Source organism: Mesocricetus auratus, unplaced genomic scaffold (assembly GCF_017639785.1).
Source record: "Mesocricetus auratus isolate SY011 unplaced genomic scaffold, BCM_Maur_2.0 Super-Scaffold_100023, whole genome shotgun sequence".
Lineage (NCBI taxonomy): Eukaryota > Metazoa > Chordata > Mammalia > Rodentia > Cricetidae > Mesocricetus > Mesocricetus auratus.
This window is the reverse complement of record NW_024429204.1, coordinates 25,615,367-25,727,069: the sequence shown is the minus strand read 5'-3', so window position 1 is coordinate 25,727,069 and position 111,703 is coordinate 25,615,367. Positions and strand designations below refer to the sequence as shown.

At 44.4% G+C, this 111,703-nt stretch overlaps 2 protein-coding genes, 1 long non-coding RNA gene and 1 other non-coding gene across 5 annotated transcripts; 3 read left to right on the top strand and 1 right to left on the bottom strand.

The window, feature by feature from the left end:
• Window positions 1-20,535: 20,535 nt before the first annotated feature.
• On the top strand, window positions 20,536-50,112 carry LOC101830534 (gasdermin-C). 2 transcript variants are annotated; one of them, XM_040730599.1, is made up of 13 exons: window positions 20,536-20,805; window positions 34,229-34,443; window positions 35,098-35,281; window positions 36,315-36,477; window positions 43,406-43,517; window positions 45,707-45,748; window positions 45,996-46,019; window positions 46,232-46,261; window positions 46,427-46,453; window positions 47,304-47,443; window positions 47,956-48,076; window positions 48,520-48,593; window positions 49,239-50,112. In XM_040730599.1, exons 2-13 carry the CDS (start codon window positions 34,233-34,235, stop codon window positions 49,644-49,646), a joined length of 1,536 nt encoding a protein of 511 aa, XP_040586533.1. In that variant the 5' UTR covers window positions 20,536-20,805; window positions 34,229-34,232; the 3' UTR covers window positions 49,647-50,112. The 2 variants fall into 2 exon arrangements, with proteins under 2 accessions (XP_040586533.1, XP_040586532.1); XM_040730598.1 differs by having other exon boundaries at window positions 46,232-46,453.
• On the top strand, window positions 37,027-37,133 carry LOC121133749. The gene has a single exon (XR_005870726.1). It is a non-coding gene; the product is annotated as a U6 spliceosomal RNA (small nuclear RNA).
• Window positions 44,246-55,218, bottom strand: LOC121133702. Its single transcript, XR_005870672.1, has 3 exons — window positions 54,276-55,218; window positions 49,347-49,519; window positions 44,246-48,816 (listed from the first exon to the last, which is right to left on the bottom strand). It is a non-coding gene; the product is annotated as an uncharacterized LOC121133702 (long non-coding RNA).
• Window positions 55,219-63,143: 7,925 nt separating this feature from the next.
• LOC101830260 (gasdermin-C) lies at window positions 63,144-74,132 on the top strand. The gene is made up of 12 exons (XM_040730467.1): window positions 63,144-63,354; window positions 63,986-64,169; window positions 65,200-65,356; window positions 68,178-68,289; window positions 70,241-70,351; window positions 70,515-70,538; window positions 70,748-70,777; window positions 70,965-70,991; window positions 71,762-71,901; window positions 72,415-72,535; window positions 72,977-73,050; window positions 73,702-74,132. Exons 1-12 carry the CDS (start codon window positions 63,144-63,146, stop codon window positions 73,939-73,941), a joined length of 1,431 nt encoding a protein of 476 aa, XP_040586401.1. The 3' UTR covers window positions 73,942-74,132.
• The last annotated feature ends 37,571 nt before the right edge of the window (window positions 74,133-111,703 follow it).

Below are 111,703 nucleotides of genomic sequence, written 5' to 3'. Positions count from 1 at the left end.
GGTTTGCCTATCTTGTTGATTTTCTCAAAGAACCAACTCTTTGTTACATTGATTTTTTGTATTGTTTTCCTAGTGTGTGCTTTATTGATTTCAGCCCTCAATTTGATTATTTCCTGGTATCTACTCCTCCTGGGTGAATTTGCTTCTTTGTGTTCTAGAGCTTTCAGCTGTGCTGTTAATTCTCTAGTGTAACTATCCTTCAGTTTCTTCATGTGGGTACTTAGTGCTATGAACTTCTCTCGTAGCACTGATTTCAAAATGTCCCATAAGTTTGGGTAAGTTGTGTCTTCATTCTCATTGAATTCTAGGAAGTCTTTAATTTCTTTTTTTTATTTCTTCATTGACCCAGGAATGGTGCAATAGCGCATTATTCAACTTCCATGATTTTGTAGGGTTTCTGCAATTTGTGTTGTTGTTGAATTCTAATTTTAATGTATGGTGGTCTGATAAGGTGCATGGAGTTATTCCAATTTTTTTTGTACCTGTTGAGATTTGATATGTTGCCAAGGATGTGGTTGATTTTTGAGAAGGTTCCATGTGGCGCTGAGAAGAAGGTATATTCCTTTTTATTTGGGTGGAATGTTCTATAGATGTCTGTTAATCCCAATTGTGTCATAACTTCTTTTAGTTCCTTTGCTTCTTTGTTAAGTTTCTGTCTGGTAGTCCTTTCTAGAGGTGAGAGTGGGGTGTTAAAGTCTCCCACTATAAGTGTGTGGGGCTTTATATGTGATTTGAGTTTTAGTAATGTTTCTGTTATGAATGTGGGTGCCTTTGTATTTGGGGCATAGATGTTCAAATTTGAGACCTCATTTTGGTGTATTTCTCCTGTTATGAGTATGAAATGCCCTCCATCATCTCTTTTGTTTGATTTTATTTTGAAATCTAATTTGTTAAATATTAGGATTGCTACCCCTGCTTGTTCTTGGGTCCATTTGATTGGAAAATCTTTTCTCAACCCTTAACTCTGAGGTAATGTCTCTCTTTGAGGCTGAGGTGTGTTTCTTGTATGCAGCAGAGGGATGGGTTCAGTCTTCGAATCCAGGCTGTTAGTCTGTGTCTCTTTATGGGCAAGTTAAGATCATTAATATTGAGGGATATTAATAATCATTCATTGCTCATTCTTGCTTGTTTTGGAATATATGATGGTGGTGGAATTATATGTGGACTTCCACATCTTTTCTTTTGGCTGTTGGTAAAGTGGGATTATCTATTGCTTATGTTTTTCTGGTTGTAGTTAACTCCCTTGGATTGGGATTTTCCTTCCAGAACTTTCTCTAGGGCTGGGTTAGTGGATATGTATTGTTTAAATCTGGTTTTTTCATGGAATATCTTGTTTTCTCTGTCTATAGTGATTGAATGATTTGCTGGGTATAGCAGTCTGGGATGGCATCCATTTTCTCTTTAGTGTTGGTAGAGTTCTGGCTTTCAGAGTTTCCATGGAGAAATCAGGTCTGGTTCTGATAGGTTTGCCTTTGTATTTTACTTGGCCTTTTTCTTTTGCTGCTCTTAATATTCTTTCTTTATTCTGTATGTTCGGGGTTTTTACTATTATGTGGTGAGAGGATTTCCTTTTGTGGTCTACTCTATTTGGTGTTCTGTAGGCTTCTTGTACTTTCATTGGCATGTCTTTCTTTAAGTTTGGAAAGTTTTATTCTATGATTTTGTTAAATATGTTTTCTGCTCCTTTGAGGTGGATTTCTTCACCTTCTTCTATACCTATTTTTCTTAGGTTTGGTCTTTTCATGGTGTCCCATATTTCCTGGATATTTTGTGTTAGAGATTTGTTGGACTTAAGTTTTTCTTTGGTTGATGAATTTATTTCCCCTAGTGTGTCTTCAACACCTGAGATTCCATCTTCCATCTCTTGTATTCTGTTGGGTATGCTTGTTTCTGTAGTTTCTGACCATTTGCCCAGCTTTTCTATTTCCAGCATTCCTTCAGACTGTGTTTTTTTATTGTCTCTATTTCAGCTTTCATCCCTTGTACTTTTTGAATTGTTTCTTGTAATTTTTGCTGTGTCTTTTCCTCTCTTTCTTGCATTTGTTGAAGTTTTTGTTTTGTTTTTTCTTCCATTTCTTGCATTTTTTCATTTTCTCGATTGTTTTTTCCTCAATTTCTTGCAGTTCTTGTATTTTTTTGGTTTGTTTTTTCTTGCATGTCTTTAAGGGATATTTTCATATCTTCTTTGAGGGCCTCTATAATTGTCATTAAGTTGCTTTTAAGGTCTTTCTCATCTGCTTCTCCCACAATGGTCTTGCGGGTGTAGATTCTCTAGTTTCTGGGGGTGGTGTCATATTGGTTTTTCTGTTGGTGTGTGTGTTTTTGTATTGTCTCCTTCCCATCATTTCTTCCTGTGGGTGCAGAAGGAGTCTCTTCCTCCCTTGGTGTGTATGTGACCCCTTTCCAGTGGGTGGGAGCAGGTCCAATACCCTGGTGGCTTTCCTCTTGCGTGGATGAAGGCCATCCTAGTATCAGAACCTTAGCAAACTCTGGGTAGGCTGGACCCTCACCTCGCCTGTCCTGTGAGTGGAGACTGGAACTTCAAAGCTGGCAGTCTCTGGGAGGGCTGAATCTCGTCGGGCTGGGATCCAGGTCCACTGTGCACAGTCCTCAGGTCTCCAGTGGTTCTGAGTCTCAGACTTCCAATCCCCTTCCAGTCCCCAGAATCCACTTAAAACCCAGTGGGCAAGGTGCTCACCTGTAATCGCAGCAGGCAGGAGATATAGCTAGGGGATCTCTGCATGCTGGCTAAGCAGACTAGCTGAAATGGGGAGCTCTGGTGTCAGTAAAAGACTGTCTCAATATAGAAGATGGAGAGTGATTGACAGACACTCAGTGACAGCCACAGGCCTTCATATGCACATGTGTGTACATACCTCTATGTAAATGTGCGCCTCTACACATTAAAGGAAGCATCCATACATACAGGCACACATACCACAAGACACATGTAGATGTGTAAAACAGGAAAAATATAGGGCCTGGAGAAATGGCTCAGCAGTTGGAAGCCTTTGGTTCTGTTCCAAAGGACCCCAGTTCAGTTCCCACACCCACAATGGGTGGCTCACAGTCACCTGGCCTCCTGGGCACCCATTTGTGATGCATACACAGACACACACTAAATAAAAATTAAAACTAAATATTTTTAAAACAAAATTCAGAATCCTTGCATCTGAATAGAACATGTTCAGACTCTGTTTTATGTGTGCAGGATTCTGCCAATGCCTATGCATACTTTTTGTTTAATTCCATGTTTTGTATATGAAATGTCCTCTTCCCCCCAAGTTATGTTTGGGCTCCTGCTACTGTCACTATTTTGGGAGTCCTGGGGAACTTGAATATGAGTGTGATGGCTAGAGGAAATATGACAGTGCGGGCATGAAAGTACTACATGTCTCTTTCTTCCATGTTTCTCTGCTTTTTGCTTGCCAAGATGTTAACCATTATCTCCTCCATGTTTTCCTGTCACTATGATGTTCAGTCTAAAAGCAGGTGATAAATTAACTGTGGACTGAGCCTACTGAAACCCTATGTCAAAATAATTTTCTCCTGCATTAAATTGTTTATGTCAGATATTTTTCACAGTCAGCTTAAAACTGGTATTGATACAATATCTAAAATGATATTGTATTCTATATACTGTGTTCTATAAACTGTAATGGCATCTGGCCTTTCCAGTGAACCTGAAGAAGTAGCCACACCCTTTGGGCATGGGTTCAGGTGATCTCTTTTAGGCAGAGCAGCTGTGGGTGCACTCTCTTGGGTCGCAGAGGGCATTGGAAGGTCAGAGACTGCATCTTCTGGAACAGGAAAGCCGTGGCAGTTATTTATCTTATCTGTGTAAATTGTTCCCAAATAAAACACATATTTATCTTTATTTTATCTGATGAACTAACTCTTTATTCCCCTGCCTTCAATAAACAGTTTAAATTATCTGAGAAGACTGTGTGGTCATATGCAAAGTCACTTGAACATCTGCAGATTTTGATTATTACCCTAGAAGTAGCCAGCTGTATTGAGTTTTACTGTATGCATGGATAATAACTCCTATAATATTTAATATATCATGGTAAAATTCCTAACATGATCTCTGCCTTCAATAGGTATTAAAATATACAAAAATGTATTGTTCCAAACCTTATTAGCAGATCTGCAGTTTCTTCATCTTGTGCAAATGAAACATTAACCTGATTGACTTAACAATGTTCCCTTCCTCTCTCCTCCAGTAGCAAGCCTCCTTGCACTCTCTGGGTCTTGGAGAGTTTTAGATAATTCATATAAAGAGATCCATGTGTGTTTAGCCTTGAGTGACATATACTTCAATATCCTCAAGATTCATCATATGATTGCATTTTGTCAACTTTCTTTTATTTAAAGATAATAATAGATGTCACATTTTTTCCTTATCCTATTGATGGACAGTTCTATTATTTCTACATTTTGGTCTTTGTGAATAGTGCACATGAATGTGCTGTTTTGTTGTTTTCAATTCAATTTTTAAAAAAAAATCAGGACAGGGTTTTTCTGTGTAGCCCTGACTACCCTGGAACTTGCTCTGTAGACCAGGCTGGCCTAGAACTCACAGAGATCTGCCTGTGTCTGCCTCCTGAGAGTTGGGGTTATACCTGGTTTTCAATTCTATTATATTTTTGAGAAATCTTGGCTATTTCTTTAGAGGAGATAACAGTTTATATTCCCACAGTGTACAAGGTTCCTTTTTAAAAAGATTATTACTGACAATTTTGACTCCATACTTTTTGGAAATAGCATCCTGATAGATATATCATCTCATTGTGATTTTGGTGGCATTGTGTTTTCTTTGTCTTATTGGTTATTTATATTTCTTTTTGGTTGTACTGTGGCTTGAACCTAGGTCCTTATTTGTCCTAAGGAAGGATTATATTTAACTAGGTAAGGGACTGATTGCATTTCTCATTTAGAGAAATGCCTATTAAAGTCATTAGCACACTTATTTCTTTTGCTATTTATAGTTATTTTAAATTAGCATGCAATATCGTGTTTCACTGAGGCATCCTCATATAGTTTTCTAGCTCTCCTGACCATCTCCATAGGCCCTAACTCCCTGAAAATTGTTCCTTTCTGATATCATACCTTGTACATACATTTCATGTGTATATATGCATATATATTTATGGATGCTTATATACATAACATGCAGCATGTGTGCATGACAGAGGTACGCAAATATCCATATTTCTGTGCTTAGTCTATTTTATTTGGCATGATGGTCTTGAGTTCCATTCAGTACATGGAGTAATTTCATTTTCTGGATGAATGAAATTTAACCATGCATATATGCCACATTTTCTGTCCTCATTCATCTTTTAAAATTATTTATTTTTATGTGCATGGATGTTTTGTCGGCATATCTGAACACTGCATGTGTGTCTGGTGCCTGAGGAGGTGAGAAGAGGGTGTGGGATGTCCTGGAACTGGAGTTACAGATGGTTGTGAGCTCCATGTAAGTGCTGGGAATTGAAATCTGGTCCTCTAGTAGAACAGCGTTGTTAACCTATGAGTCATCCCTCCAGCCTCTGCCTCCATTCTTCTTCTTATGGGTCTCTAGGCTGGGTCTGTATTTGACTATTTGGGATAGTTCAAGGATAACTTGGATGTGCACATCTCTGCTGTGTGCTGATGTGAAGGCTTTCTCACACTTTGGTGGTTTATGAAAAACATCAGGAGTCAGTGAGCATCACCTACACTCTTCCTCTTTTCGACTAAACTGTGTGCTTCCTTCTGTCTGACACTAGCAACATGCCCTTCTCATTCGACTGAGCTTACAAGGATGTGGTCAAAAAGCTTCAAGGAAAAGATCTGTGTCCTGTCAAACGTCTGTCAGATGCGACGAAGTTCCGTCAGTTTGAGATACTGCAGAAGACTGCTCAGTCACTGTTTTAGAAAACTGAAGATATTCCAGTTGGATATTCGCTCCTGCAGATCTTAGAGCCAAATTTTCCAGTCCCAGGTATTGCCAGAGAACTGGAAAATCAGCAACATTTTCAATGGAGCAGCTTCCTAGACACATGAGCTGCTCAGACAGGTAGCTCATGAGTCATCCTGCTTAAAGACAAAGGAAAAGGAAAGTTCTTCAGGAATCCTCTCATTTTCTGGAACCTTCCTTGCATTTGGCCGTATAGTACTCCAAGAGCCTCTTTAGGTGGAGATATGATACCTATGTTACAGAAAAGTAATTGAGGTTCCTAAAACAACTTGTTCAAAGTTACACAGTTCAAAGTGGTAGAGTTAGGATCCAGACTGAGGTCACTCTGTCTGCAAGTCCCAGGTCTTTTTCCTTTTTAGGGATCTACCCCAGGGCTGGATTCTGTACTTGGAAAGATGATATTGCACTAATGACGCTTGCTTTGGTTCTGGGATTTCCCCTCTGTAGTAATTGATATTTCACATATTAATTGATTATATTTATTATATATAATTAATTATTAGCTCGCTTCTTAACTAAGGTTTAAAATAGGAGGGGAACTGGTCTGTATTTCCTATTCTCCAAAGCAGGTGTCCCAAAGTGAGTTCTTGGATAAACTTCTGTCCCCTTTCCTCTTCAGACCCTGAAGTGTCAGCTCCCATGCCCTTCAAATGCATTGTATCCCAGAAACTGACGGGTAATGTGGGTGTCAACGCCATTGCAGAGGGAAGTGTGTCAGCAGGGCATGGTCATTCCTCTGGATACGACATCGAGGTTCAGTGTACCAGCATCCCAGCTTCACAACTGGACATTCTTCAAAACAGGTGAAAGAATGGGTTAGCCAAGTTCTGGGATGTATTCTTGTAGGCAAAGAAGCATAGGGAGGGTCTATGACAACTCAAATTATTCCCTTTATTTTCTGCAAGTCATTGAAATTATGGCTTACAGTGCTGCAATAAAACTCATTAACACTTAATGACCCATTACGATTATATTATTGTGATTGGGACAGAATAACAACACAGACAGACGAAGGCTCTGATCTGATGGAAGTTTTTCATTGTCTCAAGGATGGGCATGTAGGGAGGAAATAATCGTAGAAGTAAATGTTTGGATATTGATGAAAATGTGAGGAAGACTGTAGTCATTACTTGAACACCCCAGGGCTTTGGGACTTAGTTGACTTCTACCACATCTCTTCTGAAGTATAATGTGGAGTTAGAAATGTATGTTTTATGGGCCACATTTTGGTGTGAATATGCCTGTAAGTCAGTCCATCTTATATATGCACATGTGTGTCAGTAACTACCACTCCATCTGGTAACCATTATTTCATATTTTCTCTTTATTACATTTATTTACATTCTCTCTCTGGTCTATCTGTGTCTCTCTCTGTCTCTGTCTTTCTCTGTCTCTCTGTGTCTCTGTCTCTCTCTGTATCTGTCTCTGTCTCTCTGTGTCTGTCTCTGTCTTTCTCTGTCTCTCTGTGTCTCTGTCTCTCTCTGTATCTGTCTCTGTCTCTCTGTGTCTCTGTCTCTGTCTCTCTGTGTCTCTGTCTCTGTCTTTCTCTGTCTCTCTGTCTCTGTCTCTGTCTCTCTCTCTCTCTCTCTCTGTGTGCGCGTTCACCCTCATTCCATGGTGGGTGTTGAAGTCTCCCCCTATCTGTGTGTGGGGTTTGATTTGTTATTTAAACTTTAGTAATGCCCCTTGTGTTTGGGGCATAGATGTTCAGAACTGCGATTTCTTCCTGATAGATTTTTCCTGTGTTTAATATGAAATGCCCTTCTATATATTTTTTGATTGATTTTAGTTTGAAGTCTATTTTATTATATATTAGGATAGCTCCACCACCTGTTCCTTAGGTCCGTTTGATTAGAAATTTTTTCCCAACCCTTTACCCTGTGGTAACGTCTGTCTGTGAGATTGAGGTGTGTTTCTTGTAAGCAGCAGAAGGATGGATTCTGTTTTTGTGTCCATTCTGTTAGCCTGTGTCTTTTTATAGGTGAATTGAGACCACTTATACTAATGGATGCTAAAGACCAGTGATTACTAGTTCTTGTTATTTGGCATTGTGTGTCAGTTCCCTTATTTGGGGTTTGCTGCTGTGAGCTCATCTATTTCCTGTGTTCTTGTGGACGCAGCTGACTTCCTTGGATTGGTGTTTTCCTTCTAGTGTTTTCTGTAGGGCTGGATTTGTGGATATGTATTGTTTAAATCTGGTTTTACAATGGAATATCTTGTTTTTCCCATCTATTGTTACTGAAACCTTTCTGGGTAAAGGAATCCGAACTGACATCTGTGGCTTCTTAGCGTCTACATAACATGTGTCCAGGACCGTCTGGATTTCATTGATTCTACAGAAAAGTTGAGTGGTGTAATTCTAATAGGTGTGGCCTTTCTCCTTTGCAGCTCTTAATATTTTTCTTTATTTTATATGCTTTTTGTTTTCATTATGTGGCGAGGGGCCTTTTTTTTGGGTCAGTCTATTTGGTGTTCTATCAGATTCTTGTACTTTCATAGGCATATCCTTCTTTTAGGTTGGAGCTTTCTTTTTTTTAAACATAATTTTTATTGATTCTTGGAGATTTTTACACCATGCATCCCAACCTCACTCATTTCCCAGTCCCTCCGTATCCACCCTTCATCTTTGTAACATCCCCCACAAAGGAAAACTTAAAAACAAATAATAAAATTAAAACACAAATAAGAACATATGTGTGTGTGTGTGTGTGTGTGTGTGTGTGTGTGTGTGTGTGTGTTTTGCTTTTTGAGACAGGGTTCCTCTGTATTGTTTTGGAGGCTGTCCTGGAACTCTCCCTGTAGACCAGACTGGCCTCGAACTCAACAGAGATCCACCTGCCTCTGCCTCCCGAGTGCTGGGATTAAAGGTGTTCACTTCCAACGCCTGGCTACAAATAAGAATATTAAACAAACAACAAACAAAAATGCAAACAAAGCGACAACAAGAATACACTTTGCTCTTCCATCTTTTCAGCCTCTCCATCCCTTCATCATCTTCGTAGTGCTGGGAGCTGCTGTGTATCACGCAGCAATACCTTTTGTCCAAACAACTTCACTTACTATGTTCCTCGTGTAGTGTGTTACAGATCAGGTTTAAGGCTTCCGGCTTCCTGTTAACACCGTCTTCTCTAGACCCGCATCAACATTCCTGCTGTTGGCATCCTCATTGTCGTTCCTATCAGAAATCCTGCTGTTGCCCAGAGTCATGGAGATCCTGTGGCTATGGTTCTGCAGGAGCATCCCTTCATGGACTCTAGCAGGTGACTGATGGAGTGGATGTTGGGGAGTGACAACTGGAAGCCCTAGATGTATGCCTGGGTGGTAGCTGAGTTGGTCAGTCCAAGCTGTTGGGACTCCCCCCCACCACAGGTGAGGGGTGAGGCCAGCTCTCCTACAATTCTGACAAGGTGTGGGGCCAGCTTTTCAAAATTTGGGTGGGGACAGTTCTCTTATCAGGGACCAGGACAGCAGGGCAAAGATCAGCTCCTCATATGAGGCTGGGCTGGGTCTCCCTGAGTCAAGAAGGGTGGGGTAAGCCACTTAACTAAGTTGATTAGATTTCACTCTAAGACCCTCATTTATATCGATTTAATACATAGGGTTAGTAAATATTGATAAATACCACAGTAGATGCAATGGTTTGGTACCATGTTTTGTTTTCAGTGTAGAGTAGATGCTGCAGACATAGAAGTGTGAGGATCTTGTTATTTGCACACTGAGTTTCATGGCTGGAAAAATACTGGAATATCTTCATCAAACTGCAGCTGTTAATCTACATTCTGTGCTCACCTGATAACAAATACTGTTTGAGACAAGGTGTCACATAGCCCAGGCTGTGGACCACAGTAGAAACATGGGAGCCTGAAACAGATTTCTGAGTACCTGCAGTGAGTCCCTGCTAACTCTATGGAAGGTTTGTTCCTGTGTTCAGAAACTCCATCCAGCTTAGGATTCTATCTCCTTCAAAATGTGAACCAAATGCATGCTAAAGATATCTTTAGTATCAAAATTTTCAGGCATGTAGCTCTCAGCTTCCCAGAAGATAACAAGCAACAGGATAGAAAAGACAAAGACATCACACTGCCCGATAGAGTCAAGACTGGGATGAGGAGATGCAATCTCACCCACAGTTGACACAGCAAGCTCCTGCACAGAAACCCAGGTGTAAATACAGGTAGAGCTGTCAGCACTGAGTGTGGAGTAGGAGAATGAGACACTCAACACAGAAGGAGTCTGTAAATAGCTTGGAAAAATCAAGACATTGCAGTAGGGCTGGTTGTATTGCTCAGTGGTAGATACTAGCCTGGCCTTTCCCAGCACAACACCCAAATCTCAGTGTAGGTAAATATTGTCCTAAAGGTGGAGAAGCAATAACTGAACATGAGGACCAAGAGGAAGGGGAAGTGAGAGACTGCTAGTGTTTCTTCATGAACTTTCTAGATTCATTTGACTTCCAGTTACAGGCATATGTTATGTTGATCAAATGTAAACATAATTTTTACGAGACTAAGGGGTATGAATCCCTAGGAATGTTGTGTCTCCCCAGGATTAAACCCAGGCACAGTGGCAAAGGGAGACAAAGGATTCAGTGCCTATCCCAAAGGGTGCAGTGGTGGCCTACAGGAAGAAGAAACTGGTCATTGACAATGACACTTGTGGTGAGCAGACGTGGGGCCAATTGGGTTTCGGGTGTCCAATGACCTGAACCTCCTCTTCTCTCCTGACTGTAGATCTGGAGGAGCAACTCTCACTGTCCCAGGCACATGTCTCACCATCCTTAGACTCCTCTAAGCATGACCTACCTCAAATACTGCTATCTGTAGATGAAGAGATAGCTTCCTATGTGGGAAGACATCAAACTTGGGGTGCTAAAACAGAAGTGCTTTTAGTCAGATGAAGCCCAGGCTCAACCCCAGCCATCTCTAGTCATCCATCTCTAGTCAGTAAAAGTCCTTCCACTCTCAGAAGCTCATTAGGGAGACACCAGGCCCACCAGGTGATCTTTAAACCCCCACTAAATCTCCATAAAATAATGGAATCAGAACCCAAATGAAACTGTAGGCAGAATGCATGGAAAACACAGCATAGGGTTTTCTCCATTGCTGTTAGCTTGAAATGTACCATCCCATAGCACACACACACACACACACACACACACACACACACACACACACACACACACCTGAAATATTTACCTTGTAAATTCTGGTCAAGGGAAAGTCCCAGAGTCAATCCCCTAGTTGGAAGCAATAGGTAAGTAAACATTTACAGTATAATTACTGGATGATGATTTCTAGGGAAAGTGTCCACTCTGTATTGGCACCCTTGTCAGGGTCATAGGGTGTGGAGTAGGTACAGTACAGTACAGTTAGTGATTGATGACTTCTAGAGAAAGATTATCCACACTCTATTGGACCTTTGACAGAGGCATAGGGTGTGGAGTGTGTACAGTATAGTACAGTTAGTGATTGATGACTTCTAGAGAAAGATTATCCACACTCTATTGGCACCTTTGTCAGAGTCATAGGTAGCGAGTGGGTACAAGGTTGGAGATGCCTTTGAAATGCCTGAGGGAGATGTCCTTACTGTTGCCCATAATATAAGTGAAAATGAGGCCTTTACTCAAAATATTAACAGCAAACAAACAGATCATCGGATCTGAGTAGATCAGATGTTGTACCAAGGGAAGCAAGGCCATGTTTGCGGAGGCTGAATCCATGGGATTTCCCTGAAGGATAAACTGTAAATGCAGAGGTGTCATGGAAGGGAAATGTGATGTCCCATGGGGAGAGCACTGAGGGGATCTGAATGGGAGTGGCATGTGTGAGAGCAGGTGATGATGGGAGAGGAATCTTGGGTGAGGCATCTGAAGGTGCAGAGAGTGTCGTCTGGTCAATCAAAGAGCTTGGTGAACCTGAGCACTGAAGACAGTTTGGGTCAGGATGCTTTGCCATTACTTCCTGTCTTCATGCCAGCTTTGGGGACAGGGCAGATACCTCATTTCCCCTTACACGTGAGGAGGGTCAGTTTTCTCCTAAGCAGCTGGCCAGGGATGTGACAATCACTAAGTCCTTTCTGCTCTGTGATGAGGACTAAATCGTGCTTACCAGTAGGCACCCTGTCCCAGTTGGGTCCCTCCCTGCTGTGCCTGGAGGCACAGATGCCCTGTTCGCCCCCTAGTTTTCAGAATGTGACTTGCAGACACACTCTGAAGTTGGCTTCTTTTCTTTATTTCCATTTTTAAAATTTAAATTAGAAACAAGCTTGCTTTACATGTCAATCCCAGCTCCCTCTTCCTCTCCTCCTCCCCTGCCCCCTCCAACACCCCCCAACCAAACACCCAATCCCCACTCCACTGTCAAGGAATGGTAAGGTCCTTCATGGGGATCTCCAAAGTCTGTCATATCATTCGGGACAGAGCCCTAAGCCCTCCCCCATGTGTTCAGGCAGAGAGAGCATCCCTCTAAGGTGGGTGGAATGGACTCCCAAAGCCCTTTCGGATGTCAGGGATAAATGCTGATCTAGTACCCAAAGATTGCTGAGAACTCCTCACTGACACTCACGTTCCGGTAGTCTGGATCAGTCCCATGCTGGCCTCTCAGTCATCAGTCTGAGGTTGAAGAGCTCCCACTTGTTCAGGTCATCTGTTTCTGAGGATTTCATGGGCCTTGTCATGACCCCTTTGCTCATCACTACTCCGTATCTGTGGCTGGTTTCCAGGAATTCAGATCAGTGTTTACCTGTGGGTGTCTGCCTCTGCTTCCATCAGCCACTGGATGAAGTCTCTAGGATTGCATATAATGTAGTCGTCAATCTCCTTATCACAGAAGGGCATTTAAGGTAGCCTCTCCACTATTGCTTAGATTGCCAATTGGTGTCATCCTTGTAGATCTCTGGAAATCTCTTTAGTGCCATATCTCTCCTCAAACCTATATCGACTTCCTCTATTATGGTATCTCTCACAATGCTCTCCTCTATTCTTCCCCTGACTCAACCTTCCTGTTCCCCCATGTCCTCATCTCCTCTCCTCTTCTCACCCTCATGATTCCCCAGCTCACCCTCCCCTCAACCAATGCTCCCAGTCTACTCTGGAGATCCTGTCCCATTCCCCTTCTCTGGGGTACCACAATATCTCTCTTAGGGTCATCCCTGCTTGCCAAATTCTTGGGTGTTGAGACTGTGGCTGGCACTCCCCTACTTCATGTCTAAAATCCATATATGAATGAGTACATACTATGTTTGTCTTTCTGTGACTCTGTTACCTCACTCAGGATGGTTTCTTCTAGTGCCAAATGGGCTGAGAAAGAAATCACAGAAACATCACCCTTTACAATAGCCATAGAAAATATAAAATATCTTGGAATAACACTAACCAAACAAGTGAAAGACCTGTATTGCAAGAATTTTGAGAAGATACCAGAAAATGGAGAGATCTCCCTTGCTCTTGGATAGGTAAGATCAACATAGTAAAAATGGCAATCTTGCCAAAAGCAATCTATAGATTCAATGTAATCCCCATCAAAATACTGGCACAATTCTTCACAGATCTTGAAAGAACAATAATCAATTTTATATGGAAAGCAAAAGACCCAGGACAGCCAAAACAACCCTGTACAATAAAGGAACTTCTGGAGGCATCACCATTCCTGACTTTAAGCTCTATTATAGAGCTATATTCCTGTAACAGCTTGGTATTGGTACAAAAATAGACAGGTAGGCCAATGGAATCAAATTGAAAACCCTGATATTAATCCGTTTACCTATGAACACCTGATTTTTGACAAAGAAGCTAAAAAGAAAGTATCTTCAACAAATGGTGCTGTCATAACTGGATATTGGCATGTTGGAAGACTGCAGATAGATCCATATCTATCTCCATGCACAAAACATAAATCCAAGTGGATCAAAGACCTCAACATAAATCTAGCCACACTGAATCTCCTAGAAGAGAAAGTGGGAGGTACTCTTGAATGAATTGGTACAAGAGACCGTTTCCTGAACATAACATCAGTAGCAGAGACACTGAGATTGACAATTAATAAATGGGACCTCCTGAAATTGAGAAGCTTCTATAAGGCAAAGCACACAGTCAACAAGACAAAAAGGCAGCCCACAGATTGCGAAAAGATCTTCACTGACCCCACATCTGACAGAGGGCTGATCTCTAAAATATACAAAGAACTCAAGAAACAAGTCCCCAAAACACCAAAAGACCTAATTAAAAAGTGAGATACAGAACTAAATAGAGAATTCTCAATAGAGGAGTCTAAAATGGCTGAGAGGCACTTGAGAAAGTGCTCAACATCCTTAGCCATCTGGGAAATGCAAATCAAAACAACTCTGAGATACCGTCTCACTCCTGTCAGAATGGCTAAAATCAAAAACACCAGTGACAGTTTATGCTGGAGAGGGTACAGCCACTCTGGAAATCAGTATGGAGATTCCTCAGGAAAATGAGAATCAGTCTACCATAAGATTCAGCAATTCAACTCTTAGTCATATACCCAAAAGATGCACATTCATACAACAAGGGCATCTGTTCCACTATGTTCATAACAGCATTATTTGTAATAGCCAGAACCTGGAAGCAACCTAGATGCCCCTCAACTGAAGAGTGGATAGAGAAAATGTGGTACATTTACACAATGGAATACCACTCTGCAGAAAAGAAACAATGAAATATTGAAGTTCGCTTTTTGTTTAACTTTTTTAGTTCACACCTTAAATGTTGTTATTTTCCTCCCTGTCCTCATTCCCTGTGTCAAATGCTTGAACTTCGTTGTTAGGCAAATCTCAGACCTCAGTACTTCACTCTGGATACACTGCAAAACAATGCAGGATTGCCAGATGAGTGGATAAGGAGGGGACAGCTGGTAACTGAAGGCTGACAAGGAGCCGATAGGACAGGGTAGGAGGAAGCTGGTCAGCCTTACCTCGTGGAGTGTTTATTTGTTTATCTGTTTTATAACTAGTTGTGTTTTGCCTGAATTAAGTGTAGTGTGTCTATGCAATGCCCCAAGAGGGCCAGAAGATGGCACTGCCATGTGGGTGTTGTCCTTTGCAAGAGCAGCAGTGTCTCTTAACCGTTGATCTGGCTCCCCTGCCCTCATGGGGTATGCTTGGATGTCAGAGGACTTGATGGTCACCTGGATGCCTATTGGGAATGCAGGTTTCAGGCTGGTGGGAGGGATTGGCCGGTAAAGGTGCTGTCCCCAGGCCTGATGCCTTGAGCTCCACCTCCAGGTCCCACATGATGGAAGGAGATAACTGACTCCCCGTGTGGTCCTCTGACCTCTGCATGTGCTGTTGGCACACACACACACACACACACACACACACACACACACACACACACACACACCACAGACATACATAATTCAATAACATAAAATGCAAGCTTCTGGGCACCTGTGAAAGGACCTGGTTCACAGATCACAGAGGCTAGTGTCTAGGTTGACATCATCTCTGGGGTTTTACCTGAGAGTCCTGAAATGGGGTATGGAGACTACTCTAGCAAGTGTAATTGCATCTCTTCTAACCCAGTTTCTTTTCCACTCAGCTCTTCTCCTTTTTGATAACACTAAGAAGAAAACCTCTCTAGGTATGTTCCCTGGGTCCCTAAGTCTTTCTTTTGCCCCAGCTGTGAGTGTTAGATCCGGAAGGATGGACAGACATTTGCTTTGTTGGAGAGGACCTACCTGGGGATGGATTTATCATAGGGAATTTGTCATGAAAGTAGAATTGCAAGGTGAAAATGGAGGGTGGATGGAGGAGTTGGGAAGGTCAGAGATGGGGGAGGGATGGAGAGAGTGAGTCTTGGTGAGTGAACCCTTCTCTTTCTCTCTGCAGCGTCACAGACTAGAGGACAGAAAGGCGAGTGAACGATTCTGGGGACAGCAAAGTCAAACCTGCTCCTTCATTCTGACAACCACGTAACAAAAACCCACCTGACCGTCCTTGCCAGAGGTCTTGAGATGTGGTCTTCTGCACTAGGGTGGGGGTGGAGAACTGAGAAATGTCGGGGATACAGGGGAGGTAAGGTCAAATACTAATTCTTTTTCGGGGCCATATATTTTCTCTTTCTAGCCAGGAAGAAAATTTATATCTCTCCAATGTTGATGCCTCTTGTCTTCTGTTCTATTTCCCTCTCTTTTGGTCTCTTCCCATTTGTAGTGGTTCATCAACATGACCGTGAGTTCTACAAAAGTGTGAAGCAAGGCCCTCTCCCTTCTTATGAGAGTGAGGTGGAATTCAGATACAGCTAAACAGAGTCCTGTTAAACCAACAATATTGCAACTATTACTGGACGGCTGTTTTCTTTCTTAGATTTATTTTAGAAAGTAGATTATAAAAGGGATAGTTTTTATGCAAACTTAACTTTATAGTGTTCATAGTTTAGATCCCCCAATTCTTTAGTGTGTTTTGGTTTGTGTGTATTTGATTCAGGGTGTCACTATGTAACCCTGGCTGGTCTGGGACTTACCATGTAGACCACAGTGGCCTTAAACTCATAGAATTACTTCCTACTGCCCTCAAGTGCTGGGAGTAAAGGTGTGTGCCACTACACCTACTAAGTTCTTTATTATTTTTAATCACATCCTAATGAGTATTTAGACCTAAACATTTGTTGATTTGGGATTATCTTCTTAAGGCATGATTGTAAGTGTTTGGTCAGATCTGATAGGATGGACAGGGATGGATTATGGCACTCAGACACCACAGAATACTGAGTGTTACAGCTTGGATGGAAAGGTATTCGGGCACTCGGGAGCCAAGGAATACCACAGGTCACAGTAAGCACAGCTGCTTAGCGCCCTAATTCAGGGGAAATCTTCTCAGTGTATTAGCTCTGCTCAGGCATAGAGGTTTTCCCCAGTGAAGTTAACATACTTTGGCTCTGCTCCCCCAGAGAGCAGGGTGTAACAACTGTGCTTAGCCAGTTCCCCAGGTGAAAAATGTTACAGCCCTATCTGGTCACCTCTGCTCCGCCCAGGGGCCCAAGATCGTCTCTGCTTCATTGAAAGGAGGTCTCACCCAAACCTCATTCAAGAGATTTATTGGGAGGGAAGAATCCAGGAGAGTGGCTGCCCTCTGCCAGGGTGGCGGAGGACAGTAGGCAGCATGAACAGACACAGGGTTTATATAGGGATTCTTAGGGGGCGTAGTCCCCCCCCCCCCGGGAGATTTTGAGGGTGGGGATTGGTCAGATTTCAATCCCTGAGCTTAGAATGGGTGGATCTCTTCTCAGGGATTGGTTGGTTTTCTGCACAGGGTTAGGGTCAGATTTGGTTTCAGGGCCAAAGTGTGTTTCTTTCTCTGGTCCTTTTTAGCCTTTTGGCTCTAGTTTTAGGACCATGGTGCATTTCTTTCACTGGCTCTGATTCCAGTGACAAAGTGTGTTCTTTTGGCACTGGTTTCAGGGTCAGGGTACATTTCTTTGGTTCTGGTTGTAGGGCCAAAGTGTGTTTCTTTGGATGGCCCTTTCCCCTTAACAATGTTTGTATATGAGGAATTAAAAGCTCAAGGATATCAACTTCTTAGGTGAATTCGGGACATATTGTTGATATCCTGGTTTCTCCCTCTCCCTGGGTCCTGGGCAACCTCGCCCTGTTGTTGTGCCTAACTCCTCTCCTTCTCCTGCCCCATGGCTTCTCCTCAGCACCCCCTGTCACTTCACGACAGCCCTCTCCTGGGCCTGGACCTTCTCTTCAGAGAACCGTTCTCGTTCGTTCATGGGGCCTCTCTAATCTTCGGGCTCTCTCCTCACCCCGGGATCCATCTTTGGCAGCCAGAAACCAAGAAACTTTAAGACTTGTGTGCTCTGACCCTGAGGACAGCTTCAGTTGCTTTAGGCAGCCCGGTCCCTTAACTGCCACAGAATACTGGGAGTGCTCTTGACTGCCACCAATGGCCTATCCAGTCAGATCTCTTCCTCTTCTCTCCGTATCTGCTCCCCTCCCTTTGCTCCCGTTCCCAATAAACCCCAAGTGGGTCTGTTGAGTTTGGTGGTTGTGTTTCATCGCCTGCTGCTGCAGCAAAAGAACAACAAATACTACTACTTGAAAGACCAAAAATTAAAATGAATGCAAGTCTAAACACCTGGGCCGCTGAACCTATACAGAGTATGAGGGAACTTCTGATGATAAAGAGAATTTCACCCCCTGACCAGGAGTAAGTGACTAAGGACCTGAATCCAGCTCTCAGAAAAGGGAGTTCACCACCAGCTGTGTCAACATGCCTTTGTTCTAAAGAAAACCGTATAATCACTAACTGCCAGTTGTAAAAATCCCCAGTGGGATAATTGCCGAATGCCTGACCCCATGCCACTATGATCCCCATACCCTTGTGACCTCATGCCCCTGCCATATCTTGCTTAAATATATCTGTTTTTTAATTTTAGAAGAATATCAGTCCCCCTCCCATCCTCCCATGCTCCCCATAACACCCCCACACTTAAATGTATCTTGATTAAATACATGGTTATTGCTTTACTTTATGTTTTGTGTAATGACCTTGAGTAACCATGGAAACTTTGTAATTTGTGGCTTTCAGACTTGTGGTCTTTCCCTTAAAAAATTCCCCTTAGTTGTTAGCTGACTTCCCTCTCTCCAGAGCAAGTAAGGTCCCTGCTGGCTTGAACAATATAGAAACCTTTGCTTTTGCACGGCAGAGTTGGCTCCTTGTGGTGGTCTATTTGGGGTCTCATGAACCTGGCATAACATCATTCACTTAGAAATACTATGGTAGTTTATGTTTCTATCAATATCTGTTGGAAAGTCATTATCATTTCATCCCTGGTGGTACTAAAAACTATTCATATTACAAAAACATTCCTTAATCAAAGTGAAATTAGAATCTCAAGATTATTTCCTTTCATTTTTTTTGAGCTTCAAGGGTTTTAAAATGTAAGCTTGATTTTGTTCTTCTCTAAGGAAGTAATATTTTAGTCCTTAACTCATTTGTGAAGTTAAATTCTGTATGTGATCTTAGCCAAAATAACCTTTTCCTCCCTGGAGCGGTTTTTGTCAGGTATTTGGTTATAGAATGTGTGAAGTAACTGACACAGGGAACATGTATATGGTCACTTCCTACCTTGTAGGCACATGTCACACCCAGCACAGGCATCAGAAGATGAGTGAATACCCAGCAATTCCACTCTTAAGCATATACCCAAAAGACATTCGTTCATACAACAAGGACGTCTGTTCCACTATATTCATAGCAGCATGATTTGTAATAGTCAGAACCTGGAAGCAACCTAGATGCCTCTCAACTGAAGAGTGGATAGAGAAAATATTGTACGTTTATATAATTGAGCACTACTCAGCAGAAAAAAATATCAATGGAATCTTGAAATTTGCAGGCAAATGGACAGCACTAGAAGAAACCATCCTGAGTCAGGTAACCCAGTCACAAAAAGACAAACATGGTATGTACTCACTCATATATGGATTTTAGACATGGAACAGGGCAGTGCTAGCCTACAATCCCACTGCCAGAGAGTCTGGGAAGCAGGAAGGACCCTAAGAGAGATATGCATGGTACCCCAGAGAAGGGGAATGAGGCAAGATCTCCTGAGCAGATTGGGAGCATGGGGGGAGGTGAGAGAGAGCTGGGAAAAAGAGAGGGGGAGAAGAAGAGGGGAGAGGGGGATATGGGAGAGCAAGAAGGTTGAGTTGGGGAAAGAACAGAGGAGAGCAGGATGAGAGATACCATAATAGAGGGAGTCATTATAGGTTTGAGATATCTGGTACTAGCGAGATTTCCAGAGATCTACAAGGAAGACACTAACTGACAAACTAAGCAATAGTGGAGAGACTGCCTTAAATGCTACTCCCTGATAATGAGTTCTACTACTTCCTTGTATGCCTTCTTAGAACCTTCAACTAATGACTGATGGAAGCAGAGGCAGACACCCACAGTTAAACAATGAACTGAATTCCTGGAACTCAGTGATGGAGAGGGAGGACTGATGAGCATAGGGATCATGATTGGGCTCGTTTAACCCACAGGAACAGCTGACCTGAACAAGAGGGATCTCATGGACCCCAGACTGATGACTGGGAGGCCAGCATGGGGCTGATCCAGAGCCCCTGAATGTGGGTGTCAGTGAGGAGGCCTAGGCAATCTATGGGGCCTTGGTTAGTAGATCAGTATTTATCCCTGGCATTCAAGTGGATGTTGGGAGCCCATTCCACATGGAGGGATGCTCTCTCAGCCTGGACTCTTGGGATAAAGCCTAGGCCCTGGATGAAATGACAGACTGTGGATATTGTCCATGGAGGGCCTCACCCTCCCTGGGGAACGGAGTGGGGATTGGGTGAGGGCCTGGAGGGGGTAGAGGGAGGGCAGGAGAGGAGGGCAGGAGAGGGAGCTGGGACTGACATGTGAAACAACCTTGTTTCTAATTTAAATAAAAGAAGGATACTTAAAAAAAAGATGAGTGAACAGTTTTCACCTCACTTCCCGACACTCTTGAAGCAGACTTGTTCAGCTGGTTTTCTTTGTAAAAAGAGACTGTTTCCTAAGAACTCACCACCACTTCTCTGAACCAGGAGAGCCTTGCAGGCACACATTCAGATGTTCTCTGGTGCTGACCCATAGTTTTGCATGGCGGATTTGAACACTAGTTCTAGAGAAGAGGTTATGCGTGTGCTTACACGTCCAGAAGGCTGCTTTGAACATTGGCTCACACCTGTCAAAACTAAGCAAACACAGTGAAGAGACCACGTTGGTTTGGTCCTGGAGTTTGCACAAACTGTAAATCAGAAGACACAAGGACTGAGAGGAGCTGCATTCAGTTGCACTTTCTCTAGAGGAGGAAAACTGGCGTCAGCCTGGTAAGTGCTGATGGGATGAGGGGGTGAGGAAGGAGAGGAGGCTGCATGGTTAGAGATGGCCGTTCAGGCTGGCTGTAAAATGAGTTGACTGGTTAGTTCCCGTGCCATGTGACCTGCAGGGAAGGAAGCTTTCCTTCCTTAAGTTCTCCCTAAGAGAATTAGTGGGCAATATTTTGTTTGTGATCTAACAAACAAAGCTTGCCAGAAGATCAGAGAGCAGAGCTAAGCTCCCAGTTAGTCACACACACACCTAAGCCACTAGTTAGCCATAGAGCACAGGCAGTGGCAGCCGAACCTTTAATCCCAGCACTTGAAAGACAGAGGCAGATGATCTCTGTGAGTTTAAGGCCACCCTGGGCTACAGGAGAGTGAAGCACTGTAAAAGAGAAACAGAGTGTAACCCTTGATCCTACACCAGGGAGGTGGAGACAGGGGTGATTTGGTTGGGTGGAGACAGGCATATAAGTCACTCTGAGGTTTGGTGGAGGGTACTGCAGTCTGAATTCGTGAAGACAGGATCGCCCTATCACTCTGAGGTACAGGTAAGAGCTAGCAGCTGGCTGCTTTGTGGATCTTCAGCTTTAACCCCAATATCTATCTCTTGGTTTTTATTGCTAATACCAACTAGAATAAGTGCTACATGTGGGGCGCTCACAAGCAGGTGTAAGGGCAGGGGCTGGGTCTCTAATTCATCTTTGTTCAGGCTGGGTGTTGGAGACAAAGTTGAAAATGGTCACATGAGGACTTTTGAATGTTCTGTGACAATTCTGTCTTATTATAGTCATGTCATTCAAAACACAGTCCTTGTCACTGGGAATCTGATTCTTTGTTGTAAAGAAAGTGATGTAACAGATTACTCTTATTTAATGTTTTTTACAAAGTGCTGCAACTCCTGTTGACACAGGCAAGTTCACGAGTTTTGATTTCTACCCACACATTTATTTCTCAAACATTTTATCTCCATTGTAGTTTCTACTGTCTTTGCTGGATTATATGATTGTGTGTTTTAATCTTTCCCTGGCTCTCAAAATCAAGGTGCTGAGGTATGAATATTTACTTTCTCCACTTGGAAATGGCACCCAGGGAAATGGCACCACCTCCATCATGTGGCCCAATCTAGAAATTCCAAACTCTGATGCCATCCTCTGTCCTTCTCATCACTCACATAAATCCCATCATTAATTTTTTGATTCAGTAGCAATCTTGAGTTATCATCCTAGTATCAGCTTTGACTATCTCTTATTTGAACATTGCCATGAATACGTTCAGAAGTAAGTCACATTCTTCTTTTATACTGAGGAATTTTCCATGTCACAAATCTACTTAAGTTATTCTTTGCCTTGACTATGTTCTTTTTTTGTCCATTGGTAGTACAGTTGGCTTTATGGATTCGTGGATCCTGCAGCTTTGGGATTAAGCCACCATTGACTGATCATATTCAGAACAGGGCTTAGGAAGATGGCTCTGCAGGTACAGCACTTACTGTGCAAGTGTGAGCTTCAGATTTCTAATCCCCCGAACCCACTTAAAACCCAGTGGGCAAGGTGCTCACCTGTAATCTCAGCAGGCAGGAGATATAGCTAGGGGGTCTCTGCATGCTGGCTAAGCAGACTAGCTGAAATGGGGAGCTCTGGTGTCAGTAAAAGAGTTTGGCTCAATATAGAAGATGGAGAGTGATTGACAGACACTCAGTGACAGCCACAGGTCTGCATATGCACATGTGTACATATATCTAAGTCAATGTGTGCCTATATACATTAAAGCAAGCATTCATACATATGTGCACACATACCACAAGACACATGCAGATGTGTAAAACAGGAAAAATATAGGGCCTGGAGAAATGGCTCAGCAGGTGAAAGCCTTTGGTTCTCTCTCAAAGGACCCCAGTTCAGTACCCACACCCACAATGTGTGGCTCACAGTCACCTGCAACTCAAGGTCGAGGATCTGCTACCCTCCTCTGGCCTCACAGGCACCCATATGTGGCATACACAGAGAAACACACCAACTAAAAATGAAGACTACCTATTTTAAAAGGAAAATTCAGAAGCCTTGCATCTGAATAGAACATTTTCAGACTCTGTTTATGTGTGCAGGATTCTGTAACAACTATGTGTGTGTTTTTTTGTTTGTTTGTTTGTTTAATACCATGCTTTGGATGTGAGATGTCCCTTGTCCCCAAGTTATGTTTGAACTTCTGCTACTGTCACTATTTTGGGAGTCCTGGGGAGCGTTAAGATGGGCGTGGTGGCTAGTGGAAATATTACCGTGGGGACATAAGCTTGGAACTATATGTCCCTTCCTTGTATATTTCTCTGTTTCTTGCTTTCCAAGAAGTCAACCATTATTTACTCCACATTCTTCTGTTACTGTGATGTTCAGTCAAAAAGCAGGGGCTAAATTAGCTGTGGACTGGGCCTACTGAAACCCTGTGTCAAAATAAATCTCCCTTACATTAAGTCGTTTACGTTAGATATTCTTCACAGACAATTTAAAACCGGTATTTTTTCTTAATTTTTTATTTAAGTTAGAAACAAGCTTGTTTCACATGTGAATCCCCCTCCCTCTCCTCCTCCTCCACCCTCCCTACCAGGTCCCCCTCCCCCTTGTCCCCCACTTCCCCCACCCAATCGCTACTCTGATCCCAAGGGAGGGTGAGGCCACCCATGGTGGATCTCCAGAGTCTGTCATTTCATCCAGGGCAGGGCCTAGGCCCTCCCCCAAGAGTCCAGGCTGAGAAAGCCTCCCATATTGTGGCATGGGCACTCAAAGTCTATTTGTACGCCAGGGATAAATACTACCCAAGGCCCCATGGATTACCTAGGCCTCCTCACCGACACCCACATTCAGGGGATCTGGGTCATTCCCATGCTTTCCACACAGCCATCAATCTGGAGTCCAAGAGCTCCCCCTTGTTCAGGTTAGCTGTTTCTGTGGGTTAAACCAGCCCACTCTTAACTCCTTTGCCCATCAGTTCTCTCTGTCTGACCCTGGATTCCAGGAGTTTAGTTCAGTGTTTGTCTGTAGGTATCTGCCTCTGCTTTCATCAGTCCCTGGATGAAGGTTCTGTTTCCAAGACTCTCTGGCAGTGGGGTTGTAGGCTGACATTTCCTAATCCATGCCTAAAATCCATATATGAGTGAATACATACCATGCTTCTCTTTTTGTGACTGGGTTACCTCACTCAGGATGGTTTCTTCTAGTTCCAGCCATCCATTTGCCTGCAAATTCCAATATTCAATGTTTTTCCACTGAATAGTTCTCCATTGTGTAAATGCACCACATTTTCTCTATTCACTCTTCAGTTGAGGGGCATCTAGGTTGCTTCCAGGTTCTGGCTAAATAATGCTGCTATGAAAATAGTGCAGCAGACATCCTTGTTGTATGAATGTGCATCTTTTGGGTATATGCCTAAGAGTGGAATTGATGGGTCTTGTGGTAGACTGATTCCCATTTTCCTGAGGAATCTCCATACTGATTTCCAAAGTGGCTGTACAAGTTGTCACTCCCACCAGCAGTGGAGGAGTGTTCCCCTTTCTCCACATCCTCTCCAGCATAAGCTGTCATTGGAGTTTTTGATTTTAGCCATTCTGACAGGAGTGTGATGTAATCTCAGAGTTGTTTGAATTTGTATTTCCTGGATGGCTAGGGATGTTGAGCACTTTCTCAAGTGCCTCTCAACCGTTTTAGACTCCTCTACTACTATTTAGTTTTGTACCCGACTTTTTGATTGGATTCTTTGGTGTTTTGGAGACTTGCTTCTTGAATTCTTTGTAAATTTTGGAGATTAGCCCTCTGTCAGATGTGGGGTTAGTGAATATCTTTTCCCAATCTGTGGGTTGCCTTTTTGTCTTGTTGACTATGTCCTTTGCCTTACAAAATCTTCTCAGTTTCAGGAGGTCCCATTTATTAATTGTCGATTTCAGTGTTTGTGCTACTGGTGTTATGTTCAGGAAGCGGTCTCCTGTACCAATTCGTTCAAGGATGCCTCCACTTTCTCTTCTAAGAGGTTCAGTGTGGCTGGATTTATGTTGAGGTCTTTGATCCATTTGGATTTTAGTTTTGTGCATGGTGATAGGCATGGATCTATCTGCAGTCTTCTACATGCCAGCATTCAGTTATACCAGCACCATTTGTTGAAGATGCTTTCTTTTTTCCATTGTATAATTTTTAGCTTCTTTGTCAAAGACCAGGTGTTCATCCATGTGTGGGTTAATGTCAGGGTGTTCAATTCGATTCTATTGGTCTATCTGTTTTCAGGACTATAGCTCTGTAATAGAGCTTGAAATCATGGATGTTGATGCCTCCAGATGTTGCCTTGTTGAACAGGGTTGTTTTGGCTATCCTGGGTCTTTTGTTTTTCCATATAAAGTTGAAAATTGTTCTTTCAAATTCTGTGAAGAATTGTGCTGGAATTTTGATGGGGATTATGTTAAATCTGTATATTGCTTTTGGTAAGATTGACATTTTTACTATGTTGATCCTACCTTTACAAGAGCAGGGGAGATCTTTCCATCTTCTGGTATCTTTTTTTTTTATTAATATTTTTTTATTTTCCATTTTAAATTTAGATAAGAAACAAGGTTGCTTCACAAGTCAGTACGAGGTCCCTCTCCCTTTCCCTCCCCTCCTCCCGTGCCCTCCCCCCATCCCCCCCCCGTTATCCCCTCATTCCCCCAGGGAGGGTGAGGCCCTCCATGGGGGTGTCCATAGTCTGTCATTTCATATAGGGCAGGGCCTAGACCCTTCCCCAAGAGTTCAGGGTGAGAGTGCACCTCACATTGTTCAATGGGAGTCCAAAGTCCGTGTGTATACTTGGGATGGGTACTGATCTGCTGTCCAAGGCTCAATAGATTACCTAGGCCTCCTCACTGACACCCAGATTCGGGGGGTCTTGATCAGTCCCATGCTGGATTCCCAGGCTGATGCCTGGGATTCAAGAGTTAACCTTTGTCAGGTCAGCTGTTTCTGGGGGTTCAACCAGCCCAGTCTTAATCCCTTTGATCATCAGTCCTCCCTCTCTGATACTGGCTTTCTTGAGTTCAGCTCAGTACTTAACCAGCCAGTAAATGAAGTTTCTGTTTCCCAGACTCTCTGGCAATAGGATTGTAGGCTGGCACTCCCCAGATCTATGTCTAAAATCCATATATGAGAGAGTACATGCCATGTTTCTCTTTTTGTGACTGGGTTACCTCACTCAGGATGGTTTCTTCTAGTGTCATCCATTTGCCTGCGAATCTCATGATTCCATTATTTTTTTCTGCTGAATAGTACTCCATTGTGTAGATGTACCACATTTTCTCTATCCATTCTTCGGGTGAGGGACATCTAGGTTGCTTCCAAGTTCTGGCTATTACAAATAAAGCTGCTATGAACATAGTGGAACAGACATCTTTGTTATATGAATGGGCATCTTTTGGATATATGCCTAAGAGTGCAGTTGCTGGGTCTTGTGGTAGGTTTATTCCCATTTTTCTGAGGAATCTCCATACTGCTTTCCAAAGTGGCTGAACCAGTTGGCACTCCCACCAGCAATGGAGGAGTGTCCCCCTTTCACCACATCCTCTCCAGCATAAATTGTCATTGGTGTTTTTGATTTTAGCCATTCTGACAGGAGTGAGATGGTATCTCAGAGTTGCTTTGATTTGCATTTCCCGGATGGCTAAGGATGTTGAGCACTTTCTCAAGTGCCTCTCAGCCATTTTAGACTCCTCTATTGAAAACTCTCTATTTAGTTCTGCAGCCCACTTCTTAATTGGGTCCTTTGCTGTTTTGGAGACTTGCTTCTTGAGTTCTTTGTAAATTTTGGAGATCAACCCTCTGTCAGATGTGGGATTAGTGAATATTTTTTCCCATTCTGTGGGCTGCCTTTTTGTCTTGCTGACTGTGTCCTTTGCCTTACAGAAGCTTCTCAGTTTCAGTAGGTCCCATTTATTAATTGTTGATCTCACTGTCTGTGCTACTGGTGTTATGTTCAGGAAGCTGTCTCCTGTACCAATTCTTTCAAGGGTACCACCCACTTTCTCTTCTAAGAGGTTCAGTGTGGCTGGATTTATGTTGAGGTCTTTGATCCATTTGGACTTAAGTTTTGTGCATGGCGATAAACATGGATCGATCCGCATTTTTCTACATGCCAGTCTCCAATTATGCCAGCACCATTTGTTGAAGATGCTTTCTTTATTCCATTGTATATTTTTAGCTTCTTTGTCAAAGATCAGATGTTCGTACGTGTGTGGGTTAATACCCGGATTTTCAATTCGATTCCATTGGTCTGCCTGTCTATTTTTGTGCCAATACCAAACTGTTTTCAGGACTATAGCTCTATAATAGAGCTTGAGGTCAGGGATAGTGATGCCTCCGGACGTTGCCTTGTTGAACAGGGTTGTTTTGGCTATCCTGGGTCTTTTGTTTTTCCATACAAAATTGATTATTGTTCTTTCAAGGTCTGTGAAGAATTGTGCTGGGATTTTAATGGGGATAGCATTGAATCTGTAGATTGCTTTTGGCAGGATTGCCATTTTTACTATATTGATCCTACCTATCCAAGAGCATGGGAGATCTTTCCATTTTCTGAGGGCTTCTTTAATTTCTTTCTTTAAAGATTCAAAGTTCTTACGATACAGGTCTTTCACTTGTTTGGTTAGCGTTACCCCAAGGTATTTTATATTGTTTGTGGCAATTGTAAAGGGTGATGTTTCTCTGATTTCTCTTTCAGCCCTTTTATCATCTGTATATAGTAGGGCTACTGACTTTCTTGAGTTGATCTTGTAACCTGCCACTTTGCTGAAGGTGTTAATCAGCTGTAAGAGTTCCCTGGTAGAGTTCTTTGGGTCATTGATGTAAACTATCATATCGTCTGCAAACAGTGAAAGTTTGACTTCTTCCTTCCCAATTTGTATCCCCTTGATCCCCCTTTGTTGTCGTATGGCTATAGCTAGAACTTCAAGTACCATGTTGAAAAGGTATGGAGAGAGTGGACAGCCTTGTTTTGTTCCTGATTTTAGAGGAATTGCGTTGAGTTTCTGTCCATTTAGTTTGATGTTGGCTGTTGGTTTACTGTATATGGCTTTTATTATGTTTAAGTATGTCCCTGTTATCCCAGATCTCTCCAAGACCTTTATCATGAAGGGGTGTTGGATTTTGTCAAAGGCTTTTTCAGCATCTAGTGAGATGATCATGTGATTTTTGTTTTTCAGCTTGTTTATATGGTGGATTACGTTGATGGATTTTCGTATGTTGAACCATCCCTGCATCCCTGGGATGAAACCTACTTGATCGTGGTGAATGATTGTTTTGATGTGTTCTTGGATCCGATTTGCCAGTATTTTATTGAGTATTTTTGCATCAATGTTCATGAGGGATATTGGTCTGAAGTTCTCTTTCTTGGTTGTATCTTTGTGTGGCTTGGGGATCAAGGTTATTGAAGCCTCATAGAAAGAGTTTGGCAAAGACCCTTCTGCTTCTATTGTGTGGAACACTTTGAGAAGAATTGGTATAAGCTGTTCTTTGAATTTGTGGTAGAATTCCGCACTGAGGCCATCTGGACCTGGACTTTTTTTGGTTGGGAGACTTTTGATGACAGCTTCTATTTCCATAGGGGTTATAGGTCTATTTAAATTGCTTATCTGTTCTTGATTTAGTTTTGGCAAATGATAGCTGTCCAGGAAGTCATCCATTTCCTTTAAATTTTCGAATTTTGTGGAGTACAGGTTTTCAAAGTATGACCTAATGATTCTCTGGATTTCCTCAGAGTCTGTTGTTATGTCCCCCTTTTCATTTCTGATTTTGTTAATTTGCGTGTTCACTCTCTGCTGTTTGGTAAGTTTGGACAAAGGTTTGTCTATCTTGTTGATTTTCTCAAAGAACCAACTCTTCGTTGCATTGATTCTTTGTATTGTTTTCCTGGTTTCTACTTTGTTGATTTCAGCCCTCAATTTGATTATTTCCTGGCGTCTACTCCTCCTGGGGGAGTTTGCTTCTTTGTGTTCTAGAGCTTTTAGCTGTGATGTTAATTCTCTGGTATAACTGTTTTCCTGTTTCTTCATGTGAGCACTTAGTGCTATGAACTTCCCCGTAGCACTGCTTTCAAAGTGTCCCATAGGTTTGGGTATGTTGTGTCTTCATTCTCATTGAATTCGAGGAAGTCTTTAATTTCTTTTTTTATTTCCTCTTTGACCCAGGGATGGTGCAGTTGAGCATTATTCAATTTCCATGAGTTTGTAGGTTTTCTGCAATTTGTGTTGTTGTTGAATTCTAATTTTAAGGCATGGTGGTCTGATAAGATGCATGGAGTTATTCCAATTTTTTTGTAGCTGCTGAGGTTTGATATGTTGCCAAGTATGTGGTCGATTTTTGAGAAGGTTCCATGTGGTGGTGAGAAGAAGGTATATTCTTTTTTATGTGGATGAAATGTTCTATAGATATCTGTTAATCCCAGTTGGGTCATTACTTCTATTAGACCCTTTGCTTCTTTGTTGAGTTCCTGTCTGGTATTCTTGTCTAGTGGTGAGAGTGGTGTGTTGAAATCTCCCACTATAACTGTGTGGGGCTTTAGATGAGATTTAAGTTCTAATAATGTTTCTTTAACGAATGTAGATGCCTTTGTATTGGGGGCATAGATGTTCAGGATAGACACTTCGTCTTGGTGGGTTTCACCTGTGATGAGTATGTAATGACCTCCTTCATCTCTTTTGATTGATTTTATTTTAAAGTCTAGTTTGTTAGATATTAGGATTGCTACCCCTGCTTGTTTCTTGGGTCCATTTGATTGAAAAATTTTTTCCCAACCTTTAACTCTCAAGTAATGTCTGTCTTTGAGGGTGAGGTGTGTTTCTTGTATGCAGCAGAAGGAAGGGTTCTGTCTTCGAATCCATTCTGCTAGTCTGTGTCTTTTTATGGGTGAGTTAAGGCCGTTAATATTGAGGGATATTAATGACCATTGACTACTCATCCTTCTTCGCTTTGTGATGGTTGTTGTTGGTGGAATTATGGGTGGAATTTCGCCCCTTTGTTCTTTTGGCTGTTGGTAGAGAGGGATTCTCTAATGCTTATGTTTTTCTGGTTGTAGTTAGCTTCCTTGGGTTGGAGTTTTCCTTCCAAAATTTTCTGTAGGGCTGGGTTAGTGGACACATATTGGTTGAATCTAGTTTTGTCATGGAATATCTTGTTTTCTCCGTCTATAGTGATTGAGAGCTTTGCCGGGTATAGTAGTCTGGGCTGGCATCCATGGTCTCTTAGTGTAGGTAGAATATCTATCCAGGACCTTCTGGCTTTCAGAGTTTCCATGGAGAAATCAGGTGTAATTCTGATAGGTCTGCCTTTATATGTTACTTGACCTTTTTCCTTAGCTGCTCTTAATATTCTTTCTTTATTCTGTATGTTTGGGGTCTTGATTATTATGTGGCGAGGGGATTTTTTTTGTGGTCCACTCTATTTGGTGTTCTGTAGGCTTCTTGTACCTTCATTGGCATGTCTTTCTTAAGGTTGGGAAAGTTTTCTTCTATGATTTTGTTGAATATGCCTTCTGCCCCTTTGAGGTGGATTTCTTCTCCTTCTTCTATACCTATTATTCTTAGGTTTGGTCTTTTCATGGTGTCCCATAATTCCTGGATGTTTTGTGTTAAGGATTTGTTGGATTTAAGGTTTTCTTTGGTTGATAAATCCATTTCTCCTAATGTATCTTCAACACTTGAGATTCTCTCTTCCATCTCTTCTATTCTGTTGGTAATGCTTGTATTGGTAGTGCCTGACTGTTTGTCCAGCTTTTCTATTTTCTGCCTTTCTTCAGATTGTGTTTTTTTTAGTGTCTCTATTTCAGTTTTCAACCCTTGCAGCGTTTGCATTGCTTCTTGCAATTTTCTGTTTATCTGTTCGTCCGTTTGTTGCCTTTTATGAATTTTTTGGTTTGTTCTTTCTTCCATTTCTTGCATTTTTTGGTTTGCTTTTTGTTCCATTTCTTGGATTTTGTGCTTTGTTTCTTCTTCCATTTCCTGCCTTATTTGGTATGTTTCTTCTTCTAATTCTTGCATTTTTTGCTTTGCTTTTTCTTCCATTTCTTGCATTTTTTGCTTCATTTCTTCTTCCATTTCGTGCCGTTTTTGGTTTGTTTTTTCTTCCAATTCTTGCATTTTTTGGTTTGTTTTTTCTTCCATTTCTTGCATTTTTTGGTTTGTTTTTTCTTCCATTTCTTTGAGGGATTTTCCAATATCCTCTTTTAGGGCCTCTATCATTTTCATGAAAGTGCTTTTAAGATCGTTCTCTTCTGCTTCCTTCGCGTTGGAATATTGGGGTCTTGCTGGTGTGGAGTCTCTAGAATCTGGCGGTGTCATATTTGTTTTTCTGTTGCTGACTGTGTTTTTGTATTGTCTCTTTCCCATCTCTTCCTTTAGTGGGTGCAGAAAGAGCCCCTTCCTGGTCTGGGGACCAGAGTTCCCTTTGGTGGGTGCTAGTAAGTCCAGTAATCTGGTGGTTCTTCTATGCCTTGTCCAAATGCTGGTCCGTGGGTAGAGAAGAAGAACAGGAATCTGGGGTGCTTAGCCTCCTACCTGGTCCCCTGGACCCTATGCCGGGTCCTGTTGTACCTGATCCGGAACAGCTACTCCCCTGGTCTCCCTGGTTCCTGTAGTTTCCTGGTCTCTTTGGTGGGAGAGAAGATCTGGAGTCTGGGGTGCTTGGCTCCCGCCGGGATTGGGAGCTCTGTGCAGTTCCCAGGCGATCTGCAGGCTCTGGAACACAGGCCGGGAAGCTGGCCTGTTTACCTGATGCTCCCGCCGGGATTGGGAGCTCTGTGCAGTTCCCAGGCGATCTGCAGGCTCTGGAACACAGGCCGGGAAGCTGGCCTGTTTACCTGATGATGCCAGAGGGACAGCTCTGGTATCTTTAATTTCTTTCTTGAATGACTCAAAGTTCTTGCGAAACAGGTCTTTCACTTGTTTGGTTAGCGTTACCCCAAAGTATTTTATGTTGTTTGTGGCTATTGTAATGGGCGATGTTTCTCTGATTTCTTTTTCAGTCCTTTTATTGTCTGTATATAGTAGGGCTACTGATTTTCTTGAGTTGATCTTGTATCCTGCCACTTTGCTGAAAGTATTTATCAGCTGCACAAGTTCCCTGGTAGAGTTTTTTGGGTCACTTATGTAAGCTATCATATCATCAGCAAATAGTGAACGTTGTATCCCCTTGATCTCCTTTTGTTGTCATATTGCTCTAGCTAGAACTTCAAGTACAATATTCAAGAGGTATGGAGAGAGTGGAGAGCCTTGTCTTGTTCCTGATCTTAGAGGAATTGTGATGAATCTCTGTCATTAATACAATATCATTTTAAGCATTCTATAAACACATTAAATTTTCTGGGAAGACTGTGTGGTCATATGCAAAGATACTTGAACATCTGAGGATTTTGATTGTCACCCTAGAAATAGCCAGCTGAATAGAATTAGGATTGTATGCGTGGATAATAACTTCTATAATATTTAATATATTATGGTAAAATATATAACCTGAGCTCCACCTTCAACAGGTTTTAAAATATACAAAAATGTATTGTTCCAAACCCTGTTAACAGATCTGCAATTTCTTCATCTTGTGCAAATGTAACATTAAGCTAATTGACTCACAATGTTCCCCTCCTCTCTTCTCCAGGAGAGAGCAACCTAGCCCTCTCTCGGTCTTGGAAAGTTTGAGATAATTCATATACATAGATCCATGGTGTTTACCCATGAATGACATATATTTCAATATTATCAAAGTTTGTGAAATGATTGCATTTTGTCGACTTTCTTTCATTTAAGTTTGATAATAGATGTCACATGTTTTCTTATCCTGTTGATGGACACTTAGATTGCTTCTACATTTTGGTCTTTGTGAATAGTTCTGTAATGGACATGGGTGTACTTATCTGTTGTTTCCAATTTTATTATTTTCACAAGAGAGGATTTTTCTGTATATTCCTGACTATCCTGGAATTGTTCTGTAGACTAGGCTGGTCTAGAACTGATAGAGATCTGCCTGTCTTTGTCTTCTGAGAGTTGGGATTATACCCGGTTTTCAATTCTTTCATGTTCTTGAGAAATCTTGGTTATTTCTTTAGAGGAGATAACAGTTTACATTCCCAGTGTTACAAGTTTCCTTTTTTTTATTTGGTTTTTACGAGACAGGGTTTCTCTGTATTGTTTCCTGAGGCTAACGGTCCAGCCCGGCCTCGAACTCACAGAGATCCGCCTGCCTCTGCCTCCCAAGTGCTGGGATTAAAGGCATGCGCCACCACCGCCCGGCCAAGTTTCCTTTTTTTAAACATTATTACTGGCAATTATTGCCTTCATACTTTTTTTGTAATAGCATACTGACAGATATATCATCTCATTGTGATTTTGGCTAACATTCTAATGACACGTGATAACATTGTGTTTTCTTTGTCTTGTTGTTTATTTATATTTCTTTTTGGTAGTACTATGTCTTGAACCCAGGTTCTTATTTGTGCCAGGGAAGGATTTTACTTCACTAGACAAGTTTCTGATTTCATTTCTTATTTATAGAAATGCCTACACAAGTCATTAGCACACTTATTTTGTTTGCTATTTATTGTTATCTTAAATTAGCATGAAATAATATTTTTCATTGTAGCATCTTCTCACAGTATCTGTTTTGTTCATGTTCAGCCCGTTATGTTTTCTATTTCTCATGATTCATCCCCACAGCCCCCAAACTCCCTGAAAATTGTCCCTTTCTGATTTTGTACTTTATACAAACATTTTATAGATAGATCTATATGTATATATTTGTATATAGACTTATGGTGTGTACAAGAGAGGCATGCAATGTCTGTATTTCTGTGCTTAGTCTATTTCATTTGGCATGATGGTCTTGAATTCCATTCAGAGTTTCTGGCTGAATAAACTTAACCATGCATATATACCACATTTTCTTTCTACATTAATCTTTTAAAAAGTATTTTTGGTTGTGAGCCTAGCCTTTAACGGCTGAGCCATCTCTCCAGCCCTAATATCCTTAAAAAGTATTTATTTAATGTGCATGGATGTTTTGTCTGCATATATGTATACAACGTGTGTGCCTGGTGAGAAGAGGGCATAGGATGTCCTGGAACTGGGGTTACAGATGGTTGTGAGCTCCATGTAAGTGCTGGGAATTGAACCTGTGCCCTCTGGAAGAACAGAGTGTCGTTAACCTATGAGCCATCCCTCCAGCCTCTGCCTCCATTCTTCTTATGGGCCTCTAGGCTGGGTCTGTATTTGACTATTTGGGATAGTTCAAGGATACCTTGGATGAGCACATCTCTGCTGTATGCTGATGTGAAGGCTTTCTCACACTTTGGTGGTTTATGAAAAACATCAGGAGTCAGTGAGAGTCAACTACACTCTTCCTCTCCTCAACTAAACTGTGTGCTTCCTTCTGTCTGACACTAGCAACATGCCCTACTCATTCGACTGGCTTTGCAAGGATGTGGTCAAAAAGCTTCAAGGCGAAGATCTGTGTCCTGTCAAAAGTCTGTCAAATGCGATGAAGTTCCGTCCGTTTGCGATACTGCAGAAGGATTCTAAAATACTTCCTTGGACAGTTCAAGATATTCCAGTTGGATATTCCCTCTTGCAGATCTTGGAGCCAAATTTTCCCAGCCCAGGTATTATTAGCCTAGGGGCAGAGAATTGTAAACATCAGTGGGCTGTGGGTGTCATAATGTTGGAAAGCATCCCAGACCCATGAGCTGCTCAGACAGGTAGCTCATGAGTCAACCCACTTAAAGACAAAGGACTGGAGGGTCCTTTAGGAATCCCCTCATTTTTCAGACCCTTCGTTGCATTTGGTCATATTGTATTCGAAGAGCCTCTTCAGATGGAGATATAATTCCCATTTTACAAAAAAAGTAATTGAGGTTCCTAAAACAGCTTGTTCGAAGTTACACAGTTCAAACTGGTAGAATTAGGATCCAGACTGAGGTCACTCTGCAAGTCCAAAACCTCTTTCTTTTTCAGGGTCCTGCCCTGGGGCTGGATTCTGTACTTGGAAATATGATTCCTGGAGACTCCTAGACACTGCCCAAATGATGCATTTCTTTTTTAAGGATTAAGACAATGCATGCATCGGTTCTGGAATTTCCCCTCTGTAGTAATTGATATTTCACATATTAATTGATTATATTTATTATACATAATTATTAGGTAGTTTCATGACTAAGGTTTAAGTGAGAAGGGGAACTGGCCTCATATTTCCTATTCTTTAGAGCAGCTGCCCCACAGTGAATTCTTAGCTAAACTCTGTCCTCTTTCCTCTTTAGAGACTGAAGTGTTACCCACCATGACCTTCACAAGCATTGTATTCCACGAAGTGGAGGGTGGTGTGGGTGTCCACGCCATTGCAGAGGGAAGTGTGTCAGCAGGGCATGGTCATTCCTCAGGATACGACATCGAGGTTCAGTGTACCAGCATCCCAGCTTCACAACTGGACATTCTTCAAAACAGGTGAAAGCATGAGTCAGCCAAGTTCTGGGATGTTTTCTCGTAGGTAAAGAGGCATTGGGAGAGTTTATGACAGCTCACATCATTCTCTTTATTTTCTGTAAGTCATTGAAATTATGGCTTACAGTACTGTAATAAAACTCATTAATACTTAATGACCCATTACTGTTCTCTTAATGTGATGGGGACAGAAAAACAACACAGACAGACTAAGGCTCTGATCTGATGGAAGCTTCTGTTCACTGTCCTGAGGATGGGCATGTAGGGAGGAAGAATGTTTGGATGTTGATAAAAATGTGAGGAAGACTGTAGTCATCAAGCTTTGGGATTTAGTTGCCTTCTACCACATCTCTTCTGAGGTATAATGTTGAGGTAGAAGTGTATGTTTTATGTGCCGCAGTTTGGTGTGATATATGCATGTAAGTCAGTCCATCTTATATATGCATATGCGTGTCAGTAACATTATCACTCCATCTGGTAAACATTTCATATTTTTCTTTATTACATTTATTTATATTCTCTCTCTCTCTCTCTCTCTCTCTCTGTCTGTGTGTGTGTGTGTGTGTGTGTGTGTGTGTGTGTGTGTGTGTGTGTGTGTGCCTGTGCTCACCCTCATGCCATGGCTCAAATATAGAAGTCAGAGGACAGCTTGCAGGAGTCAGATCTCTCCCTCTGCTGCGTGTGTCCTGGAATCAAACTCAGTCAACTCCACCTGTCTATGCTCATCCACCCTGCCAGCTCAGCAACTGCTATTGTGACAGCAAGAGCATTTCCTGTCTGCTGTCTCTGCAGACTCCAAGCACATGTAGCATCGTCAACTATAACCACATCGGGCTTTACCATGGTTCCTGGTGATCTGAATTCCTGTCCTCATACTTACATGGCCAGCACTGTATAGACAGGGCCACACCCCAAATTGAAGATGAAGTCTTCTGTTTTCTGTTGTTGTTGTTTAGTTTGTTTTTCTTTCTCATGATTTGGTCTCTGTGTCCATGAAATTAGTCATTTGGATCTCATCCTCATTTCCCTCCTTCAGGAAACTGGTGGAGAAGGAGCCATCGTTTATGAAGCATTGCCGGATTGGAAGGAAGGACCTGTATGTTGTGACAGAGGTCTATGTAGTGACCAGGGATATAGTGCTGGAAGACAGTAGCAGTGGCGACCTTTCAGGAAAAGTGCTCACCCCCCAGTTTTTCAAGGTATGGGATGGGGATGGGAAGAACACAGGAGTGTGGCCAGTGCACCTTTGCTTCTCAAGGGCTTCTGGGTACCGGTTTCTAGGGTTGAGAGGGTGGGGTCCTTGTTTTTCTCTGCTCCTATGTAATATATGTTAATCCCTGATCTTAGTTTGCTTTCTTTTCTTTAAACATAGTTTGTATTGATTCTTTGAGAATTTCACACCATGTACCCCAATCTCACTCATTTCCTAATTCTTTCACATTCACCCTTCATCCTTGTAACATCCCCCTAAAGGGAAACTTAGGGCCGGGCGTTGGTGGTGCACGCCTTTAATCCCAGCACTTGGGAGGCAGAGGCAGGCGGATCTCTGTGAGTTTGAGGCCAGCCTGGTCTACTGAGCGAGTTCCAGGACAGTCTCCAAAACAATAGAGAGAAACCCTGTCTCGAAAAACCAAAAAATAAAAAATAAAAAAGAAATAAAAAGAAAAATGAAAAACATAAGTAAGTATATTCATTAAACAAACAAATCCAAAATCAAAAGAAATAATAAAAAGAAAAGTTAAAAAATAGTGCTCGCTTCAGCAGCACATATACTAAAATTGGAACGATACAGAGAAGGTTAGCATGGCCCCTGTGCAAGGATGACACACAACTTCGTGAAGCGTTCCATGTTTTTAGATTCAAGCAATACGTATCCACTAACCCAGCCCTACAGAAAGTTTTGGAAGGAAAACTCCAACCCAAGGAAGTTAACTATAACCAGAAAAACATAGGCATTAGAGAATCCTTCTATACCAACAGCCAAAAGAACAAAGGGGTGGAATTCCACCCATAATTCCACCAACAACAACCATTGCAAATCGAAGAAGGATGAGCAATCAATGGTCATTAATATCCCTCAACATTAACGGCCTTAACTCACCAATAAAAAGACACAGGCTAGCAGAATGGATTCGAAGACAGAACCCATCCTTCTGCTGCATACAAGAAACACACCTCACCCTAAAAGGCAGACATTACCTGAGAGTTAAAGGTTGGGAAAATTTTTTCCAATCAAATGGACCCAAGAAACAAGCAGGAGTAGCAATCCTAATATCTAACAAATTAGACTTTAAAATAAAATCAATCAAAAGAGATGAAGGAGGTCATCACATACTCATCATAGGCGAAATCCACCACGATGAAGTGTCTATCCTGAACATCTATGCCCCAAATACAAAGGCATCCACATTCGTAAAAGAAACATTACTAAAACTTAAATCACATATGAAGCCCCACACACTTATAGTGAGAGATTTCAACACACCTCTCTCACCATTAGACAGGAATACCAGACACAAACTCAACAAAGAAGCAAAGGGTCTAATAGAAGTAATGACTCAACTGGGATTAACAGACATCTATAGAACATTTCATCCACATAAAAAAGAATATACCTTCTTCTCACCACCACATGGAACCTTCTCAAAAATCGATCACATACTTGGCAACATATCCAACCTCAGCAGCATCAAAAAAATTGGAATAACTCCATGCATCTTATCAGACCGACATGCTTTAAAATTAGAATTCAACAACAACACAAATTGCAGAAAACCTACAAACTCGTGATAATTGAATAATGCACAACTGCACCATTCCTGGGTCAAAGAAGAAATAAAAAAGAAATTAAAGACTTCTTAGAATTCAATGAGAATGAAGACACAACATACCCAAACCTATGGGACACTTTGAAAACAGTGCTACGGGGGAAGTTCATAGCACTAAGTGCCCACATGAAGAAACTGGAGAATAGTTATACTAGAGAATTAACAGCACAGCTGAAAGCTCTAGAACACAAAGAAGCAAACTCCCCCAGGAGGAGTAGATGCCAGGAAATAATCAAATTGAGGGCTGAAATCAATAAAGTAGAAACTAGGAAAACAATACAAAGAATCAATGCAACGAAGAGTTGGTTCTTTGAGAAAATCAACAAGATAGACAAACCTTTGTCCAAACTTACCAAACAGCAGAGAGTGAACATGCAAATTAACAAAATCAGAAATGAAAAGGGGGACATAACAACGGACTCTGAGGAAATTCAGAGAATCATCAGGTCATACTTTGAAAATCTGTACTCCACAAAATTTGAAAATTTAAAGGAAATGGATGACTTCCTAGATAGCTATCACTTGCCAAAATTAAATCAAGATCAGATAAGCAATTTAAATAGACCTATAACCCCTATGGAAATAGAAGCAGTCGTCAAAAGTCTCCCAACTAAAAAAAAGCCCAGGTCCAGATGGCCTCAGTGCAGAATTCTACCAGAAATTCAAAGAAAAGCTTATACCAATTCTTCTCAAAGTATTCCATGCAATAGAAGCAGAAGGGTTTTTGCCAAACTCTTTCTATGAGGTTTCAATAACCTTGATCCCCAAGCCACACAAAGACACAACTAAGAAAGAGAACTTCAGACCAATATCCCTCATGAACATTGATGCAAAAATACTCAATAAAATACTGGCAAATCGGATCCAAGAACACATCAAAACAATCATTCACCACGATCAAGTAGGTTTCATCCCAGGGATGCAGGGATGGTTCAACATACGAAAATCCATCAACGTAATCCATCATATAAACAAGCTGAAAAACAAAAATCACATGATCATCTCACTAGATGCTGAAAAAGCCTTCGACAAAATCCAACACCCCTTCATGATAAAGGTCTTGGAGAGATCTGGGATAACAGGGACATACTTAAACATAATAAAAGCTATATACAGTAAACCAACAGCCAACATCAAACTAAATGTACAGAAACTCAACGCAATTCCTCTAAAATCAGGAACAAAACAAGGCTGTCCACTCTCTCCATACCTTTTCAATACTGTACTTGAAGTTCTTGCCATTGCCATACGACAACAAAAGGGGGTCAAGGGGATACAAATTGGGAAGGAAGAGGTCAAACTTTCACTGTTTGCAGATGATATGATAGTTTACATAAATGACCAAAAGAACTCTACCAGGGAACTCTTACAGCTTATTAACACCTTCAGCAAAGTGGCAGGCTACAAGATCAACTCATGAAAATCAGTAGCCCTACTATATACAGATGATAAAAGAGCTGAGAAAGAAATCAGAGAAACATCACCCTTTACAATTGCCACAAACAACATTAAATACCTGGGGGTAACACTAACCAAACAAGTGAAAGACCTGTATTGCAAGAACTTTGAATCTTTAAAGAAAGAAATTAAAGAAGCCCTCAGAAAATGGAAAGATCTTCCATGCTCTTGGATAGGTAGGATCAATGTAGTAAAAATGGTAATCCTGCCAAAAGCAACCTACAGATTCAATGCAATCCCCATTAAAATCCCAGCACAATTCTTCACAGACCTTGAAAGAACAATAATCAATTTTGTATGGAAAAACAAAAGACCCAGGATAGCCAAAACAACCCTGTTCAACAAGGCAACGTCTGGAGGCATCACCATCCCTGACTTCAAGCTCTATTATAGAGCTATAGTCCTGAAAACAGCTTAGTATTGTCACAAAAATAGACAGGTAGACCAATGAAAACCCTGATATTAACGCACATATGTATGAACATCTGATCTTTGACAAAGAAGCTAAAAATATACAATGGAGTAAAGAAAGCATCTTAAACAAATGGTGCTGGCATAACTGGAGGCTGGCATGTAGAAGACTGTGGATTGATCCATGTTTATCGCCACGCACAAAACTTAAATGCAAATGGATCAAAGACCTCAACATAAATCCAGCCACACTGAACCTCTTAGAAGAGAAAGTGGGTGGTACCCTTGAACGAATTGGTACAGGAGACAGCTTCCTGAACATAACACCAGTAGCACAGACAGTGAGATCAACAATCAATAAATGGGACCTCCTGAAACTGAGAAGCTCTGTAAGGCAAAGGACACAGTCAGTAAGACAAAAAAGGCAGCCCACAGAATGGGAAAAAATATTCACTAACCCCACACCTGACAGAGGGTTGATCTCCATAATTTACAAAGAACCCAAGAAGCAAGTCTCCAAAACACCAAAGAATCCAATTAAAAAGTGGGCTGCAGAACTAAATAGAGAATTTTCAATAGAGGAGTCTAAAATGGCTGAGAGGCACTTGAGAAAGTGCTCAACATCCTTAGCCATCTGGGAAATGCAAATCAAAACAACTCTGAGATACCATCTCACTCCTGTCAGAATGGCTAAAATCAAAAACACCAATGACAATTTATGCTGGAGAGGATGTGGTGAAAGGGGAACATTCCTCCATTGCTGGTGGGAGTGCCAACTGGTTCAGCCACTTTGGAAATCAGTATGGAGATTCCTCAGGAAAATGGGAATAAACCTACCACAAGACGCAGCAACTCCACTCTTAGGCATATATCCAAAATATGCCCATTCATACAACAAGGATGTCTGTTCCACTATGTTCATAGCAGCATTATTTGTAATAGCTAGAACTTGGAAGTAACCTAGATGCCCCTCAACCGAAGAGTGGATAGAGAAAATGTGGCACATTTACATAATGGAGTACCATTCAGCAGAAAAAAAAACAATGGAATCCTGAGATTTGCAGGCAAATGGATAACACTAGAAGAAACCACCCTGAGTGAGATAACCCAGTCACAAAAAGAGAAACATGGCATGTACTCTCTCATATATGGATTTTAGACATAGATCTGGGGAGTGCCAGCCTACAATCCCACTGCCAGAGAGTCTGGGAAACAGAAACTTCATTCAGTGGCTGATGGAAAAAGAGGCAGACTCCCTTGGTTAAGTACTGAGCTGAACTCAAGAAAGCCAGTAACAGAGAGGGAGGACTGATGACCAAAGGAGTTAAGACTGGGCTGGTTTAACCCCAGAAACAGCTGACCTGACAAGGGTTAACTCTTGAATCCCAGGCTGATGCCTGGGAATCCAACATGGGACTGATCAAAACCCCCTGAATGTGGGTGTCAGTGAGGAGGCATAGGTAATCTATTGAGCCTTGGGCAGTAGATCAATACCCATCCCGAGTATACACATGGACTTTGGATTCCCATCCAACAATCTGAGATGAACTCTCACCCTGAACTCTTGTGCGGAGGGTCTATGCCCTGCCCTGGATGAAATGACAGTCTATGGACACCCTCATGGAGGGCCTCACCCTTCTTGGGGAAATGAGGGGATAATGGGGGAGTTGGGGGGAGGGCGCGGATGGAGGGGAGGGTAAGGGAGAGGGACCTGGAACTGACTTGTGAACCAACCATGTTTCTAATCTAAATTTAAACTTAAAAATAAAAAAATTAATAAAAAATAGAAACCACAAAAGAATATCAATTAAATACATAAAGAAAATCCCAAAACAAAGAAACAAATAAGCAAATTAAACAAGACAACCACAAAAGATGCTTGTCTCCTCCATCATTTTAGTCTCTCCATGCCCTCTTCATTCATCTTAGTGACATTGGGAGCCCCTGTATCCTGCAATATACTCCTTTATCCAAATGGCTTCATTTGCAAATGCTCATTGTTACTGGTCTGGTTCAATGTCTCTGGCTTCTGGTACCACAACCAATACTGGACCCTCACTGAAGTTCCTCTCAGATCCTGCTGTTCCAAGAGTCATGGTGATCCTGTGACTGTTGTACCACAAGACCAGTCTCTTCATGCACTCCAGCATATCATAGATGGGGTAGATATTTCGGTGGGTCAGCTGAAAGCCTGGGTGGCAGCTGATCTGGTCAGTTAGGCTGTTGGGATCATCCCCATCATGTGAGGGGCTAAGCCATCTTTCCCATGCCTGTGATAAGGGATGTTCTCAGATTTCCCCAATAAAAGGGGGTAGGTATTCTATGAGGGGTCACATCAGCAATGGGCAGGGTTAGTTCTCTGGTGTGGAAGCTGGCTCTCCCTGGGTCAGTTAAGGCTAGGGAAAGCTGGTTAGCTCAGTTGCTTAGACTGCTTTCTGATGCTCTCATTTATAATGTTTATTACATAGGATTAGCAAATATTGAGAAGTTCCACAATAGACATAATTGTTTGGTACCATGTTTTGTTCTGAGTGCAGGGTAGATGCTGCAGACACAGAAATGTGACCATACTGTGTGACCCCAAGACTGAGTCTCAAGCACCAATCAGGTCATCAAACACTGACAGTTGGGGTGATAGAGAGTAGAAAAAGATGCCAACTCGGCAAACACGTCAATATGGAAGTGTGATCAAATGCATTACATGTATATATGAAGTTCTCAAACATCAAACAGTATCTAAGAAAAGGAAAATTGTGCATAAAAATTAAAAGGATCTTAAATCCCAGGGAATTCCTAACTAGGATTCTATCTGGTTCAAAATATGAACGAAATGAAAGTTAAAGGTGTCCTTAGGAATTAGTGTTTTCAGGCATGTAGTTCCCAGCTCCCCAGAAGATAATAAGCAACAGGATAGAAATGACAAAGACATCCCACTGCCCGATAGAGACAAGACTGGGATGAGGAGATGCAGTCTCACCCACAGCTGACAGAGACTAAGCTCCTGCCCAGAATCCCAGGTTTGAACATGGGTGGAGCTGTCAGCACTGAGTGTGGAGTATGAGAATGAGTCCCTCAGTGCAGAAGGAGCCAGGAAATATTTGTTAAAATGAAGACATTGCAGCAGGGCTGGTGTATTGCTCAGGGACGGACACTAGCCTGGTATTCGTGGTGCTCTGGGTTCTGTTGCCTGGCCTCTCCAGGCTCACCTCCCAAATCTCAGTGTAGGTAAATATTGTCCTAAAGGGGGAGAAGCAATAACTGAACACGGGGACCAGGAGGAAGGGGAGTGAGAGACTGCTGGTGTTTCCTCATGAACTTTCTAGATTCATTTGACTTTTCAGTTACAGGCATTGTTGCTTTGATTAAAGGTAAACATAATTTTATGAGACAAAGAGTGGTATGAATCCCTAGGAATGTTTTGTCTCCCCAGGCTCAAGTCCAGGGACGTTGGCAAAGGAAGACAAAGAATTCAGTATCTATCCCAAAGGGTGCAGTGGTGGCCTACAAGAAGAAGAAACTGGTCTTTGATGATGACACTTGTGGTGAGCAGATGAGGGACCAAGTTGGGATGGTGTGTCCAAAGACCTGAACCTCCTCTTCTCTCCTGACTGTAGATCTGGAGGAGCAACTCTCACTGTCCCAGGCACATGTCTCTCCATCCTTAGACACCTCTAAGTATGGCCAAATTCCATTACTGCTATCTGTAGATGCAGAGATAGCCTCCTGTGAGGGAAGACACCCAACGTGCAGCTGTCGAGATAGATGAAGCCCAGGCTCAACCCCAGCCATCTCTAGTCATCCATGTCTAGCTAGTCAAAGTCCTGTGGCTCTCAGAAGCTCAGCAGGGTGACACCAGGCCCACCAGGTGATCTTTAAACCCCTGATAAATCACCATAAAATAATGGAATCAGAACCCAAATGAAACTATAGGCAGAATGCATGGACAACACAGCACAGGATTTTCTCCACAGCACAGGATTTTCTCCACGGCTGTTACTTGAAGTGTACCCACCCCACAAACACAACCATTTGAAATACTTACCTTGTAAATTCTGGTCAAGGGAAATTCCCAAGTAAATCTCTTAGTTGGTGGCAAAGACAAGGAAGAATTTACAGTGTAGTATAACTACTGGATGATGGATTCTAGAGAAAGATTGTCCACACTTTCATTGGCATCGTTGACAGAGTCATAGGGTGGGCACAGATCAGTACAGTTATATTGGATGATGGCTTCTAAAGAAAGATTGTCCAAACTCTATTGACCTCCTTGACGGAGTCATAGGTTGGGGACTGGGTACAGTATAGTACAGTTAGTGATTGATGGCTTCTAGAGAAAGATGGCCCACACTCTCTTGGCATCTTTGACAGAGTCATAGGATGAGGAATAGGTTCAAGGTTGCCGATGCCTTTGTAATGCCTGGGGGCGGGGGGATGCCCTTACAATTACAGATCATGCTAAGTGAAAAGAGTGTTCATTACTGATGAAAGAAAGTGAACACTTTATTATAAACATTGATAGCAAACAAGCAAACCAAATCTACCGATCTGATTAGATCAGATGTTGTTCCCAGAGAAGCAAGGCCATGTGTAGAGGCCAAACCCAGGGGATTTCCCTGGAAGATAAACTGTAAAGGCTGAGGTGGCATGGAAGGGAAATGTGATGTCCCATATAGAGGGTACTTAGCGGAGCCGAATAAAGGGGGGCATGTGAGAGAGGAGGTGATGATGGGAGGGGTTTCTGGGGTGAGGTCTGCTGAAGATGCAGAGAGTTGTTTGGTTAAGCAAAGAGCTTGGTGAACCTGAGGACTGAAGACAGTTTGGGGACAGATGGTTTGCCATCCCTTATTAAGTCCTTTCTGGTCTGTGATGAGGACTAAATTCCTGCTTGCCAGTGAGCACACTGTCCCAGCTGGGTCCCTCCCTGCTGTGCCTGATTGTGTAGACAAGATGCCCTGTTCGCCCCCTAGTGCTCAGAAGGTGACTTGCAGACACACTCTGAAGTTTGCTTTTTGTTTAACTTTGTTAGTTCACATGTTACTCTGGATACACTGCAAAACAATGCAGGATTGCCAGATGAGTGGATAAGGAGGGGACAGCTGGTAACTGAAGGCTGACAAGGAGCCGATAGGACAGGGCAGGAGGAAGCTGGTCAGCCTTACCTCATGGAGTGTTTATGTGTTCATTCCTGTTTTATGAGTAATGTTTAGTCTGCATTAAGTGTACTGTGTATATGCGATGCCCCAAGAAGGCCAGAAGATGGCGCTGCCATGTGGGTGTTGTCCTTTGCAAGAGCAGCAGTGTCTGTTAACTGTTGATCTGGCTTCCCTGCCCTCATGGGGAATTCTTGGATGTCAGAGGACTTGATGGTCACCTGGATGCCTATTGGGAATGCAGGTTTCAGGCTGGTGGGAGGGATTGGCTGGTAAAGGTGCTGTCCCCAGGCCTGATGCCTTGAGCTCCACCCACAGGTCCCACATGATGGAAGGAGATAACTGATTCCCTGTGTGGTCCTCTGACCTCTGCATGTGCTGTTAGCACACACACACACACACACACACACACACACACACGTAATTCAATAACTGTGAAACCCTGGTTCACAGGTCACAGAGGCTAGTGTCTAGGTTGACATCTTCCCTGGGGTTTGGCCTGAGAGTCCTGAAATGGGGAGTGGAGACTACAATAGCAGGTGTAACTTCATCTCTTCTAACCCAGTTTCTTTTTCATTCAGCCATTCTCCCTTTTGATAACTCCAAGAAGAAAACCTTCCCAGGTATGTTCCCTGGGTTCCCAAGTGTTTCTGTTGCCCCAGCTATGAGTGTTAGATCTGGAAGGATGGACAGACATTTGCTTTGTTGCACAGGATCTACCTGGCGATGGATTTATCATAGGGAATTTCTCGTGAAAGTGGAATTGCATCGTGAAAAGAGAGGGTGGATGGAGGAGTTGGGAAGGTCAGAGATGGGGAGGGATGGAGAGAGTGAGTCTTGGTGAGTGAACCCTTCTCTTTCTCTCTGCAGTCCCACAGACTAGAGGATTGCTAGGTGAGTGAATGCTTCTGTGTCTTGAAAGTCAAACTTGCTCCTTCATGGTGACAACCAAATAACAAAAACCCACCTGACTGCCCCTACCCAAGGTCTACAGATCTGGTCTTCTGCACAAAGGGTCAGGGTGGAGGATTGAGAAATTTCTGGGCTATACCAGAAGCAATGTCAAATACTAATTCTTGGGCGGGCAATGTATTTTCTCTTTCTAGTTTGTGAGATAAATAACATCTCTCCAATTGGTGAGTATGTGTCTGATGGGGTTGTTATGGAGATCTGGGCCATCTTACTGTGCCCCCCCTATCCCTGGCTCTGGTTCCTGCGGGAGGGTAAAGGTCATGGAAGACTGGATGGGGCAGGAGGAGAAGCAGGAGAGGGAATCTCCTACGTGTGTTCTTCTTTTCTAGGAAGGTTAGATGAACCCTTGCATAATGGTGAGTTTCTTTCTTTTGGGGGAGAGGGTTTGTGTGTGTGTGTGTGTGTGTGTGTGTGTGTGTGTGTGTGTGTGTAGTGTGTGTGTATGTTTTATTTTTTTCTTAAGGGAACATGGGCTGGGCTATGATCAGGAAACCCCAGGCTTGGAACTCATATGACAACTTTTTTTTTGAACCCAGAATATATTCCCCTTTTTAGTTAGTTTGACTCACACATCAACTGTCTGCACTAATGTTTCGTTGAGGATTTACCAGGAAGCAGGCAGCACTCCAGCGAGGGCAATGTGAAATAATCAGATGAGAGTGTCCATGCCTCTGAGCTTCCACTATGGTCTCTCTCTCACTCACAGATCACCTAGAGGACACTTGGCAAGAATCAGGGTTTCCCAAAACACAATGTTTGGCTATTTCTCCATAGACAGTAGAGATTCTTACTAATAAGACACTCTCTTAAGTGCCAGGTGCCTGACACACAAAGTCCATGACCCCTCATCATGTCCCCATTTGTCATTCTTGGAAACTGATTGGGAATTGCTGAGTGCTGCCATCTCTGGGGTCCAACAGGACACTTCCTTCCTGACATCCCAGAATGAACACTTTCCTCCCACCTGTGCTAAGCAGTTTTCAGGAATCCCATCTGCACTCCCAGGGCTGTGCCCCCTCTTTCCAGAGCTCTGCAGCTGCTTACTGTCTAGTACTGTTAGCTTCATGATATTTGCGTCACTGGGGCCCAGGAAGGGTATGCCTGTAGCCACTGGAAATGGTACTGCAGGTAAGGGCTTGCCATGTCGGGAATATTTAACTGCACAATTGCTCTTACTTTCTGATTCGTGTTTCTGTCTGTGAGCAGATTTCCAGCATCTACAAAATGAGATTTCTGAGAAAACAGGGTTACTGGCCATGCTTTCAAAGGACGTTCAACATGCTGTGTTCTCTAGTCTCCTGCCCATGCTAGGAGACAGGGACACTCTGTATGACCTGATGTCCATGGTGAGATTTCCATAGCTTTCTAGAGATGATCAAACCTGTAAAGGACAGTTTGGGTGATGGGGTGCCAAGATACATGAGGGAGGAGGGATGCCCATGGTATCCAGGAGACTGAGAAAGATGTCAAAGTCTGTGATAAGGGCTCCTTGTTCAGTGATGAGGGCTGGGGGTGGGTGCCTTGAATTCTGCTCAGGATCCCCCTGGGGAGGCAGAACCTTTAGTCTGTGCCTTGCATAAATCCTCTGGACATAGGCACATGACACCATAATGGTTTTGAGCCTGATTGGTAGGCTGAACCTACTTTCAGGAAGGTTACAAGTTCAAGGCCTTCCTGGGCTACATAGCAGGTTTAGAGCTGGTGTGGACAACAGCATGAGACCCCGTGATATAACAGAGAAAAATGGAGATAATAGGGAGCCAGGCTGTGTCTTCATGGCAGAGGAGTGGTCCAGCATATATAAAGTCAACTGGACCCAGCAGTGTGGTGATGCTAACAGAACACCTGTCTCCTCTAGCTGGAGTTGGATCAGTTGGGGCACATGGATGGCCCAGGTGGTATGATCCTCTATGAGCTGCGAAAGGACTCACAGGATATCCTAAAGGACCTCATTCTTTATCTTCTTCAGGCCCTAATGGGTAAGATCTGGGGAAAGTAGGAGAGTCCCGGTTCTGGCTATCAGAGGGCTGCTTTAGATGCCACCTCCCCAGAGCTCTTGAGTTCTCATGACCATTCCCAATCCTCCTTCTCTCTAAGGTCAGCCAGGCTAGAATGATAATAGTCCTTGTACCACAGATGGAGGCCAATGTGTAGAAAGTGAGCAGTCACCAAGCTCCCAACACAGCCTTGGTGGAAGATGATTCCTGCCTTAGCCCTTAGATTTTCAGGCTCTGGGTCATGTCCTTAGGAGTCTAGAGCACAGTTCCAGGGCAGATGTCCTTTCTAGGGGAGTGAGCTTGACCTGAAGTCCAATGGGGAACATTGCTCTGTCCCAGAGTTCTCCTCTCGTTGGCTTCCTAGTTCATGGTGAGAGGCGAATACTGAATCTGTCATTCTGTTTCCTCACGTGTCTTTCCATCAGTGCTGAGTGATACCCAACTCAGTCTGCTGGCCCAGTCTGTGGAGAAGAGGCTCCTCCTCCACCAACGAGAGCTGGTAAGAATCCCCCATGGGGCTGGCATCCAGGGAGGGGGAGATGAAAGCAGGAAGTGGAAGAACTTTCTAGAAGAAAGTTTCCACAAGGAGAGGAACCAGGTAACCTGTGGTTGCCTTCTGTGTCTGAGGAGCAGGCAGGTTGGACCTGAACCTGTCATGAGCATCTCCGTACTTATGACGGCCTCAGAAGCAAGGTCTGCTAGGTCTAAATAGGAAGGCATCTCTGTGGGAAATGAGGAGATGAAAAGTCAGTTACATCCTTCTTTGTTTATTGTTACCATTTGCAAATTGTCTTTTGTCTCCACACATGTTAATCTATAAATGCAAAGGTGTGCTTAGCTGTATGCACACAGGCACACACGCACACACGCACATACACACACACACATTTATGCATACACACATGCACACAGACCTGTGCACGTGCACACAAACACACACACACACACACACACACACACACACACACACACACACACGACTCTTGTGCAGCACAGACTTCATTATTACCGTGATGTAGCTGCGGAAACTATACAAGGTGGCTTTGGGTCTTACTTAGTTCATTGCCTCCGGGATGCCCTGACAGAATATGTCTCAGTCTGGTATCACAGTCTGGTCTGCCCAACCTGAGAGTCTTTCTTGTAGGTGAAGAGCATCCTGGAGTCCAACTTCAAGTATTCCTGGAACATCCCCTTCACTCTGCAGCCTCAGCTCCTCACCCCACTCCAGGGGGAGGGCCTGGCCATTACTTACGGATTGCTGAGCGAGTGTGGCCTGCAGATGGAGCTGAAAAATCCCAGGTCAACTTGGGATCTGGAAGCCAAGATGCCCATGTCTGCGCTTTATGGGAGCCTGTCGTTCCTGCAGCAACTTGTAGAAGCCAAATCCTTCTCAGAGCCTGGCCTCAGTCTAGTCGATGCTGAGTCCTGGATGCATTTGGGATATGGACACAGAAGAGGGGATATTTTTGTAGATGTTCTAGGTGGGGGCATGAAGTATGCTAAAACTAAGGGTTCTTTTGAATTTTCCATTCATTCACAATTATATAAATAATATGTTTTGATTATATTCACCTCCCCCAGTGTCATTTTTTATGCATCTACTCCAAGCCCTTATCCACTATCTTCTCATTGAACATTTTTATGCTCTATTGCACTTAATTAGGGTTTTTTTTTGCAGGGCAATAGGATTATTAATCTGAGTAAGGAAAACTTCCCAGAGGCTACACTGTTGAGCAATGTGACTCCTCCCCCCAACACCATTAACTTCCTACAGTGTCCTAGGGAGGAGTGGGGCCTTATAGGCTCCTCCTCTATCCCGGGTGGAATATGAGTGGCCCTGGGCTCTCTTGGGCTAGTGCAGATAGCTGTTAGTACTGTGATTTTATGGGTGTAATAAACATTCTACATCCTTGCCATGTCCATGAGTATTTTTGCTGGTGTCTTTCACAACTCCTCAAATAGCAGGCTAAAGTTTTAAACATAGTCTTATATGTAAAATAAAATAAATGCTACTTTTACTTAATTGTGTGCACTTTGATTTGTTTGGGTGAAAGGTGTTGGTGTCAGTAACTTGAATTATGTCTGGAATAAATTTGGGATATTTTCAGGTAGATGGTTAATAATATGATCACATGGTACTTTTTCCAGACATCCTTGCTCATTTTATTCTCCTCCCTCCTTCTGTATTTATATCCTGTCCTCTTTCTAATTAGACCCCTCCCATTTCCTGCTGTTTCCCTCTCTGTTGCCTCCAACTGCCCTACAGTCAATGGTTACCTAAGACCTTCTCTGGTGGGGATGGCCAAGATGAGACTGGCCTGTGCCCATTTCATTGAGAAAGCCTCTTGACTGATGATTGACATGGAAGGGCCCAGCCCACTGTGGGAGGCACCATTGTAAGCAGGAGGACTTGGACTGCACAGGAAATGTTTGTGAGCGTTTGGGAGTGAGGAAGCCAGTCAGCAGCGTCTCTATGGTTCTTATATCCAAGTTCTTTCCCTGAGGGACGTCCTGACTTCCCTCAAAGGTAGACTGTGATCTGGGAGTGTCACATGAAATCAGTCCTTTCTTCCTTAACTTGCTTGTGGTCATGGTGATTATTACAACAACAGAAAGGAACTAGTATACTTTGATTACCTCCAATACCTAGAAGCCTGCAACAGTAGAGACTCCAAGCCATCCTTTTTAAAAATATATTTAAATTTCTGTGAGAATTTCATATGTGAGTACGTTTTTCTGGCATTTTTCTCACCTCCATCCATGTTTTAAATCCTCTGGGTTCATCACTCTGTAAAATTCATAAAACTCTTCTTTAACTATTGTTGTACACATGCACACATGTTTATACATGAATACATTTACGTGTACAAGCTTAGAGCTGACCACATGGGGTTGGATAACCTGTCAGGAGTTTGTCCCTGTGGAAGATTGATTCATCTCTCAGCTGCCATTAATTGTCATAGTTTTCCATTTGCAGTTAGGGCCATGTGAGAATTTCCCCCATCCACATTGTAAAGCTAACTTGTGTTGTCAGTGTGTAGGTCTGTGAGATTTCTTGAGTACAGGTTTCCTGTCATATCTGGAAGACAATCTCACAGCAGCCTCCCTGATCCTCTGGCTCTTACAATCATTCCATGCCCTCTTCTACAATGTTCCCTGAGAATTAGGTTAGGGCTAAGTTTATAGAGATATCAACTGTGGGTGGGGTGGTCAATTGTTCTCTTCATTTTGAAATGGTCCCTGTCTTAGTCACTATTCTATTGCTGTGGAAACACACCATGATCAAGGCATTTTATATCAAAGAGAACGTTGAAAGGGGCCTGGCTTACACTTTCACAGGATTAGTCCATCATCAAGCAGCTGGAGATACAGCTGAAATCATGCATGAGAACTCTCTGGTGTTGGGCAAAAAGAGAGAGAGGAACACTGGGCCCGGTGTCGGCTTTCAGAACTTCAAAGCCCACCCCCAGCTTCCCACCTCTTCCAAAATGATACAGCTACCCAACATGGCCATAGTCCTAATCTTTTCAACAGTATCCACTGAGGACTGAGTGTGTAAACCTATGAACCCATGTGAGTGGTTCTCATTCAGAACCCCACACTCTGTGCTGGGAAAGAAGATTGTTTGAGAAGGGACAGGAACTACAGTCAATTGTGAGAGAACAGATAACTATTCAGAGTGTGAAACCCAGAAACTGCTCTAACTTCCCCTGGTGTGGATGCTACCCTCCCCCAGCAAGAAGGAGGTATGAAAAAAACAAAAACAAAAACAAAAGAGCCTCCTTCTCGACCTATCTCAATTGTATCAATTCTCACCAAATTCACTGGGATCCCTTTTTCCCAGATGGGTAAGGATAGCTTCTTGTCTACACACTCATGGGACACATTGAAAGCAGTGCTAAGAGGAAAGTTCATAGCACTAAGTGCCCACACGAGGAAACTGGAGGATAGTCACACTAGAGAATTAATAGCACAACTCAAAGCTCTAGAATACAAAGAAGCAAACTCAAGCCAGAGGAGTAAGCTCCTGGAAATAATCAAGTTGAGGGCTGAAATCAATAAAGTAGAAATTAGGAAAACAATACAAGGAATCAATATAATGAAGAGTTGGTTCTTTGAGAAAATCAACAAGATAGACAATCCTTTATCCAAACTTACCAAATGGCAGAGTCTGAACATGCAAATTAACAATTCAGAAATGAAAAGAAAGACATAACAATGGACACTCAGGAAATCCAGAGAATCACCAGGTCATACTTTGAAAACCTGTACTACACAAAATTAGAAATTTAAAGGAAATGGACAATATCTGGATAGATATCATTTGCCAAAATTGAATCAAGAACAGATAAGCAATTTCAATGGATCTATAACCCCTCAGGAAATAAAAGCAGTCATCAAAAGTGTCCCAAGCAAAAACAAAAAACAAAAAACCAAAAAGCAAAACAAAGCAAAAAAACAGGTCCAGAAGGCCTCAGTGCAGAATTCTACCAGAAATTCAAAGAACAGCTTATCCAATTTCCCTCAAAATATTCCATGCAATAGAAGCAGAAAGGTCTTTGCAAACTCTTTTTACAAGGCTTCAATAACCTTGATACCAAAGCCACACAAAGACACAACTAAGAAAGAGAACTTAAGACCAATATACCTCATGAACATTGATGCAAAAATACTCAATAAAATATTGGCAAATTGGATCCAAGAATACATTAGAAATATCATTCACCATGATCAAGTAGGTTTCATCCCAGGGATGCAGGGATGGTTCAATAAACCAAAACCATCAATGTAATCTACCATATAAACAAACTGAGAAACAAAAATCACACGATCTTATCACTAGATGGTGAAACAGCTTTTGACAAAATCCAACACCCCTTCATGATAAAGGTCTTGGAGAGATCTGGGATAACAGGACATACCTAAACATAGTAAGAGCTATATACAGTAAGCCAACAACCAACATCAAACTAAATGCACACAGACTCAAGGCGATTCCTCTAAAATCAATAACAAGACAAGGCACACAGACTCAAGGCGATTCCTCTAAAATCAATAACAAGGCAAGCCTGTCCACTCTCTCCATACCTCTTCACTGTTGTACTTGAAGTTCTACCTAGAGCAATAAGACAACAAAAGGAGATCAAGGGGATACAAATTGGAAGTGAAGAGGTCAAACGTTCACTATTTGCAGATGATATGATAGTTTACATAAGTGACTGAAAAAACTGTACCACAGAACTCCTACAGCTGATAAATACCTTCAGCAAAGTGACAGGATACATCATCAACTCAAGAAAATCAGTAGCCTTACTATATACAGACAATAAAAGGACTGAAAAAGAAATCAGAGAAAGACCACTCTTTATAATCGCCACAAACAACATAAAATACCTTAGAGTAATTCTAACCAAACAAGTGAAGGACCTGTAAAGCAAAAACTTTGAGTCATTAAAGAAAGAAATTAAAGAAGACACCAGAAAATGGAAAGATCTCCCATGCTCTAGGATGGGTAGGATCAACATAGTAAAAACGGCAGTCTTGCCAAAAGCAATCTACATATTCATGCAATCCCCATTAAAATCCCAGCACAATTCTTCACAGACCTGAAAGAACAATTCTCAACTTTATATGGAAAAACAAAAGACCCACGATAGCCAAAACAACCCCGTTCAACAAAGCAATATCCGGAGACATCACCATCCCTGACTTCAAGCTCTATTATAGAGCTATATTCCTGAAAACAGCTTGGTATTGGCACAAAAATACATATGTAGACCAATGGAATCGGATTGAACACCCTGATATTATCCCATACACATATGAACACCTGATCTTTGACAAAGAAGCTAAAATTATACAATGGAAAAAAAAACATCTTCCACAAATTGGTGCTGGCATAACTGGATAGTGGCATGTAGAAGACTGCAGATAGATCCATGTCTATCACCATGCACAAAACTTAAGTACAAATGGATCAAAAACTTCAATATAAATCCACCCACACTGAACCTCTCAGAAGAGAAAGTGGTAGGTAGCCTTGATAGAATTGGTACATGAGACTGTAAGTTTCATGATTTTAAAATGTAAACTTGATCTGGTGTTTCTCTAGGGAATTAATATTTTAGTCCTTAACTCATATTTGAAGTTAAATTTTGTACTTGATCTTAGCCAAAATTACCTTTTTCATCCTGCTGTCGCTTTTTGTCAAGTGTTTGTTCATAGCAATGAGGGAAGTAATTGACACAGTGGGCATGCAGGACTCTTCTTCGGTGAAGTATCTGACACAGTGCGCGTGCGTATGGACGCTTCCTATTTTGCAACCACGTGTCACACCCAGCGCATGCATCAGAAGATGAGTGAATAGTTCCAGCTTCATTTTCCCCGCAATCTTGACCTAGACTTGTTTAGTTGGCTTTCTTTGCCAAAAGAGAGAGAGGAACTGTTTCCTGAGCCAGGAGAGCCTTGCAGGCACACCTTCAGCTGCTCTCTGGTGCTGACCCACGGTCTTTGGAGGGCGGATTTGAACACTGATTCTGTGCTCAGATCCCAGTTCTCAGAGAGAGGAGGTCATTCGTGTGCTTACATGTCCAGAAGATGGCACTGGACACTGACTCAAACCTGTTAAAGGAAACACAGTCGAGAGAACCACATCGCTTTGGTCCTGGAGTTTGTACAAACTGTGCCTGGATCAGAAAGTCTAAGGGCTGAGAGGGTCCACTTTTAGTTGCAGTTTCTCTAGAGGAGGAAAACCGGCTTCAACCTGGTAAGAGATAATTTTGAATATTTCTGTAGCAACAGGGTCTCAGTAAGGTGAAAATGTCTGACTCCTCCAGAGACACCCTCCTGGGTCCCGGGAGAGAGAGAGGAGGAATAGGATTTGGGCCTCTGATGCAGGCAATGGTCACACTCCGTGGGGCGGCAGGAGGGGATGCCTAAGGGTCAGGGGTCAGACCAAGTCAGGGTTCACAGGGAAGAGGCAGGCTAAGAGATGTCTAAGGCCATAGGGCCCAGGAGAGCGGGACCAGGAGGGACCCAAGGCGGTGGGACAGGGCCCGCAGTCCGTGCACCTCGGGGCAGTAGGGACAGCTGTTGGTTGGCTCTACCGGACTGACCTCCTACCGGATGCCAAGGACACTGCGCCTGCGCAAATGGGCTCTGGTCGCATGGAACTTCTTAGGATCCTGGGCAAAGGGATTCCAGCTTTGCCTCTGCTGGACCCAAAAGCCCTTTTCTGCTAGCTGGAGAGCGAGGTAATGCTTCAACTTGCCTTCCTAACCACACACATCCTCCCCATAGATCTCTCCTCCCCAGGATGGCTGCACCCAGCTTCTCAATGCATGGCTTTTCCTCTGTCCTGATACACGTGGTGACTCATGGGTGCTGCGAAACTCTCCACTTCTCCCCGCTCCCCCATCCAACCATGAAGAGAACGGGGCGTCAACACCGCCTGCTGAGCCATTCCCAGACCATTCCTGCCTCTAAGCCTGCAAACGTCGGGAACCATGCATTGCTTCTTCTACCCTGAAGACCCCACCATGCTTCTGCCTGCGGTCTCCCCTCGACAGACTAGATCAGTGCGAGTGCCGAACTCTCAGCCATTCTGAAGTGTCAAGTCTGTCTCTGCCCACGCCTGAACTTGCTGACTTGTAATAATTTCTTTCAGTAGCACCCCCCACCTGTCTCACCGGGGTTAAGTTTTTATTTTAATAGTACTGTATGTTTATAGGTTTACAAACGGCTCCTCTAGTCTGACAAGGAGCCACACCTGCTTCCTGCACCCTTCTCAACTCTGGGAGCTACACCTGAAGACTGAGATTCAAAGTTCCACTCCCCTTAACAACTCCCCCCCACACCCAGCTTCCTTCTTTCAGGCAAAGGGGTGGAGGTGCTGGAATCATATCGCAGGATTTCTTTAAAATTACCCATGCATAGATTTTATTTTATGTTATTTTTTTAAATTAGCATTTTTCTTAAACTACCATTGAGAAAATGTTAAGCAAAAAATGTTAAAATTCCACCAACATAAATACCGAGACACTTTACATTCTTGTGGGGTTTTTTGTTTTTTTGTACATCTTTAAAACCTCCTGTTTTATATTGACTGACAACACTTGGCAATTTGGAATGGTCATAGGTCAGACACCCACCTGAAAGCTACTTGCAAGATCATGGTTTGTACCTTTCTCCTGTCAGTTATACCTATCTGCACACACACACACACACACACACACACACACACACACACACACACTAAACTGCTGCCATTCCTTAGACTCTATGTACCATGGATTAATGGCATCCTAGAGCTTTCATCCAGTAACTGATGAAAGCAGAAACAGAGATATACACACAAGTACTGAGCTGAACTCCTGGAATTCAGTTGTAGAGAGGGAGGAATGATGAGCAAAGGAGTCAAGACCATCTTGAGGAAACCACAGAAACAGCTGACCTCAGAAAGTGGGAGCTCATGGACCCCAGTCAGACAGCTGGGTAAGCAGCATAGCACCCAACCAACCCCCAGAACGTGGGTGTCAGTTAGGACGCCTGGGCAGCCCATGGGACTTCTGACGGGGGAACCAGTATTTATCCCTGATGCAGGAATGGGCTTTGGGAGTGCATTCCAAAAGGAGGGATACTCTATTATCCTAGATACATGGGGGAGGTCCTAGGTCCTGCCCCAAATGATGTGACAGATTTTGATGATCCCTCATGGGAGGCCTCACTCTCCCTGTGGAGTCGATGGGGGGGGGAGTCGGTGGGGGGAATGGGAGAATGGGAGGGAGAGGGAACTGGGATTGATATGCAAAATAAGATTGTTTTTAATTTAAATATATATATTTAAATACACACACACAGAATTGGCCCATGCATAGATTTTTAATTTTCTATGCCCAGTGTTACTAGTTTTAACTTTTTAGCTAGTTTTAAATTTATTATATTTTTAACCATATGTAACAAAATAAAATTATAAAATTTAAAGTAGAGAATGTTCATGTAAACCGAGCCATCTATATTTTTTGTCTGTTCAGTTTTGTTTTCTTCTCTCTGTCACTGTGTCAGGGGCTCAGACTGACAGAGCTACATAGATGGAACTTTTAAATACGCATGTCTGGTTCTAGGGAAAAAGTGCCATAACCCAATGCTAGAGCCAACTTTCAAATAAAGAACAGCATAAAACCGTTCATCTGTATCATCCGAATTCAGGTCCAGAGATAAATTCTGAGCCCTGACCGTAAATGCAGCCACACCAGCCTGGGTGGTGACCGGCTGCTGTCAGCCAACGTCCCCAAACCATTTTTGTTCCGGATGCATGCTGGCAGCAAACTTACAAACACGCCAGAAAACACAGAAAAGACTTTCCAACCAAACGTGCATACACAAATTTCTCAGGAAATAGACAGAACGTTTCAGTGAGACAGTGCTTTCCAAACAGAAGCAACGTCATGCGGTCAAATGACTTTCCTAGGAGGCATCAGTTTGCTTGGGCTTCAGGGTGGAGATGATGACTCAGAGGGGCTTAATACCTGTTATTAATGTTATTATATCTCATGATAGTAATCAGAAGTACAAGGGAAAGTGTAAGTAGAAGAAAAAATTAAAATATTCAAGAGTACATATATATATATATATATATGTTAGTAAAGATGGATTTCTTCTAGATAAGACTTTTTTTCTAAGTTGAGTTGGCTGAATACTTCCAGAATGGAAAAGAAACACATGAAGCTAGGAAGCCTAAGGAGTTCTGGATAAACCGAGTGTGTTATGCAGAGTGTGTACAAGATGACATTTGTTTTATATGAGGACAATAGGTTATTATAACTTCCAAGGTCAAAGTTCAAACAACTATGTATTTAAATCACTAGAGTTCTCTTGTTATTGTCCTGCATTTGGTAATGTTTATAAGGACCAGCTTTAAGGGATAATGTACATCCATCCAAGATTCATTTAAAAACAGGTGGGTTTTGTTTAAGGTTCATCTATATCTTCTATAAACTGTTGTGGGATATTTGTACCCTGTGTGAAGGTTTATTGCTGTTATTGGTGCAATAAAAACCTGAACTGCCAATAGCTAGGCAGTGAATAGTTCCAACCTCGTTTTCTGACAATCTTGAACCAGACTTGTTCAGCTGGTTTTTGCTGTAAAAAGAGACTGTTTCCTAAGAACCCCCCCTTCTCTGAGCCAGGGGAGCCTTGCAGGCACACCTTCAGATGCTCTCTGGTGCTGACCCACGGTCTTTGGATGGTGGTTTTGAACACTGGTTCTGTGCTCAGAGCTCAGTTCTCAGAGAGAAGAGGTCATGTGTGTGCTTACATGTCTAGATGAGTGTGCTGAACACTGACTCAAACCTGTTAAAGCAAAACAAACACTGTGAGGAGAACCACGTTGGTTTGGTCCTGGAGTTTGCACCAACTGTAAATCAAAAGACACAGGGACTGAGAGGAGCTGAATTCAGTTGCACTTTCTCTAGAGGAGGAAAACCGGTGTCAGCCTGGTAAATGCTGATGGGATGAGAGGGTGAGGAAGGAGAGGAGGCTGCAGGGTCAGAGATGGTCGTTCAGGCTGGTTGTAAAATGAGTTGACTGGTTAGTTCCTATGCAATGTGATATGCAGGGAAGGAAGCTTTCCTTCGTTAGGTTCTCCCTAAGAGACTTAGTGGGTGATATTTTGTTTGTAATCTAACAAATAAAGCTTGCCTGAAGATCAGAGTGCAGAGCTAAGCTCCCAGTTAGTCACACACACACCTAAGCCACTAGTTAGCCATAGAGGACAGCACTTGGGAGACAGAGGTAGATGGATCTCTGTGAGTTCAAGGTCACCCTGGGCTACAGGAGAGTGAAGCAGTGTAAAAAAGAAACACAGCTCACACCTTTGATCCCAGCACTTGGGATGACAAGCCCTTAATCCCACACCAGGGAGGTGGAGACAGCGGTGATTTGGCTGGGTGGAGAGAGGCATATAAGTCACTCTGAGGTTTGGTGGAGGGCTCTGCAGAGTGAATTCTCGAAGACAGGATCACCCTATCAGTCTGAGGTAGAGGTAAGAGCTAGCAGCTGGTCCCTTTTCTTTTCAGATCTTCAGTTTTAACCTAAATATCTGTCTCTGGGTTGTTATTAATACCAACTGGAATCAGTGCTACATGTGCGGTGCTCACAAGCAGGTGTAAGGGTAGGGGCTAGGTCTCTGATACATCTTTGTTCAGGTTGGGTGTTGACACAGGCAAGGTCACGCGTGTCTACAGCCAAGGTTTTCATTTCTACCCACCCATCTATGTCTCAAGTGTTTTATCTCCATGGTAGTTTCTACTGCCTTTTGCTGGTTTGTATGATTGTCTGTTTTAATCTTTCCCTGGCTCTCAAAATCAAGGTGCTGAGGTATGAATTAAATATTCTCCACTTGGAAATGGCACCCAGGGAAATGGCACCACCTCCATCATGTGGCCCAATCTAGAAATACGAAATTCTGATATGATCCTCTGTCCTTCTCATCACTCACATAAATCCCAACATTAATTTTTTGACTCTGCATAAATCTTGAGTAGTTGTCTTATTATCAGCTTTGAATGTCTAGTATTTGATCATTGTCATGGATAGCTTCAGAAGTACGTCACATTCTTTACTGCTGGGAATTTTATACTGAGGAACTTTCCATGTCACAAGGTTATTCTTTGTGTCAATTATGTTCTCTTTTGCCCATTGGTAGTAGAGTTGGCTTTATGGATTCATGGATCCTGCAGCTTTAGAATTAAGTGACAATTGACTGATCATATTCAGAACAGAACTTAGGGAGATGGCTTAGCAGGTACAGCACTTACTGTGAGTCTCATACTTCTAATCCCCAGAACCCAGTTAAAACCCAGTGGGCAAGGTGCTCACCTGTAATCTCAGCAGGCAGGAGATATAGCTAGGGGATCTCTGCATGCTGGCTAACCAGACTAGCTGAAATGGAGAGCTAGGGTGTCAGTAAAAGACTTTGTCTCAATATAGAAGATGGAGAGTGATTGACAGTCACTCAGTGACAGACACAGGCCTTCATATACACACCTGTACATACATCCATGTAAATATGTGCCTCTACACATTAAAGCAAGCAAGCATTCATACATACATACACACACATACCTCAAGACACATATACATATGTGTAAAAGGAAATATTTAGGGGCTAGAGAAATGGCTCAGCTGTTTTAAGCATTTTTTTGTCTCTCAAAGGACCCCAGTTCAGTTCCCACACCCACAGTGGGTGGCTCACAGTCACCTGAACCTCAAATTCGTGGATCTGCTACCCTCCGCTGGCCTCATGGGCACTCATATGTTGCACACACACAGACACACCCTAGATAAAACTGAAAACTAAATATTTAAAACTGAAAATTCAGAAGCCTTGGATCAGAGTAGAACATGTTCAGACTCTGTTTTGTGCGTGCAGGATTCTGCAACAACTATGTCTGTTTTTGTTTAACGCCATGCTTTGGATGTGAAATGTCCTGTGCCCCCAAGTTATTTTTGAACTTTTGCTACTGTCACTGTTTTCAGGGTCCTGGGGAACTTAAAGATGGGGGTGGGGGCTAGTGGAAATATTACTGTGGGGAAATGAACTTGGGGCTACACGTCCCATCCTTGTATATTTCTCTGTTTCTTGCTTGCCGAGAAGTCAACCATTATCTCCTCCTTATTCTCCTGTCACTGTGATGTTCAGCCAAAAAGCAGGGTCTAAAGCAACTGTGGACTGGGCCTACTGAAACCCTTTGTCAACCCCCCCAAAACAAAACTCTCCTCCATTAGGTTGTTTATGACAAAACTGGTATTGGTACAGTATTTAAAATGATATTGTACTCTATAAACTGTAATGGCATCTGGCCTTGCCAGTGAACCTGAAGAAGTAGCCACACCCTTTGGGCATGGGTTCAGGTGATCTAAGGTAGAGCAGCTGTGGGTGCACTCTCTTGGATTGCAGAGGGCATCGGAAGGGCAGAGACTACATCTTTTGGAGCAGGAAAGCCGCGACAGTTATTCATCTTATCTGTGTAAGTTGTTCCCCAGTAAAACACCTATTTATCTTTATTGTATCTGGTGAACTAACTCCTTATTCCTTTGCTTTCAATAAACAGTTTAAAGTATCTTGGAATTTTGTGTGGTCATATGAAAAGTCACTTGAACATCTGCGGATTTTGATTATTACCCTAGAAATAGCCAGCTATATAGAGTTAGTACTGTATGCATGGATAATAACTCTATAATATTTAATATATTATGGTAAAATTCCTAACAGGAGCTCTGCCTTCAACAGGTTTTAAAATACACAACAATATATTGTTCCAAACCCTGCTAGCAGGTGTGCAGTTTCTTCATTTTGTGCCAATGAAACATCAACCTGATTGACTAACAATGTTCCCTTCCTCTCTCCTCCAGTAGCAAGCATCCTTGTGCACTCTGGGTCTTGGAGAGTCTGTGATAATTCATATAAATAAATCCAAGGGTGTTTACCCTTGAGTGACATATATTTCAATATCCTCAAGATTCATCAAATGATTGCATTTTGTAAACTTTCTTTCCCTTTAAGGTTGATAACAGATGTCACATTTTTCCTTATCCTGTTGATGGACAGTTAGATTGTTTCCACATTTTGGTCTTTGTGAGTAGTGCTGCAATGAACATGAGTGTGCTATTTTGTTGTTTTCAATTTTACATTTTCTCAAGACCGGGTTTTTCTGTGTAGCCCTTACTGTCCTGGAACTTTCACTATAGACCAGGCTGGCCTAGAACTCATAGAGATCTACCTGTCTCTGGATCCCATGTGTTGGGATGATATCTGGTTTTCAATTCCGTTAAGTTTTTGAGAAATCATGTTTATTTCTTTAGAGGAGATAACATTTTTACATTCACACAGTGCACAAGGTTCCATTATTTAAACATTATTACTGACAGTTATTTATACTTTTATGCAGATACAATATCTCATTGTGATTGTGGTTAACATTTTTGTGATACCTGGTAACATTGTGTTTTCTTTGTCTTATTGTTATTTACATTTCTTATTGGTAGTACTGTGTCTTGAACCTAGGTCATGATTTGTGCCAGGGAAGGATTTGTGGCAGGGACTGATTTAATTTCTTATTTAGAGAGATGCCTATCCTATTCAAGTTGCTAACACGCTAATTTCTTTTGGTATTTACTGCTATTTTAAATTAGCATGAAATAATGTTTTTAATTGTGGCATCCTCACACAGTACATGTTTTGTTCATGTTCACCACGTTATTTTTTCTAGTTCTCCTGACCCATCTCTGCAGCCCCCTAACTCCCTGACAATTGTTCCTTTCTGATTTTGTACTTCATACAGACATTTTATGTGTATATATGTACATATACACATACATCTATGCATATATTTGCATATAAATTTATGTGTATATATTTATACATAGACTTATGGAATCCTGTATACATATCGTGTGGTATGTATATACCAGAGAGACATGCAATATCTGTATTTCCGTGCTTAGTCTATTTCATTTGGCATGGATGGTCTTTAGTTCCATTCAGTACATGGTGCAATTTCAGAGTTTACGATGAATAAAACTTAACAATGCATATATACCACATTTTCTTTCTACATTAATCTTTTAAAAATTATTTATTTTATGTGCATGGATGTTTTGTCTGCATATATGTATACAATGTGTGTGCCTGGTGAGAAGAGGTAATAGGATGTCCTGGAACTGGGGTTACAGATGGTGGTGAGGTCCATGTAAGTGTGGGGAATTGAACCTGTGCCCTCTGGAACAACAGAGTGTCGTTAACCTGAGAGTCATCCCTCCAGTCTTTGCCTCCATTCATCTTCTTATGGGTCTCTAAGCTGGGTCTGTATTTGACTATTTGGGATAGTTCAAGGGTACCGTGGACGTGGCCATCTCTGCTGTATGCTGATGTGAAGGCTTTCTTACACTTTGGGGGGTTTATGAAAAATATCAGGAGTCAGTGAGAGTCAACTACACTCTTCTTCTTCTCAAATAAACTGTGTGCTTCCTTCTGTCTGACACTAGCAACATGCCCTATTCATTCGACCGGATTTGCAAGGATGTGGTCAAAAAGCTTCAAGGAAAAGATCTGTGTCCTGTCAAATGTCTATCAGATGCAACTAAGTTCCGTCAGTTTGCGATACTGCAGAAGACTTCTCAGTCATGGCATTGGACATCTGAAGATATTCCAGTTGGATATTCCCTTCTGCAGATCTTAGAGCCAAATGTTCCCAGCCCAGGTATGATTAGCCTGGAGGCAGAGAATATCAGCATTTCCAGTGGTGAAACATCCCAGACCCATGAGCTGCTCAGACATGTAGCTCTTGAGTCATCCCTCTTAAAGAAAAAGGACAAGGAGGGTCCTTTAAGAATCCCCTCATTTTCAGGATCCTTCCTTGCATTCAGTCATATAGTATTCCAAGGGCCTCTTCAGATGGAGATATGATAACCATGTTACAAAAACGTAATTGAGGCTCCTAAAACAACTTGTTCGAAGTTACACACTTCAAACTGGTAGAATTAGGATCCAGACTGAGGTCACTCTGCAAATTGAAGACCTCTTTCTTTTTCAGGGACCTGCCCTGGGACTGGATTCTGTACTTGGAAATATGATTCTCCTAGACACTGCACAAATGATACATTTGGTTTGCAAGGATTAAGACAATGCTTGAATTGGTTCTGGAATTTCCCCTCTGTAGTAATGATATTACACATATTAATTAATTATATTTATTATATACAATTAATTATTAGCTAACTTCTTGGCTAAGGTGTAAATGAGGAGGAGAACTAGCCTCATATTTACTAGTTTCTAGAGCAGTTATCCTACAGTGAATTCTTGGCTAAACTTCTGTCCCCTTTCCTCTTCAGAGACTGAAGTGTCAGCTCCCATGCCCTTCAAACGCATTGTATCCAAGAAACTGAAGGGTAACGTGGGTGTCAATGCCATTGCAGAAGGAAGTGTGTCAACAGGGTTTGGTCATTCCTATGGATATGACATTGAGGTTCAGTGTACCAGCATCCCAGCATCAAAACTTGGAATTCTTCAAAACAGGTGAAAGAATGGGTCAGCCAATTTCTGGGATGTTTTCTCCTAGGTAAAGAGGCATTTGGGACTGTTTATGACAGCTCACATTATTCTACTTTATTTTCTTACAAGTGACTGAAATGAATAATGATTTATAGTGCCCTAATAATACTCATTAATACACAATCACCCACTACTGTTCCATTAATGTGAAGGGGACAGAAAAACAAGATAGATGAGGAAGGCTCTGATCTGATGGAAGCTTCTGTTCGTTGTCTTGAGGATGGGCATGTATGGAGGAAAGAATCGTAGAGGTAAATGGTTGGATATTGATGAAAATGTGAGGATGACTGTAGTCATCACTTGAACACATAGTTGATTTGTACCACATCTCTTCTGAGGCATAATGTTGAGGTAGAAGTGTATGTTTTATGTGCCGCATTTTGGTGTGATATATGCATGTAAGTCAGTCCATCTTATATATGCATATGCGTGTCAGTAACATTATCACTCCATCTGGTAAACATTATTTCATATTTTTCTTTATTACATTTATTTATAGTCTCTCTCTCTCTCTCTCTCTCTGTGTGTCTGTGTGTGTGTGTGTGTGTGTGTGTGTGTATGCTCACCCTCATTCCATGGCTCAAATATAGTAGTCAGAGGGCAGCTTGCAGGAGTCAGATCTCTCCCTCTGCTGTGTGTGTCCTGGAATCAAACTCAGTCAACTCCACCTGTCTATGCTCATCCACCCTGCCAGCTCAGCAACTGCTATTGTGACAGCAAGAGCATTTCCTGTCTGCTCAGACTCAAGCACATGTAGCATAGTCAACTATAACCACACCGGGCTTTACCATGGTTCCTGGGGATCTGAGCTCCTGTCCTCATACTTACATGGCCAGCACTGTATAGACAGGGCCACACCCCAACCTGTCGCTGAAGATTTCTTTTCTTTTCTTCTTCTTTTTTTTTTTTGGTATTGTTTGTTTTCTCATGATTTGGTGTCTGTTTCTATGAAATTAGCCATTTGGATCTCCTCATTCTCGTTTCCCACCTTCAGGAAACTGGTGGAAAATGAGCCATCATTTGTGAAGGATTGCTGGATTGGAAGGAAGGACCTGTATGTGGTGACCGAGGCCTATGAAGTCACCAAGGCTACAGTGTTGGAAGACAGCAGTACTGAGGACCTTTCAGGACAAGTGCTCACCCCCCAGTTTGCCAAGGTGTGGAATGGGGATGGGATAAAACAGGAGTGTGGCCAGTGCACCTTTGCTTCTCAAGGGCTTTTGGGTACCAGCTTCTAGGGCTCAGAGGATGGGGTCATTATTTTCCTCTGCACCTATGTAATATGTGTTAATCCCTGATCTTAGATTGCTTTCTTTTCTTTAAACATAATCTGTATTGATTCTTGGAGAATTTCACACCATGTACCCCAATCTCACTCATTTTCCAGTCCCTCCGCATACACCCTTCATCCTTGTAACATCCCCCTAAAGGGAAACTTAAAAAGAAAAGAAAAACAAAAACAAAAAACACAAAACACAAACAAGTATATTCATTAAACAAACAAATCCAAAATCAGAAGAAATAATAAAAATAAAAGTTAAAAAGTAGAAACCACAAAAGAATATTAATTAAACAAATAAAGAAAATCCCAAAACATACAAAAAAAAGCAATCAAATGAAACAAGACAATCAGAAAAGATGCTTGTCTCCTCTGTCGTTTCCGGCTCTCCATCCCCTCTTCATTCATCTTAGTGACGTTGGCAGCCTCTGTATCCTGCAGTATTCTCCTTTATCCAAACGCCTTCATTTGCAAATGTTCACTGTTACTGGACCCTCGCTGAACTTCCTCTTAGATATCCAGCTGTTGCCCAGAGTTATGGTGGTCCTGTGACGATTGTACCACAGGACCAGTCTCTTCATGCACTCCAGCATGTCATAGATGGGGCAGATATTTTGGTGGGTCAGCTGAAAGTCTGGGTGGCAGCTGATCTGGTCAGTTAGGGTGTTGGGATCATCCCCGTCATGTGATGGGCTAAGCCATCTCTCCCATGCCTGTGATAAGGGGTGTGGTCAGCTTTCCCCAATAAAAGGGGGTAGCTATCCTATGAGGGCCAGACCAGCAAGGGGCAGAGTTAGTTCTCTGGTATGGAGACTGGTTCTCCCTAGGTCAGTTAAGGCCAGGGTCAGCTGGTTAGCTCAGCTGCTTAGATTGCATTCTGATGCCCTCATTTATAATGTTTATTAATAAGATTAGCAAATATTGATAAATTCCACAATAGACATAATTGTTTGGTACCTTGTTTTGTTTTGAGTGAAGGGCAGATGCTGCAGACATGGGAATATGAGGATCTTGTGTTATTTTCACACTGAGTTTCATGGCTGGGAAAACATTGGAACATCTTCATTAAACTGCAGCTGTTACTATACATTCTGTGATCACCTGATAACAAATACTGTTGAGATAAGGTGTCACATAGCCTAGGCTGTCTTCAAACTGGCTGTGGAGCTGAGGCTGACCCTGAACTCCTGGCCCTCCTGGTTCCACTTTCCAAATGCCAGGGGATTACATGTATGTCCTCCATGCCTGGATTTGATAAAGTGTCTGAAGGGGCAATATTTAAATACCTTTATGTATGTGTTATTTACATAATGTACTCATCACGACCAAGCATTATTTACAAATTAACAGAAAATTCAATATTAGCTTAAATATGGAATATTATCTCTCCCCTCCCTTCTGTATTTTAATCCTGCATTCCTTAAGTATTTTAGTTAAGCTTATTTTTGATTATTTGATAGATGTATATAATGCATTCAGATTACTCTCACCCTGGGCTCCCTTACCATCCTCCCACACTGATCAATCCACCCTCTTCCTTTCAAGTCCCTTTCCCCCATTCAAGCCTTTTCGTTTTGTTGTATGACTCACCAAGAACTCTGTGTGAGCATGGCTGTACAAATACACATTGGAACACCATGGCACCATTGACTCCAGTCCCTGTTCCCGAAGGACCACAGTAGAAACATGGAAGCCTGCTACAGGATTCTAAGTATCCACAGCGAGTCCCTGCTAACCCTTTGGAAGGTTTGTTCCTGTGTTCAGAAACTCCATCCAGCTCTGGCTGACTTAGGGCCACTTCAGATGCCCCAGCTGACACCAACACTGAGTGGTCCCAAGACTGAGTCTCAGGCACCGATCAAATCAGGAGGTTCGAAAACTGACAGCTGGGGTGATAGTGAACAGAAAAAGATGTCCACACAACAAACACATGTCAATATGGAAGTGTGATCAAAATACATTACATGCATATATGAAATTCTCAAACATTAAACAGTATGTAAGAGAAGGAAAACTGTACATAAAAAGGAAAAGAACTTAAATCCCAGGGAATTCCAACTTAGGATTCTATCTCCTTCAAAATGTGAACCAAATGAAAGTTAAAGGTGTCCTTAGGAATTAGTGTTTTCAGGCATGTAGTTCCCAGCTCCCCAGAAGATAATAAGCAACAGGACAGAAATGACAAAAGACATCCCACTTCCCCAGAGAGACAAGACTGGGATGAGGAGATGCAGTCTCACCCACAGCTGACAGAGACTAAGCTCCTGCCCAGAATCCCAGGTGTGAACATGGGTGGAGCTGTCAGCACTGAGTGTGGAGTATGAGAATGAGACCCTCAGTGCAGAAGGAGCCAGGAAATATTTGTAAAAATGAAGACATTGCAGCAGGGCTGGTGTATTGCTCAGGGGCGGACACTAGCCTGGTATTCATGGTGCTCTGGGTTCAGTTGCCTGGCCTCTCCAGGCTCACCTCTAAAATCTCAGTGTAGGTAAATATTGTCCTAACAGGGGAGGAGCAATACCTGAACACGGGGACCAGGAGGAAGGGGAATGAGAGACTGCTGGTGTTTCCTCATGCGCTTTCTGGATTCATTTGACTTTTCAGTTACAGGCATATGTTGCATTGATTAAGAGTAATCATAATTTTTATGAGACCAAGCGGTATGAATTTTTAGGAATGTTTTGTTTCCCCAGCTTCAAGCCCAGGGACAGTGGCAAAGGGAGACAAAGAATTTAGTACCTATTCCAAAGGGTGCAGTGGTGGCCTACAGGAAGAAGCAACTGGTCATTGAGAATGACACTTGTGGTGAGCAGATGTGGGGGCCAAGTGGGTTTGGGGTGTCCAATGACCTGAACCTTCTCTTCTCTCCTGTCTGTAGATCTGGAGGAGCAATTCTCACTGCCGAGGCACATGTCTCTCCATCCTTAGACACCTCTAAGCATGGCCAAGCTCAAACACTACTCTCTGTAGATGCAGAGACAGCCTCCCATGTGGGAAGGCATTCAACCTGGGTTGCTCAAATGGAGGTCTGTTTAGTTGGATGAGCCAAGGCACAATCCTAGGCTTTTCTAGTCGTCCATCTCTAGCCAGTCAAGGTTTTGACACTCGGGGATGTCAGCAGGGGACTCCAGGCCCACCAGGTGATTCCTAAATCCACATTAAATCCCCATAAAATAATGGAAGCATAGCCCAAATGAAACCGTAGGCAGACTGTCTGGACAACACAGCATAGGGTTTTCTTCTGAAATATTTATCTTGTAAATTCTGGCCAAGGGAAAGCCCCGGAGTCCATCCCCTAGTTGGCAGCAAAGACAAGGAAGCATTAGGAGTATGGTATACTTCCTGGATGATGGCTTCTAGAGAAAGATTATCTACACTCTATCAGAAGGAATAGATTCAAAGTTTGTGATGCCTTAGAAATGCCTGGGGGGGGTGTCCTTACCATTACAGATATGCTAAGTGAAAAGATACTGATGAGAGAACGTGAACACTTTATGAAAAGCATTGGCAGCAAACAAGCAAACAAAATCTCCCAATCTGATTAGATCAGATGTTGTTCCCACATAAGCAAGGCCATATGTAGATGCCAAACCCAGGGGAAGATAAACTGTAAAGGCTGAGGTGGCATGGAATGGAAATGTGATGTCCCATATAGAGGGTACTTAGCGGAGCCGAATAAAGGGGAGCATTGAGAGAGGAGGTGATGATGGGAGGGGGCTCTGGGGTGAGGTCTTCTGAAGGTGCAGAGAGTTGTTTGGTTAAGCAAAGAGCTTGGTGAACCTGAGGACTGAAGACAGTTTGGGGACAGATGGTTTGCCATCACTTATTAAGTCCTTTCTGGTCTGTGATGAGAACTAAATTCCTGCTTGCCAGTGAGCACACTGTCCCAGCTGGGTCCCTCCCTGCTGTGCCTGATTGTGTAGACAAGATGCCCTGTTCGCCCCCTAGTGCTCAGAAGGTGACTTGCAGACACACTCTGAAGTTTGCTTTTTGTTTAACTTTGTTAGTTAACATGTAAGTTTAACTTAACATGTTAGTATCCATGTTACTCTGGATACACTGCAAAACAATGCAGGATTGCCAGATGAGTGGATAAGGAGGGGACAGCTGGTAACTGAAGGCTGACAAGGAGCCGATAGGACAGGGCAGGAGGAAGCTTCACCTCGTGGAGTGTTTGTTTATCTGTTTTATGAGTAGTTGCGTTTTGCCTGCATTAAGTGTAGTGTGTCTATGCAATGCCCCAAGAAGGCCAGAAGATGGCGCTGCCATGTGGGTGTGGTCCTTTGCAAGAGCAGCAGTGTCTGTTAACTGTTGATCTGGCTTCCCTGCCCTCATGGGGAATACTTGGATGTCAGAAGACTTAATGGTCACCTGGATGCCTATTGGGAATGCAGGTTTCAGGCTGGTGGGAGGGATTGGTTGGTAAAGGTGCTGTCCCCAGGCCTGATGCCTTGAGCTCCACCTTCAGGTACCACATGATGGAAGGAGATAACTGACTCCCTGTGTGGTCCTCTGACCTCTGTATGTGCTGTTGGCACACACACACACACACACACACACACAGACATACATAATTCAATAACATAAAACGCAAGCTTCCGGGCACCTGTGAATGGACCTGGTTCACAGGTCACAGAGGCTAGTGTCTCGGTTGACATCTTCCCTGGGGTTTGGTCTGAGAGTCCTGAAATGGGTTGTGGGGAAGAACTAGCAGGTGTAACTGCATTTCTACTAACCGAGTTTCTTTTCCATTCAGCCATTCTCCTTTCTGGTAGTGGCAAGAAGAAAACCTTTCTAGGTGCATTCCCTAGGTTCCAAGGTCTTCCTGTTGCCTCAGATGAGAGTTTCAGATCTAGAAGGGACACAGGTATGTTTTGTTGGACAGGATCTACCTGGGGATGGATTTATCACAGGGAGTTTCTCATGAAAGTGGAGTTGCCATTTGAAAAGGGAGGGTGGAGGAGTTGGAAAGGTCAGAGGTATGGGGAGGGGTTCAGAGAGTGAATGAACCCTTCTCTTTCTCTTTCCAGAGATACATTATTCAATAACGATAGGTGAGTGAACGATTCTGGGGACAAGAAAATCAAACCTGCTCCTTCCTGATGACACCCAAGTTACAAAAACCCACCTGACTGACCTTGCCCAGGACCTTGAGATCTCTTCTCCACTAGAGTGGGGTTGGATAATAGAGAAATGTCAGGGACACATCGAAAGTAAGGTCAAATACTAATTCTTGATTGGGCAATATGTTTTCTCTATCTAGAGGAGCCGATAAATTACATCGCTCCAATTGGTGAGTGTGTGTCTGGTGGGGTTGTTATGGAGATCTGGGTCATCTTACTGTGTCACCCCTATCCCTGGCTCTGGTTCCTGCGGGAGGGTAAAGGTCATGGAAGACTGGATTGGGGAAGGCATAGACTGGATGGGGCAGGAGGAGAAGCAGGAGAGGGAATCTCCAATGTGTGTGTCTTCTTTTCTAGGAAGGTTAGAGGAACCCTTACATAATGGTGAGTTGATTTTGGTGGTGGGGGGATCTAGATTTCACACAGGAAACCCTAGGCTTGGAACTCATTTGAGAAACTCTTTGGAACTCAGAAAACTGAGGTCTAGATTTCCAATTTAGTTAGCAGACAGTGCACCTGTGTGCACTACTGTTTCACTGAGGATTTACCAGGAAGCAGGCAGCACTCCAGCGAGGGCAATGTGAAATAATCAGAGTGCCCATGCCTCTGAGCTTCCACTATGGTCCCTCTCACACTCACAGATCACCCAGAGGACGTTTGGCAGAACCAGGGTTTCCCAAAATGCAGTGCTGGGTTAATTCTCCATAGACAGTGGAGAGTCTTCCCAATAAGGCTCACTCTTACGTGCCAGGTGCCTTACAAATACAAAGTCCTTGACTCCTAATCATGTCCCCATTTGTCACCCTTGGAAACTGATTCGGAAACAGTGAGTGGTGTCTTCTCTGGAATGTAATAATAATAGGACACTTCATCCTGACACCCAGAATGAACACTTTTTCCCACCTGTGCTAAGCAGTTTTCAGGATGCCCATCTGCTCTCCCAGGGCTGTGTCCCCTCCTTCCAGAGCTCTGAAGCTGCCTGCTGTCTAGTACTGTTAACTTCATGATAGTTGCCTCACCAGGGCCCAGGCAGGCTATCCATGGAGGTGCCTGTAGCACTGGAAATGGTACTGCAGGTTAGGGCTTACCATGTCAGGGATATTCAATTGCAGAGTTGCTGTAACTTTCTGATTCTTGTTTCTGTCGGTGAACAGATTTCCTGAATCTAGAAAGAGAGATTTTTGAGAAAACACAGATGCTGCCCATTCTTTCAAAGGACGTTCAAGATGCTGTATTCTCTAGTCTCCTGCCCATGCTAGGAGACAGGGACACTCTGTATGACCTGATGTCCATGGTGAGATTTCCATAGCTTTCTAGAGATGATCAAACCTGTAAAGGACAGTTTGGGTGATGGCATGCCAAGATACATGAGGGAAGGGAAGCCCATGGTATCCAGGAGACTGAGAAAGATGTCAAAGTCTGTGGATAAGGGCTCCTTGTTCAGTGATGAGGGCTGGGGAGTGTGTGCCCTGAATTCTGCTCAGGATTCTCCTGGGGAGGCAGAAGCTTTAGTCCATGCCTTGCTTAAATCCTCTGGATACAGGCACATGACACCATAAGGGTTTTGAGCCTGATTGGTAGGCTGAATCTGCTTGCAGGAAGGTGACAAGTTCAAGGCCTTCCTAGACTACATAGCAAGTTCAGAGCTGCCGAGGGCAACAGCATTAGACCCCGTGACATAAAAGAGAAAAATGGAGGGAAAAGGGAGCCAGGCTGTGTCTTCATGGCAGAGGAGTGGTCCAGCATATATAAAGTCAACTAGACCCCAGCAGTGTGGTGATGTTAACAGAACGCCTGTCTCCTCTAGCTGGAGTTGGATCAGTTGGGGCACATGGATGGCCCAGGTGGTATGATCCTCGATGAGCTGCGAAAGGACTCATGGAATGTCCTAAAGGACCTCCTTCTTTATCTCCTTCACGCCCTAATGGGTAAGATCTGGGGAAAGTGGGAGAGTCCCAGTGCTGGCTGTCAGAGGGCTGTTTTAGATGCCACCTCCCCAGGGCTCTTGAGTTCTCATGACCATTCCCAATCCTCCTTCTCTCTAAGGTCAGCCTGGCTAGAATGATAACAGTCCATGTACCTCAGATGGAGGCCAATGTGTAGAAAGTGAGCAGTCACCAAGCTCCCAACACAGCCTTGGTGGAAGATTCCTGCCTCAGCCCTTAGATTTTCATGCGGTGGCTCATGTCGCTTAGGATTCTAGAGCACAGTTCCAGGGCAGATGTCCTTTCTAGGGGAGTGAGCTTGACCTGAAGTCCAATGGGAAAAATTGCTCTGTCCCAGAGTTCTCCTCTCGTTGGCTTCATAGTTCATGGTGAGAGACCAGTACTGAGTCTGTCATTCTGTTTCCTCATGTGTCTTTCCCCCAGTGCTGAGTGATACCCAACTCAGTCTGCTGGCCCAGTCTGCGGAGAAGAGGCTCCTCCTCCACCAACGAGAGCTGGTAAGAAACCTCCATGGGGCTGGCATCCAGGGAGGGGAGATGAAAGGAGGAAGTGGAAGAACATTCTAGAAGAAAGTTTCCACAAGGAGAGGAACCAGGTAACCTGTGGTTGCCTTCTGTGTCTGAAGAGCAGGCAGGTTGGACTTGAACCTGTCATGAGCATCTCTGTACTTATGGTGGCCTCAGAAGCAAGGTCTGCTAGGTCTAAATTAGCCACCCAGGAAGGCATCTCTGTGGGAAATAAGGAGACGAAATTCAGTTACACACTTGTTTTTTGTTACCATTTGCAAATTGTCTTTTGTTTCCACACATGTTAATATGTAAATACAAAGGTGTGCTTAGCTGCATGCACACAGGAACACATGTGTGCGTGTATGCGCACACACACACACATCTACACATACACACACATGCACACAGACCTGTGCGTGTGAACACAAGCACATACAGGAACACACACACACACATGCACACAAAACACTCTTGTGTAGCACATACTTTATTATTACAGTGATGTAGCTGCAGAAACTATACAAGGTGGCTTTGGATCTTGCTTATTTCATTGTCCTGTGTGGCTCCAGGCTGCTCTGACAGAATGTCTCACTCTGGTGTCACAGTCTGGTCTGCCCAACCTGAGAGTCTTTCTTGTAGGTGAAGAGCATCCTGGAGTCCAACTTCAAGTATCCCTGGAACATCCCCTTCACTCTGCAGCCTCAGCTCCTCGCCCCACTCCAGGGGGAGGGCCTGGCCATTACTTACGGATTGCTGAGCGAGTGTGGGCTGCAGATGGAGCTGAATAATCCCAGGTCAACTTGGGATCTGGAAGCCAAGATGCCCATGTCTGCGCTTTATGGGAGCCTGTCGTTCCTGCAGCAACTTGTAGAAGCCTAACCCTGCTCAGAGCCTGGCCCCAGCCCAGCCAGTGCTGAGTCCTGGATGCATTTGAGACATGGCACCATGGCGTACACGGGAGAGGAGTTTACTGTGCACGTTCTAGGTGTTGGCAATAATGATGCTAACTAAGTGTTCTTCTTTTGAATGTGCTATTCATTCACAATTATATAAATAATATGTTTTGGTCATAGTCGCCTCCCCTGTTGTCCTTTTTTAAAAATCCATCTCCTCCAAGCTTATCTACTAACTTCTCATTGAACATTTTTATGCTCTACTGCACTTAGTTAGGGTTGTTTGCAGGACTATGGGATTATTAACCTGAGAAAGTTAGTGTAACTTCCCAGAGGCTACACTGTTGAGCAATGTGACTCCTTGCCCAGCAGCATTAACTGCCTAGAGTGTCTTAGGGAGGGCTGGGTCCTTATGGGCTCCTCCTCTATCCATGGTGGAGTGTGGGTGGCCCTGGTCTCTCCTGGTCTTGTACAGGCAGTCCGTAGTCCTGCCAGATCATGGATGTAATAGCCATTTCATACATATCCTTGCTATGTCCACGAGTAAGTTTGCTGATGTCTGTCAAAACTCCTGAAATAGTCAGTTAAAAAGTTTTAAATACATTCATCTATGTGAAATAAAATAAATGCCACTTTTACTTAACTGTGTGCACTTTGATTCGTTTGTGTGAAAGGTGCTGGTGTCAGTAACTTTGAATTGTGTCTGGAATACATTGGGGATATTTCCAGGTAGGTAGTTAATAGTATGATCGCATATGACTTTTTCCAGGCATCCTCACTCATTTTATCCTCCTCCCTCCTCCTGGATCCATGCCTTTTTTAAATTAGACCCCTCATTTTCTCCATTTTCCCTGTCGAATCGCTTGTACCCTGCCACATCTCTCCCTATTGTCTTCTACTGTACCACACCTGCCATGGCGCATTTTTACTTTCCTGGTTTCTGTACTTGCTCTGAGATATATACTCACATCTGAAGCGTCTGAGCTAGGAGGCTCAAACGAGACAGAACACTTGTTTTCCTTTCTGGGTCTGGGTTACCTCCTCAACGAGATTTTCTCCAGTTCCATCCATTTCCCTCCAGGTTTCGAAAGTTCATCTTTCTTTACGACCGAATAGCATCCCACAGTGTGCATGTACATTTTCATTATCCATTCGTCAGTTGAAGGACATTTAGGTTCTTTCTATTTCTTTTTCTTTTTTGGTTTTTCGAGACATGGTTTCTCTGTATTATTTTGGAGGCTTCCCTGGAACTCGCTCTGTAGACCAGGCTGGCCTGGAACTCACAGAGATCCGCCTGCCTCTGCCTCCCAAGTGCTGGGATTAAAGGTGTGCGCCACCAACGCCCGGCATCTATTTCTTATTGTGAATAGAACAGCAATGGACTCGGTCAAGCAAAGGACTCAGCATCCTACTCCACATATGCTTGCTCATGAATTTGAAGGTTACTGGATGGAACTCTTAATTTCCAGGCTGGTGACATCACTCTGCTGTCCCACCAAACGACGACAATCTAAGTGGCTTCAAAGAAAAAAAAATCTATTCCTTTGTAGCTGTGGACACCAGAAGTCAAGGTATCCCCCTGTGCCTCTCAGAGCTTCACAGAGAATGACCGCTGCCTCTTCCTAATGTCTGGTGGCTGCTGGCTGTCCTGGGCTTTCCCTGCATCATCCCGGGTCCTGCCTCTATCCTTTGCTGGCCCCTCTTCTTTGAATGTCTTTTTTTTCTGCATCTGTCCTCCCTCCCCTAAGGACACACTGGCCTTTGGACTTGCTGTCTCTTTCAATCCAGAATGAAATATGTCTACAGAGGTCACACTTCCAAACGATAAGTTCTGAGGCTCCCGGTATGTGACTTATGGAGCAAACCCATATCTGAAGGGATTGAATTTGGTGTGGCTGTGGGCTCTGTCTTAGTCACTGCTCCAGTGCTGTGAAGACACCACGGCCATGGTAACTCATAAAATAAGGCACTTAACTGGGGCTTGCTTACAGTCTTAGAGGCTTAGTCCACTATCCCCATGGCAGACAGATGCGGTAGCTGAGAATTCTACATTCAGAGCTGCAGGCAGCAGGAAGAGAGAGAGACACTGGGCCTGGCTTGAGCTTTTGAAACCTTAAAGCTCACCACCAGTGACATACTTCCTCCAACAAGCCCACACTTACCTCAAGGCTGCACCTAATCCCTTTCAAATAGTACCACTTCCCAATGGCCAGGCATTCAAATATACAGGCGTATGGGGTCATTCCTAATTCAAAACGTCACAGGCTCCCAGCATACAGGACACGGGGAGGGTCCCACCTATGGCATTTGGAAAGCAGGTCTGGACGCACAGGGTGAAGTGAGAGCTGCTGGGAATGGGGTGGCCAGTTTTGGATTTCCCGTGGCCTAGAGAAACCTGTTCCCATTTCTTCCTGGGAACATTCAAAGACATTGGAAATGGCTATTGCTATCCATAGACCAGAAGGGAGCAGACACCAAGTGTGGCATCAGAACTGCTCTCAATGTCCAGGCCCTGTACAGTGTATTTCAAAAGATAAGCACCTGGAAATCAATGTGCTTGCCAACCCGACACACCTGGAAAGAGGCAACCTCGGGTGTGTAACATGAAGTTTTCTTTTGTCCCGGCTAGGCCCTGCCGTCGCTCCAGCCCCAAATGAACCCACAGATGCTTTATTGATTATAAAAGGGCTTCTTATTTGGCTAGCTCCGTTATTAACCCATAACTACTAATCCATGTATTTCCCCATGGTCTTGGCTTACTGGGGAATGCCGGGCCTGCAACTCGTTTGCCTGCAGCAGGACAGCTCAGCGTCTCCACGGAGAAGAGAACGATTTCCTGTTTGACCCCGCTGATATCCTGACTCTGCCCAGCTATGTCACTTCCTCTCTGGCCAACCAGTCAATCAGTGTTTTAGTCATCAGCCAATGAGAGAAACATATACACAGAGGAACACTCCCCATCACTGGTGACGGCCTGCCCCACCCATCTGATCGGTCTGTAGGCATGTTTCTTTATCGCTAATTGAGGTACAAGGACCTTGTCCACTGTGGGCAGGATCACTTTTGCGCAAGTGTTCCCGGGGTGCATAAGAAAACTAAGTGAGCAAGCCAGGGGTGCTAGCCAGTGAGCAGCGCTCCCCCTGGGTCTCTGCTTCAGTATTTTCCTTCAGACTCTCGCCTTGACTTCCCTGATAATGCACTGTAGCCAGACCGTTAACTCTCACCCCCAGACCGCGAAGAGACAGACTCGGGGTCTCTGCTGCGTCTGTCTTTCCTTCTTCCCATGTAGCCACATTGGTGAGCTCCTTTTCTGAGTTCTGCTATTAGTTTGGCTCTTAAAAAACCGGCTCATTGAAGATGGTTCCCAGACATGACATGGGCCACATGAGCCTGATAACACGGGGACTGTCTTGGAGACGATTTAAAGAAAATGTATGGATACTTAGGATTGTATCACTGTGGTTGAGCAATCCAAGACTAGCCGATTGTGCAGTGACATTCCAGCTTCTGCCAGCAGGTGGCAGCATCGTCCAGCAGCGAGCTGCTGGTTGGCACCCTCCCCACCCCCAACACGCTTTTTGTTCCCTCCCTGTTCGGTTAAGGTGGAATGGAATGGGAGAAACTAGGCATGGCAGGCAGAGGGGTTAACACTGGCCTCTTTTTCCATGCCGAAGCGGGCTCTCCCTCTTGAACACTGCACTGCTTGTGTGAGATAGCTCTCCAAACATCCCTGAAGAGAAAACCCGAGTTATGGGGGAACCTGGCATATTTCAGAAATATTTTAGAAAGTATGACTTGGTGAGATGTCAGCTGCGCATGCTGGAACTGTTGTGGGTTGTGTGATATATCAGATTGTCTCATTGCGGAGCAAAGGCTTCAGCTAGAAGTCTTAACTGCCTTGCAGTAAGTAGGGAAATAGTTCTTAGTGAGTGCAGACCGCCATAAAACCCATCCAGAACTGTAGAACCTTGGTTGATCCTCAAGAAAGCAAGGGTGGCGAAAATGCCAAGACTCAGTGTCTTGTTCGGAATACAAGGACTGTGCAGATATTGGAAAGTTGCCTCCCATGAGAAACTACATCCTAGCCCATCTTTCTATCAGACTAAATAAATAACATAAACAAAAGGCAGAGATAATCCAGCACAGCCCGTGCTGCTGAGGCCCTGCTTATATCCTGGTGTATGAACTTGAGGCTTGTTGTGAATCTGATATCGAGGCTAACGGGGAGATGAAGCCATGGGCAGAAGAAGATGGAGTTGTTTGATTTCTTGACATGAGGCTTGCTTTTTCCTCTTTAAGCTAATTTTTGGGTATCCTGGGACACTTGAGCAGACTTTAAAAAGCGTCCTTCCCCCAGGAGGTGTGATAAGTGACTGAGATCCCCAGCTAGATCTCACTTTCCCAGCATGCCTCACAGCATGCAGCAGACACATACTGTCTGCTGGAAGGTGTGTGGGCTTTGCAGCTGACCGTTCCCCACCCCCACCCCCGCCCCACTGTCGGCTGTACCTGGAGCAAATGTGGCATGTGAGCTAGTCACCGAGAGAGGAGGCTGCAGTGGCTTGCTGCCCACTCCACCGTCTCTCACCTGGGGATGGGTCCCCAGCCTGCCCGGAAGCTGGTAGTCTGGCCCGACAAGGAGTGGAGACAGACTGTGTGGGTGCGAACCCTGGCAAACTGCTGGGCATGGTACTCGTCTCTCAGACGCGAAGACCCGAGACAGGACGGAAGCCTTTATTTATGCTCAAGAAGTGCATGTCGGGAAGGTACCGAGGCTGTGCAGTCAGCCTTTTCGAAACTGAGCTGGCTGGGTGACCTTGCCGCAGTGACAACTTCCAAATGATCCCCAGCAGGATTTGTGTCCCAGGCTACTTTGCAATTCCGTGTGCTCCGAGAAGCAGAGCCTGCTCTAGCCCTGCCTTTGTAGACTGCCCTGGCCCTGCATAGGTCAAGGTCTTGAGTCCCTTTAACTGTAGCTCAGAAAGACCAGGAGTTAGGCAGATTGCTTGGTAGGCAGCTAGGGAGATGGGGCGTGGCTAGGTGAGAATGGAGGCAAGCTTCCAAGTTGCTTCTTTATCCTCTCCCTGTCTGTCTGTTCGACTCCTAGATATGACAGTAAGTTGGGGGGGGTGGGAGTTCCACTAGGAATCCCCCCTCATGTCTAACAGTTCTCTTTATGATGACTATGCTGTCTAGTGAGCTGGGCTTTCTTTGTGTAAGAAATAAGTATGTACAGGTGTCCGTACTGATTAGGAGCAAGCCTGACATTAAGCTCGTTGTTCCCAGTGTTAATTGGCCAATGGTTCCAGGTGATGGAGATGAACACCCCTGGGCAGGTGAACAAGTCAGAACCTTTGTCCTCAAGGGGTTGACACTGGAACTGACTTGTCTCCGAAAGGAAGATGGACATTTATGCTGTATCAATTGCTGCGTGATGAGGCAGCCCGAAGACAGTGGCTTCAGATGCCAAGCATTTGCTTTGTCTTCTGTTTCCTTTTTCCCTGTGGGTCTGAAGTTTGGGAGTGGTTCTGCTGGGTTGTTCTGCCTTGGGATTTTCCACATAAGTGTAGACAGATGTCGATAGGGTCTAAAGTCAACTGAAGGCCTCATCGAGGCAGAGACTCTGCTGTGCAGATGAATCCTCAGGGCTGGAGACACTGATATTTTGTGATGCAGCCACACTGCTGATGGGGTAGGAACAGGGCATGGAGCCAGCCCTCACGAAAGCCTCACCTCTTAAGGAGATGGAGTTGGAAAGGAATCTGTGAACTTCAAAGTCACCACCTAGATCTGTGGCCATGTTCTCATACATCTCCAGAAGCCGTGTGCCTACATAGTCATCCATTCAGTCAATATTTGCTGAGCACCTAATATTTGCTAAGAGGCCCAACACTGGGGACAAAAAATGCCTCTTTCTTTCTCTACTGGGACTCTGGGAATCACGAATAATAAGAGCCAGAGACTTGAAGTTTATGTAGAAGTCAAGGGACCTGCATAGTTTTCTCAACAAAGAAACAAACCATCCAGCTAAGGTAAGGCTGTGTGCAATCTAATTGGTTGCAAATTAACAGTACAATTGTGCTTGCTTCAAGTGTGTTCAGAGTCTCTGTTTTGGAGATCCTCCTGTGGTGGTAATGGTTGCCTAGCTACCAGAGCTGTGTTCCCTGCACACTGGGATTGTTGGAGCAGAGTGGCTCAATAGCATTAACATTCCTGGGGTTTCCCAAGCAGCAGACAGGCTGCTGGAGGCTGAACTCTAGATGCCCACCTAGCAGTGCCGAGGGTGGATATCAAGGTGGGAAGGCTGGAGGAGGAACAGAATCCGCTTAGACTGTGGGAACGATGTGCATGCAAGCATTTCTCCCCATGAGAGCAAAGGATGACGTGCTGCACATCTGAGAAAGGACAGCAGTTATTTAAAATGTCATTAGTGCTTGCTTCAGCAAGTCGCGTGCGGAAATGAGAGTGGCCTAGGAAGACGACGTCTGAGAACATGTCACAGGTTCTGGTTAGGGGCTGTGCGATTTAGGACGTGGACAAAGACAGTATCAGTTCACAGCGACCTCTACAGCAGTCATGGGCTCAGAAAAAGAAAAATACAATTAAGATCCTTTCAAAAATGATGTTTCAAATAAATCTGATAAAAGTCTCTTCAGCATGTCCAGTATGCAAGACTCTTTGCTAAGCCCTGTTGAGATGAAAAATGTTTGACACCTGCCACTTGCCCAGTCACTAATGCAGTCAATAAATACAAATACAAAAGGGACAATTTGTCAGGCTAGGCACTGGGGACACAGATGTAAATAAAACAGATGGATTTCAGGTCTCCAGGTATAAGAGCCTAGGAAGGCCGCTGACGAGAAGCGGGGACAAATTCATGTCGGTGTTCTGAGGAATTAGGGGACAGACTCAGATAGGTGGAATGATGATCTTGACAGCTAACTGGGAATCTCAGAATTCTCCAAAGCCTTCTTTCTGGAAAAATTACTTGGACCTCTCCACGCTGGGTGGTTCCTATATAACTGACTTGCCTATGCCGTACCAGCTCAAGGTATCCGACTGACTACTGGGGAGAAATAAGAAACTACAGCTCTTCCTTTCCCCACACTGAGTATTTCGTGAAAACCCAGCCTCTCTCTGCATCCTTCTCCCTCTTGTTGCAGGGAACACCATGTTCTCGTGAGCTCTAACAGACGGGAATAGAGTGGCAGAAGGTGCCGGCAGAGTATGCAGTGCAGTGAAATCAGTATCAGTAGCTGTGACAGAAGCTTGTTTCCATTTTGTCCATCAGGTATGCTTCTCAGTTTGGGCTCATCTAACCCCCAACAAGGGTAGGATCAGTGGACCAGATACGATGATCAATAGGAAAACACATGCATTGTTCTGAAACCATGGTCATCATTTATGAAATGTTTACTGAAATCATGGAACCATAGATAAGGCACCTTCTTACCAGGGAGGCTGACAATTGCTAAAATATAACCCCCAAATCTTATTGGCTATTGCGGAAGGAAATCACAATTGAGAATGAGGTCAACTCAGGGAATTATGTGGTAGTGAGGAAGCCTCAGATCCAGTCTTACCTGAAGCCTATTCCAGGTAATTAGTCTTCTTAATTAAAGGTAATTTGAATCAGAAGTTTGATCTTTCCACCAACACTCCCCCTGGTTAACACAGTGGGATATGTAATACAGGTGACTAGTAGAATGGCTTTACCATAGAATGGTGAAGGAACTGAAATTAGCACAGTTTTCATCAGAACCATGAAAAGAATGTGGTGGGTGAAGGCATCGGGGACAGAGCAGCGGTTTTTACCATCATGGGCTGAGTGAATGTGAGGATGAGAAGCAGGGAGCTCAAGGGGAGGCTTCGGAATAAGAAAATGGACGTGGTTGGAGAGCTGTTGATCTGCACCACTGGTATCCAACCTGCGCATGGAGACTTGGGATGGAAACACACAGGGGAACTGCCATTCTAAAGTAATAATTAAAACATAGTGGAGACAGTCAGACACCAGGCAGAGCCAGGGGAGCCAGGCAGAAGCAGGAGAGGGAAGGATTGCAGGAGCCAGAGGGCTGAGAGCATGGCCCACAGAATCAACTAAGCAGGGCTCATAGGGGAATCACAGAAACTGAAGAGACCACCATGGGCCCTGTGTGGGTCTGGGCTGGGTCCTCTGCGTATACGTTAGGGTTGTGTAACTGGATGCTCTTGTGGGACTCCTAACACTGGGAGTCGGGGGTGTCTCTGACTCTTTGCCTGCTCTTGGGACCCTTTCCCTCCTACCTGGCTGCCTCATCCAGCCTTGATATGAGGGTGTGTGCCTAGTCTTTTTGTAACTTGTTATGTCATATTCAGTTGATATCCCTGGGAAGCCTCCTTTTTTTTTTAAAGGGAAATGGAGGAGCAGTAGACCAGGGGGAGATGGCAGGTGGTACAGGGGGTGGGAGGCAGGGGCAGGACTAGGAAAAGTGGAGGGAGGGGAAACTGTGATCGGGATGTGATATAGAGAGAAGGAGAGTCGGATAAAAGAAAAAAACCACAGTGGAGTGAATGACATCACTAAGGGAGATGAGTGAGTAAGACAAACGGCTCACGGGCTGACCCAAGTTTTGAATTCTTGAGGCAGCAATGGAATTGATGGAAGTGGTTTCCGATAATGCCACTTTTGCATGTTTGTGTTGTGTGTGTGTGTGTGTGTGTGTGTGTGTGTGTGTGTGTGTGTGTGTGTGTGTGTGTGTGTGGTCCCGATCCCCTGGGGTCTGGGGCTCTGTGTCAGTCCCCACTGGACTTCCTTGATTTTATTTTCTTTATGCCTATGACTCAGCTTTTACAATGGACTGGAAGAGGATTAGAGATAAAGTCTTCCTGACTGCAGGAGACACATGGTTCCTGTTATACACTCACTGTGGGTGGGGAAAAATGAGCAGATATTTATGCAATTGCTTTGAAAGCTATAAATCAACATGGGTATGTCCTAAGACTGTTACTGACCACCTGTGCTTAAGGTGATGTTTTGCACGTGCATGTAGGATTTGTGAATATGTGTATTGTAGGCAATAAAGCATATTTGTGTATATAAAACAGCTTTCACACTGTGTACATAATTGTTATTATAAATATTTCTATAATGATGTATTTACAGGGGTGATGCATATATTTAGCTGTTAGGAAACCAGCCATTAGCATTTAAGATACAGTCTAAGTAAGAATTTAGATTAATAACAGAAATCTAGGTGATATGCACTAGTATCAGAACACTGTAACTGTTTCCCATGGTCTTGGGTGTTGATGATCATGGTTACTACTTACAGGTGACTTTGTTCCCACTGTAGCCTTGTGAAAGATCTGATCTGAGAAGCCAGAGATTCAATATTGGGCACCCTTCAGTTTCTGCTCTGACTCTTACCCACTTTACAATCACCTTCGAAAATATAGGTTGCATCCTTTAAAGTGCATTGGATTGTATTACAGCTCGGAACACAGTGCCCATGTCTTCTTGGAAAGCGTGTATGCCATGCTGACCTTTGAGTGACACTTTCTGTAAACATCAGTCAGGTCAAGTTAGTTGATGCTATTCTCCAACTCTTCAAGAAAATTAGCTTTTGCTTCACACACTTTGACTCTTACATTATTAGGTACGTGAACATTTGGGATTGTTTCATTCTGAAACTTCCTATTTCTGTGAAATGACCTTTATAGTCTTTGTTCCGAGTGGCATTGTTTCAATTTAATAAGCCACTCCAGTTACTGGAGGGTCAGTATTAACATGCTGTAGCTTTATACACATTTTTATCTCAACGTTGTAATTGTCTCTGTTTCTAAAGTGCATTGTCTATGAACAGCATACAGTTGGATCTTGTTCTTTTCTACCTTCTGAGAACCTCTGCCTTTTAATGGGAAGGTTTAGACCATTTACATTTAATGGGAGAAGTGGAATGGTATGTTTAAGTCTGTTATCTTGCTGCTTGCTTTTTAATTGCCACATTATATTGTTTGTTCTACTTTCCTTGACTTCTTTTTGGGGGTGTACTTTAAAATTATTAATGGTATTTTCTCAATTGGTATATATCACACGTGGTACTTCATTTCATAAGGGCATTTTTTCATATAAACATGTAATGTACTTTCGGTATATCTCACCTCCTATACCTCATACCCTCTCCTTTTCTCCCCATCCACCTCCCTGTATACCCTTTGTTGAGGTCTACTGTCATTTTATACCAAACCCAGTAATCTTATATAACCATATAAAATCCATAGAATGACTTTTCCATCTTTCTTATTGGTTGAATTTAAGCTTTTTTTGGTGTGGTTCTGTTCATGATGTATTTACTTAGCTCTTATATGTCTATAAAGTCTTTATTTTAAATTTTTTAGCTGGTTGTAGAATCTTTGACCAGTGGTCTTCTGTTAGTATTTGTACTTGGCACAGTGAGGTTTTTGTACCTGGGCTCACAAAGCTTTGTCACATTTAAGTACATAGAGACAAGCAGGACAACTCAGGTGAGTAAGGGAACTAACTTGTCACCATTCCTGATGACAAGTTCCGTCAGGAGCTTTGGGCTGAGTGCAGTTTCTTGGAAGCAGGCTCTTTTGAGTGTTGCCCTCGATACTTGTTAGCCTAGGCCAGAACACTTTTCAGTTCAGGACTCACTGTTCCCATGACTGAGGTACAGAGAGACCCCGTAGATACTCTGCTGACACCCCAGAAAATCCAACCCTTAGTGAAGACTGAGCCTGTCTCTATAAACATTTTTTTGGTAGCTAACTTTGGGTAGACTCCTTAGAAAATGCTAATTAGCTGGATGCTTTGAGGAAGAGCTTTCAAAAACCTTTAAAAATAGATTCTCTATTTTTTAGCTTCTTCCTTTCTGGTAGTTTTTTTCCTTCAAACTCAAATGACCTTGGTTTCCCTAGAATTTCGGATTATGTTTAATAGAATTAAGTTAAGTAATTATATTACTTTACATGTGTAATGACAAGTCAATTTATTTACTGGTTTATTGTCTATTTTACTTTATATTTTTTAGTGTTTCCTCCACTAGGTTTTAAAATATACATATCTGATATTTCAATTCGATTTGGAGTTGATATTTTACCAGATAAAAACATGGACCTTCCTCCTGCAATCCAGATAACTTTACCTTCTTTGTACTACAATTAATGTAAACATTGGGAGACTTCCCAGTCAATGCAATCTATATTTTTGGAGATAAATATGTATATATACATGTACATATATATATATATGTGCAGGTATACATATATGTAAAATATATTTGCTCTTATATAACAACCACCTCAGAGGAATGAATTAGGTTTTGCAAGACTCAAGCAACTTTGTGAAACTAGCATTAACTCCTTGTGAAAACTACGCAGTCATTCAAAATGCAAGTTAGTAAAGATTCTGACGCTCTGTGATTGATTCATTTTCTAAGCAGAGGGCACACAATAAGCGACTGTGTGTGTAGTTGAAATAGTACAAGACTGCTTGAATTTTAAATCATTCTTTTAGGGAGAAGTCGTAAGGTTTCATTCACAGAATTTGCTGAAGCAGGTATAGTCAGGTGTCTATATCGATGATAAAATTAAGAAATAATTCTATATTGAAGTACCATCGGCTATAAATGTGTCTAAGGAACCGGTTTTTAGGCTAGAGAGACCTGTGGGAGGTTAGATAATTAAAGTTCAGCATGTCCTACTTATGTTCTCGCCACATGTCTCAAGTTTAAGTACTAGTCTGTGTTCAGCTGAAACACAGACACAAGCTCCAGTGTAGTGGTGATGCAGTCTTCAGGCCTGCCATAGCAAGAGCCCAGAGTCTGAGAACAAAGGCATTGACCGATGTCGTCTTCTCTCTGAGTCCTCTCTGTGACCTTGGCTGTCTCTCTCCTCGGTGCGTGCTCATCTCTGCTGCCTCTTTGTATCCAACGCCCCTTTTTCTTTCTGGCACCCATTTCATGCATAATGCATTTGAGATGGGGTGCACGCGCCACAGGCTCATTTGGAGGTCAGAGAACTTGTAGTAACAGGTCCTGCCCTTCTCTCAGATGAATTACAAGGATTTAACTCAAGCTGGGGCTTGGAGTCAAGCGTCTTCACTCACTGAGCCATCTTGCCAACCCCTTCATTTCTTTTTGAGACAGGGTCTTCCCATGTGGCCTATCTTGGCTTTGAACTCTCGATTCTCTTATCTCTGCCTCCGAATGCTGGACCATGCCCAGTAGATTTCCTCTTAGGAAGGCACCAATTATGTGGGATTAGAGGCTCCCTTCTGGCTTCGCTTTTGTTCACGTATCCCTCTAAAGGGTTTATTTATCTTCTGCTATAGTCACGCTCTAAAGTTACAGGGATTAGGGTTCCAATTATGAATTATTGAGGTTGGGCATGGGGGAGAAGGGTAGACACACTTAATCCACAATCATGTCTAATTGAAAATAAAAAGATATTAAATTGTGTCTCTGACCAATAAAAAAAATGAAGAGAAGAACAGAGAGAATTCTTTCGGACTTTTGGAAAAATGTAATTTAACTTATGGAAGCCTTTGCCTTGAACCTCATGTGCTCTCGAATTATCTCCAATCAATATCTGTTTAACGTGATGATTTTCAAGGCCTCATTATTTCCCAGCCAGCTTAAATATTAAATAATCAAAAATTTAAAAAATTATGGGTGTTTTGCCTACATGGATGTCTGTGGACCACATGTGGAGGCCAGAAGAGGGCACTAGGTCTCCTGGAGTTACAGATGCTTACCAGCTATCATGTGGATGCTAGGGATCGAAACTGGTCCCGTGGGAGAGCAGCCAGTGGTGAATCGCCAAGCCATCTCTCCAGCCCCAAACACATATTTTTGCCATATTATCCTAAGACCTGTGATCTATATGGAAAGGGCACAGTGAACCTGTTAATTTGCACAATTAACTGCATTTGTAACTATAGTAGCAGCATCTGTGCTCTAATTACTATTTTATTAATTTCACGTCTCAGTTTTTGTAGAATTTAAACAAGAACAAGCATTTCCATGACCACAATAGAAAGATCACTATTATTTATCACATGTGGGTGACAACAAAATACATACACAGTGGCCAGGCTGTGGTGGCGCACACCTTTAATCCCAGCACTCGGGAGGCAGAGGCAGGTGGATCTCTGTGCGTCTGTGAGTTCGAGGCCAACCTGGTCTACAGAGCTAGCTCCAGGACAGACAGGGCAACCCAGAGAAACCCTGTTTGTTTGTTTTTTTTTTAAACAAACCAATTCAGGTGGGAGGACTTTAATTTTTAAAGTCATTTAGCAAAAATCTGTTGCTGACAATTAGTTGAATTGTTTTATATTTGTTACTCTTATGCTTACTGGAATTCTTACTTGCAATAGAGTTGATTAAAGATTAATCAAGCTGCAACAAAACAAAACAAAACGAAGCAAAATACGCACACAGTGAAATGAAACACTGTGAAATCCTCTCCTTGTCAGCTACTGGGCACAATTCCCTTCGAGAAGCTTTGGTAGAATAGGGGGATGAATGACCTAATGAGCACACAGTGTCCCTTTCCAGTCACTCAACATAGATTTATGCAGTGTTTATTCACAGGGATCTTAGGACAGATGCTGTCCAGGTCCCCGTGCCACTGTCCTCTGGCAGGGTCTTGGGGGGGTGGGCGTGGGTTTGCCTCCTGTTTCAAAGCAGGTTTGGATGAGGCAAAGGCAGGGTGGGAAGTTCATACAGGGCTGTAACGCGGCAAGTTTGGAGAGACGGAGGTTGTCTCTCTTGGTTCCAGCGTCTCCTCCCCGCAGCGTGTCCTTGGTGGGTCTGTGGACCATGTGCTGGTTTCCATGATGTTTGGAATTGCCCGAGTGCGACTGTCTGTTCCAAACATCTTTGCTTAGTGCTCAGTGAAAGGCCGACCTTTCCCCGCCCAGGGCCGTTCGTTATATCACTGGGCCCTGTGTGTGCTCTTGGTTGGAATAAATCTCCTACTGGGGCAATAGATCACAGGCTCCATCATTTATGGCCTATAAATTAGAGGGTGGCTGGGAAATTTGGCTTTGGTGCCTGGCCGCCCTCTCCCCAGATACAGTGTCACTCTTTTATCGGGGGACAGAGAGGGTAGGCTCCTTCTGAACCCCTGAAAGACTGTATTTACAGGCTATGGAAATACCTTAGCCGCATGTTTATTTCTTTGAGACAGTCTGCCCTGAGCTCATTGGCTCCTTGTTCGTGTGTCTGTCTGAGCTGTCTGGGTCTTTACTAGCCTTGGGTGGTACCCGCTCCACACTTCCAAGGCCACTCAGTGGGCCCCGCCCCACCCTGAGTGTTTGGTGTTTCATGCTGGCAGAGTGGCTCTCGTCGGCACTCTGCAGGGCACATTCCCAAGGCAGGGTGTTCCCCTCTTTCCACCGAGGCTACAAGGGACCATTGACGACTGGGATTGTCCCATCTCTGCTTCTCCAGAACTTGGCGTCGCTCTTGGGGCTTCCCCAACTCCTGCAGCCTGTCACGTCACCTTCAAAAACAGACTCGCAACCGTGGAATTCTGGACTTCAGGGTAACTTTGCAGCTGCAGGGGAGTTATGCCCAGAGACGTCTCTGGCAGGTTCAGATTCCAGAGAATCCTGCTGTCTCCATGTTATCACTTAGCTGTCCTAGGGTGTCTCTGATCAGCTCGTAGACACCTCATGACAATCCCGGGGGGGGGACCGGGGAGTGTGGGAGCTTGATGCCACGAGGGATTGCAGTGATGGGGGGGGGGGTACACCGAAGGTCATCTGGCCCAGATGCAGGAATCCTCACCCTGAGGTCCCTGACAGAAGCTCATCAGCCTCAGTCCGAGGAGGTCAGGGCCCTGCCTGGCCCAAGGCCTGGTTATCTTTTCACTGTTAACTGTGTGTTCTCAGCCCCATCCATGTGGCCCCTCCCTCCCCATTCTGGGCTCCCAGATCTACAGCTGTGTCCTGGCAGGAGAGTTTCAAAGAAACTCTAGAAGGTTCTAGAGGAAATCAACTTCAGGTCTGACTTTGGCCTAGGTTCCTAGTAACTAGGATAGAAATATGTGTCTGTCTGATTCTCAGTTATCCTTGCCCTCAGTGATCTTCAGGGCACAGAACCTCATGTTGGAGACACAGGCCAGGGATTCAAGCTAAGCTACTTAGCCTTTGCCTTTAAGTTTTTGTGTCCATAAAATAGGACTACTACTGTCCATTTCACATTGTTGTTATGGTGACTAAGTTGGACGATGCATTTAAAGCATTGAGAATGTGGATTCGCTAAATCCAGAGCTATGGAGTAAACCCACCCAGCAACACTTATCCAATGGCATAGCAGGGACTTGCAGCCAGACCCCTCTGGGTCTAAGATGTGTTCCTTCATCTACATCTTGGCACCTCCCTTTTAAGCCTTCAAGCCTGAGGTCAGCTCATAGGAGCTAAGGTTTTGTTATCTCGTTTGCCATGCTTTCCCTGGTTTGGAAGTCATCACCCTTTACGCACAGAGCCCCAAAAAATTAACACGCCATTCAAGAGCAAATGGTAGAGAATGAAACTGGTTTTTAGAAAGGCTGGACCTGGGGTCAGGATCTGTCACTGCCTAGCTGGGTGGCCTTGGATTGGACAGTGAATCCCCACACTTGGGTTTGTCATCTGTAAAAGAAGGGGCTCCGTCTCACAGAGTGACAGTGGCTCATGACGCGGATGGGAGAACAGGTGTGACAGCGTCTTGTTAACTTGAAGCTCATTGTAAAGTACACGGTTATGGCTGCACGTGGAGACTGAGTGAAGAAAGTCCCTGCAAAGATTTAGCTCAGAGGAAGCTCTGGGCAAGCACTGGCTACCGTCTGTCATGCCTTCACGTGATGGTTACGACATCCGATGAAGGTAGATTGAGCTGTTTCTGCTTGGATGAGGTGTTAGAGCCAAAACATCCACCCTGGGGTTTCCTATTCCGAGTAAACGCAGATTTGCAAGACAGTTGCCTAGAGTCAGGGCTGAGCAGCAGATTTTTCTCTGCCCATAGATAACTAGTCTCTAGGGGGGCCTCAATCTTGTGACCCTGTCTTCATTAGCCATGTGAACCTTCCGGCCTGGTCTGCCCTTGGTAATAATTCCTGCCAGGTCACAGAGGATATCTTACCCCACGAGCCTTGGGTTAATGGCAACCTTTGACCCTGTTCACTTAAAAGGTAATCGGCAGCAGAGGCATTCATTCATGTAGCCCGTGCACATTCATCAAGGGGCATTCTTGAGTTTCTTAGTTCATCATGACTCGGTGTGCCTGGCTGCTGCCCTCTTCCCGAGAGAAGAACAAAGGCAGGTATCTGAGTTTCCCTGTGTCTGGACCATTCATCACCCCCTCCCTTTTCTCTCCACACCCAATTGAGTCGGGAACTCCCATTAGAAGGGCTTTGAGTTGATGACTCAGACGAAGCCCAGGACCCTGACTCCCTTGCCTTTATGATCCTATTAGCAGGCTGCTGGGTGACAACCGTGTGGGGGCCCTGGGCCAGCAGACGTCACTGGGAAACACAGAACATATGTCTGCTGTATTGAGGATATGGCACTTCCTTTACCCTCACAGGGCTACTTAATTCAGTCCAGCAAGTTTTGGATGTGTCCAGCTGCTCATTCATTCAGTGATTTACTACTCAGCAAACTTTTTTTTGAGTGTTGTATACAAGTGCTGTGCTTTACTGCGTAGTGGGCTGGGGACAAAAAGAAATCTATAACACGTACCCTGCCTGCGTCCTAACGTTGCTTGCATTGGTAAGACACTCACAAAATAAGCGCATGCATGAGGGGGGAAAGTTATTTATTTCATGTATGTTTCATGTCTTTATTCATTCAATTCATCAGTTACCAGCTGGGCGTCATGCATGATGTTAGATGCTGGTGTTTGGAGATGAACAGTGAGGACATATTTTCTGTGATCATGGAAACTTGGGAAACCACTGCAGCCTAGGTGACCAGGCACTGGCACAATTAGACTACGATTTCCATTTTAAGAGAGATCTAGGCTTCCCAGAAGTTAGGAAAATGGATTCCAGAGGGAGGGAAAAACACATGCAGGACCTTACATGGGAAAGAGATCAGCACCACGCAAATTCTTTTTACGTTTATTTGTTTGGTGGTTGCAATGCACCTCTCTCTCTCTCTCTCTCTCTCTCTCTCTCTCTCTCTCTCTCTCTCTCTCCCTCCCTCCTCTCTCTCTCTCTCTCTCTCTCTCTCTCTCTCTCTCTCTCCCTCTCTCTCTCCCTCCCTCTCTCTCTGTGTGTGTGAAGGTAACTTGCAGGAATGAATGGGTTTTGCTCTCTTCCACTGCATTTGTTCTGGGGACTGGACTCAGGTCATCAAGCTTGGCAATAAGCCCCTATTCCCACTTAACTGTCTTTCTGGCCCAAGATACACATTTTCGAGGAGGAATCTTTGAAAACAGGCGTGTGGAGTTGGGAGCTGATGAAGGGCAGGATAAGAGGAGAGACTGTAGATTTAGGACAGGGCTGGAGAGCAGGGCCTCATGTGACAAGGATCTGTGGACTCTTGGGTTATTTGTCATCCTTTTTTTCCCCCAGCATTCTGCAGACCGAATGAGACCAACTGTTTCTATGTGTGGGACAGAAACAAACCTCTCAGCCAGTAGGAGGTATTTTTGAGAACTGGACCGGAAGCCCTACAGATTAGTAAGAGTTGTGGGGACCATCCTGGATTCAAAGTCCAGGTTATGCATTCTGGATAGGAAGTACAGGGCAAGCAGTGAGGCAGGGGGCGGGACTTCCTCTCTTCCATGGTGAACAACATTGCTAGGAAGCAGGCAGCAAGGCTCTGTTCTTACTTTGAGATGTGGGAGCTGAGACCCATAAAGGTAAGCAGCCCAGGACACTTGGCCAGTGAGTGACAGCAGTGATTGTCTGCAAGAGTGCATGTCTTTCTCCTGCTTCTTTCCCCAAACTAATCTCAGTGTATCCAGGCAGACAGAACTTCTTTTGCTTTCTGTCCTGTGGGGGACAAGGATGCCTTCTCTTTGCTATCGTCACCAATGTCACCTCTTTACCTGGACACATCTGGCTAACCTTGCTTGGGTTGGTGAAGCTCTAGTTCAAGGACCATTCCCTGGGCTGTGGACCTTTGGTCCCACAGAAAAGGAGGCGACTCTGGGCATGTAACCTGTGCGTCACACGGGGTCTTATGTCTGGCTCAAAGCGCTATAGCCACAGTCTGCAAACTACTAACCTTTTCATCTTTGAGACTGTGTCCTAAGTGGACCCTATGGAGAAGGAGGGCATTGTGACAGAGAGGAGAGATACAGAATATGGCTTTACATGCCACCTACACTGGACACTCATGATACCCTTGAGCACAGAATTCGGGAGGACCTTCGGGTCCTGCCAAAGGTAGCCATGGAATTAGGCCTCATTTCAGGGGCACACTGAAGACAGTGACATTCTAAGAAGTACAGTCTACCAAGTTAGCACATTCCATCACAGTAACTTATTTGTGCTTCTTCCTATATTAGTAAACATTTATGCCAAAATGATGGTTGATAGGAGACAAAGATATATCCCAGACATCAACTGAAGGCTTAGCTCCATTTTTGGAGTGGGAACTATGTATATCCAACAGACACATCCAACCTGTAACCCACGGGTCACACACATCCCGGAACAGCATAGCTATTAATGTGATCCAATACAAAATCCTAAACTTACTTACTTGAAACATTAGGGCTTTTGTTTTTCTATTCCTTCTCCTCTCCCTCCTCTCCCTTCTTCACCTTCTTCCCAGTCCTCCTCCTCCCTGTGCCCATCCTCCTTCCCTCTTTGTCCCCTCTCTGTGCCTGGTACTTGAGTGTGAAGCTTTTAGATGACAATGTCCTGTTGCAATATCAAAAGATTAGACAGACCTATAGGCAAGGAATAAGGGTCCTCGAGGACCATCACAGAAGAGGGGGCAGAAAGATACACAGAGCTGGAGGACCAGGAAACTTGCAGTGAGATGGTATCTCCTAGACATGTTGGCAAAGTTACACCACCAAGTCTTGACAACATGGCTACCTAACGCAGCCTGAACAAGGATGATGCCCATAGACATGCTAGCATGGGAAAGGAGGTATCACGGGCCTCAGTTATAGACGAGGAACTACTACAGGTAACTAAGGAATGTTGAGAGCAGGAAAAACAGTCTTCACCAGGGAAAAGCCCTGAAATCATATACATACAACTAACGTTGTACAGACTAAGCAGGCTATGTTTTTCTAGCTGTGAATAACTAGATAAATAAATATGTAACAACAATTAAAGAATAAGAAGTCACAAATTTGAGAGCAAAACAGGTACATGGAGAGGTTTGGAGGGTAGGCAGGAAAGGGGAAACATGATGTAATTACATTTTAATTTCAAATTAATTAAGTTAGAAAGAAAAGAACCCTGGAGCTATTGAATTTAAATGTTTCCGGATATGGGCTTCAAAGTGGTGCTGTTCACTGATTTTCAGAAAGTGAGTAAAATAGACTCAGGTTTCAGCACCCGAATCTGAGGTGCCGTTTTCCCACTCTTCTCTGTTGTTGAAATGCGATGTAGACTTTTATTTTTAGAGAGTGACTATGACAACAGATGATAATTAGATTTGTTTTAATATCTGTTGTTGGCAAAAAATATGGTAATTCTCTGTTCTCTGATTTTTTTGTATGTGGAGAAAAAATTTATTGGTCTTATAAATAATTCCTAATCCTTGTAAAGGCAAGGAAATTCTGTCCCTTTATAAAATTTATTTTAAAATTTCTTTATGGTAATTACCATTCTATGTCACTGTGATTTCTAGCATCAGATATTTGTCCATCCATATGAATGTATGTGCTGGCTGACTTGATTACTGATTTTTTTTTTGAGCACTATCTGACATTTCCCAACCACAACCCAAGTGGCAAGCATCCAACCAGGACTTGGGATACACACATAAAAATGATGAAGGAATCGCCTCTCATATGTTTGAGGGCGACTCTGATGTCCCCTCTCCTCTGCTCCTCCAGGTTTCAGGGTTAACTGTCTTGGCTTCAATTTCCTCTCATATGACAGGGACCAACGACTGGATCTGTCTCCTCTGGGCGGCCTTCGGTTCACCTAAGGATTTCTTAGAATGAAATTGCAGTGTTGGCTGAGCAGTGGGGTATGTAAGGACTCTTCCTCCACTATCCTTCTGATGACAGTCCAATTAATGTGGCCCCAAAGAACCATTCTTTATGGCAGCTGTAGCATGCAATTGATGCCACAATTAACTGCTTACACTGTGTTTTTGATATGGCATTCAACGTGTGCGCTGATTTACTCGATCCTTTTGACAATCTTGTGGATAGACTCTACCATTCTATGGGAGAGGAAACAGACAGGGAGGTGAATGGTGTAGGTCAGACCCTCAGGAGAAGAGTTTTGAGAATAGAAAAGAGTTTGTGAGAAGCCTTGAAAATGCTCAGCTTAGACCGCACAATGAGGATGGGGGTCCTCCAAGGATGGGGAGAGGAGCATCTGCATACTCCAGAGCAGTGAAGAAGACCCATACAGCAGAGCACGGTGGGAGAAGATTGGATTCAAGGCAGATAGGGTCTGAGGCTGCCAAAGGACTTCCATGATTGAAGCTTGGCCCAGAAGCAGCCACAAGCTGTCCAACCCACAGAGCCTGTGGTGGGGGACCAGCCATCTTGGACTCTGCCGTGTTGACAGGGACAATGACCAGAGGTGCCATTCAAATGCTCTCAGGGTGGCTGTGGTGGTGACATGGGGGTTTGACATAGGGGTCGTTTCTAGTGCTGCAACACACGGCATAGAAGGGAGGGGTAGGGGCAGAGGAGAAGAAGGGTTTAAGAAAGGGATTGGGCGAGCGCCGGCGTTAGAAGTCCAACCTCCCCTCTGCAGCCCTTCTTTCTCCCGATTCCCACCCCTCCTCCAGGAAGGCAGCAGCCACAGCTGTTTTATTGCCCAGGTTGAGTGAGCACAGGGCTGCCTGCAGATGGTCCCGAGGAGCTCGGAGATCATTAGATGGGTGATTTATCGCCAGTCAAAGCACAGCAATTTGGTGCCTATCACAGAAGCCCTTGAAGCCTTGTGATGAATGAGGAGCCAGGTACAGTGAAGGAATCTTGTAGTGCTGGGAGCAGCACGGCCAGGAGACAGAGCCCCGGTAGCTGCATCGGATGGAGCTGTTTCATCTCGGCTCCGCGCTATCAGCCAGTCCCTTGCATCTGGGCGGGCTGCTTCTCTTTGGGCCTCAGTTTTCCAATCCACGACATGAAGGAGACCGAGCAAGAAGAATCCTCCTGGGGGCTTGTCACCAGTTTCCTCTGTGTGTACCCCACTCTGCCTTCCAGATCATTAGCACCTAGCAATGCCTTGATGCTGTACGGCATATCCGTCATCTCTGCAGGGCTTGGCGTCTGCATCCTCTGGCTTGATTCTGCTGAGCCCTGGGTTCTTCGTGGAGTCCCTGGACTCCTGGCCCCTTGCATGATAAAGCTACTGTAGCTTCTCCTCTCTATAACCAAATTGCCCTGGTCTCCCGCCTCCTGGGTTGGCTGAGAAATGGCTCAGAGGCTTCAAAACAACTGCAATGGCAAAAGCTGACTTCTACAGTCCAGGTGTCCGAAGGACAAAGGCCCAGTTTCGTCTCGAGAGGACGGCTTTCATTTTCCACGTCTAGTCAATGAATTGCAAGCATCCACTTAGGGTTAAACAAAGGCAGGCTGTAGCAAAACACACAGAGCGGAGAACTTTCTGGTGTATTGACACAGGGTCTCTGTAGCCCAGGCTGACCCAGATCTCACTAGGTAGCCTGCAATCTTCCTGCCGCCACTTCCCAAGTACCGTGATTCAGGTATAAGCAACTACGCTTATCTCCGATTTGTGCAAACCCTATGAGCTAGGGTTGGACATTCCAAAGCCACACCATCCTTCTAGAAGCCTAATTTGGGCTTTTTATTCATTCTCCTTCGTTTTCAGATTCCCCAAAAGCCCCTTTTTGGTTCCATTTCTCCTTCTAGCTGGGCCATATGTATGGCTGCTAAGAACTTCCAAACACCTTAAGAGTCCTCTGTCTGTCTGTCTGTCTGTCTGTGGTTCCTAGGTCCAAGGTGGATCAGGATGGTGAAAGGTAGAGGGGAAAAGGTGTCAATACTGGAAAGGAAAGGGTCAAGATACAAGAAGGATGAAAGAGACATTGGGATGCAAGCAGCCAAAATAATCTCTTTGCAAGACCACCACCCACTGCAGACTGACAGGCTGGTGTACACAATTCAGCTAGGGGGACACAGTATGGGTCTTATGGTCAAGTGTTTTGTAAGGTCTCAAGCCTGGATGATTGCCTTGGAGATGATACCAAATGGGCTGTTGACTCAAAGATGCTAGAAGCTGTTGATCTGACAGAAGAGGGCTGGAATGATGGCTCAGTTGGTAAACTGTTTGCCTTGCAAGTATGAAGGACCTGAGTTCAGCCTGTAGAACTCACGTAGAAAAATCTGGGCATGGCGGCACACACTTGTAATGCCAGCACTTGGGAGGTGGAGACAGGTGGATTCCTGAAGCTTGCTGGTCAGTGAGCCTAGCCTGCTTGGAGAGCTGCCAGTCAATGAGAGAGCCTATCTCAAAACACCCAGAGTCTTTCTGAATAACAATGGCCAAGGCTGTCCTCTGACTTCTTCGTGCATATGAACAGGTGTGCACACACACACACACACACACTACACACACACGGGCACACACATGTGCTCAGACACCCACACCCACACATGCCCACATGCATGCACTCATGCACATTCCCACATGCATGCACACCTCCACACACATGCACACTCTCCCACTCCTCGCACACGTGTATGCACACAAGCATGTTCCAACAATGCACTCGCACACACACGTGCTCAGACACCCACACACGCCCCACATGCATGCATGCACACACGCACACCCACACACATGTGCACACACACTTTTACACACGCACACACACGTGCATACACATGATATAACATCAATGCCTTTCAGGTATACAGACTAAGGGAGCAGGAGTTACCAAGTTCACTAACAGATTACATCCCGGAACCAGAAGGAGAGGGGTGGCACACTTTAGCTCAAAGCAGGAGGCACAACACGGAACAGGTCTTTGTCACACACCCAGGTTGTGCTGAGCCAGGTTACAGATGCCCTGCTGACTGGGCGTGCAGAGCCTTTGGACCCTGAAGAGCCTCCGGTACGGTACGGTACTCCGGTGCCTTGTTGCAAGCCCACAGCCGGAGCTTGCAGTTCACAACAGGTGCTCTGGGAGCAGCTGTCTCTCTCCCCACTGCCATCACTCCCTCTGAGTGCAGTGCGGATTGTGTTTGCTTGTATCTTAGCCTCATTTCCATCTCCGAGCTCTACAGCATCCTGTGGTCCTCCTGCCCTAGGTGGCCTCCCCCAGCAGCTGCTCAGCGTCCTCAGACCGTCCCACCTGTGCCCCCTTTCGCACACTCCTCTGGCCTCCTTCTGAGACAGTGCTCTTTTCTTTTCTGCTTCTCAGCTGGGACAAGCTGTTACCAGCTTGCGAAGGGACCCCTGATTTCCAGTTCTTCATTCGTTCCAGGATAAAACGACGTTATTTCTAGACCACCCAAGGCTCAGGCTGTATTGGAAGAGTCCCTGGAAATGTTCTTGGCGCTGGCTGCTCATAGTGGGGAGGGGAAGCCAGCGACAGCAGCCACAGTGAGCAATACCTGGGAGAGCTCAAGCTTTGGAACCAGGCTAACGCCGCTGGGATCCAGGATCCGACGTGTGGTTTGCCTTGGACACGTGGATCCCTGAGCATCTGTCCCTGTCTATAGTGTGGGAACAGCATAACCATCTCGGCAGGTTCTTGGGAGAGCTGAATGAAATGACATTTGTGCACACATGGTCTCAGCTCTTTGTAACCTTTGCAAAGATGCACAGGTGAAGTTCCTTCCTGGGACGAAAGCCCTATGATTCAATGGCCGTGCATGGAGACGGAGTCCAGAGGACAGGCCAGAGGGAGATTTGCTGTGGGTTTTGATGTGGAAGTCCACTAGCCCTCCCTCCTTGACTTTTCTCTGTCAGTCTCCAATGCACCATCCTCCCTTTGCTTGGCTGTGCACCGTGAGAGCCACTTGCTGGTCCCCTCACCTCATCCTCTCTCCTTGATGCTTAGGGTTTGAATAAGACTCATGCTGCCCCTTTTGCACCTGGAGCACAGATAGAGGAGATTTGCCATTGCTGGTGAGTGAAACACCTACAGTACAAACTCTGGGAGTTGCTTTTTGCTCTTGGACAGTTTCACACGCATTCAGACCATCTCATACCTTCATACAATGCACGCAGTAATTTAGCCTGCTCCTTACCTGTCTTAGCCTCCTTCCCTGTCCTTTGAAATACTGCTCCCCAATAACTCCCCTCCTATGTTCATGTCTGTTTTCTTGTGTGTGTCCTCCACTGAGTTTAATTAGGGTTGTCTGCATGCGCATAGGTAGGAGGTTATTTACTGAAGCAAATGGTTCCGCTATCGAAGAAAGTGACCATTCTGACCACACCCCAAGAAACTATTAACTGCCAATTGTACCTCAGTAAGGGGTGGGGACTCTTGAGCTCTTCTCCCTTCCATAATGAAGTAGTGATTAACAGAGTCTCATGCCTCTCTTGTCTCTCTTGTGTGGTACAGGACAAGTTATGTAAACACACACACATATACATACACACATATATAACACTTATATAGACACACACATATATACATACACACATATACACACACATATACATACACACATATGTATATATACATGCACACACATATACACACACACATATATACATACACACATATGTATATATACATGCACACACATATATACACACTTATATAGACACACACATATATACACACACATATATATACATACACACATATATACACACACATATATACATGCACACATACACACATATATATACACACATATACACACATATTTATATACACACATATGCACACAGATATGTATACACACATATATACATACACATACATATATACACACATATGTGCATGCACACATATATACACAAATATATATACACATATACACACATACATACACACACATATATATATACACATCTATATGCATACACACATATATACACACACATATATACACACACATATATATACATACACACATACACACACATATATATAAATACACACACATGCACATACACATATATATACATACACACATACACATACATATATACATACACACATGCACACACACATATATACACACACATATATACATACACACACATGCACACACATATACACACACACGTATATGTTGCTAAGGCTAACCATGTCTTAGGGCACAATCACTGTATGTCAACTTTGGAAGCATCTTGCCAGGGAGACAATGAGATGGATGAAGAAGGCCCAGGCCCCTTTCACGGTCCCCAGTACAGTGCTCAGTACCCCACACTCGCCCACCATCGCGGCGATTATGATGAGCGTGGTATTCCCAACGAGCTGGGGTGGGTTCTGAGTGTCTCCAGCACCCTGAGTAGAGTCAGGGAGTAGTGAGCTGGTGGGCTGCTGACAAGGTGACTTTAGGCCAATGACAGACTGTCAGGCGGGGACCTCTAACTCATGAATGAGGACAGGCGGAGCATGATGAGGTGGTCTACATCCCCAAGCCGTGGCAATGGAAGCCAAAGCATTATCTCTTGGGGGCCATAGGGCGTCTCGTCTTTTAGAGGGAACCTTGAAAATCAGCTGGAGAACGGATCTTAGAAACGGGGAGTGGCCTATGACATGGGGATGGCATGGACCAGGGCTCAAGAGCTGGGTGTGTAGTTACCTGTTCTATGGGAGAAAGACACAGGACACTGCATCTCTTGCAGAAAGGATGCTACAGCTCTTGGGTACCTTCTGCGTACGTCTGCAGTCCCTCCCTGAGAAGATTGGGTTTCATTTCATTTCAGACATGGAACAATCCGACTGTGAAAAGCTTGGTTAGTTGTGCCAAGAAAGAGTGACATAAACTGACACGTCACACAGCGGACCCGCGGCTCTTTCTGCTGCACCAGGCTGCCTGCCTTTCAAAAGAGACGTGTACACAGGGAGACAGGTTTATGTTCTTATGCAAGTTTGGGATGCTTTTCTAATAGTGACTTTGATAAATTGTAACCAACTTTGTAGATGTGATGGCATAAAGATGCCCTCACGATCTTGGAGGTCGTAAGTCTGGAATGAATGTGTGTGTGGCTGAGGGCAAGGTGTTAGTGGGACTGTGTCCATCTGAAGACCCCACCCCTGTTTCCTAGATTTGCCACACCCCTTGGTTCTTGGCCCCATACCACAGGACTGTCTCTCATTCTACCCTACCACGTTGCCTCCTTCTGTCTCTGTCCGTGGTCCGGTGTTTGGCCACTACAAGGACCCCTGAATTACATATTGGACTTAGGCAAGTAACTCAGCACACCTCCTATGTCTTAATCTCACTGCAGTGTTCTCTCCCAATATAAAGAACATTCATAGATCCCAGGGGTCAGGACGCAGACACCTTCTTGAGGGCATCGTTCAGTTTGTCACCATCGCCAAGCAGTGTTCTGAGTCAGTGTATTCTCCTCCCTGTTAAGCCTAGAGTCTTTGTTGAGCATAGCTATTGCTCCAGGATAAAGCGGTCCCCTCACACTTGCAGCCTGGTGATTATTATGCCCATTTATTAAACACCACTGTTCATCTGGCACAGCTGCAAGTCAGACCTGGGGCCTCACATATCATTCACTTCTCTAATGCGGTCAGAGCTGTTGGAATCTGCATATTCCAGGTGAGGGACCACCACACAGATGAAGTAACCTGCCTCCAACTACTAAGCTGCAAGTCGCAGGTGGGAACCCTGGTTGTCTGGTCCCCCAAGCTCATGGCCTTCACCAAGATGTCACGACCGTGGTTGTGAACACCACGGGGTAGGTCATGAGTCTGCTGCGCTAAGCCAGCTGTCTCCTGTGGTGTCTATCCATGTCTGACTTCACTGGTTGTCAACAGACCATCTGTGCTAATGAGAGCATAGAACACCAAACAGCAATGACTTGACAGTCTTTTTTTTTTTTTTTATTTTCGAGGCAGGGTTTCTCTGAGGCTTTTGGAGGCTGTCCTGGAACTAGTTCTTGTAGACCAGGCTGGCCTCGAACTCACAGAGATCTGCCTGCCTCTGCCTCCCCAGTGCTGGGATTAAAGGCATGCGCCACCAACGCCCGGCTTGACAGTCTTTTCTGATGAGAGAAAGTGATGGGGGATGCCCTTCTGTGTATGTGCTTATCTTATTGGTTGTTGACTAAAGCACTGCTGGCCAATAGGGAAGCAAGATAGGTGGAATTAGGAGTCTGAGAAAGAGAGGCACAGTCAGTCACAATGTAGGAGGCCAGAGAAGTAACATGTTCAGACCCTTCCTCCAGTAAGAGAAGATCACATGGAAATACTGATTAGCAGTTATGGGTTAATACTTAAGTCAGAGCTAGCCAGTAAGAAACCAAGCAAACGGCCAACAGCTTCATAATTAATACAGCGTCTTGTGTGTTATTTGGGGGCTGAAACTGCTACTGGTGGGAAGACTACAGGTTATAAGAAAGGGACTAGGAATACTAGAGACAATGAGTGTTATTTCCTAGTGATATATTAGCTGGGCTTTTGCTTGCTTCTTCAGAAGCAGCAAATTATTTTTTTCTCTTATCAGAAACTCCATTTTTCATGGAGTATCCAGGGAAAAGGGTGATGTCGTGACTGTGACTGCAGATCAGTGAGGGCTCCTCTCCTCTTCTCTCATCCTTGGTCCTGCCAACTGCTTGCTTGGTGGTATTGCTTGGTGGTATGCCTCCTCCCCTGACCTCTTTCTTTAGCTAGGGGCAGCTGTTGGACCTGTATCTGTTTGCATAGCTGCTGTTCGTTCCCAGGTGGTAGCCTCGATGCTTATATGAAAGCAGCCCTGGGAGTTAGCAACTCTCACCTCCGTTTCTGCCTGGTACTATTAGTCTCATTTGTTTCTCTGTTGGCAATCTATGTGACTAAGGAGAGATAATAAATCTGTCTCACCTTAGAACTACAGTTAAAGGCTCTAGTGAGGTAATGCTACAAGGTGTTAGCTGTTCGTGAATACATGTGTGATCTCGTAGGTGTGGCCGGAGGAGGGGGTAAAGAAAACATTTCACCTGAGCTGTCTTCTGAGATGCTCTGAGAAGTCCTCTTGAAGTCCCCTAGCCTCCCATGACAAAGCTAACTAGCTTTTGTTAGACAGATACGCTTTTCCAGGGATAAAGCTTGAAGATGATAGCTAATTACCCTTCTTTCATCACTCAAAGTCTACAACCTATCACGAAATTGGGAGAAGAGATGGAGTAGCTAGATAATCAACTCAATTACTGTGAAGACTGCGTGCTGTGTTGATAAAGGCTTTTAGCAAAGCGGAAGGTTACAGAATTAGCATACAAATATCAGTAGCTTTCCTATGTACCAAAGATTGAAAGTAAGTCAGGAAAACTGTCCCATTTGCAGTAGCCTGAAATTTGTCTTGGAATAAGCCCAACCAAGGAAGCGAAAGACCTATGCAATGAAAGCTTCCAAACATCAAAAGAAAGAAACCAAGAAAGGCACTAGAAAATGGACAGGCCTCCCATCTCACGGTTGGTAGACTTAATATGAAAATGGCTGCCCTTCCAAAGGCAAATCTCCAGGTTCAAGTGAAATCCCTATAAAAATTCCTACACGATTCCTTACAGAATTGAAAAAAATCTTAAAATTTATATGGGAACACAGAAAGCCATGGATAGGTAAAAATCCTACTAGAGGAACCACCATCTCTGAGTTCATGTTGTCCTACAGCGCTATCGTAATTAAAAGAACATGATACTGGCATAAAAACAGACACACTGGCCGGTCAGTGGTGGCGCACGCCTTTAATCCCAGCACTTGGGAGGCAGAGGCAGGCGGATCTCTGTGAGTTCAAGGCCAGCCTGGTCTACAAAGTGAGTTCCAGGACAGTCAGAGCTGTTACACAGAGAAACTCTGTCTCAAAAAGCAAAAGCAAAAACAAAAAACAAAAAACCAACCCCCCTAAAAACTACCACCACCAGCAAAGACAGACACCAATCAATGTAATAGAATGGATAGCCCATATACGAATCTACTCTCAAGCAGCTATTTGATTTTTTTGTTTGTTTTGTTTTTTTGAGACAGGGCTTCTCTGTATTGTTTTGGAGGCTGTCCTGGAACTCGCTCTATAGACCAGGCTGGCCTCGAACTGACAGAGATCCTCCTGCCTCTGCCTTCCGAGGGCTGGGATTAACGGCGTGCGCCACCAACGCCCGGAGCTACTTGATTTTGACAAAGAGGCCAAAAAAACACATGGGAGAAAAGACAGCATCTTCAACAAACAGTGCTGGTCAAGTGGGAAAGCTAAAGAAATAAAAAAGCAATCTCTGCGAGCTATACCTCTGACAGAGGATTAGTATCAGAGTACTCACACACACACACACACAATCTCAAAATCTAGACACCAAGAAAGAAAAACCAAGCAATTACATGTGGGTTATGGAACTGGACAGAGAGTTCTCAGGAGACATACAATGGCTAAGAAATATTTTTAAAAGCATTTGTCATCCTTAGCCCTCAGGGAGATGGACATTTAAAATACTTTGAGATTTCATCTCGCCACAAACAGAATAAATAAGATCAGAGAGAGCAAAACGCCACAAATGCTGGTGGGGATGTGGAGAACGGGGAAACCTCATGCACTGTTCATGGCAGTGCAACTAAGGCAGCCATCGAGGACATCAGTGTGGCGGCTGTTTATAAAAACTAGAAGTAGGTCTATCGGATGCCCTGTGTCTATGCACGAAGGATTCCTATTTCCTATGACAGAGATACATGCGCATTCGTGTTGATAGTTGAGGACATGGGAACAGACTAGATGTTCATAAACGGATGACCAGGTGAGGAAAATGTGGTTATCTGTAGAGGACAGGATTCTATTTAGCCGTAAAGGAAAATAAAATTATGAAATCTGCAGGTAAATGGATGGGACTGGAAAACATTAAACTGAGTGAGGAAACCCAGACCTAGGAAGACAAATGTCACACGTCATATATGTAGATCTTAGTGAGGATAAAAAGGAGTACCTGTGAGATCCAGGAAATTAGGAAGAGACCATTGGTGGAGAGGAAGAAGGCGGATCTTATGGGGGCATAGTAGAACACAGGTGATATGAAGACAGAAAGGGGAAAATAAAATAGCTGGGGCGAGGGAGGGGAGGCCAGGGCAGAGGTGGACACTGGGGTGTCCAGCTGGAGTTACAGTGCATAGAGGCTAATGCTGCTCCCCAAAGCCAGAGGTTGTCAAATAAAAATCCTAGTGCCAGATGTGAGCTGCTTCCCTTGGGATGTGAGTCAGGGATGTTCTGGAGGATCCCCCCAAGAACAATATAGTCTGTTGCCATTGTTCTTGGTTGCCCACCAGAACCTGGTAAGACTATTTCTGAAGACACCTCACACGTTGGACACAGATGGGTAGAAATCCAGTTGATACTGCAGGGAGCTTCCTGTCTGCTGGGGCACCAAAGTCTTTAACAGTTAAGCAGGTGAACGACCGTGTCCTGCAAACATGTGAGCGGCAACAATGACTACCATGACAGCATATGAGCACGGGTGCAGTAGCAGTGTGAATATTACAGAGGTAGCCAGCCTCTTTCCGTTTGACTTCAGAGCCCACTCCACGGGAGGAGACTTGTGCCTAGTGCTATAAATCTGGTCAACCACATATGGATGGGGAGCTCAGAGGCCCCAGGGGATAAACCTGCAGATATTATTTTGGATATAGTAAGAAACTGCCCTCTGAATTTGTGTCCCTGTACCCATAGATTAGTGAAGCTCTCAGACCTCACCAGGGAAGCTCCTTTGTGCAGTGAATGGCAGTCAGTGCAGAATCGCAGCTGGTTACAGAGCAGAGAACGAGTATCCGAGGAGTGCTTAGCTACAAACAGGGCATCTATATCACACCTCCTCCGCGGGACTCAGGGGCTATCTCTAAAGAGGGAGTAGAAAGAGCGTAAGAGTCAGAGGTTGGGGGAATAGGAATGAAACCATCTTCTGGTCATGACAGGACCATTGCTCGCAGGAACTCACAGCAGTCTGGTTGCCTGCGTAAGACCTGCACAGAATCAAACCAGTCGACTGTTACAATAACTCTTCTGGCCAGCCTGGGCCCACTGCCATGTCGGCCCCAAATAGGCACACAAGACTTATATTAATTATAATACTGTTGGCAATTGGCTTGGACGTCTATTTAGCTAGTTCTGTCTTAATTACTAACCCATATCTATTAATTTATGTGTTTCCACGTTGTCTTATCTTACCAGAGAAAGAGTCCAGACCTGTTACTCCTCTCAATGTTCTACATGGTGACTGACTCTGCCTACATTTCCCAGAATCCTCCCCATCTCCTAGTCCCACCTATCTTGCTGCCCTATTGGCCAATGGTGTTTTATTCATCAACCAATAAGGTAAACATATATGCAGAAGACATTCCCCATTGGTTGACATTCTAGCACGGAGGGGGAGGGGTTCATGAGACCTCACCCATAGCTGTCTAGCTATCAGCAGGTGATGGCTTCACAGGGGGATTCAATATTCTTCAGAGGTGTGGTCTTTCGTAGGTAGATTGTGTGCCCGTGGATGGCCCCGTACCTGCAAACACACAGATAGCACAAGTTGGACTCAGTGTGTTCTAAAAACAAACAAACAGCCACTAGGTAGTGGTGGCAGAGGTCTTTAATTCCAGCACTTGGGAGGCAGAGGCAGGTAGATCTCTGAGTTCTAGGCCAGCCTGGTCTACAGAGTGAGTTCCAGGACAGCCAAGGCTCCACAGAGAAACCCTGTCTCTGTAGGGGTGAATACGCTCAAAATGCATTATAAATATGAGGAAATCCCTAAAGAATCAATAGAATTATTATATTAAAAAGGGCTGCATAACGGGATGCGTATGCTGGACCCATTGCTCGTGAGCGTATGGTAGGCTTTCTGAACCTATCACATTGGTGCGGAGATGGGTTTGTCTCATACCAGCTGGCCTTCTTGCTGCAAGACAGTCTGAGCCACGTTTTAGCCCACCCCACATTCAGTGGGGGACAAGGCCCCTCTATTTCTTGGGAATAGTCGATATTCAGCTCTTGGTATATGCGGGGGGTGATCAGGTAGCCACTGAGGAATCAGGAGAGGTGACAGCACATCTGTGTGAGTTCACCTTATGGGTCTGAGCGGAGGGGGCCTCACAGACTTTCTCATCTTTGGGGTTGTGGGCTTGCCAACCGGAACGCGTGTATTCCGTGGTGATACCAATCTTGCCCAGCAGGTGGAGATGGTGCTACGTGAATAAGAGTTTGAAAAGTGACCTGAATAAAAAGGCTTTTTTTTTCTTTCTTTCTTCTCTTTAAAAAAATGGCGAAAAGGCTTTGTGGAGTTCTAAGCTTTAGGTAATATTTAAAACAAATTTGAAAGAAATCAGAGGCTTCTCAAGCTTGCATTATTTTCAGGTCTCTGCTAAGGTCATCAGGGTCTATTGCTCACTCCTAGACTTTTCCACTCCTTTTGTCCTGTTCCTCTCTCCCTCCCTCCCTCCCTCCCTCCCTCCCTCCCTCCCTCCCTCCCTCCCTCCCTCCCTCCCTCCCTCCCTCCCTCCCTCCCTCCCCTCCCCTCCCTCCCTCGTTACTCCTCCTCCTCCCCTTCCTTCCTTCCTTCCTTCCCTGTGTGAACCTCTCTTATTTGTTTAACACAGGGACTTTTTAAAAATATTGCCATATAAATTAGGAAACACTGCCCTTGGGTTTGTTAACTGCACAATCCCATCTCAGAAAGAGGCAAGGGAAACGTGAGAGACCAGAAACAAGCGTGTGGTGAACACGAGTATAAATCACTTTTTCTTTTTGTTTTGAGTTAAAAAAAAAAACTAATTCTACACCAAAATTTTGTGAATTTTAATTTCAGTTTAAATTTGTGTGAGCCCCATGTCTCTTTTTCTGACCTCAGTATTTCATATTTCGGTGTGTGTGTGTGTGTGTGTGTGTGTGTGTGTGTTGAATTAGTGTCTCACTTTGTAGCCCAGGCTAGCCTGGAATTGGAGATAACCTCTCCCTGCTTTGGCTTCTTCAGTCATAAACCTGGCATTTTCTTTGTTTTTCAATATGGACTCTGTCTTGGTGGCGATCTCATCGCCGAATAACGTCTGCCAAACACCCTCGTGGCAGATGGCTCCAAATCACACTGGCGCCACGGGACACCTTGGCTGCTCCTCGGATCCACCCACTGTGTACCTTTGGGACATCTCCTGGGTGTCGCCTGGGTGGCTTCACACTGCATGAAGGGGGGAGCTGGGCAGTATGGCGGGAGGGAGGGAGCGGAGGCTGCTCGTTTCCCAGAGCTTCTGTGCACGCTCCAAGCAACACCTCTGAATGCCTTCCCATGACATCAGGAGGGACACCCTGGTCTGCGCCTGAGGCATCTGCGCCATGCTGATGGTGGGAAACGTGGGCAGAGAGTAGAGAGGAAGCAGCTAAAGCCACGCCTCTTCCTGCCCTGGGTGTGCTCTCCCTGTTCCCAGTCTCTTTCGCGTGACCCCGGACGGAGTCTAGCCTTCAGAGCTGGAAGCCTCAGCGGTGGTTTCTGTTGGCTCCTGTCTAACTTCACCGTCCTGGTGTGTCTCCTGTGTGTGACTCAGCTGATTCCTTCATCTGTGGCCTCTCTGTCTGTTGTCCCCAACAGAGCGTGTCCCATCTTTTCCATAGCATCGCTGCTTGGAAGACTTCCTGGCCGTGGTCTAGCCTCTGACCTTTCTCCCTGCCAAGACCGGGCCACACACACACCCTTTTGTGCTCCACTATGCGCTGAGCACAGGAGGCTGGGGGCTGACCTCTGAAGGTGGCCGGAGTCTGGAAAACCTTGACAGAGACAGAGCTGGCCAGGAATCCCAGAAGGAGATAAAGACCAGGAAAGATGGCATATCTAGGTACAGGATATAACCCTAGAGACCCAGAAAGCTGAGGCAGGAGGATGGCGCATTCAAAGCCAGCCTGAGGCCTACACTTCAAGCCTCTAGGTCTAATTCTAGATGCTTCTGAGACGGGCATATGTAAGAGCTGATGAGGATGGGGGTAGAAAGGGAGGGAGAGGGAGAACAGGAGACGGGAGGAGAGAGAGAGAGACAGAGAGAGAGAGAGAGAGTTCAAAACCAGAGAACCCGCAGGTGATAGTGAGAGCTGTCACGGGTGGTGATGAGTGACATGCGTGATGTCCAAGACTCTCACGTCAGGAAAGCCGGGTTCAATGTGAGGAACTCACCCCGAACAACACGGTTTTGTGAACGAAAAGTGTGTGCGTTGCAGCACAGGGAACTTTTGCTCAGTAGCGGCTAGTCCACAAGCCTCTCTTTCCTTCGGGCAACAGACGTGGTCCAGCAAGGCAGGCCCTGTTGCTATGATGGCGCTGATGGAATACACTCTCCCCTCGTGCGGTTTTTTGTGTAAAGGGGACCTGTGCAGAAGAGACCCTAAAATTCCAGGAGCAGGAAAGAAGTGAAGATGCTTCGGCCAGGCCATAACGTCCCCTGCAGCCATTGCCCAAGTCTCTTCCCGGGGCTCTTCAGCAGCACAGGTGACATAGAGAACACTTCACGTCCCTGGCAGAATCTCTCCTGGCAAGACGTGGAGTTCCGGAACTCTTCATCCATCTGCGGCCAGATGCAAGGATTGTAAGCCGTCCTCATCCGGGAGGGCAGGAGGAAAACCTCCGTGGAGAGGGCCATGCTGAGCTGGGCCTGCCTTTTTTGCTGGCCCTGGGAAAGCTGGCCCTGCCCCTCAATGCATGTCACGGCAGCAAGGGAGCTGGGCCCGAACCTCACTGGAGAGCTATCCCTCCCCCGGTTTGGGAGAAGTGGCCCAGCCCTCACCGTGGGTGTGGGAGAGCTGGCCCTGATGGCTTAAGAAAGCCGGCTCCATTCCATGCCTGAGGGGAGTGGTTCCAGTGGCCCAGGCTGACCAGCTCAGCTACGACCCAGTCGCATAACCAGGGCTCTGAGTTGGGTCGCCCTAACGTCTCCTCCATCTGCGACCTGATGGAGCTCATGCAGAGACAGGTCCCGTGGAATGATGCTTGCAGGGGTGGCCTTGGGATCTCCAAGAGGCGTTTCAGTGAGGGTCCAGTGATGATGGTATACCAGAAACCCAGAGGCCTTGAACCAGACCGATAACTCGCTGCATGGAGCATTGGCAAGCAAAGCTGATTGGACCCAAGGATATACATACGCTGTGACACTGCATGGCACCCAGAGCTAAAGCAAATGAAGATTTTGTTTGTTATGCTTTGGTTTTAATTTTCTTTTGGGGGGCTGCTGCAAGGGTGATGTGTGGATATGGGGGGATTGGAGAATGAGCACTATTGGGGTACGTGGTGTGAAATTCCCAAAGAATCAACAAAGAAATTATGCTAAAAAGAAAAGAAAAGAAAACCTTGGTTTACTTTTTCACTCAACAGATGTGCTGCTCGGCAGCTCTGTGGTTTGAACAAAGACCTCAGAGTCCCTGCCACCCAGCACACACCCCAGTGCTCCGGTCCCTGTCACCCAGCACACACTCCAGTGCTCAGGTCCCTGTCACCCAGCACACACCCCAGTGCTCCGGTCCCTGTCACCCAGCACACACCCCAGTGCTCCGGTCCCTGTCACCCAGCACACACCCCAGTGCTCCGGTCCCTGTCACTGCTCTGGTCCCTGTCACCCAGCACACACTCCAGTGCTCCGGTCCCTGTCACCCAGCACACACCCCAGTGCTCAGGTCCCTGCCACCCAGCACACACCCCAGTGCTCCGGTCCCTGTCACCCAGCACACACCCCAGTGCTCAGGTCCCTGTCACTGCTCTGGTCCCTGTCACCCAGCACACACCCCAGTGCTCAGGTCCCTGTCACCCAGCACACACCCCAGTGCTCCGGTCCCTGTCACCCAGTACACACCCCAGTGCTCAGGTCCCTGCCACCCAGCACACACCCCAGTGCTCAGGTCCCTGTCACTGCTCTGGTCCCTGTCACCCAGCACACACCCCAGTGCTCAGGTCCCTGTCACCCAGCACACACCCCAGTGCTCAGGTCCCTGTCACTGCTCTGGTCCCTGTCACCCAGCACACACCCCAGTGCTCAGGTCCCTGTCACCCAGCACACACCCCAGTGCTCAGGTCCCTGTCACTGCTCTGGTCCCTGTCACCCAGCACACACTCCAGTGCTCAGGTCCCTGTCACCCAGCACACACCCCAGTGCTCAGGTCCCTGTCACCCAGCACACACTCCAGTGCTCAGGTCCCTGTCACCCAGCACACACTCCAGTGCTCAGGTCCCTGTCACCCAGCACACACCCCAGTGCTCCGGTCCCTGTCACCCAGCACACACCCCAGTGCTCACCCCACATCTAAGCTCTCACTGAAGATGCAGTGTTGGTAATTCCAAAGGGCCTAACTGGTTTTCCCAGTGGCCTGTGGTCTCCTTGAAGGCAAATATCTTTCTTGTCCACTCTGCATTTATTTTACATAAGAGCGAAGAAGCAGGGTTGGGGTTGAATGGGGAACATGCTCGCTCAACTCGCAAAGGTGAGGACCTGAACTGGGAAGCCATGTGGAGAGTTGGGTGTGTGGTGTGTGGTGTGTGGTGTGGGCTTATGATCTCAGCAGTGGCAAGAAGGCTCACAGTCAAGAGGCAGACATATGGACGCCTGGCCATGTAGCCTGGCGTACAAAGCAAAGAGAAGACGTTCCCGGTCAATGAGTGTCCCTGTTTCCAACAAAAGGTGGGAGGCTCCTGAGGAGCGACACCCTGGGTTATCCTCTGGTTTCCACACACACTTGAACATGCACGCACCCAGACACACGCACATCGGAATACACGCGTGCACACGCAGGGCGAAGAGCGGAAGAAACAGCTGAGACACTGTGCACTAAGGGCTCCATAGCTTCAGTAAAGGCAAACATTTTCTCTTCTAGCACTCTGAGGATTACGTCGTTCGCTCATTGTTGAGTCTGGTCATTGCTTCCCACAGTGTTCAGCGAGCCCTTCCTGTGTTCCAGGCACAGTGCGAGGCAGCAGGAGCCTGAAGTACTGGTGGGGACGTATGCATCCTTTGTGCAATTGCACACGTGCGCAAACACTAGGTGTGTGTGAAGTCGGTCCACAAAGGAAGAACAGGGACGATGGATGCATTTATCAGGAGGAGGGATGCAGTCTGGTGCTGAAGATGGGCGGGGAGACATTCATGGGGCGGGGACTTGACAGTGAGTGAAATGAGGTCAAGCAGTCCGAGAGGACGGAGTGGCGCACGGTAGGCTGGGTGAGGAAGAAAGCCCACAGCAGGCATTGCCAGCCAAGCATCCTCTAAGGAGGACGTAGCTTTGCTGCCAGAGTGCTCTGCCCAGGAGTGGCCTTTGATAAAAGAGGTCTGTAGAGCATGCATTCCTCGGAGGAGCTTAGACGGAACCTCCTGCCTTACTTGAGTCTGCAGGAGAGATTTCAAGTCCTTACACAAGGGGAACTGATGTCAAGGTCCCCATGGGGTCCAGGAAGAGGGAGGTCTCTGTCAAGGGTCTCGAGCCGGCCTGACAGTAGTAACAAAGAGACCACTGTCTCTCCACGGCCTGTCCTGTGCCCTG

Bases quoted from the DNA above. Each gene is read 5' to 3' on its own strand.
- LOC101830534 (XM_040730598.1), top strand. From the start codon at position 34,233: ATGCCCTACTCATTCGACTGGCTTTGCAAGGATGTGGTCAAAAAGCTT. The intron at 34,444-35,097 runs GTATTATTAGCC...TTTCCTCTTTAG, and splicing joins GCCAAATTTTCCCAGCCCAG to AGACTGAAGTGTTACCCACC. The intron at 46,020-46,231 runs GTGAGTGAATGC...TTCTCTTTCTAG, and splicing joins ACAGACTAGAGGATTGCTAG to TTTGTGAGATAAATAACATC.
- LOC101830260 (XM_040730467.1), top strand. From the start codon at position 63,144: ATGCCCTATTCATTCGACCGGATTTGCAAGGATGTGGTCAAAAAGCTT. The intron at 64,170-65,199 runs GTGAAAGAATGG...TCCCACCTTCAG, and splicing joins CTTGGAATTCTTCAAAACAG to GAAACTGGTGGAAAATGAGC. The intron at 70,352-70,514 runs GTATGTTTTGTT...TTCTCTTTCCAG, and splicing joins CAGATCTAGAAGGGACACAG to AGATACATTATTCAATAACG.